The following is a 144,179-nucleotide window of genomic DNA, read 5'->3' on the forward strand; positions in this document are numbered from 1 at the left end:
CTCCGTCAGGAAAAGGAAATGTGGACATGAGTTACATAGCTATGGGGAATCTGTGCCCACACAGTATTCATTCTGTCTAGGTGTCCGATAGCTCAATCAACACCGCAAGGGGAAAGCCATCTGCACTCTGTCCCCTACCCAAGTGAGTCAGACAGGTCAAACACCGCGATGGGAAGTCTGTGTGCACTCACAGCATAGGTGGGTCCTAGGCAACCCAAGACATGAACAATAAAGAAATCAGAGTGGCCAAACATGGCAGACTTACACTGCGCCGAGGACATAGGCCTCGGCCAACAGCTTCAGCAATCGTAGGCATGAAGCGGACTTCGATGCTAGTACACCTGTGAAGGTCTCATTAAATCAGTTACGTTTTCTTTCACCGATACAAAGACTGGATTAGCCTGGAAAAAGTTCCACAGACCCAACCTGGCGCAGTTGCAGTTCCCCCGGGACATAGGCCTCGGCCAACAGCTTCAGCAATCGTAGGCAAGAAGCGGACTTCGATGCTAGTACACCTGTGAAGGTCTCATTAAATCAGTTACATTTTCTTTCACCGATACAAAGAATGGATTAGCCTGGAAAAAGTTCCACAGGCCCAACCTGGCGCAGTTGCAGTTCCCCCGGGACATAGGCCTCAGCCCACACCCTCAGCAATCGTGGGCATGAAGCGGACTTCGATGCTAGCACAGCATTGAACGTCTCATTAATGCAGTAATGCTCCTCTTCTTTGGCCCAAACCAGTGTATCAGATAACTGTGGTAACACGAGAGCAAATACATGATGCCCAGTGCTGATCCCCTGACCCCAAGCAGGAGGAGGAGGTGGCCTTACAAGGCCAAAAAACCATGACCAGGACCCGCTGTAGCCTGTGGGGGAAGAATGTGAGCAGGCCCTTGGTACGGCTTGGTTCCAGCAAACACACTGTGGTACCCAAGGTGCCGCGAGTTACATAGCAATGGGCAATCTGGGTCCCCTCACACTATTCATTCTGTGTTGGTGTCAGATAGCTCAATCGACACCGCAAGGGGAAAGCCATGTGCACTCTGCACCCTACCCAAGTCAGTCAGTGACTTTGTGCCAGACAGGTAAAACACCGCAATGGGGAGTCTTTACGCACTCACAGCATAGGCGAGCAGAAGGAACCAAAAGAAAGTAATAAACATGAAGAAATTACAGTGCCCAAACATGGCAGACTTTCACTGTGCTGAGGACATAGCCCACTGCATAAACCCTCAGCAAAAGCAGGCATAGAGCAGACTCCGATCCTAGTACAGCTGTGAACGTCTCATTAAGGCAGTAACGCTCCTCTTCAGTGGCCCAAACGAGTTTCACAGATAACTGTGGTAACACGAGAAAAAATACATATTGGCCTCGGTCCACAATTCATGCCCTAGTCAGTGAGTGTTTTTGGGCCAGATAGGTAAAACACCGCGATGGGAAGTCTGTGTGCACCCATAGTATAAACAGACCCCTGTAACATTCCAGTAGAAAAGGTATAAGCAGACACCAGTAACATTTCAGTTGCAGTAGTATAGGCAGACCCCAGTACCATTTCTTTAGTAGAAGTATAGGCAGACTCCTGTAACATTTTGGTAGCAGGAGTATAGGCAGACCCCTGTAACATTTCGGTAGCAGGAGTAAAGGCAGACCCCAGTAGTACCATTTCTGTACCAGTATAGGCAAACCACTGTAACATTTATGGAGCAGCAGTATAGGCAGACCCCTGTAACATTTACGTGGCAGAAGTATAGGCAGACCCATGTAACATTTACGTGGCAGCAGTATAGGCAGACCCCTGTAACATTTATGTAGCAGCAGTATAGGCAGACCCCTGTAACATTTATGTAGCAGCAGTATAGGCAGACCCCTGTAACATTTACGTGGCAGAAGTATAGGCAGACCCCTGTAACATTTACGTGGCAGAAGTATAGGCAGACCCCAGTAACATTCTTGTGGCAGCAGTATAGGCAGACCATTGTAACATTTAAGTGGCAGCAGTATAAGCAGACCCTTGTAACATTTATGTAGCAGCAGTATAGGCAGATCGCAGTATCAGTTCTGTAGCAGCAGTATAGGCAGACCCCTGTAACATTTATGTAGCAGCAGTATAGGCAGACCCCTGTAACATTTACGTGGCAGAAGTATAGGCAGACCCCTGTAACATTTACGTGGCAGAAGTATAGGCAGACCCCTGTAACATTTACGTGGCAGCAGTATAGGCAGACCCCAGTAACATTCTTGTAGCAGAAGTATAGGCAGACCATTGTAACATTTAAGTGGCAGCAGTATAAGCAGACCCTTGTAACATTTATGTAGCAGCAGTATAGGCAGATCGCAGTATCAGTTCTGTAGCAGCAGTATAGGCAGACCCCAGCACCATTTCTGTAGTAGAAGTGTAGGCAGACCCCTGTAACATTTACGTGGCAGAAGTATAGGCAGATTCCTGTAACATTTAAGTGGCAGCAGTATAGGCAGACCCCAGTAACATTCTTGTAGCAGAAGTATAGGCAAACCCCTGTAACATTTAAGTGGCAGCAGTATAGGCAGACCCCTGTAACATTTATGGAGCAGCAGTATAGGCAGACCCCTGTAACATTTACGTGCAGAACTATAGACAGACCCCTGTAACATTTACGTGGCAGCAGTATAGGCAGACCCCAGTAACATTCTTGTAGCAGAAGTGTAGGCAGACCCCTGTAACATTTACGTGGCAGGAGTATAGGCAGACCCCTGTAACATTTATGTGGCAGAAGTATAGGCAGACCCCTGTGCAATTTTTGTAGCAGCAGTATAGGCAGACCCCTGTAACATTTACGTGGCAGAAATATGGGCAGACCCCCGTAACAATCTTGTAGCAGAAGTATAGGCAGGCAGACCGCAGTAAAATTTTTGTAGCAATAGTATAGGCCAACCTCTGAAACATTGGGGTACCATGAGTGTAGGCGAAGGCCGTAAAAATTAGTTGGATATGAGTGTAGGCGTGGGCCTAAAAAAAATTTTTTCCCAAAGTACAAGTGTACCTCTGAAAAATTTATCAACCGAGAGGGCAGGTGAAACCCATAAATATTTTTTGAAAGATACAACTCGCTGTTGCTTAATTTGTAACAAAGCTTGAAGGCAGCCCTGTTGAAAAAATTGGTTCATGTTAAAGTATCAATACTTTTGAAACTTTGAAAAATTGTAAAAACATTGCTAGATGAGCCTTTTGGGCCGCAGAAAAATTGGCAGTTCAGCTTGTCCGTGATGATTCCCCCAGCAGCACTAAACACCCTCTCTGACAAGACGCTAGCGGCAGGGCAAGCCAACATACAGGGCATACAGCGCAAGCTCGTGCCACGTGTCCAGCTGTGACACCCAATAGTTGTATGGAGAAGAGGCATCACGGAGGATGGTGGTACGATTGGCTACTTACTCCCTCACCATCTTTTTACAGTGCTCCCTCCGACTCAGCCTTGACTGGGGAGTGGTGACACAGTCTTGCTGGGGAGCCATAAAGCTGGTAAAGGCCTTGGAGGGTGTTCCCCTGCCTGCGCTGAACATGCTGCCTAATCTCCGCGCCTCCCCTGTTACTTGGTCCTCAGAACTGCGCCTTCTGCCGCTAGCGCTGTCAGATGGGAAGTTTAGCATCTCTTTGTCCACCAGGGCCCTGTGGTATTGCATCACTCTCGTACCCCTTTCCTCTTCTGCAATGAAAGTGGAAAGGTTCTCCTTGTAATGTGGGTCGAGAAGGGTGTACACCCAGTAATCCGTGTTGGCCAGAATGCATCTAATGCGAGGGTCACGAGAAAGGCAGCCTAACATGATGTCAGCCATGTGTGCCAGGGTGCCAGTTCGCAAGACATGGCTGTCCTCGCTAGCAAGTTGACTTTCAGGATCCTTCTCCTCCTCCTCCTCCACAGCCGATACACGCTGAACAGATGAGAAGCAAGCAGCATGGGTACCCTCTGCAGTGTGCGCAGCTGTCTCTTCCCCCTCCTCTTGCTCCTCCCCCTCCTCCTCCTCCTCGAAAACGTGCTGAGATATAGACATGAGGGTGGTCTGGCTATCAAGCGACATACTTTCACATCCCCCATCTCCTGTTCCAACTGCAAAGCGTCGGCCTTTATGCCTTGCAGCGAACTTCTCAGCAGGCATAGCAGCGGGATGGTAACGCTAATGATTGCAGCCTCGACGCTCACCATCTGGGTAGACTCCTCAAAGTTTCTGAGGACCTGGCAGATGTCTGCCATCCAGGCCCACTCCTCGGTAAAGAATTGGGGAGACTGACTACCACTTTGCCGCCCATGTTGGAGTTGGTATTCCACTATTGCTCTACGCTGCTCATAGAGCCTGGCCAACATGTGCAGCGTAGATCTCCACCGTGTGGGCATGTTGCACAGCAGTTGGTGCTCTGGCAGATTAAACCGATGTTGCAGGGTCCTCAGGGTGGCAGCGTCCGTGGTAGACTTGCGGAAATGTGCGCAGACACGGCGCACCTTGCCGAGCAGGTCAGATAAGTGCGGGTAGTTTTTCAGAAACCACTGAACCACCAGATTGAAGACATGGGCCAGGCATGGCACGTGTGTTAGGCTTCCGAGGTACAGAGCTGCCACCAGGTTACGGCCGTTGTCACACACGACCATGCCCGGTTGGAGGTTTAGCGGCGAAAGCCACAGGTTGCTCTGCTCTGTCAGACCCTGCAACAGTTCGGGGGCCTTGTGCTTCATCACCAAGGCTGAGCAGTTTCAGCACTGCCTGCTGGCGCTTGCACACCGCTATGCTGCCGCGCCATACCGACTGCTGGCGACCTGCTGCTCACATTTCTTAATTGAGATGTAGAGGTTGCATAGGAGGAGGAGGAGGAGGGGGAGGGTTTAGAGGAGGTGGCATAGACCGCCGCAGTTACCAGAACCGAGGAAGGACCCTCAATTCTGGGTGTGAGTAGGACGTGTGCAGTCCCAGGCTCTGCCTCGGTCCCAGCCTCCACCAAATTCACCTGTCAGGGATATATAGTGGCCCTGCCCGCCAGTACTTGTCCACGTGTCCGTGGCTAAATGGACCTCCCAGTAACTGCGTTGGTGAGGGCACGATTGATGTTGCGGGAGACGTGCTGGTGTAGGGCTGGGATGGCACACCAAGAAAAATAGTGGCGACTGGGGACCGAGTAGCGTGGGACCGCCGCCGCCGCCATCATGTTTTTGAAAGCCTCCATCTCCACAAGCCTGTATGGCAGCATGTCCAGGCTGATCAATTTGGCAATGTGCACATTTAAAGCTTGAGCGTGCGGGTGCGTGGCGGCGTATTTGCGCTTGCGGTCCAACTCTTGCGCTAGCGACAGCTGGACGCTGCGCTGAGAGACATTGCTGGATGGGGTCGAGGACAGCGGAGGTGAGGGTGTGGGTGCAGGCCGGGAGGCGCTCGTGCCTGTGTCCTGAGAGGGGGGTTGGATCTGAGTGGCAGGTTGGGGCACAGGGGAAGAGGCAGTGGTGCGATCCGGAGGCGGTGAACAGCCTTCGTCCCACCTTGTGGGGTGCTTGGCCATCATATGCCTGCGCATGCTGGTGGTGGTGAGGCTGGTAGCGGTGGCTCCCCGGCTGATCTTGGCGCGACACAGGTTGTACACCACTGTTCGTCGATCGTCCGCGCTCTCACTGAAAAACATCCACACCTTTGAACACCTTGGCCTCTGCATGGTGGCTTGGCGTGAGGGAGTGCTTTGGGAAACAGTTGGGGGATTCTTTGCTCTGGCCCTGCCTCTACCCCTGGCCACCCCACTGCGTCTTCCAACCTGTCCTGCTGCTGCACTTGCCTCCCCCTCTGAAGACCTGTCCTCAGTTGGCTTAGCAAACCAGGTTGGTCAGTCACCTCATCGTCCAGCTGCTCTACCTTTTGAATCCTTTGTGCGCTCCTCCCTCGGACTTACTGCCCTTACTACTACCACCTCACTGTTAGACAACTGCGTCTCATCATCATCATCCTCCTCACCCACTGAAAGCTCTTGAGACAGTTGCCGGAAGTCCCCAGCCTCATCATCCGGACCCCGGGAACTTTCCAAAGGTTGGGCATCAGTCACGACAAACTCCTCAGGTGAGAGAGGAACCATTTTTTCCCAATCAAGGCAGGGGCCCGAGAACAGTTCCTGGGAGTCTGTCTGCTCATCAGAATGTGTCATTTTCATGGAGTGAGGAGGCTGGGAGGAAGGAGGAGCAGCAGCGAGAGGATTCAGAGTTGCAGCAGTGGACGGCGTAGAAGACTGGGTGGTCGATACATTGCTGGATGCATTTTCTGCCATCCACGACAAGACCTGCTCACACTGCTCTGTTTGTAATAAAGGTCTACTACGTGGACCCATAAATTGTGATATGAAGCTGGGGACCCCAGAACCTTGCCTCTCTCCTAATCCCGCAGCAGCCGGCTGCGATTCACCTGGAGCAAGAACTCGGCCTGTGTCCACACCCTCACTTGGAACTCTGCATCCTCGCCCACATCCACGTCCACGTCCTAGAGCAGACACAGAATGGTGTAAATAATTATGGAATTATTTGCGTACAGTTGGAGGCTGACAGCGGTATTGTAACGCGAACTCCAGGCAGAAAAAAAAGAATACAGAAGGCTGCAAACAGGCCCAGCGGCGCAATAGTGATTCACTACAACTCCCACCAGACACACAGTACATTTCAGACGGTCAGGGGTAGCCCAACAAAGGAGCTTTTATTGTAATTTTTTTTTTGAAAAAGAATACAGGCTATATAGCGTGTAAATGACTTTCCCTCTATCAGTGGCTGTCGCTGCACGCTGTGCGTTAAGTTGACGGCAGACACAGAGTGGTGTAAATAATTATGAAATTATTTGCGTACAGTTGAAGGCTGACAGCAGTATTCTAACGCTAACTCCAGGCAGAAAAAAAGAATACAGAAGGCTGCAAACAGGCCTAGCCATGCAATAGTGATTCACTACAACTCCCACCAGACACACAGTAAATTTCAGAGGGTCAGGGGTAGCCCAACCAAGGAGCCTTTATTTAAATTTTTTTGAAAAAGAATACAGGCTATATAGCATGTATATGACTTTCCCTCTATCAGTGGCTGTCGCCGCACGCTGGGTGTTAAGTTGACGGCAGACACAGAGCGGTGTAAATAATTTTGAAATTATTTGCGTACAGTTAGAGGCTGACAGCGGTTTTGTAACGCGAACTCCAGGCAGAAACAAAGAATACAAAAGGCTGCAAACAGGCCTAGCGGCCCAGTAGTGATTCACTACAACTCCCACCAGACACACAGTAAATTTCAGACGGTCAGGGGTAGCCTAAGAAAGAATTAGGTAGGAGAAGCAGCACTACCAATTGATTTAAATCAAGGCATATAGCAGCCAATGGTGCACGATCCCAGTTGGTGATCCAGACCCTAGGATCAGAAAAGCAGTAATCCGTATAGATGTAGCCAGGCCAGCACTCAGGAGTTGTTTCTTTTAAATAAGATTCATCTTTATTCCTCAATACAATGAAAGCGCCGTTTCGATCCTCAGATCTTTGTCAAGCATAACATGGACACAGACAGAGACAGAATATATAGCCACAGATAGAAAAAACACATCCAATCATGCACTGGGTCAGACACAATGTCCAACCCACAAGTGGTGACAGCAAATCCAAAGCAGGGCAGCACAGCTGATCTCCGTTCATTATAAATTAAATGTGCATAGAAAAAAGTATACTGCACCTGTCTGAGATCCTCAGGTTGAGCACATGGAGCTGCTGCCTGGCGTCTCTCACTCATCAGAGCACAGGCTCCACCTCTATCTCACTCCCAGGAGTGCCCTTACCCAGACTAGACCTGTAGGGGCAACTGCACATGTGTGGTGACATCATCAGCTTATGTCAGCCTAGGGGAGGTGTCTCACCTCTCCCAGTTGCCAGGCAATGCACAAACAGATTACCCAGCCCTGTGTAGTGTAAACAGTGCTTCCACGGGGCTGGAGGTTGCACATACTGCAAAGCTCAGTGAAGGACAGCAGCATGACAGTGTAACGTGCTAAAATGTCAGGTATCCGTCTATCAGGGTTTAGATGTATCATCATAGCAGGGAGATTATGCATAAGAAGACTTATATACCCATAAGTGGCAAGATAGCTTAAAGGGGTTGTCCCGCGCCGAAACAGGTTTTTTTTTAATTCAATTCAATAGGCCCCCCGTTCGGCGCGAGACAAACCCGATGCATGTGTTAAAAAAAAAAAACGGATAGTACTTACCCGAATCCCCGCGCTGCGGCGACTTCTTACTTACCTTAGTAAGATGGCCGCTGGGATCTTCACCCACGATGCACCGCGGGTCTTCTCCCATGGTGCACCGTGGGCTCTGTGCGTTCCATTGCCGATTCCAGCCTCCTGATTGGCTGGAATCGGCACACGTGACGGGGCAGAGCTACGAGGAGCAGCTCTCCGGCACGAGCGGCCCCATTCAACACGGAGAAGACCGGACTGCGCAAGCGCGTCTAATCGGGCGATTAGATGCTGAAATTAGACGGCTCCATGGAGACGAGGACGCTAGCAATGGAACAGGTAAGTGAATAACTTCTGTATGGTTCATAATTAATGCACGATGTATATTACAAAGTGCATTAATATGGCCATACAGAAGTGTATACCCCCACTTGCTTTCGCGGGACAATCCCTTTAACTAAGACGTAATTAACATGGCAATCTTCATAACAGGGAAATTATGCATAAGGAAAATTATACATAAGGAAAATTATATACCCACAAGCGGCAAGGTAGCGTGATTTGAAGCAAAATTGACATAGCAATAAATGTATAGAACATGCAATCTCAAAACCCAGATGAAGACCAACCACATTAATACTATTGTTAAGGGAAAAGATCTGAAAACAATTTTTCCCTATGCTATCTTTACACTAGGGTCATAATTCACCCAAACCAGATTTCATAGGAATGTGAGAATGTCAGACTCCATTGATGCGCAAAAAAATCTTTATTAAATAAATTTAAAAAAAATCAAAAGCCATTTTTAGAAAAAAACATCTTTAGAAAAAACATTTATTTGAAAAAACATCCGTTAGAGAAAACAATTTATATAGTACCACGCATAATTTTACGCATAATTTTGAAAGATGCAACAATGCTTGATAAAGAAGGCTGCCCCACTGTGGTATCGCTGTCCCACCTGTAACATAAAAACACAGACATTATTAGACAAGGTACAGAAATTTTTTATTTTTTTTTAATTATTAAAACAGTATCAGTCCCCATTACCTGCAACACAAACCGCAATCCCACTTCTGGTCATATCTAACAGCGATTCATCTTGTTTGCTCAGTAGTTTATAGAACCAATAATAGCACATGCAATCAGGTATACGTGAATCAACTCAGTAACATGCACAAGTTCAAATGTAAGGTGTAACATTAAATTGCAGATTCAAACCCTCTGGGGCAAGTGTACTGAGTTCATTTATCCATTTTAATTCCAAGAACTTTAATTTGCCTTCACGGTCCCCTCCTCTCGGGGATTCCCTCACTTCATCTATAATGCGAAACCGAAGTTGGCTCACCGTGTGGCCCGCCTCATAGAAATGCTTCGCTACTGGAACATCTTTATTTTCTGTTCGCACCGTGCTCTTATGTTTGGAAATACGATGACGTATTTCCGTTGTTGTTTCAGGGGTCAGGGGTCAGGGATAGCCCAACCAAGGAGCTTTTATTGTAATTTTTTTTAAAAAGAATACAGACTATGTAGCGTGTATATGACTTTCCCTCTATCAGTGGCTGTCTCCGCACGCTGTGCGTTAAGTTGACGGCAGACACAGAGAGGTGTAAAAAATTAGGGAATTGTTGGCGTACAGTTGGAGGCTGACAGCGGTTATGTAACGCAAACTGCAGCCAGAAAAATATTATACGGAAGGCTGCAAACAGGCCTAGCTGCGTAATAGTGAAGCACTACAACTCCCAGCAGCCACGCAGTAAAATGCAGACGGTCACAGGTAGCCTTAAGAAGAAGCTTTTTTAAAACATTTTTTGAAAAGGAATACAGGCTATATAGCGTGTATATGACTTTCCCTCTATCAGGGGCTGTGGCCGTACGCTGTGCGTGAAGCTGACAGCAGACACAGAGCGGTGTAAAAAATTAGGGAATTATTTGCGTACAGATGGAGGCTGACAGCGGTTATGTAACGCAAACTGCAGCCAGAAAAAAAATTATACGCAAGGCTGCAAAAAGGCCTAGCTGCGTAATAGTGAAGCAGTATAACTCCCAGCAGCCATGCAGTAAAATGCAGACTGTCACAGGTAGCCCTAAGAAGGATTTTTAAAAAAAACTTTTTGGAAAAAGAATACAGGCTATATAGCGTGTATATGACTTTCCCTCTATCAGAGGCTGTCGCCATATGCTGTGCCTGAAGCTGACGGCAGACACAGAGCGGTCACAGGTAGCCCTAAGGAGTACCGTTGGGGTTCTTGTAGACAGGATTCTACACTACTACTGTCCCTGCCTCACCAGTACTGCCCCTATAGTCTGTATAATTGACTGCAGACTGAGAATGTTATAGCTGTAATAGCCTGCACAGCCGAAGATGAAAAAAAAGTGTTTTGGTGCAAAACTGCTCCCAGCAGCCACAACAGTAATGCACATAGTCAGATGTGGCCCTAAGAGGGACTGTTGGGGTTTTTGAAGACGCTAACACTATCCCTGAATGAGCAACAGCATCTTCCCTAATCTCTGCCAGCGTGTGTCTGAGGCGAGCCGCGGGTGGGACCGCTTTAAGTACTAGGCGGTCACTTGATCTCACCAGCCACTCACTGCAGGGGGGTGGGATAGGGCTGGAACGTCACAGGAGGAAGTTGTAATGCCTTCCCTGCATGTCTATTGGCCAGAAAATGGCGCAAAACATGCAGGGAAGGAAATGGAATTGACTCGAGTACCGCGTGGTGCTCGTCTCGAGTAACGAGCATTTCGAACACCCTAATACTCGAACGAGCATCAAGCTCGGACGAGTATGCTCGCTTATCTCTACTGGAAAGTCCTTATCAGTTTAAATGTACATATTTCTCTGTCATTTTCTAAAAGTCCTTTGAGACTGGCACTTTCCTTAGTAATAACAGAAAATGCAAGACCTATACCCACATCCTACCAACAGACACTGTCCACATACCCAACACACAACAGGACTATAAAATCATTGATGCTTTCTCCAGTAAATCCTCCAACTAGAGATGTACATGATACGATGTATAAGGTAACCTGGTGGAATTTGTATTGGAGAAACAAAACAAACTACAGTCCAAAATGAATTTGTACATTCACACAATAACAGATAAGCTGGATAAACTCATTCACAACCATTTCTCGGGACAGGATCACAGTTTAATTGATCTAGATGTTTTGGTGTTCAAAAAACATTTTAAAAAGGACAAAGACGAAAAAATATGTGACTTTAAGCTGATGAAAACTTTTCACACGTTAACACATGGTTTTAAAATTGCCTCAGGCTATGTCTCATTAGATGGGTGTTTCACGCCAATTAGCCTATTTACTGATGTCCTAAATCATCACCTCTTCCCCTATTCATCTTATACACAAACCATAGGCCGGATTCACACTTCTTGAGGATTGAAATCACAATCCTCAAGGTTGGATTTCAGAAAGGCAGATTTTAATGAACTCAGAAAGAAGATAGGAAGAATCTAATGGCTGAATGTTCTTAAGGACAAAAATGTCCAAGAAGATTAGGAAATATTGCAAAATTAGATTCTCAAAGCACAATTATAACAATTCCTGAATTAAGGAAGAATGGGAAGCAATTAAATAAACCAGGATGCATGAACACAGAACTTGCACACATGTTAAAAACAAAGATAAATATGTTTATTAAATGGAAAGAGGCGGAATATCTAAAGAAGAATATAATGGTGTCTGCAGAAACTGTAGGCAAGTGTCAGAAAAGCTAAAGCTAATAATAAATGGAGGCTTGCAACAAAGGCCAAAAGCAATAAGAAAGGATTTGGGGGGGATGTCAAAAGCAAAAGAAAAGTCAAAGATGCTATTGTCTGCTTACAAGATGAAAATGGTGAATGGTTAAGAATGATGTTGAGAAGGCCAAACTTTTAAATTCCTATTTCGTATGTCTTTTCTCAGAAAGTAGATGGAACACGAACTGATCTTCCCTGTGCTAGTGGGGGAATAAAAGAATGCAGACTATTATTTAAGTAGAGAGATGGTGAGGGAACACATAGCTAACATAAATTAATTCAAGACTCAAGGTCCATATGAATTACATAGGAGGATACTAAAGGAAGCAACGGAGGTAACTGTTGAACCACTCGCCATAATCTTTGAAATTTCGTGGAGAACAGAAGAAGTCCCAGTAGCTTGGAAAAGGTAAAATTGTTGTCCTTATTTTCAAAAAAGAGAAAAACGTGGATCAAGGAAGCTACAGGCCTGAAAGCCTGACTTTTATACTGGGAAAGATCTTTGAACAAATTATTAACCCGTTTAGGACTAGGCACAGTAAATATATGGCACCTGGTCCTGGGCTTAAAGCCTAGCCGTATGCAAAATTACGACAGGGATTTAAGCCTCCTGCTCTGCAATCAATCAGGGGCAGGACGGGTTGTCAGCTGTTAGTAACAGCTGATAACCCGGAGGAGAAGGCAGGAGGGGTTTTTAATCCTTTCTGTCTTTTTCTTCACCAAGTACACAGTGCTGAATGAGCACTGTGTACTGAAAAGTGGAAGTTTAATTTTTACTACGGGAGCCGGGAGGTCACGTGACCACAGGGATTCCCTTCTAAAGCAGAGCTGCAGGGTCATTGTAGACCCTAACCAGCTCTGCCAGTGACTAATGTCACTACAGGGGTTGTTTTTCCCTGTAACTGGGGCTCCTATGGATGCTCCAACTACAGTGGGAAAGCGTCAAATAAAAAAAACATGTGAATGTCCCACAGAGGTCTTATATGACATCATGTAGGTTACAGACTGTAAAAAAACATAATTACATACATAAGTAATTCTGAATAAAACAACTATATATATATAAGACAGAAAATAACTAGAGATGAGTGAGCACACTCGTCCGAGCTTGATGCTTGTTCCAGCATTAGGGTACTCGAGATGCTCTTTTCTCAAGTCGAGCACCACGTGGTACTCGAGTCAATTCCATTTCCTTCCCCGCATGTTTAGCGCCATTTTCTAGTCAATAGACATGCAGGAAAGGCATTACCACTTCCTCCTGTGACGTGCCAGCCCTATCCCACCCTCCTGCAGTGAGTGGCTGGTGAGATCAAGTGACCGCCTAGTACTTAAAGCGGTCCCGCCCGCGGCTCGCCTCAGACACACGCTGGCAGAGTTTAGGGAAAGTGCTGCTGCTGATATAGGGAAAGTGTTAGTGTAGGATCCTGTCTTTAAGAACTCCAACGGTCCTTCTTAGGGCTACATCTGACCGTGTGCATTACTGTTGTGGCTGGCTGGGAGCAGTAGTGCACAATTTATTTATTTTTTCATCTCGGGCTGTGCCGGCCATTACAGCTATAGCGTTCTCAGTCTGCAGTCTATTATACAGAGTATGGGGAAAGTGCTGCTGAGATAGGGAAAGTGTTAGTGTAGGATCCTGTCTTCAAGAACCCCAACAGTCCTTCTTAGGGCTACATCTCACCGTGTGCATTACGCAGCTAGGCCTGTTTGCAGCCTTTTGTAATATTTTTTTCTGGCTGAAGTGCAGTACAAAACCGCTCTCACCGTGAAAGTGCACGCAAATAATCCCTAGCCTGCTGCAAACAAACTTATTTATACCGTTCTGTGACTGCAGTGAATTAGACGCAGAGTGTTGGGCCACAGCCACTTCTAGAGGGAAAGTTATATGCACTATACAGTCCGTATCCTCTGTGCAAAAAACTAAAAGCTCCTTTGTTGGGCTACATCTCACCGTGTGCATTTTACTTGGGGCCTGCTGGGAGTAGTACTGCTTCCATTTTTATATTACGCAGCTAGGCCTGTTTGCAGCAGCCTTTCGTAATATTTTTTACTGGCTGTAGTGCAGTATAATACCGCTCTTACCATGAAAGTGCACGCAAATAATTCCTAGTCTGCTGCGAACAAACTTATTTATACCGTTCTCTGTCTGCAGTGAATTAGACGCAAAGTGTTGGGGCCACAGCCACTTCTGGAGGGAAAGTTATATACACTATACAGTCCATATCCTCCGTGCAAAAACTGCAAAGCTCCTTCGTTGGGCGATATCTGACCGTGTGCATTTTACTTGGGGCCTGCTGGGAGTAGTAGTGCTTCCATTTTTGTATTATGCAGCTAGGCCTTTTTGCAGCCTTTCAGTAAAATTTGTATTCAGTCTGCAGTGCCATACAATAACACGCTCATCGTGAAAGTGCACGCAAATAATTCCTAGCCTACTGCAAACTACTCCATTTATACCGTTCTCTGTCTGCAGTGAATTAGACGCAGAGTGTTGGGGCCACAGCCACTTCTAGAGAGAAAGTTATATACACTATACAGTCCGTCTCCTCCGTGCAAAACCCGCTAAGTCCCTTGTTGGGCGACATCTGACCGCGTGCATTTTACTTGGGGCCTGCTGGGAGTAGTACTGCTTCCATTTTTGTATTATGCAGCTAGGCCTTTTTGCAGCCTTTCAGTAAAATTTGTATTCAGTCTGCAGTGCCATACAATAACACGCTCATCGTGAAAGTGCACGCAAATAATTCCTAGCCTACTGCAAACTACTCCGTTTATACCGTTCTCTGTCTGCAGTGAATTAGACGCAGAGTGTCGGGGCCACAGCCACTTCTAGAGGGAAAGTTATATACACTATACAGTCCGTCTCCTCCGTGCAAAAACCGCAAAGTCCCTTGTTGGGCGACATCTGACCGCGTGCATTTTACTTGGGGCCTGCTGGGAGTAGTACTGCTTCCATTTTTGTATTATGCAGCTAGGCCTTTTTGCAGCCTTTCAGTAAAATTTGTATTCAGTCTGCAGTGCCATACAATAACACGCTCATCGTGAAAGTGCACGCAAATAATTCCTAGCCTACTGCAAACTACTCCGTTTATACCGTTCACTGTCTGCAGTGAATTAGACGCAGAGTGTCGGGGCCACAGCCACTTCTAGAGGGAAAGTTATATACACTATACAGTCCGTATCCTCCGTGCAAAAACCGCAAAGCTCCTTCGTTGGGTGACATCTGACCGTGTCCATTTTACTTGGGGCCTGCTGGGAGTAGTAGTGCTTCCATTTTTGTATTATGCAGCTAGGCCTTTTTGCAGCCTTTCAGTAAAATTTGTATTCAGTCTGCAGTGCCATACAATAACACGCTCATCGTGAAAGTTTGAAAGTGCACGCAAATAATTCCTAGCCTACTGCAAACTACTCCGTTTATACTGTTCTCTGTCTGCAGTGAATTAGACGCAGAGTGTTGGGGCCACAGCCACTTCTAGAGAGAAAGTTATATACACTATACAGTCCGTCTCCTCCGTGCAAAAACCGCAAAGTCCCTTGTTGGGCGACATCTGACCGCGTGCATTTTACTTGGGGCCTGCTGGGAGTAGTACTGCTTCCATTTTTGTATTATGCAGCTAGGCCTTTTTGCAGTCTTTCAGTAAAATTTGTATTCAGTCTGCAGTGCCATACAATAACACGCTCATCGTGAAAGTGCACGCAAATAATTCCTAGCCTACTGCAAACTACTCCGTTTATACCGTTCTCTGTCTGCAGTGAATTAGACGCAGAGTGTCGGGGCCACAGCCACTTCTAGAGGGAAAGTTATATACACTATACAGTCCGTATCCTCCGTGCAAAAACCGCAAAGCTCCTTCGTTGGGTGACATCTGACCATGTGCATTTTACTTGGGGCCTGCTAGGAGTAGTAGTGCTTCCATTTTTGTATTACGCAGTTAGGCCTGTTTGTAGCCTTTCAGTAAAATTTGTATTCAGGCTGCAGTGCCAAACGATAACACGCTCATCATGAAAGTGCACGCAAATAATTCCTAGCCTGCTGCGAACTACCTCATTTATACCGTTCTCTGTCTGCAGTGAATTAGACGCAGAGTGTTGGGGCCACAGCCACTTCTAGAGGGAAAGTTATATACACTATACAGTCCGTCTCCTCCGTGCAAAAACCGCAAAGCTCCTTCGTTGGGCTAAATCTTACTATGTGCATTTTACTTAGGGCCTTCTGGGAGTAGTACTGCTTCCATTTTTGTATTAGACAGCTAGGCCTGTTTGCAGCCTTTCAGTTTTTTCTGGCTGCATGGCGTACAATAACGCTCTCATCGTGAAAGTGCACTCAAATTATTCCTAGCCTGCTGCGAACTACCTCATTTATACCGTTCTCTGTCTGCAGTGTATTAGACAGCGGTCTCACCGCTAAACAGTACTGTAATATTACCGGGGCCACTGCAAAGTATTTCAGCTCTGCCGCTGTGCAGAGCGTCTCACAATACCATTTCTGTTGGTAGGGTTGAGATAGCCGCAAGTACCAGCACTATCCACTGGCTTTAGACTCTTCTCCCACTCCACACAGCCTCTATTATCTACAAGTCTCTGCGAGCAGTAAATTACCCCTAGGTATCAGCGCAAGACAGCGGGTTCCTTTTTTCAAGCCACAGCATAGAGCCTCTGACAATCTACAAGTCTCTGTGTGTGGTGAATTAAGGCCAGTTGTCAGTGCTGTACAGTGGGGTAATTTATTAGGGCCCTGCTCTATTCTTAATCCGCCATGATGAGGAGTAGGGGTAAGGGTCGAGGACGCGGACGTCCAAGCGAGGGTGTGGGTACAGGCCGAGTTCCTGGTCCAGGTGAAACACGGCCGGCTGCTGGGGGATTAGGAGAGAGGCAAGTTTCTGGGGTCCCCAGCTTCATATCACAATTTATTACAAACAAAGCAGTGTGAGCAGGTCCTGTCTTGGATGGCAGTAAATGCATCCAGCAATGTATCGACCACCCAGTCTTCAACGCAGTCCACTACTCCCGGCTTAGGGACTGCAACTCTGAATCCTCTAGCTGCTGCTCCTCCTTCCGCCCAGCCTCCTCACTCCATGAAAATGACATATTCTGATGAGCAGGCAGACTCCCAGGAACTGTTCTCAGGTCCCTGCCATGTGTGGGAAATACTGGTTCCTCTTTCACTTGAGGAGTTTGTCGTGACCGATGCCCAACCTTTGGAAAGTTCCCGGGGTCTAGGTGATGAGGCTGGGGACTTCCGGCAACTTTTTCAAGAGCTTTCAGTGGGTGAGGAGGATGATGATGATGAGACACAGTTGTCTGTCAGTGAGGTAGTATTAAGGGCAGTAAGTCTGAGGGAGGAGCGCACAGAGGATTCGGAGGAAGAGCAGCTGGACAATGAGGTGACTGACCCCACCTGGTTTGCTAAGCCTACTGAGGACAGGGCTTCAGAGGGGCAGGCAAGTGCAGCAGCTGGATAGGTTGGAAGAGGCAGTGGAGTGGCCAGGGGTAGAGGCAGGGCCAGAGTGAAGAATCCCCCAACTGTTTACCAAAGCAGCCCCTCGCGCCAAGCCTTCGTGCAGAGGGCTAGGTGTTCAAAGGTGTGGATGTTTTTCATTGAGAGCGAGGGCGATCGACGAACAGTGGTGTGCAACCTGTGTCGCACCAAGATCAGCCGAGGAGCCACCACTACCAGCCTCACCACCACCACGCCGCTGGGCCTGTTTGCAGCCTTCTGTATTCTTTTTTTTCTGCCTGGAGTTCGCGTTACAATACCGCTGTCAGCCTCCAACTGTACGCAAATAATTCCATAATTATTTACACCATTCTGTGTCTGCTCTAGGACGTGGACGTGGATGTGGGCGAGGATGCAGAGTTCCAAGTGAGGGTGTGGACACAGGCCGAGTTCTTGCTCCAGGTGAATCGCAGCCGGCTGCTGCGGGATTAGGAGAGAGGCAAGGTTCTGGGGTCCCCAGCTTCATATCACAATTTATGGGTCCACGTAGTAGACCTTTATTACAAACAGAGCAGTGTGAGCAGGTCCTGTCGTGGATGGCAGAAAATGCATCCAGCAATGTATCGACCACCCAGTCTTCTACGCCGTCCACTGCTGCAACTCTGAATCCTCTCGCTGCTGCTCCTCCTTCCTCCCAGCCTCCTCACTCCATGAAAATGACACATTCTGATGAGCAGACAGACTCCCAGGAACTGTTCTCGGGCCCCTGCCTTGATTGGGAAAAAATGGTTCCTCTCTCACCTGAGGAGTTTGTCGTGACTGATGCCCAACCTTTGGAAAGTTCCCGGGGTCCGGATGATGAGGCTGGGGACTTCCGGCAACTGTCTCAAGAGCTTTCAGTGGGTGAGGAGGATGATGATGATGAGACGCAGTTGTCTAACAGTGAGGTGGTAGTAGTAAGGGCAGTAAGTCCGAGGGAGGAGCGCACAAAGGATTCAAAAGGTAGAGCAGCTGGACGATGAGGTGACTGACCCAACCTGGTTTGCTAAGCCAACTGAGGACAGGTCTTCAGAGGGGGAGGCAAGTGCAGCAGCAGGACAGGTGGGAAGACGCAGTGGGGTGGCCAGGGGTAGAGGCAGGGCCAGAGCAAAGAATCCCCCAACTGTTTCCCAAAGCACTCCCTCACGCCAAGCCACCATGCAGAGGCCAAGGTGTTCAAAGGTGTGGATGTTTTTCAGTGAGAGCGCGGACGATCGACGAACAGTGGTGTACAACCTGTGTCGCGCCAAGATCAGCCGGGGAGCCACCGCTACCAGCCTCACCACCACCAGCATGCGCAGGCATATGATGGCCAAGCACCCCACAAGGTGGGACGAAGGCCGTTCACCGCCTCCGGATCGCACCACTGCCTCTTCCCCTGTGCCCCAACCTGCCACTCAGATCCAACCCCCCTCTCAGGACATAGGCACGAGCGCCTCCCTCACCTCCACTGTCCTCCACCCCATCCAGCAATGTCTCTCATCGCAGCGTTCAGCTGTCGCTAACACAAGCGTTGGAGCGAAAGCGTAAATACGCCGACACACACCCACACGCACCCGCTTTAAACGTGCACATTGCCAAATTAATCAGCCTGGAGATGCTGCCGTACAGGCTTGTGGAAATGGAGGCCTTCAAAAACATGATTGTCGCAGCGGTCCCGCGCTACTCGGTCCCTAGTCGCCACTATTTTTCCCGGTGTGTCGTCCCAGCCCTACACCAGCACGTCTCCCGCAACATAAATCATGCTCTCACCAACACAGTTACTGGGAAGGTCTACTTAACCACGGACACGTGGACAAGTACTGGCGGGCAGGGCCACTATATCTCCCGGACGGCACATTGGGTGAATTTGGTGGAGGTTGGGACCGAGTCAGGGCCTGGGACTGCTCATGTCCTACCCACACCCAGAATAGCAGGTCCTACCTCGGTGCTGGTATCTGCGGCGTTTTATGCCACCTCCTCTAAACCCTCCCCCTCCTCCTCCTACGCAACCTCTACCTCTCAATTAAGAAGTGTGAGCAGCACGTCGCCAGCAGTCAGTATGGCGTGGCGCGGCAGCACAGCGGTGGGCAAGCGTCAGCAGGCCGTGCTGAAACTAATCAGCTTAGGTGACAAGAGGCACACGGCCCCCGGACTGTTGCAGGGTCTGACAGAGCAGACCAACCTCTGGCTTTCGCTGCTGAGCCTCCAACCGGGCATGTTTGTGTGTGACAACAGCCGTAACCTGGTGGCGGCTCTGCAGCTCGACAGCCTCACACACGTGCCATGCCTGGCCCACGTCTTCAATCTGGTGGTTCAGCGGTTTCTGAAAAACTACCCTCCCTTGTCTGACCTGCTCGTCAAGGTGCGCCGGGTCTGCGCACATTTCCGCAAGTCCAACACGGACGCTGCCACCCTGAGGACCCTGCAACATCGGTTTAATCTGCCAGAGCAACGACTGCTGTGCGACATGCCCACACGGTGGAATTCTACGCTGCAAATGTTGGCCAGGCTCTATGGGCAGCATAGAGCAATAGTGGAATACCAACTCCAACATGGGCGGCGTAGTGGTAGTCAGCCTCCCCAATTCTTTACCGAGGAGTGGCCTGGATGGCAGATATCTGCTAGGCCCTCGGAAACTTTGAGGAGTCTACCCAGATGGTAAGCATCGATGCTGCAATCATTAGCGTTACCATCCCGCTGCTATACCTGCTGAGAAGTTCGCTGCAAAGCATAAAGGCCGACGCTTTGTGGTTGGAACAGGATACGCCATCTTTCTTGGGCACTAGAAAGAGGTTTGAATAAAAACCTAGTTTCTCTTGCGCAGCCGTCTCTGGTTTCACTACCCCTTGTGTTAACAGGTCTTTCACTGGCAATTGCAGTTTGGCTGCTCCTTCAGGAGTGGCCGGCACCCTGGATCTGCAAAAGTAATCTTGCAGTAGAGTCGCGAACTCGATGAAGTACCCGACGGCCACGATCTCCCGCACCCAGGCATCAGTCACGCGGCTCCACCATATCTCCCGGAATAGGGAGAGCCTGCACCCCACCCTGATGACACTGGGTGGGGGCGGGAACTCATGCCGTGTTTTTTGACCCTGAGCCCCTAGTTGTTCCTGGTCTGGACCGCCATGCCGGTCTTGACTTAAAGGCAGGACCCTTCCCTTGATCAGTTGGGGCCCTTCTCGATTGGGACGACTGCCCTGTGGCAGGCCGGGCCGTGAACTGGCGAAAGGACCAAAAAAACAGCTTTTTCTTTGCTGGGGCTTTTTCCTTCCACGTAGGTATTTGTGGAAGGGATGTACTCTTGCCACCTGTGGCGTCCTTGATTAAATCATCCAGCCCCGAACAGCCTATTACCCTCGAAGGGTAATCTTGTGAGGACCATCTTAGATGCCGCGTCCACCGACCACCCCTTCAACCAGAGGGTTCGTCGTGCTGTGACTGATGCGGCGGATGCCCGGGCCACGAATTTTGCTGCGTCTAATTCTGCCGCGCACACAAATTTGCCTGCCTGTATAATGTTATCCGTGGCCTCTAGTAGCTCACTGGGTGGGGTGCCTTCCAGGATGTCATTCCGCAGTTGCTTCGCGCAGGCCACGGAGGCTTTGCTCACCCGTGTGGCCACAAAAATGGTTTGCAGCGCAGTGCCTGCGGACTGGAAGGCCGACTTTGCCAGTTTTCTTTCCTGCGGATTCGTTAGCGTCGCTACCTCGGCTGCCGGTAGCACAGTGCCCTTAGACAGGCGTGACACCGGTGGGTCCACTACTGGGGGTGCAGACCATTTTTTTACCAGATTACCTGGGAAGGGGTAAGTAACCTCCCAGGTTTTTCCCGGTTGTCTAAACCTCTTATCTGGGTTTTGCCACTCCTTCTCGATAACAGCGAAATCTTGGTGGTCCGGGAACACCTGACGTGGCCTTTTTTGACGTTTGAAGGACACCGTGGCCGGGGTTGTTTCCACCGGCTCTTCCGACACCTGTAGCGTCTCTTTCACTGCTAACACCAGGCTGTCCATCAGGGTCGTCAACCATGACACCTGTTCATTACCCAGGTCGGACAGTGACGAGACCCCTGATCGCTCGTCCTCCTCTGAACCACTACTTTCCCCTACTGTTTACGCCGTGCCCTGAGAGGCCCAGGAGCATGATGCCTGGGGGGAGTCTGGGTGGGCTCGTGCCGGTCTTGCCGAGTACCGGGATCGTGATGAGTGCCTGGATCTATGGTATGTCCGAATGGACTCCCTGGAGCCCCGAGAGCCACGCGAGTCTCTGGACCGACGGGACCTGGAGGGCCTGGGAGACTTCCTGGCATGGTGGGACCCACGGGAGGTGTCCTCGCTACTGCGGGATCTCCGCCTCTTGCGTGATCTCACACGCACGTATTTCGGAGAGGATACCTCAGACCCAGATTCTAGACGACGTAGTATCATTGCCGACGAAGTGGCCTGGCCAGAGACTGCCACGGCTAACGACCTCGCCCATTCTGGTTCGGCCCCTTGCTCCACAGGGGTGGCGGGGGGCACCGGTATTCCTGGAGCTGGGCGTGCCAGAGTACATTTTGCGCAGCGGGGGTCCCCCTGACCGTAGGCAAACTTAGTATTGCATACAGTGCATGCGTAGTATTTTTCCCTCCCCTTATCCGGGCTGGAACCCTCAGATCTGGGGTCAGACATGGTGTGCTAAAAAATGGAGACCTCAACCCAAGAGAGGGGGGTTACTCGTATTGCCGCAGGCGAGTACCTGCAGGGGGGGGGGGGAAACCACAGAGTGCTGCCTTGGCAGGGCTTACCTGGTCTTGCAGCTGTTATACGGTTCCCCTTGTCCAGCTGGAGCCTCTGAGTCCTGAAGCACGGTGGTCCTCAGGCACTGACGTGGATACCAGCAGTGGCAAACGAGGTGTTGGTGTTCTTTTTTGGGGAGGCTGTTGTACCGAAATTGCATCCTGGCGTCAAGCCGGCGCCTGGTCGTACACTGGTGCTGTGTTTGGTGCAGGTGCTGCGGCCGGTGCTGGTGCTGATACTGGCGCTGCGGCCGGGCAGATGCTGCGGCTGATATCGGTGCTCCGGCCAACTGGTGTTGCGGCTAATGCTGGGGCCATGGCCTGGCGCTGCTGCCGATGCTGCTGCGGGCGCTGCTGCAGGTGCTGAGCTGCGGTAGGTGCTGTGGTCTGTGGTAGGTGCTGCAGTAGTAACTGGAGCTGCGGCTGGTAGCAGAATAAGCGACTGCTGCGGCCAAAACGACGTCTGTGCTACCCACAAATGGTGCTAGCACAGGGCTGGCTTCTGCCTAAAGATCTGAGCCTCTCTCTTGACAGGAGCGGCCATACTGTTGTCCGGCCGCTCCTTTTGAGTTTCCCGTGGTCGGAGGCGGCGTGGCCTGCCCGGGGACTCCAGCCGTCACCCGGAAGTGCTCAGCTTTCTCTTCCATCCTCCCCCGGGGCGCCTCGCTGGCTCACTGCTACTGTGGGGTACATGCCCCGAGGTCTGCGTTCTCTGCCGCCGTGCGGCTTAGGTGCCTGACCGCCGCGCTGCCCTGCTATTGTCCCGCACACCTGCTGCTACTGAAGAGGTCGGCTGTCCTTAGGTGAGAGTTTGCGAGGTGCTGCTGCTGTTGGCTTCTGCTCCTCTGTCCATGGCTGGGGAAGGGACGGGGGAGCAATGTCCCTGTAGCTCTGCCCGTCACGTCATTGCTTCTAGCAGGGTTTCCCCCTTGGCGTCAGCCATAAAAGGCGTGCCACTCCAGCGAGGGGGAACACTATAGCTGGCGGGCTTCCGACTCCAATGCTCAAGGCAGAGTCGGGCCACTTTTCTTCTATGGGTAAGATGCCGCAGAGTGGTGGAGACACCCTCTGCTTGCGTCTCCCCCGGGAGGACGGGAAAGCCAGGGAAAAGCCCCGACTTCCCAGATTCCCGCACGTAGTAACGTCTGCCTCCTGCAGACACTAAGCTAAAGACTGATTAGCTGAGTGCCTGCGGGGGGGATATAGCCGGTGGGAGGAGCTAAAACTTTGTGATTAGTGTCGCCTCCTAGTGGCAGTGACTATATCCCATGGTCTAGGCTGTGGCCCCCAATGATATGGACGAGAAATTTAAAAAACTGTGTATACTGTTGTTCGATAGCACAGATTCACAGCCCCCAGACTGGTATATAGAATATGCTCTGACCAAGCCCAGAAAAATTAAAAATTGTGTATATTGTTGTAAGATAGCACAGATTCACAGCCCCCAGAAACTGGTATATAGAATACGCTCTCAGCAGGCCCAGAAAAATTTTAAAAACTGTGCATACTGTTGTTCGATAACGCAGATTCACAGCCCCCAGACACTGGCATGTAGAGTACGCTCTCAGCAGGCCCAGAAAAATCAAAAAACTGTGTATCCTGTTGTTCGATAGCGCAGATTCACAGCCCCCAGACACAGGTATATAGAGGTCGTGTCACCAGGCCCAGAAAAATTAAAAACTGTGTATACTGTTGGATTGCGCAGATTCACAGCCCCCAAGACACTGGTATATAGAGTACGCTCTCCCCAGGCCCGAAAAAAATTTAAAACTGTGTATACTGTTGTTCGATAGCGCAAATTCACAGCCCCCAGGCACAGGTATGTAGAGTACGCTCTCACCAGGCCCGGAAAAATTAAAAACGGTGTATGCTGTTGTAAGATAGCACAGATTCACAGCCCCCAAACACTGGTAGATAGAGTTTGCTCTCAGCAGGCCTAGAAAAATTTAAAACAGTGTATACTCTTGTTCGATAGCGGAGATTCACAGCCCCCAGACACAGGAATATAGAGGTCGCTCTCACCAGGCCCAGAAAACTTAAAAACTGTGTATACTGTTGTTCAATAGCGCAGATTCACAGTCTCCAGACACAGGTATATAGAGTCGCTCTCAGCAGGCCCAGAAAAATTAAAAACTGTGTATACTGTTGTTCGATAGCTCAGATTCACAGCCCCTAGACACTGGTATATAGAGTGCGCTCCCAGCAGGCCCATAAAAATGTAAAACAGTGTATACTGTTGTTTGATAGCGCAGATTCACAGCCCCCAGAAACTGGTATATAGAGGTCGCTCTCACCAGGCCCAGAAAAATTAAAAACTGTGTATACTGTTGGATAGCGCAGATCCAAAGCCCACAGACACTGGTATATAGAGTACGCTCCAAGCAGGCCCACAAAAATTTAAAACTATGTATACTGTTGTGAGATAGCACAGATTCACAGCCCCCAAGCCCCCTGCATGTTTATTGGCTAAAACATGGCGCTAAACATGCGGGGAAGGGAAATGACATTTTCTCGAGCACCACGTGGTGCTCGGCTTGAGTACCGAGTACATCAAGTAGGCATCAAGCTCGGATGACTGTGCCCGCTGATCTCTAGTGCCTTTTTTGATAAGAGTTTATTTTTACTCTGGCTTTGGATAAATATTTGTACTTTGTCATTATGGTCTAAGGTACTGTATGAAAGAGTTTCTTTACAAGTAGAACAGGTGAACTGGTGTGTCTGTTGAAGCAGCAGATCATGGGATCCTGGCTTTGGAATTCTGGTAGATTTTAATGGCCTGAATGCTGTCACTCACTGAGGAGAGTATTGTAGGTGTTTAAGCAAGGGTATAACTAAAGGCTCAGGGACCCGGGTGCAAAAAGTTCAGCTGGGGCACCCCTCCCTCCATCTGTACCCATACCTAAACCGTGCTAATTTACATTCATGCTCTAGCTCCCTGGCATAAGATTTCTAAACATGACTTATTTCCCGGACTACATGAAAAACCTACGTGTAGCCCCTTAAGCTGCTTTCACACAGTCGCAAAAATCGCGCAAATGCGAAATTATGAACCCCATGAGCTTTTTTCCCCGCATCGCACAAAAATATTGCGGCATGTCCTATCTTTGGGTGTTCTCCTGGAATGCCTCACATTGCCCATTGTTTTAATAAGGCCGGCACAGCATTGCACAGCGTACAAGGTGTACACAAGTGTGATGCGATGCAAGGTTCCTCCCCTGCGGCTAAAAGCATAGCTACTTTCCTGATGTTATGCAAACTAGTTTTAACACAAAAACCCCTTGCGTCCACGAGGATATTACACATTGGTGAGTGTGATATTGGGCTGAGTTTCACGGCCCAATTTCAGACTCACCTGTGTGAAATTAGCCTAAGGCCAGCTGCTCGCGGCCAGATGTGCATTGCATCTGCCTCCGAATTCCGCAGCAAATACCGCCCATAGCATACTATGGAAAAGGTTTTTTTCCTGCACACGAGTGAAAATCAATTGCGATTTTCTGCTTGCGGAGGAAAAATCGGAGCATATTTTAGTGCGGATTCCGCACAGACAGCCTCAATTGAATTTAAATGGAAGCTGCCTGACCTGCGACATTGAAGAAAGGTCGCTGGCACCTGCGTCATCACCTAGCGACGGTGCGGGAAAACCAGTGATTTAAAAAAACCACAAAAAACTGTACTATGCATGTCCGACGGCTCGCCGTGCTGACCATTCGCTGTAGAGAAGAGAAGAAGAAATGACGCACGCACAGGGTCGGATTCTGCTGCTGGGCTCCCACATGCGCAATCTGACAAGGTTATGTGCAGCCGGCCTAAGGCTGCGCTAATGTTTTCTGTTGCACTTTTGAACCACAATTAAAATCACATTAAAAAACTGCATGTAAAAACCCGTGTGGATTCAAATACATGCGTTTTGTGTGCTTTTTTTAAATTGCATGCAGGTTTCTGATGCGTTTTTTAGTTGTGTGTAAATCATACAGTATATACCCAGGTTATACCAGCTGTACATATATAATTATATTCAGGAGATCTCCAGGTTACAGCAGCATGCTCCATATTACAATATATAGAGAGAAGTATATACATCTCCTGTATACAGTGATATCGGCTATGCTGGTGTAAGGACGGTTTCACATCTGCGTCTGAAGCTATGGCCGGAGATTCCGTCACAGATCTGGCACCAAATACCGGAAAAAAAGCGCTGCATACAGCACTTTTTTTACCGTCTAAAAGCCGGGCAGCTGAGTAGAAAGCGGACAGACCCCATTATAGTCAATGGAGTCGGTCCAGCTCTGTTCGGTTTAGTCCAGAGATGGATCTATTTGGCCAAATGGAACAGAAAGGCGGAATCCACCAGTGCAGATGTGTAACCATCCAAAACTGGGTATCTTCTGTATAAAATGATGTATGTCATTGGCAAATGTGATGAGTTTCCCCTCAATTCCCTCATCTAGATTATTTATAAAATTGTTGATCCTTGTGGTGCCCCAATAACTACCAAATTTCCCTGATCAACCAAGTCAGTGATATTATCATACTACTAATTTTTAGGAAATTATAGAACCAGTGTTTGTGCTGATGCAATGTGCTATACAGCTCTGCTACATGCATGTCACACACACACAGCTCTGCTACACTCACATCACCCACACACAGCTCTCCTACATTCACTGCACACACACAGCTCTGTTACATTCATGTCACCCACACACATCTGTGGTACATTCACGTCACCCACACACAACTGTGTTACATTCACATCACCCACACACAGCTCTTCTACATGCATGTCACACACACACAGCTCTTCTACATGCTCTTGTCACAAACACACATCTGTTACATGTGCTTTTCACACACAATGCTCTGCTACATGCATGTCACACACACAGCTCTACTACATGTGCATCACACACCACACACAGCACTACTACATGCGTGTATCACACACACACCACATACTGCTCTGCTACATGTGCATGTCATACACACAGCTCTGTTACATACATTTATTGTCAGCCTCAGCTGGTTTAGTGATGATGTCACCAGTTTAGTGATGACGTCACGCTCAGTGATTACATCCCTGTCATGTGATCAGGGCAGAGGTAAGAACTGGTGACAGATCACATGATGGTGATATCATCAAAGGTTCTGACAGCACACGGCTGCTGTCTGGCTCTGCAGGTTTTGAATACAGTGAAGCACCTGTAATGAGCAGGGGGTTGGACCAGATGACCCTGGAGGTCCCTTTCAACTCTACCATTCTAGGATTCTATGACATTCCCATTATGTGATATAGGGCAGAGGTCAGAAGCCAGGTTACTGATCACATGATGGTGACATCTTCACAGGTCCTGTCATTACTTGTTTGTCATAAACCCATGCTGGCTCTGTTTAAGTACTCTATTTTCATCCAAGTACTTGCATGCATGCTGTTTAATAATTTGTTTGAAGAACTTTTCCAGTATAGAAGTCAGGCTCACACCTTTTTAACTTTTTTGAAGGTAGGGACAATATTTTTCCTTCACCAATCTACTGGGACTAGTCCTGATCGCCAGGAATTTTCAAAGATTACGGCGAGAAGTTCAGCAATTTTATGTGGCCCTGCAAACTTGAATTCATTTAAGTTAGCTAAGTGTTCCCTCGCCATCTCTCTGTTTATTCTTTCAATAGCATAGGGAGGATCAGTTGATATTACATATACTTTCTGAGAAAAAACAGATACAAAATAGGAATTTAAAGGTTTGGGCTTCTCAACATCATTTTTGACCAATTCACCATTTTTCATCCTATAAAAAACCTATAGCATCTTTAACATTGCCCTTGCTTTCAATTTACCCCCCAAAAATCTTTTTTATTGCTTTTGGCCTCTCTTGCAATCCACAATTCATTATTAGCTTTAGCAATTCTGACACTTGCCTTGCAGTTTCTGCAGACCGCATTATATTCTTTTTCCCTTTTTAGTATGTGTGTAAGTTCTTTGTTCATCCATCCTGATCTCTTTAAATGCTTCCAATTGAGCGTTCTTTTAGGGCTTGTTAATAATTGAGCTTTGATAATCTTTTTGCTAAATTTCCCAACCTTCTTGGACATTTCTGTCATTAAAGGGGTTGTCCCGCGGCAGCAAGTGGGTCTATACACTTCTGTATGGCCATATTAATGCACTTTGTAATGTACATTGTGCATTAATTATGAGCCATACAGAAGTTATAAAAAGTTTTTTACTTACCTGCTCCGTTGCTGGCGTCCTCGTCTCCATGGTGCCGACTAATTTTCGCCCTCCGATGGCCAAATTAGCCGCGCTTGCGCAGTCCGGGTCTTCTGCTTTCTTCTATGGAGCCTTTCGTGCAGGATGCCGGCTCCGTGTAGCTCCGCCCCGTCACGTGCCGATTCCAGCCAATCAGGAGGCTGGAATCGGCAATGGACCGCACAGAAGAGCTGCGGTCCACGGAGGAAGAAGATCCCGGCGGCCATCTTCAGCGGTAAGTATTGAAGTCACCGGAGCGCGGGGATTAAGGTAAGCGCTCCGGTAAGCTTTCTTTACCTCCCTGCATCGGGGTTGTCTCGCGCCGACCGGGGGGGGGGTTGAAAAAAAAAAAACCAGTTTCGGCGCGGGACAACCCCTTTAAGAACATGCATTCATTGGATCCTTCCTAACCTCTTTATAAATCTATTAGCATCTGCCTTTCTGAAATCCAACTTTGAAGTCTGAGTCTCCACAAGACCTCTTTCCCTTGCTATTCAAAATTCAAGGATAGCGTGATCACTGCCCCCTAGGGTTCCATCCCTCAACCACTTCCAACCTGTTAGTAAGAATTAGGTCCAAGATAGAAAATCAACTTGTTTTATCATGTACCCTTTAAAAGATTAGGTTGTCAGCGAGGATAAAAATTTGTGTGAACCATTACTTTTGTCTAAAAGAGATTTCCAACAAATGTCTGGATAGTTAAATCTCCCATGAGTACTATGTCCTACTCCTTTGAGAACTTAGCTATCTGATGTAGAAAGGGTTCATCCATATCTTCTGTTTTTCCAGGCAGTCTATGGTAAACGCCTACAATGGTCTCCTTTCTATTGTTCTCTGTTCTCTCCTTGTATTCTTACTCAAACATTTTCTACAGAACAACCATTCTCAGAAACTTGAATCTGTGGTGATATATGCTTTCCTAACATACAATGCAACACCTCCTCTCCTTTTATTAAGTTTGTTTCTCATAAATAAGTTGTAGCCTTCAAGACTGGTATTCTAACCATGTGTATCATCCTACCAAGTTTCAGTGATACTTATGACATCATATTTCTCTTCCTGTGTTAGAAACTCCAATCCTCCTTGTTTGTTTCCCGTACTCTGTGCATTTGTGTAGAAACATTTTAGTTTGTATAGATTTATCTTGCTTTTCTACTTTCCTTGTGAATTTTTTGTCTTTATTATTCCTTTCCACTTTTAATAGCAAGGTTACCAATTGTATCCAACAGCTGTATATTTTTGCCCAGCCTTTTACTCCCCTTCACATATTGTTCTAGTTTAAAGCTCTTCTGATGAGTGCAGCAAGGCTCCTGACAAATTTATGCTTTCCTTTCTTTCTAAGGTGCAACTTATCTCTAGCAAGGAGTCCATCATTTGGGAATTCATTAAACGGGCTAGAAATCTAAATCTTTGCTGATGGCACCATGAACATAGCCAGTTGTTCACCTCTAGAATCCTGTTCCATCTTCTTATTCCATGACCATACACTAGGAGGATGGATGAGGCTACCTGCATTCCCAATTCTATCACTTTCCTGCCAAGGTCTTCAAATTCTCTGCAGATAGTTGCAGGGTATTTTTTGCGGTGTCAATTATCCCAATATGTAGTAATCCGTAGAACTGAAGAGTCTTGATAGTCTATCAGACACATTTTTGATTTGTGCACCTGGAAGGCAGCGCACCTCTCGTGAGGTGTCAGGTCCGCAGACAGCTGCCTCTGTTCCTGTCAATAGGAAATCCCCCACAACTAGCACTCTCCTTTTCTTCTTCACAACACTTCTTTTTCACCATCCAAGAGTTTTTTGAGTGCTTACTAAACTGTGCTTTGCGGGAAAAGTCATTTCTTGATGTAAATCTTTTTTATTCTCCTGCATGAGAGCCTGTTACCAGTTCCTGAGCAGTATGGGTGCTGACTGGCTCTTGATTCTTCCACTTCTTTGGGTCACATGCTTCTATTCATCCGCTTCTACAGTTAACACTGAAATTTTATTTTCTTTTAACATTCTGAAGAGTTACTTATGCTCCGTCAAGAAAATCATCATCTTTCTCAATGTGATTGTCTGAGTTCTAGGTGTTGTATAACATCCCACCCCCAAGAAGATACATTAAAATAGGCTTATACTCACCTTTACCTGCTCCTGCTGTGTCCCGCGCCGCTGCTGGGTCCTCCGTTCCTTGTTTGTTTACAGCCTGTAGTCCTTCCCGGTTTACCGGACATCACAGGCGCTGCAGCCAAAACCTGAGCTCTGTTATTGCCTGCAGTGCCTGTGATGTTCCATAAACAAGCTGGGTAGCCTGTAAAGGCTCATGCCCACGGCTATGATATGCTCCGCAAGCGGAATATCGCAGCAGAGTCCATCACGGCGCCCCCCCCAAAGACCCCATACTCGCCTCCGAATCCGCTGCGTAGCTTCCGCATAACGCGCCAAACGCACTTGCGCAGTACAGCGCATGATGCGCCAGCGGTGTCATACGACACACTGGTAGCGTCATATGACACGGCCGTGGTGGGCGGGGCGCGTATTCACGCTATACTTCCGCTGTGCTACAGTGGAATTATAGCATGATGGTGGCTTTCAATGACTACAATAGAAGCCGCCCGCGCGTATTCCCCTGGCAAATAGGACATGCCGCGGGAAATTTCACGCTGCGGAATTTCACGGTGGAATTCCGTAGCGTGTACATTGAGCTATTAGGTTCAATAGAACCTAATAGCTGCGGTGAAACGCTGCGGATTTCTGCCACGTTTCACGCAGTGGAAATAACATCCGTGGTCATTAGCCCTAAATGTGACATCAAAGGGAAAATTTGCATTGGCTGTGTGGGACACAGCAGGAGTGGGAAAAGGTAAGTATAAACCTATAATCCTACTCACAACTACTCTTCACTCTTCCTAGAATGCAGCCAGAATATGCAAATTACCTCCTCGAGCTTCAATCCCTGATCCTCTTCCTGCCCTGTAGAGACTGCATCTCCTCATTGAGATACCAGATGTTGTAAATGTTAAAAGTTTCACAATTCACCTGAGTGTCTTGTGCTGTTGTGTTTTCTTGAACTCTTTATCTAGCGCCATGTGGCCTGCTGCACTATATTACACAAATCTTTGCATATTAGGTATAACTGAACGTAATAAATGCCATCTCAACAATGTAGTCCTTGAGACATCCTTGAGACATTCATTTGTATGTTACAAAAATTTTTTGTTCCTGCAGGCTTGCATGGGCCTTCACACTATTGCATCTTAATCAGAACTAATAACACAGTCCCAGCTGTTAACTCAATTCCAGTCTCTATGCCTAACTGAAAGCACAGTCCCAGCTCTTTGCTTATACCCGAGCCCAAAGTCCCAAATATGCATAAATGCATGCTGGTATTTTCCTAGGTTGGCCTCTCTTATATGCATTGATGGGAGGCATACCTTTGACCCTGTGTTATACCAGTCCATCCTCTAATCCGGTTGGCTCTGTAACTTCGTCTCTCAGGGCATTCTCCTGCACTGCTCCCCAGCTTGGTGACAGTGCTGCTTGCAATGTCATGTGGTATTAGTGGCTATCACCATGTACTATGCAGGCCTCTGTGCAATAAAGGGAAGGACAGAAGCACTACCACTTACAGAGGGATAAACAAGGATGTCGTCATCACACAACATCAAAATTGCAGTATTTTACAATTGGAAAAAAGGGCTGTGATTAGAGATAAGCGAGCACGCTCGGATACGGCAGTTACTCGAGCGAGCATCGCTCTTCTCGAGTAACTGCTTACCGGTCTGACCATGCTCGGGGGGGGTCACAATAGATATTATACCTCCACAGTGTGGGATCCCATATAGTGCATAGCCTTTATGACACAAACAGCGGAAGCTGCCAGGGAGTTAGCACATATATGATCACATGTTCGATCAAAGGAGCACTCAATGTTTGTGAGAAGTAAAAGAAGTAAATATTATAACATATTTAGGCCTACTAAAACAGAAAAAACGTAAAGAAGTTATTCAAACTTCTAAAATTCAGTATCGGATTGGTGGGTGTCCGCCGCATGGGATCCCCGTTTATCAGTCAAGTACTAGTGTGAGCGCCACAGCCTCTTCAATGCTTGCATATGAGAACTAACCTGTTTGCTCTCAGAACACCATATTATACATATCAGCCATTCTGAGAACTACAGGCTTGTCCAATTGAAGTGCATGGGACAAGTCTATAGTACTCAGAACAGACACTACAAATAATAATAAGCAGTGAAAACCCTAAAGATTATAGTATAGAACAACTTACCTTGACAGCCTCTCTCATTAACGAGCAATTTATAACCCTTTTTACAACCACATTCAAAGCTGCCTACTGAGTTACGACAGTTGTGATCGCAACCTCCATTGTTTACACGGCACTCATCAATATCTGCAAATAAAAATAAAATCTATCATTCTTCAACAATAAAATATTATCAAGAGCATGATATTTGCATTTTTTCCACTATGATTACTATTATTTATTTTTTTTAAACAGCAGACAGATGTGGATCTACCTTGCCACACTCTGGTTTGGCTTTGGGCTATATAAGCTGGCAGCACTTTGGGAACCCTATTTTCACCTATTTTTGTATTTTTATGATCTTAGCTGCAGGGTTCCGAATCCATTACATGCACAGATAATCCTAGTTCTGTGGCTGATGACACTGCATACGGCTGAGGGCAGTAAAAGATGGGGTAAACAGGTGTTTATCCAGAAACTTAGCAAAGGTCAGGGCAGGCAGCACAGTAGAAATAATAAGGCCCAGTGCCAGTATACACAACTAAGAGATTTTGTCACAATGGCTAATGAAACCAATCGCTTAGGCATTCACCCTAGGGTGTGGAAGCTTAATATAGCAGGTGCAGGGACAAGATTGCAATAGGTCAGCTTTACGGAGTGCCCACACACGAAGAGAAGGGGCAGGAGAGCGCACAAGCTGTATGGACAGAAATCTGGGAGTGAGCAGAAGAGTGAGAGTGGCGTGCAGAGAGTGGATGGCAGCAGCAACCGACCGTAGGCCCAGCAGCAGGTGATTGGGGTGCGCAGAGGTGGCGTGCTATGACAGTACCCCTCCCCAAGCTCTCTTATTTCTGCAGAATAACATTTTTTAATTAACTCTGGAGTGTTGATGGTCCCTTGAGGTTCCCATGATCTCTCCTCAGAAGCATAGCCTTTTTTTACATCAGGAAGTGTTTGGAGCTCATATTCATAAATTTTCTGCCCCTGTACCTCCTTATCACTCCCCTGTTTTGTTTCCTAATAACTAAATACCACACGTAATCTTTGTACTGTTTGTATTCCCCTGTGCCTCATCTCCTGCCCCTCTACCTCCTGTATTACCCCCACCCTGTCTGTCTCCCAATACTTGTACACAACATGTAACTGTCATACTGTTTGTGTTTCCCTCATGCTTTGAAAGCGTTGCAGTATAGGTTGACACTATAAATAATAAAGATTATTACAGTAGAACCTCAACTAACGTCATTAATCCGTCCAGAAGCAATGGACTTTAGTAGAAATCAATGTTAGTTGAGGACATTACTTCTATGGGAATTAATGTAAATCCAATTAACCCCTTGAGCAGCGGGTTTCTTACCACCCTGTTGGACCCATCAGGGGAGGTTTTTAAATGGTCTAATCATTTAATTTCAACTAATTTTACAGTCGCGTTCCAAGAGCCATAACTTTTTCATTTTCCCATTGACACGGCCATATGAGGGCTTGTTTTTTGTGAGACAGGTTGTACTTTTTGATTGCATCATTTTTGGGTATATATAATGTATTGCATAACTTTTGTAAAAAAATTTGTAGGGAGATTGGGGGAAAAAAATCTTTTCTGGGGGAAACTGGGCTTATCTTTTCAAACCTAGTGATAGTATCGTCTATCTCCTCTGAATGAATGCAGGGTATCTCCCCACCTTGGGACTTACCTTTCAACCTTTATTCCTGCAGTTTTATTTACTGTCAGGAAGTGGACTTATTTGTTCTCGTTAATTGGTTGAACAGTCCACTTTCCTTCTATTTAAAGAGGGGTGAGCCTCGTTTTTCGGGACTTACCACTCTCTTTATAGCTGACTAACTGATTCATAATTTTGATGGTTCCTGAGGAGGCTACGTTTATCATAGCGGAAATGCGTCGAACCCAGTTAAGCATTTTTTCAGCAGTTGATGCACTGCACTTCTTTGGCTAAACATTGGCTTATGAGAACGCCATGTTGAGCCATAATGATTGACGATTGTCAGCTCAACAAGAATTTTTTCTCTTCAACTAGCCGTAAAAGGTGTATCTCATCTTAGTCAAGAGACACAACCACGGCCTGTTGATGAAATCGACAGCATTCATTTTCATTGAATAGCTGTATTATCTGTTCACCATGGTGGGAACAATTTAGTTAATCCCATTGAGTCAAACCTGAATTTTCTGTCTCAAGTTGTATGCGACAAAAAAAACTTGAGAAGTATTGGGAATTCCTGATCCCCCGATACTGTGTAACTATACACTTTTTTCAAGGGTGGCTCATTGGCTGTTCTTTCCCCAGAAGATGCTAGGGGTTAGACTTTTTAATATTTATTTTTTGTCTGTGTGTCTGTAAGCTAGGACTTTGAATAAACAAATCCTTTTTATGTAAGACTGTAATTAAAAGTTACGTTTTAGAGATTACTTGAGAACCCTCACTGTGACCTAGTAATATGGGTTCAGTGCAAAGGAAGGGGGAGAGTGCTAGGCATCCTGATCCAAACACCTGAGCTGGCTCAGATGAAGCCCGAGTGGCGGGATTTTGTGGTTCAAGCAATTTCCCGCCACAATGACACTGAGAGAGTGACCATTCTGACTAGTAACGAGTCTCTCTGTTATGTTGACATCATGACCTGGATGGGCAGATATGGGGAGATTCTCCATCCTCCCCAGAAAAACAGGGATGCACACTGTATCAGGTCAGGGGCCTGGACTTTCATGGTAAAGTTGAAATGTGCAGGTAATTCCGTTACCCACATTGCTTCTTCTGCGTTCCTGGGAAGGGACAGGATTCTGGTTTTCTACCAGGGGCAGCTGAAGGTCTGCCACAGGTGCGGGGACCCCATACATTTCAGGGTCTCGGCGGGGTGCCTGGCCAGCCAGAGCAGGAGGGGAGTCGAGCTGCTGAGGCCCCAAGGGATAGTGATGTGGATGAGGAAACCAGAAGGATGGAGAGAGAGGAGGTGGCTGCCAGTTCTGCCGGATCCTCCTGTAAAGAAAGTGCGGACAAGGAAAACGAGAAATGGCAAAAGCATTAAAAAAAAGGGTAAGGGGAGAACAAGAAAGAAAAATAGGGGTTCTTCCTCTCTAGAGTGGGATGACTCAGTCCAATCACTCTGGTGCAGATACCACAGGAATGCCCCATCGGTTCCCTTACGGTCGACCTCTCTAACCGGCACCAAGCCCTCAATAACACCTCCTCTTCCCTGCCAGGGGGAGAGGCTGGGGGTGAGGTGCCGGAGGTGGTGGCAGAGATAATTGAGGACAGAACCCCGGGGGACACTGGGTCTCTTTCTGTGGGTGACCTGGTTTCCTCCGGGAAGGGGGCTATCCTGAAGCCGGAAGGTGAAGGTTATGATGAGAGCGGTGATATGGATATCTCAATTTAACTAAAAAGAAACAAAGGAGAGACCTCTTCTTCCGACAGGGAGGAGTGGGAGAGTAAGAGGAAAGCCATCCAGCTTGATCACCATTGATGGCGGCACTCATCCTGTTGATGCTGGCATCCATTAATGTTGCCAGCATTAAGTCAGATGCGGCTAGGTTTGCGACCTTTATTTTCTCAGCCGAGTTGAAGCTGACATTTTATTTTTGCAAGAGACCAGGCTGACAGATTTGTCAGTCATGTACAAAGCCAAGCATGAATGGAAGTGCGGAGCCTCCTATTGGTCTCTTGCGGCCGAGCCGTATAGCAGGGTGGCGGTCCTTTTTAAGACCACACAGGTAGAATGCAGACGGGCTATCGAGCTGGAAATGGGGAGATGCCTGATCTTGGATATTCTCATGGGAGGTCAAGAGTTGCGTCTTATTAACATCTATGGACCCCAGTCAAAGGGGGGGGGGCACAAAGACCTCTTTATGAGAATTAAGCCTTACCTTTTTACAAGCCGGCAAGTGGTCTTTGGAGGAGACTTTAATAATGTCACGAGGCTCTGTGATAGAGGTGGTTCCAATGACCAGCTAGGCTATGTTAGCAACACGTTAAATAGCGTAGTTAGTGAGGCACGCCTTGTGAATGTCCACGTTCGGCACGTCACAGGGCGCACGGGATTCCCTTGGTTTAGAGGTAGTTATTGCAGGTCTAGGATAGATAGGTTTATTTAAAGGAGGAAGCCGTCTCCTCACAGTTATCGGTGGTGGAGGTGGAGTTCTCCGACCACTGTATGATTCTTTTTCCTCTGAATGTCACAGAGACCCCTTGGATGGGCAAAGGTTTATGGAAGTTGAATTTGTCACTCCTGGAAGAAGCAAAAATAAGGCGGTCCTTTGAGGATTTTCTTAAGAGCCTGGAACCGCTACTGGGCTTATGCAGCAGTAAGTCAGAGTGGTGGGAGATGTTCAAACATCGGGTAAGAAGGTTCTTCCGACAGATCTCCAACCTCAGAAGCCTGAACAGAAAGTGCATGTATCAGAGCCAGAGGAGGAAACTCGAGTGTTTGGTCTTGACTGGAGGTAGCCGTGAGGAGATCTCCAGAGGGAAATCCTTGCTTGAGAGATGTCAGTATGATAGACACGCATCTTTGGTTCTTGAGAGGGACTTTGGGAAGTACCGCTCACCTGACTCCTACAAGAACTGTAAGATGTCAGTGAGTTGTAAATTGGTCACGGGTCTACTAGACAGTACCGGCTCCCTGAAAAGGTCCAGATCAGGGATCCTGGAGGTCGTCAGATCCTTCTACTTGCATCTCTTGGGTGGGAAAGAACTTAATTGGGATGGAATCTGGACTTTCCTGGCAGAAACCTTCCCAAACCAGGAGTACATCCCTCTCTTGGCGTTTTGACAGAAGCAATTACGGAAGAGGAAGTCGGACTGGTGATTGATGGGCTTCGGTCCAAAAAGTCACCAGGCCCAGACGGCTTAACATCTGAGTTTTATAAAGCCTTTAAGGAAATTTTGGTTCCCCTCTTGACCGAGGTTTTTAATGAATGTCTATCCTCGGGCGCTCTGTCAGAGACTGGGACTGCTCACGTGCTACCCACACTGAGGATAGCAGGCCCTACCTTGGTCCTCCTCCAAACCCCCCCCCTCCTCCGCCACCTCTCAATTAAGAAGTCTGAGCACGTTGCCCGCAGTCGGTAGCACTGCACGGCAGCACAGCGGTGGTGAAGAGTCAGCAAGCCATGCTGAAACTAATCAGCTTAGGTGACAAGAGGCACATGGCCCTCGAGCTGTTAAAGGGTCTGACGGAGCAGACCGATCTCTGGCTTTCGCCACTGAGCCTCCAACCGGGCATGGTCGTGTGTGACAACGGCCGTATCCTGGTGGTGGCTCTGCAGCCTCACACACATGCCATGCCTGGCCCACATTTTCAATCTGGTGGTTCAGCGGTTTCTGAAAAACTACCCCCACTTGTCTGACCTGCTCGGAAAGGTATGCCACGTGTGCGCACATTTCCGCAAGTCCACCACGGATGCTGCCACCCTCAGGATACTGTGCAACGTGCCCACGCGCTAAGAAGTTCGCAGCTAAGCATAAAGGCCGCCGCAGTGCGGTTAAAACAGGAGATGAGGGATGACAGTATGTCACTTGATAGCTAGACCACCCTCACACCTGTTTCTCAATGCGTATTGGAGGGGGAGGAGGAGGGAGAAGAGACTGCTGTCCACACTGCAGAGGGTACCCATGCTACTTCCCTCACATCTGTTCAGCATGTATGGGCTGAAGAGGAGGAGGATCATGAAAGTCATCCTCCTAGTGAGGAACACAAGGCTGACTTCATTTTAAGCATGTCTGTATCTCCGCGCATTTTGGAGGAGGAGGAGGAGGGGAAGAGACTGCTGCCCACACTGCAGAGGGTACCCATGCTGCTTCTTTCTCATCTGTTCAGCGTGTATGGGCTGAAGAGGAGGAGGAGCATCCTCCTAGTGAGGATAGTGATGTGTTGCGTACTGGGACTCTGGCACACATGGCTGACTTCATGTCAGGCTGGCTTTCTCGTGACCCTCGTGTTAGACGCATTCTGGCCAACATGGATTACTGGGTGTACACCCTTCTTGAACCACAGTATAAGGAGAAACTTTCCACTCTCAATCCCGAAGAGGAAAGGGGTACGAGAGTGATGCAATACCACAGGGCCCTGGTAGAAAAACTGATGCTAAAGTTCCCATCTGACAGTGCTAGCGGTAGAAGATGCAGTTCAGAGGGCCAACAAGCAGGGGAGGCGCGGGGATCAAGCATGTCCAGCGCAGGCAGGGGAACACTCTCCAAGGCCTTTGCCAGTATAATGGCTCCCCAGCAAGACTGTGTCACCACTCCCCAGTCAAGACTGAGTCGGAGGGAGCACTGTAAAAAGATAGTGAGGGAGTACATAGCCGACCGTACCACCGTCCTCCTTGATCCCTCTGCTCCATACAACAATTGAGTGTCAAAGCTGGACACGTAACATAGTATGTAAGACTGATTGAAGACAATGTCCATCTAGTCCAGCCTGTTTATCCTTTTATGTCATTGATCCATGAAGAAGGCAAAAAACCCCAGCAGCCAATTAGCCCTTTTGGGGGAAATTCCTTCCAGACTCCCTAATGGCAATCAGACTAACCCCTGGATCAACCCCTAATAGTTCGTACCTGCCTGTATACCCGGATTAACAATTAACCTAAGCTTTGTATGCTATAATATCCTTCCCCTCCAGAAAGACAACAAGTCTCTTTTTAAAATTCTCTATGGATTTTGCCATCACCACATCCTCAGGCAGAGAGTTCCACAGTCTCACTGCTCTTACAGTAAAGAACCCTTTCCTGTGTTGGCGATGAAACCTGCTTTCTTCTAGACGTAGCGGATGCCCTCTCGTTACCGTAGCAGTCCTGGGTATAAACAGATCATGGGAGTGATCCCTGTATTGTCCCCTCATGTATTTATACATAGTTATTTGATCACCCCTTAGCCGTCTTTTTTCCAGGGTAAATAAACCCAATTTGGATTATTTACCATGTATTAGTTTAGTTGCCCTTCTTTGAACTACCTCAAGCACTGTAACATCTTTCCTGAACACCGGTGACCAGAACTGTGCACAGTATTCCATGTGAGGCCTGACAAGTGCCTTATATAGTGGAAGGATAATATTCTCGCCCCTCGCCCCTATACTTCTTTTAAAGCACCCTAAGACTCTGTTAGCTTTTGCAGCAGCTGGCTGGCATTGGTTACTCCAGTTCAATTTACAATCCACTAGTACCCCCAGGTCTTTTTCCATATCCCTTTTCCCTAGCAGTACCCCATTTGGTGTATATTGGTGACATCCATTTCTCCTGCCCATGTGCATAACCTTACATTTATCAAAATTGAACTTCATTTGCCATTTTTCTGCCCAAGCCCCTAGCCGTACCTTTTCCTCTGTTGCATTGATTATATTGTATAATTTTGTGTCATCTGCAAATATTGATATTTTACTGTGCAGCCCTTCTATCAGGTCATTGATAAATATATTGAACAGAATGAGGCCAAATACTGAACCCTGTGGCACCCCACTAGCAACGGTGGCCCAATCAGAGTATGGACCATTTATTACCACCCTCTGCTTTCTTTCTCTGAGCCAATTCTTTATTCATATACACACGTGTTCACCCAATCCGAGCGGTCTTATTTTATATATCAGCCTATTATGCGGCACGGTGTCAAATGCTTTAGAGAAGTACAGATATACGAGATCAATAGACTCTCCTAGGTCCAGCCTAGAGCTTACTTCATCGTAGAAGCTGATCAGATTGGTCTGACATGATTGACCCTTCATGAACCCATGTTGGTGAATAGTTATTCCGTTGTTCTCCTTGAGGTATTCTTCGATGGCGTCTCTCAGAAACTCCTCAAATATTTTTCCCGTTACTGAAGTGACACTTACCGGCCTGTAGTTACCAGGCTTACTTTTGGACCCCTTTTTGTAAACTGGAACCACGTTGGCAATGTGCCAATCCAATGGTACAATCCTGGTCTTGATAGTATCCACAAATATTAGATATAGCGGCCTAGCTATCACATCACTTAGTTCCCTTGGGTGTATACCATCTGGACCTGGCGATTTATCGATTTTAATCTTCTTTAACTGGTTCCGCACCTCCTCCTGCGTTAGGTATGAGGTATTTTGTGAGGGGTTCATTTTATTCCCCTGCATCATATGTGGCATTTCCTTTTCGTTTGTGAATACGCTTGAAAAGAAACTATTTAATAGGTTTGCCTTCCCGCCATCATCTTCAATGATTTCTCCTGCATTATTTGTTAAAGGGCCAGTGCAAATCCTTTTGCTGTTAATATAGTTGAAAAATTGTTTCAGGCTGTTTTTGCTCACTTTGGTGATCAGTCTTTCTGCCTCCTCCTTAGCAATTTTGATCTTATCTTTGCAAATTTAGTATTTTCCCTGTACGATTTTAGTGCTTCTTCGTTGCCTTCTTGCTTTAGTAGTTTGAACGCTTTCTTTTTTTCATTTATTGCCTCTCTTACCGTCTGGCACGAACTTGCGCTGTATGACCTGGAGGTGCTGGCCTGCCCTGCCGCTAGCGTCTTGTCAGAGAGGGTGTTTAGTGCAGCTGGGGGGATCATCACAGATAAGCGTACCCGCCTGTCAACTGACAGCGCCGACATGCTTACACTCATTAAGATGAACAAATGCTGGATTTCCCAAATTTTCTCTTCTCCACCGGTGGAAAGCAGCGGATCATAAAGATTTTTTTCGCTGCAGCAGGAGAAAAATGCATCTTCTATCACCCCAAAAAAGGGGAGAAGTAGCTTGGTCTATCCCGCTCGGATATTACTCCTCCTCAAACAGCATGTCATCACGCTGAACTGCCAATTTTTCTGCAGGCCAAAAGGCTCTGTTAAAACCAATTTTTTCAGAGGGCTGTCTCCAGGCTCTGTTACAAATGAAGCAACAACGAGCTGTATCTTTGCAAAATGTTTATGGGTTTCAACTGCCCTCGGGGTAAAGCAATTTTTCTGAGGTATACTTGTACTCTTGGTACACCAATTTTTTAGGCCCTCGCCTATACTGTTAGCAAACTAATTTTTCTAGGCTTCGTCTATACTGTTAGTGAACAATTTTTTTCAGGTGTTCGCCTATACTCTTGGTACTCTTGCTACAGAAATGTTTCAGGGGTTCGCCTATACTCTTGCTACAGAAATGTTTGAGGGGTCCGCCTATACACTTGCTACTGAAAGGTTTGAGTGGTATATTCCGGACAGGGGGTTAATTTGGCCTATTACTCTGGTACAGAAGTCAGGCTCACTGAAGGGGGTTCTTTACTGTAAGAGCATTGAGATTGTAGAACTTTCTGCCTGACGATGTGGTGATGGCAAAATCCATACAGGAGTTTAAGAGGGGATTAGACGTCTTTCTAGAGCGGAAGGATATCACAGGATATAAACATTAGGTTACCAGTGGGGTTGTAGATCAGGGGCTTATATTCAGGTAGAAACTATCAGAGGTTCATCCAGGGATTATTCTGACTGCTATTATGGAGTCGGGAAATAATTTTTTCCCCGAAAGAGCTCATTCGCTTCTGCCTCTTGGGGTTTTTGCCTTCCTCTGGATCAACAAGGAGATTGAAACAGGATGAACTAGATGGATATTGTCTTCATTCAGCCTAACGTACTATGTTACTATTTTATTCCCCTGCATCTCATGTGACATTTTCTTTTCGTTCGTGAATACACTTGAAAAGAAACTACTTAGTAGGTTTGCCTTTCTCCCATTCTATGATTTCTCCTGCTAGAATTTCCTTAAAGGGGAAATCCTTTTACTGTTAATATAATTGAAGAATAGTTTAGGGTTGTTTTTGCTCTCTTTCGCGATCAGTCTTTCTGTCTTCTCCTTAGCAATTTTGATCTTTTCTTTACATATTTAGTTTTTTTCCCTCTAAGATTTTAGCGCTTCTTCGCTGCCTTCTTGTTTTAGTAGTTTAAATGCTTTTTTTTTTTTCGTTTATTGCCCCCCCTTACAGTCTTATTGAGCCACAATGGTTTCTTTTTATTTTAGTTCTTTTTTTTAAAGGTACGAACTGCTCACATGAGGTGATTAGGATGTTTTTAAACTTCTCCCATTTGTCATCTGTATTGTTATTTTTGAGGATGCTGTCCCTATAAATGTTACCAATAGTAGTTCTGAGCTGATCAAATTTAGCTTTACTAAAGTTTAGTTTATTTGTCACTCCCTGATGAGGCTTCTTATTGAATGACAGCTGGAAGCTAATTATATTGGGGTCACTGTTCCCCAAGTGCCCCTCAACCTGTACCCCCATTATTCGGTCCGGTTTGTTAGTTAATACTAAGTCCAGAGTAGCCCTTCCTCTAGTTGGCTCCCACACAAGTTGGGTAAGGTCTTTAATTCTTCTCAAGAATTTATCACCCCTATGAGATTTGCAGGTCTCGTTTTCCCAAATTATATCCGGATAAAGTCCCCCATAATAATTACTTTGTTGCAGATTGACACCTCTTCTATCTGCCTTAATAGTAAGATTTCAGTTTCTTCTGTTGCTTTTGGTGGCCTATAGAAAACCCCTATCATTATTTTGTTATTTTTTTTCTCCCTGTATTTCTACCCACAGGGATTCGACGTGTTCATCTCCTGCATATCCTTCTGTAGCCTCGGAATTAAGTAGGATTTAACATAAAGACATACCCGTCCCTCTTTCTGGTTTCCACGGTCTCTTCTGAAGAAATTGTAACCTTGTAAATACACCACCCAATCGCACTGATCATCAAGCCATGCTTCCGTTATTCCAACTATATCATAGTTTTCATCAGTCATTCTTGCTTCATGCTCATCCACTTTACCGATCAGACTCCTTGCATTCATTGCCATACAATTCATACAGGTATTTTTGTTCTTTAAATTCATTTTGCTACTAATGGTACTATTGGCTGTTCTGTCAGTTCTAACTCTACTTCCTGCTCGACCCCTCATTCCCATTACTTGAACCCAGGTCGCTACCTACACTGACCACTCCCTTGTTTCTCTTTTTGCCCTCCCCCCAGTCCCTAGTTTAAACACTCCTCCAGCCTTTTAACCATTCTCTCCCCCAACAAAGCTGCACGCTCCCCATTAAGATGCAGCCCGTCCCTAGGAAAGAGCCTGTAGCCGACAGCAAAGTCAGCCCAGTTCTCCAGGAACCCCTCCTTCATACACCAACTCCGGAGCCACTTGTTTACCTCCCTGAGATCGTGCTGCTTTTCTAGTGTGGCTTTAGGTGCAGGTAGTATTTCCAAGAAAACTACCTTGGAAGTCCTCGCCCTAAGCTTGGACTTAAGTTCCTAAAATCATTTTTGATGGCTCTCCATTAACCTCTAATTTGTTCATTGGTGCCAATGTGCACTATGACTACTGGATCCTCACCAGCCCCTCCCAGCAATTTGTCAATCCATTCCGCTCCGAACTCGAGCGTCAGGAAGACAACACACCATTTGACGATCCCGGTCTTTATGGCAGATTACCCTGTCTGTCCCCCTAATAATTGAGTCCCCCACTACTAGGACCTGTCTAGCCTGCCCTTTGCTCACTGGACAGTCATCCCCCTGGCATTCAGAGGGCATGTTGTGCTGCAGCGGTGCTGGCTCTGTAATGGCATTCCCCTCATCTGCGAATGTTGCAAACTTGTTATGTTGTGCCAGTTCAGGACTAGCCTTCCTGCTTCTCTTCCCTCTATCCCTCCTTGTATCTATCACCCAGCTGACTGCCTACTCCCCCTGCTCTTCCGTACTACCATCTGCCCCCGCCTCTACCCCAGCGAGCGTCTGCTCAGTGAGCAGCAAATTCCTTTCCATTTTGTCAATGGATCTCAGTGTTGTCACTCGCTCATTTGGATCCAGGATTTGGGCTTCTAAATGTGCAATGAGCACGCATCTTGCGCAACAGTATCCACCCTCGATCGGCTGATCAAGGACCGCATACATTGCACAAGTAGCACTCTGGATGACACTGCCAGGTATGGAGCTCATCCTAATGGGGATCTACAATTTACTTGTGGAAGTAGTGAAGATTAGCTAGATCACACTGCAAGCATGCCTCCGTCCATGCGCAACTGTTCACACGCCTCTGCCCGTGCGCAACCACTCACACTTCGCCGCCCGTGCGCAACCGCTCACACTTCGCTGCCCGTCCGCAACTGCTCACACTTCGCCGCCCGTCCGCAACCGCTCACACTTGTGACGTCACTTCTGCTTCCTGACACGCTCCTGATGCACACGCTCCTTACCGAGCACAGAGCCAGTTAAAGAGGATTAAAATGTATAAAATCGCCAGGCCCAGACGGAATACAGCCAAGTGTTCTAAGGGAACTAAGTGATGTGATAGCTAGGCCGCTATTTCTAATATTTATGGATACTATCAAGACCGGGGACGTACCACTGGATTGGTGCATTGCCAATGTGGTTCCAATATACAAAAAAGGGTCCAAAAGAGAGCCTGGTAACTACAGGCCGGTAAGTCTCACTTCAATAACGGGAAAAATATTCAAGGAGTTTCTGAGAGACACCATCCTAGAATACCTCAAGGAGAACAACGAAACAACTCCTCACCAGCATGGGTTCATGAGGGGTCGATCATGTCAGTCCAATCTGATCAGCTTCTAAGATGAATCAAGTTTTAGGCTGGACCTGGGAGAGTCTATTGATCTCGTATATCTGGACTTCTCTAAAGCATTTGACAAAGTGCCACATAATAGGTTGATATATAAAATGAGACATCTTGGTCTGGGTGAAAATGTGTGTATTTGGGTAAAGAACTGGCTCAGAGATAGAAAGCAGAGGGTGGTAATAAATGGATCATACTCGGATTGGGCCACCGTGGCTAGAGGGATGCCACAGGGCTCAGTACTAGGCCTCATTCTGTTCAATATATTTATCAACGACCTGATAGAGGGACTGCACAGTAAAATAACATTTGCAGATGACAAGATAATTAATGCGACGGAGGACAACGTACGGCTACAAATGGACCTAGATAAGCTGGGGGCTTGGACAGAAAAATGGCAAATGAAGTTCAATGTTAATAACAAATAATTGTGAATCGGAACAGCCGATTCTGACACCCATTGATTTCAATGGGAATAAAAATCAGCTTGGCTAATCAGTGCATGTGCATGTTTTTTTTTACTAATATGGCTTGTTGGCACGGTTTCCCTTCAGTGCTGGGGACCCAGGTTCAAATTCCAACAATCATTGAATCATAAAATGGTAGAGTTAGAAGGGACCTACAGGGTCATCTGCTTAGTGCAGGATTCACCAAATCATCCCAGACATATTTGTCCAGCCTTTGTTGGAACACTTCCATTGAAGGAGAACTCACAACCTGTTCCACTCATTGATCACCCTCACTGTCAGAAAGTTTTTTTCTAATATCTAATTTGTATCTCCTCCCTTTCAGTTTCATCCCACTGCTTCTAGTCTTTCCTTGTGCAAATGAGAATAGGGCTGATCCCCCTGCATTGTGACAACCCTTCAGATATTTTTTGCAAGCTAAACCTTCCAAGATCCTTTAACTGTTCCTCATAGGACATAATTTGCAGATCACTCACTATCTTGGTAACTCTTCTCTGAACTTACTCCAGTTTGTCTATTGTATTTTTTTTAAGTGGGGTGCCCAGAACTGGACACAGTATTCCCGATGAGGTCTGACTAAGGAAGAGTAGAGGGGATAATTACATTGCAGAATTGTGTTTGCCTTTTTGGCTGCTGCATCACACTGTTGAATCATGTTCAGTATATGATCCATTAGTATACCCAAGTCTTTTTCACATGTGCTGCTGCTTAGCCCAATGCCTTCCATTTTGTATGTGCTTTTTTTCTTGCCCAGATGTAGGACTTTGCATTTCTCCTTGTTAAATACCATTCTGTTAGTCGCCACCCTCTGTTCAAGCTTTTCTAGATAATAATAATCTTTATTTGTATAGCACCAACTTATTCTGCAGCGCTATAGATATTTTTGAATACTCTTCCCTAGTGTTAGCTATCCTTCCTGGCTTTGTGTGGTTGGCAAATTTGATCAGTTTCCTGTTAATTCTGTTCTCCAGATTATTTATAAAAACAACACTGGGCCTAGGACAGAGCCTTGTGGTACCCCACTTGATACATTCTTCCACTTGTATGTGCAGCCATTTATGACCACTCTTTAAGTATGATCACTCAGTCAGTTTTGAATCCACCTAAGAGTTGCCTTGTCAATCCCATATTTGGTAATTTTTTCAATAAGCATGGTATGAGATACTTTGTCAAATGCTTTACTAAAGTTAAAACATACTATATCCACCGCATTTGCCTGATTAACCCAGTCAGTGATTTTGTCATAGAAGGAAATTCTATTAGTCTGGCATGACTTGTTTGTTACAAACCTATGCTGGCTCTGGTTAATTACTCCATTTTTATCCAAGTACTTGCATACATGCTGTTTAATAATTTGTTTTTTCCCGGTATAGAAATCAGGCTCACAGGCCTGTAGTTTGCTGGATCCACCTTCTTCCCTTCTTTCAAGATAGGGACAACATTTGCCCTTTTCCAATCTTCTGGAACTTCTGTTCTCCATGAATTTTCAAAGCTTATGGCGAGTGGTTCAGCAATTACCTCCGCTGCTTCCTTAAGTATCCTAGGTTGTAATTCATCCGGATCTTGAGACTTGAATTCATTTAAGTTAACTATGTTACCCATCTCTCTGCTTATAGATAGCCTGCATTCTTTTATTCCCCAATAGTACGGGGAAGATCAGTTGATGTTTACTTCTACTTTCTGTAGTTTACTTTCTAAGAGAAAACAGATTCTTAACATCATTCTTAACCAATTCAGAATTTTCATCCTGTAAGCTTCCAATAGCATATTTGACTTTTCTTTTGCCTTTGACATACCCCCAAAATCCTTTTTTTTATTACTTTTGGTCTCTGTTGCAAGCCTGAATTCATCATTAGCTTTTCTGACACTTGCCATACAGTTTGCCGTACAAACTGCATTATATTCTTCTTTAGATATTCCCCACTCTTTTCATTTGATAAACATATTTTTTTCCCTTTTTATCATGTGTGCAAGTTCTATGTTCATGCATCCTGATTACTTTAAACGCTTCCCATTCTTCCTTCTTTTAGGGATTGTTAATGATAGTGCTTTGAGAATCTCATTTCACAATATTTGCCAATCTTCTTGGACATTTCTGTCCTTAAGAACATGCAGCAATTTGATTCTTTCTCTCCATTTTATGAATTCATTAAAATCTGCCTTTCTGAAATCCAACCTTGAGATCTGAGTCTTCTCAGGTCTTTTTCCTCTTTTTATCCAAAATTTAAGGTTAGCATGATCACTGCCTACTAAGGTCCCAGTCACTCTTACTTCCTCAATCATTACCCCCCTGTTGGTAAGAATTAGGTCCAAGATAGCACTCCCTTTGTTTTCTCCTCTTCTCTTTCTACTTCTATCCAGATGTTGCTCTTGGTCAGATTTGAATTTAAATTTCCAGCAGTGTAAGACAGCAGCACTAACAACTGAGCCACCACACTTCTCTGCTCAGGAGGAGAAGAATAACAGCAAGTATAAACACAAACCGAACAGAAAAATACCATTCAGATGTTGCCCTTGGCCAGATTTGAACCTCCATTTGCAGCACTGCAAAGTAGCAGTGCTAAACAAATAAGCCACCACACTTGTCTGTTCTGCTGCAGAGGAGAAGCATAACAACAGAAATAATAGATATATAGCAAGCAGAAAAATCCCATCCAGATGTTGCCTTTGGTTAGTTTTGAACATAGACTTCCAGTGCTGCAAGGTAGCAGCGCTAACAACTGAGTCACCATGCTTGGATGAGGAGATGGAGAAGCACAAATAGAGTCCATACAGATGTTGCTCTTGGAAAGATGTCAACCTAGGACCCCAGCACTGCACTGCAACACTGCTAATGACTGAGCCATCATGCTTGTTCTTCCATTTTCTTCTTAATTCTTCCTCCTCCTCCTTCTAAGGACAGGGAGAAGGAGAAAGTGAAGGTGAAAGAGAATAAGGAGAATGAGAAAAGGAAGAAGAAAGAGGAAAAGGGAAGAAGGCGCTGAAGATATTTTTTTCTCCTTCCCCTCCTCCAGAGCTTATGAAGCAAGAGGACGAAGAAAAAAGACGCTTGTGGCTTATGGCTCTGAAATTCTACGTTCACAGCTGATTATAGTCAACACCTGTATGGAGTTTGTATGTTCTCCTTGTGTTTATTATTCTTGTTTTTTCTCCTTTTCTGGAGAAGGGAGAAGCAAGAAATAAGAAGTGTGGTAGCTCAGTTGTTAGCACCCCTGCCTTGTGGCACTGGAGTTCTAGGTTCACATCAACATAGGGATGAACTTTTTCAAAGTCCAAGTCATGATACCCATGATGGGATTTGAACCTAAGAAATGAAAGGCAACCGTATTAACAACTGAGCCACATTAACCCCTTAGTGATCACCCCATAGACTTTTTACATCCTGCTTTAGTTTGCTTTAATCCCCAGGACTGTAAAAACACTCTCGCTCTGGGGATTAAAGCCGCATGGGCTGTGGATGTGAAAGCTCCATGCTGTCGGTTACCAGAAGTAGCTGACAACCTGGAGCTGTCACGTGGGGCTGCGGGAAGCCTCCCCCACCCGGTCAAGTGACCGCCGGTGTCCCCTGCATACCGAGGATCGCATAAAAGTAAATAAAAGTTAAAGATTCAGCTCCCCACATGGTTCGGATCCATGAGGGCAGCTGAAAGTACTCATCCCCATCATCCACGATGTCCCACGACGTTCTGGTCCTTCCCTGTCCGGACATCAACTTCTTCACATGCAAAAAGGTTCACGCCTCGGGAAATGTAAAATCCCTCTACTCCCAGCTACCATGTGCAGCCGAGAGCAGAGAGATATTACCGGAGACCGCTGTATGCGGTTCTCGGTCACATGATCGCTGTTATCCAAAGGACAATTTTTTCAAAATGAAAGCATGAAAGTAGACCAGGCAGGATCAGATGTCTTCAAAATATTTTTCTTTTATTCCTCCATAAAACACTGGCGACGTTTCGACCCCTCTTGGGGTCTTTATCCTTTTTTCAAAATGTTCCCAATTTAGGCACTTTTAATAAATATATACAAATTCTATCTGTCTATTTTTACCATCTAAATGTAGTACAATATGTGGCAAAAAAAACAAAACAAATCAAGGTTGTAAAGATAACCATTCCCTAAACCACGGGTGTAACAGTTAAGCCTGGTTTAGACACAATGATTATCGCTCAAAAGATCTCTTTCGAGTGACTTTTGAGCGATAATCGTTGTGTGCCTTTACAACGCAAGGTGATCGCTCAAACGTTAAGCGATCACTTTGCGCTCCAAGCGGGGTATACAGAAGACATCCATTGAAAATTAATATGGTCTATAAATCAATAGCATAACTGAATAAAAGGGACATTTTGGGCTAATGCCCACAAATGTTATTCTGCAGCTATTAGGTTCTGTTGCACTGTTAAGACACAATCTTCTGTGTCTGGCAAATATGGGCGAGGTCCCATTATCTTTGTTCCCTGAGCTTATATTCACTTTCAGCACTCCTAGGGTTAATAGCTTCTGGTCTCCTGTTCAGCTAATGCTCCTTTTCTTATCACTGTCCTATATAGCTGCCCTGGGCCTTTAAGACCTTGCTGCAGTGTTGTTGAGAGTTTTGTTCCCATCACGTCCTGTCCAGCCGCTACTTCGTCAGTTAACTTGCTACCTTGCGTTGTGCTTGTGTTCTTTGTTCGTGTACTCTGTGGTCTGTTATTCCTGTGGTCTACTTCTCTGTTTATCCTTGTCCGCTTCTCTGTTTATCCTGGTCCTCTTGTTCCTCCTTTGTTTCTGTACTCCAGGGTGTTATTCTATCTTTGTCCTATAGGTGTTCTGGCCCTAGAGAAAGACAGTGGGGTCATCCCTATCAGGACAAGTGTTCTGCTTGTAGGCAGGGGTCTCTCCCTCCTGGTTATCAGTTCAGGGAAAGATACCTTCCTTGGTTTCCATCCATATACAGGGCTGTTCATCTGGTATTTTTCCTCCCACACTGGGGTTGGCTGTCAGCCGTGCTGGATCAGATCTTCACCTCCGCGATAGGTTGACACACTGGTTCCACATCCACAGTCCTTACAGCCCAGAGCATGGGAAACAAGCAAGGAGAATCTGTTGTACATGAATTTACAAAGATTATGGCGAGTGGATCAGCAATTACCTCTGCTGCTTCCTTTAGGATGTAATTCATCTGGACCTTTAGATTTGAATTCATTAAGTTAGCTATGTGTTCTCGCAACATCTCTCTGCTTATCGATAGCCTGCACAGGGAAGATAAGTTACATGTACTTTCTGGGAGAAAACAGATACAAAGTAGGAATTTTAAAGTTCGGCCTTCTCAACACCATTCGTAACCAATTCACCATTTTCATCTTGTAAGCATCCAATAGCATTTTTGACTTTTCTTTTGCTTTTGACATATCCCAAAATCCTTTTTTATTGCTTTTGGTCTCTGTTGCAAGCCTCAATTCATTATTAGCTTTAGCTTTACTGACACTTGCCCTACAGTTTCTGCAGACCACATTATATTCTTCTTTGGATATTACCCCTCTTTCCATTTGATAAACATATTTTTCTTCCTTTTTAACATGTGTACAAGTTCTGTGTTCATCCATCTGATTTCTTTAAATGCTTCCCATTCTTCCTTCTTTTAGGGATTGTTAACAATTGTGCGTTGCAAATCTCATTCCACAATATTTCCTAACCTTCTTGGACATTTCTGTCTTTAAGAATATCAAGCCATTGGATTCTTCCTACCCTCTTTCTGAGTTCATTAAAATCTGTCTTTCTGAAATCCAACCATGAGGTCTGAGTTTTCACAGGTCTTCCTCCCCTTTTTCTCCAAAATTTAAGGATAGCATGATCACTCCCTCCTAAGGTCCCAGCCATGCTTACTTCCTCAACCATTCCCTCCCTGTTGGTAAGAAATAGGTCCAAGATAGCAGATCCCCTTGTTTTATCTTTTACCTTTTGGAAGATAAAGTGGATAAGAATTTGTTGAATCTATTACTTTTACCTGAGAGATATTCCCAACAAATGTCTTGATAGATAAAATCTCCCATAATCACTATGTCATGCTTTTTTGAGAGCTTGGTCATTTGATGTAGAAAGAGTTCATCAACATCCTCTGCTTGTCCAGGTGGCCTATGGTAAATGCATACAATAGTGTCCTTTCTGTTGTTCTCTCCTTATATTATTACCCAAACAGTTTCTACAGAACTACCATGCTCTGCAACTTGAATCTCTTACGTACAACGCAACCTGTTTTAGGTCAGTTTCTTATATAAGTTGTATACTTCAAGCCTTGTATTGCAATCAAGCGTATCACTCCACCAAGTTTCTGCAATCAGGACAAAGAGAAAAAACACTTCAGCGCCCCGTTAAGCTGTATCAATATATGTCAGCATCTTACTTGTTTGGGGGTGCCCAGTAGAGAGAAGCGTATTCTTGTAGGTCAAATTTAATATGTTTAAAACAAATTTACAATGCTACGACGCGTTTCGGCTTATACCAAGCCTTTCTCAAGCATATAGAACAGGTTACAAGCTGCCTCTATTTATAGCAAGCATACAAATGAAAAAAGAAGGGGGCGGTCTGCTCTGTCACTCCCCTTTAGCTTCCAATTGTTAATATAATATAATACATGTATAAACTCTCAAAATATCTTACCCCTGGGGTGTTGACATCCTCTCACTGATGTTTATCACTCATCGTGTAGTGCTATACAGGCATGTAATGGTGGATGGAATCACTCAGGATGGCGTCCGCGTGGTAACGCGGCGCCATTGATGACGTCCATATAATCATATGGTAGCCCAGGTTTCCAAGGTGGGGGCGGGATGGCACAACGTTATGAGGGGAGGATGTTCCTAGTGACGTGGATGTAGACACTTGGTATCCCTGGTTTCAGGGGGGTTTTTTTCCCTTTTCCCTCTTTCATGTGATCCTGACCGCGCGGTCACGTGATGCCATGCCCCTAACCTGGACGTGATTATATGTCTATTATATGCCATATTGTTCTAGCTTAAAGCTCTCTAAATGCGTAAAGCAAGGCGCCCATCAAATATATGCTTACCTGTTTGTGTAAGGTGCAACCCATCTCTAGCAAGCAGTCCATCATATAGGTAATTCACTCTATGGTCTAGAACTCCAAACCTTTGCTGATGGCACCATCGAAATAGCCAGTTGTTCTCCTCTTGAATCCTGTTCCATCTTCTTATTCCATGGCCATCTACTGGGAGGATAGATGAGAAGACGACCTATGCTCCTAGTTCCTTCACCTTCTTTCCGAGTCTTCAAAGTCTCTGCAGATAGTTGCAAGGTCCTTTTTTGCAGTGTCATTTGTCCCTACATGTATAAGTAGGAATGGGTGGTGATCTGTAGGAATGAAGAGTCCTGACAGCCTATAAGACACATCTTTGATTTGTGCACCTGCAAGACAGCAGACTTCTCGTGAGGTGTCAGGTCTGCAGACAGCGGCCTCTGTTCCTCTCAGTAGGAAATCCCCCACAACCACCACTCACCTTTTTCTTTTTCACAACAGCACTTCTTTTTCTCCATTCAAGAGGACTCTGTGTGCTTACTACCTAGTTCCTTGTGGGTAAAGTCATTTCTTGCTGTACCTCTTTCTCCTTCTGGTCAGGAACCAGTACCAGGCCCCCCTGCATGAGAACCTTGTACTGGTTCCTGAGCAGTATGGGTGCTGGCTGACTCTTGATTCTCCTGCTTCTTTGGGTCACATGCTTCCATTCCTCTGCTTCTGTAGGTACACTGGAGATTTCTTTTCCTTCAACATTTTGAAGACTTTCTTTTACTCTGTCAAGGAAATACTCACCTTCCTTAATATATTTCAATGTAGCTATTCTCTCCTGAAGACTATGCACCTTTTCCTCAGGAGAGACACAAGCTTGCATTTCTGGCAAGTGAAGTTTGGCTTTTCCTCTGGTAGCTCTGTAAACATATTGCATTTGTTGCAGCTTACCATGTGGCTCCTCTCCTTTTCCATGTTGTAAGTTGATGTCCACTTCCAAACTTCTAAAAGTCAAGAATAGAGATGAGCGAGCACCAAAATGCTCGGGTGCTCGTTACTCGGGACGAAATTATCGCGATGCTCGAGGGTTCGTTTCGAGTAACGAACCCCATTGAAGTCAATGGGCGACCAGAGCATTTTTGTATTTCGCCGATGCTCGCTAAGGTTTTCATGTGTGAAAATCTGGGCAATTCAAGAAAGTGATGGGAATGACACAGCAACGGATAGGGCAGGCGAGGGGCTACATGTTGGGCTGCATCTCAAGTTCACAGGTCCCACTATTAAGCCACAATACCAGCAAGAGTGGGCCCCCCCCCCTCCCAACAACTTTTACTTCTGAAAAGCCCTCATTAGCATGGCATACCTTAGCTAAGCACCACACTACCTCCAACAAAGCACAATCACTGCCTGCATGACACTTGGCTGCCACTTCTCCTGGGTTACATGCTGCCCAACCCCCCCCCCCGCACGACAGTGTCCACAGCGTACACCAAATTGTCCCTGCCCAGCCTTCAGCTGCCCTCATGCCACGCCACCCTCATGTCTATTTATAAGTGCGTCTGCCAGAGGAAAAGCAGGCACACACTGCAGAGGGTTGGCATGACTAGGCAGTGACCCCCCCATAAAAGGGGCGGGCCGATAGTCCACAATGCTGTACAGAAGCCATGAGAAATCCAATCCTGTGCCACCTCCATCTGGAGCTGCACACGTGGGCATAGCAATGGGGAACCTATGTGCCACACACTATTCATTCTGTCAAGGAGTCTGCATGCCCCAGTCAGACCGCGGTTTTTTATAAATAGTCACAGCCAGGTCCAACTCCGCAATGGGAATTACGTGTGCACCCACAGCATGGGTGGCTCCCTGGAACCCACCGGCGGTACATAAATATATCCCATTGCAGTGCCCTACTCAGCAGAGCTAACGTCAGATACAATACAGGTGGGCTTCGGCCCACACTGCATGCCCCAGTCAGACTGGTAATATGTACCTTAACAGTAACCTCGTTGGTGGTAATGTGGTGGTGACTGCGGACCTGGTAGCGCGGTTTTATTTTGTTGGTTTTCAGAATGTGGCCAGGATTAAGTGGGCCGTGGCGGGGGGATGGTGGGGGGGCTCTCTTGTGTCGTTAAAGGTGAAATTCTTGGACTGCCACCAGACGGACCAATGCAAAGGTATTTGCCAAGAATGTTTTCATTGTTGGAGGAGGAGGGGGATGTTTTGGAGGCACTATGTGTCCTCTACACGTGTCCGTGGTTATATGCACCTTAACAGTAACAGCGTTGGTGGGAAATGGCCTCGCCACCATCATGTCTTTGTGAAGCCTCTGTTTCCACACCCCAGTGACATACCATTAGCAGCGGTATAGGCAGAGCCCAGAATTATTAACATTTCAGCGGTAGCATTACGGACAGGCCCCACTAACATATCACTAGCAGCAGTATAGGGGGAGCGCAGTCTTAGTTCCATTTCAGTAATAGTAGCAGCCTACACAGGCCCCAGTAACATTCCCATTGCAGCAGTTTAGGGAGATAACAGTCTCTTTCACATTTCAGTAGCTGCAGTATAGACAAGGCCCCAGTTACATTTATGTAGCTAAAGTGTAGGCCAACCCCCCACACCTTTCTGTACCATGAGTGCAGGCGAAGAACATAGAAATTACTATGATTACACTGTAGGTGAGGGCCCCAAAAAATTGGTGTACCAACAGTAGTAATGTACCTCAGAAAAAATTGGCCATGCCCAACCAAGATGGCAGGTGAAACCCATTAATCGCTTTGGTTAATGTGGCTTAAGTGGTAACTAAGCCTGGAGGCAGCCCAGTTTAACGAAAAATTGGTTCAAGTTAAAGTTTCAACGCTTTTAAGAGCATTGAAACGTATAAAAATTGTTTAGAAAAATTATATGAGTGAGCCTTGTGGCCCTAAGAAAAATTGCCCGTTCGGCGTGATTACGTGAGGTTTCAGGAGGAGGAGCAGGAGGAGGAGGAGGAATATTATACACAGATTGATGAAGCAGAAATGTCCCCGTTTTGGATGGTGAGAGAGAACGATGCTTCCATCCGCGGGTGCAGCCTACGTATTGCTTAGGTATCGCTGCTGTCCGCTGGTGGAGAAGAGAAGTCTGGGGAAATCCAGGCTTTGTTCATCTTGATGAGTGTAAGCCTGTCGGCACTGTCGGTTGACAGGCGGGTACGCTTATCTGTGATGATTCCCCCAGCCGCACTAAACACCCTCTCTGACAAGACGCTAGCCGCAGGACAAGCAAGCACCTCCAGGGCATACAGCGCGAGTTCAGGCCACGTGTCCAGCTTCGACACCCAGTAGTTGTAGGTGGCAGAGGCGTCACGGAGGACGGTCGTGCGATCGGCTACGTACTCCCTCACCATCCTTTTACAGTGCTCCCGCCGACTCAGCCTTGACTGGGGAACGGTGACACAGTCTTGCTGGGGAGCCATAAAGCTGTCCAGGGCCTTAAGGAGTGTTGCACTGCCTGTGCTGTACATGCTGCTCGATCTCTGCACCTCCCCTGCTACCTGGCCCTCGGAACTGCACCTTCTGCCACTAGCGCTGTCGGATGGGAATTTTACCATCAGCTTGTCCGCCAGGGTCCTGTGGTATAGCAACACTCTCGAACCCCTTTCCTCTTCGGGAATGAGAGTGGAAAGGTTCTCCTTATACCGTGGGTCGAGCAGTGTGTACACCCAGTAATCCGTAGTGGCCAGAATGCGTGCAACGTGAGGGTCACGAGAAAGGCATCCTAACATGGTCAGCCATGTGTGCCAGGGTACCTGTACGCAACACATGGCTGTCTTCACTAGGAAGATCACTTTCAGGATCCTCCTCCTCCTCCTCAGGCCATACACTCTGAAAGGATGACAGGCAAGCAGCATGGGTACCGTCAGCAGTGGGCCAAGCTGTCTCTTCCCCCTCCTCCTCATGCTCCTCCCCCTCCTCCTCATCCTCCTCATGCTCCTCCTCCTCCTCCTCAACGCGCTGAGATATAGACAGGAGGGTGCTCTGACTATCCAGCGACATACTGTCTTCCCCCGCCTCCGTTTCCGAGCGCAAAGCATCTGCCTTTATGCTTTGCAGGGAACTTCTCAAGAGGCATAGCAGAGGAATGGTGACGCTAATGATTGCAGCATCGCCGCTCACCACCTGGGTAGACTCCTCAAACTTTCCAAGGACCTGGCAGATGTCTGCCAACCAGGCCCACTCTTCTGAAAAGAATTGAGGAGGCTGACTCCCTCTGCGCTGCCCATGTTGGAGTTGGTATTCCACTATAGCTCTACGCTGCTCATAGAGCCTGGCCAACATGTGGAGCGTAGAGTTCCACCGTGTGGGCACATCGCACAGCAGTCGGTGCACTGGCAGATTAAACCGATGTTGCAGGGTGCGCAGGGTGGCAGCGTCCGTGTGGGACTTGCGGAAATGTGCGCAGAGCCGGCGCACCTTTACGAGCAGGTCTGACAAGCATGGGTAGCTTTTCAGAAAGCGCTGAACCACCAAATTAAAGACGTGGGCCAGGCATGGCACGTGCGTGAGGCTGCCGAGCTGCAGAGCCGCCACCAGGTTACGCCCATTGTCACACACGACCATGCCCGGTTGGAGGCTCAGCGGCGCAAGCCAATGGTCGGTCTGCTCTGTTAGACCCCGCAGCAGTTCGTGGGCCGTGTGCCTCTTATCTCCTAAGCTGAGTAGTTTCAGCACGGCCTGCTAACGCTTGCCCACCGCTGTGCTGCCACGCCGCGCGACACCAACTGCTGGCGACGTCCTGCTGCTGCTGACACATCTAGATTGCGAGACAGAGGTTGCGGAGGAGGAGGAGGAGGGGGGTGCTTTAGTGGAGGAAGCATACACCGCCGCAGATACCACCACTGAGCTGGGGCCCGCAATTCTGGGGGTGGGTAGGACGTGAGCGGTCCCAGGCTCTGACTCTGTCCCAGCCTCCACTAAATTCATCCAATGTGCCGTCAGGGAGATGTAGTGGCCCTGCCCGCCTGTGCTTGTCCACGTGTCTGCTGTTAAGTGGACCTTGGCAGTAACCGCGTTCGTGAGGGCGCGTACAATGTTGCGGGAGACGTGGTCGTGCAGGGCTGGGACGGCACATCGGGAAAAGTAGTGGCGACTGGGAACTGAGTAGCGCGGGGCCGCCGCCGCCATCATACTTTTGAAGGACTCCGTTTCCACAACCCTATACGGCAGCATCTCAAGGCTGATAAATTTGGCTATGTGGACGGTTAACGCTTGAGCGTGCGGGTGCGTGGCGGCGTACTTGCGCTTGCGCTCAAACACTTGCGCTAGCGACGGCTGGACGGTGCGGTGCGAGACATTGGTGGATTGGGCCAAGGACAGCGGAGGTGAGGGTGTGGGTGCAGGCCAGGAGACGGTAGTGCCTGTGTCCTCAGAGCGGGGTTGGATCTCAGTGGCAGGTTGGGGCACAGGGGGAGAGGCAGCGGTGCAAACCGGAGGCGGTGAACGGCCTTTGTCCCACCTTGTGGGGTGCTTGGCCATCATATGTCTGCGCATGCTGGTGGTGGCGAGGCTGTTGGTGGTGGCTCCCCGGCTGATCTTGGCGCGACAAAGGTTGCACACCACTGTTTGTCGGTCGTCAGGCGTCTCTGTGAAAAACTGCCAGACCTTAGAGCACCTTGGCGCGAGGGTGCGCTTTGGGAAACAGTTGGTGGATTATTCGGTCTGGCCCTGCCTCTACCCCTGGCCACCGCACTGCCTCTTGCAACCTGCCCTGCTGCTGCCCTTGCCTCCCCCTCTGAAGACCTGTCCTGAGTAGGCGTTGCAAACAAGTGGGGTCAGTCACCTCATCGTCCTGCTGCTCTTCCTCAGAATCCTCTGTGCGCTCCTCCCTCGGACTTACTGCCCTTACTACTACCTCACCGATAGACAACTGTGTCTCATCGTCATCGTCCTCCTCACCCACTGAAAGGTCTTGAGACAGTTGCCGGAAGTCCCCAGCCTCATTCCCCGGACCCCGGGAACTTTTCAATGGTTGGGCATCAGTGACGATAAACTCCTCTGGTGGGAGAGGAACCACTGCTGCCCAATCTGAGCAGGGGCCCGAGAACAGTTCCTGGGAGTCTTCCCGCTCCTGAGCATTTGTCATTGTAGTGGAGTGAGGAGGCTGGGAGGAAGGAGGAGCAGCAGACAGAGGATTCGGATTTGCAGCAGTGGACGGCGCAGAACTGTGGGTGGACGATAGGTTGCTCGAAGCACTTTCTGCCATCCACGACAGGACCTGCTCACACTGCTCATTTTCTAATAAAGGTCTCCCGCGTGGACCCATTAATTGTGCGATGAATGTGGGGACGCCAGAAACGTGCCTCTCTCCGAATCGCGCAGCAGTCGGCTGCGATACACCTGGATCAGGAGTTCGGCCTGTGCCCACACCCTCACTTGGGCCTCCGCGTCCTCGGCCACGTCCACGTCCTCTAGGCCTACCCCTACCCCTCAGCATGCTGTATTACCAGTGATTTGATTTCCCAGCCAGGAAATAAATTGGTGCAAGCCTGCTGTTAAACTTAGCTGGCTGCGTATGATTTTTTTTACGTTCTCCACCCAGCACACACGTACCCAGAACGCTGAGGACTGTCAGAGGCAGGCCAAATAGAATTTTTGCCTTTTTTTTTTTTAAAGGAAAGGCCCACTGACTATATTCAATCAATAATAAATGTGTTGTGGCCCTGCAGTGTGTCACAGAACTGCAGTCTTGCACTGTTATTAACTGCAGCAGAGCGGTGATTTCCCAGCCAGGAAATAAATTGGCGCAAGACTGCTGTTAAACTTAGCTGGCTGCGTATGATTTTTGTTTACGTTCTCCACCCAGCACACACGTACCCAGAACGCTAAGGACTGTCAGAGGCAGGCCAAATAGAACTTTTTGCCCTTTTTTTTAAAGGAAAGGCCCACTGACTATATTCAATCAATAATAAATGTGTTGTGGCCCTGCAGTGTGTCACAGAACTGCAGTCTTGCACTGTTATTAACTGCAGCAGAGCGGTGATTTCCCAGCCAGGAAATAAATTGGCGCAAGCCTGCTGTTAAACTTAGCTGGCTGCGTATGATTTTTGTTTAAGTTCTCCACCCAGCACACACGTACCCAGAACGCTGAGGACTGTCAGAGGCAGGCCAAATAGAACTTTTTGCCCTTTTTTTTTAAGGAAAGGCCCACTGACTATATTCAATCAATAAAATATGTCTTCTGGCCCTGCCTACACAATTCTGTCCCTGTAGTATTACTGCAGGGCGCAATGCTCTGCACGGCCGATTTTGAAAAAAAAAAAAAGTGCAACACTGCTAACAGCAGCCTCCACACTACTGCACACTGTTAGATGTGGCCCTAAGAAGGACCGTTGGGGTTCTTGAAGCCTACACTAACTCCTAACACTCTCCCTGCCTAACCACCACTTCTGTCCCTGTAGTATTACTGCAGGGCGCAATGCTCTGCACGGCCGATATAGCAAAAAAAAAAAAATGTGCACCACTGCAAAAGGCAGCCTCCACAGTACTGCACACGCTTAGATGTGGCAGTAAGAAGGACCGTTGGGGTTCTTGAAGCCTACACTAACTCCTAACACTCTCCCTACAGCAGCTCCAACACGATACCACTGTCCCTGATCTCTGTCACAACGCATCTGAGGCGAGCCGCGGGAGGGGCCGATTTTTATACTCGGGTGACATCAGATCTCCCCAGCCACTCACAGCAGGGGGGTGGTATAGGGCTTGAACGTCACAGGGGGAAGTTGTAATGCCTTCCCTGTCTTTCAATTGGCCAGAAAAGTGCGCTAACGTCTCAGAGAGGAAAGTGAAAGTAACCCGAACATCGCGTGGTACTCGTTACGAGTAACGAGCATCCAGAACACCCTAATATTCGTCCGAGCATCAAGCTCGGACGAGTACGTTTGCTCATCTCTAGTCAAGAATTATAGTGAAGATATTTAACCCTATAAGATACTACAAAGTGTACAACCTAACGGTGCAATGTCTGTCAATGTCCTCCGAGCAGCTAGACCCAGCTAATCCCAGCAATCTTTCCAATTATAGTGATTCTTTGCTTTTCCCAGAATGCAAAGGGGTTATGCAAATTATCTTCCTGCAGCTGCAATCTCTGATCTAAATACTAATAAATCATAGACTGAACATGAGTCAACAATGTGATGCAGCAGCCAAAAAGGCAAACACAATTCTGGGATGTATTAAGAGAAGCAGAGAGTCTAGATTACGTGAGGTAATTATCCCCCTCTACTCTTCCTTAGTCAGACCCATCTAGAATACTGTGTCCAGTTCTGGGCAACCCACTTTAAAAAAGACATAGGCAAACTGGAGTAAGTTCACAGAAGAGTTACCAAGATAGTGAAGCGTCTGTAAATCATGTCCTATGAGGAATGATCAAAGGATATAAGAATGTTCAGCTTGCAAAAAAGATGGCTGAGAGCATACTTAATAGCTGTCAACAAATATCTAAAGGACTGTCACAGTGCAGAAGGATCACCCCTATTCTTATTTGCACAAGGAAAGGCTAGAAGCAATGGGATGAAACTGAAAGGGAGAAGAAACAAATGAGATATTAGAAAAAAACTTTCTGACAGTGAGGGTGATCAATGAGTGGAACAGGTTACCACAGGAGGTGGTGAGTTCTCCTTCAATGGAAATGTTCAAACAAAGGGTGAACAAATGTTTGCCTGGGATGATTTAGTTATTTCTGTACTGAGCAGTGGGTTGGATCAGATGGCCCTGGAGGTCCCTTCCAACTCTACCATTCTTTAATTCTATGATTTTTTTGAAAGACTTTGCTTTAAAATGATATATTTGCAAAATATAAAATTTTATTTTTTCTCCTCTAAATTGCTTTACCTCCTCAAAAAAAAACACTGAGGTCAAAATACTGTATTACAATATATTAATGGGTGTATCTTTTAAAGTGGGGTTATTTGTGGTGGTATGTATCATTTTGATACCTATGAAACTTTGCAATCTTGGCTTGGTGTAGAAAAAAACAAAATGTTCCACAAAATGTTAACAATTAATGTTAAATTTGCACATCTCCTAAATGGTTTTTAAAAAAAAATTTCCACTGTGCTTCCCGAATAAATTAAAGAGATAAACATATACATCTTATATGCTTGCGCATATTTAAGATATTGCAGTTGAAAAGATTACAATTTTTTCAAAATGTTCCCAATTTTGGCACTTTTAATAAATATACACAATTTCTATCGTTCTGTTTTTACCACCTAAATGAAGACCAATATGTGGTGAAAAAACTGTGACAAAATTACTTTGATATGCAAAACCTTTATGTAGTTATTCTGTGTTAAAGTGACACGTGTTAGATTTCCAAAATTTGACCTTGTCATTACGGTGCAAACAGGCTTGGTCACTAAGCGGTTAATGAGCATTTTGGTGCAAATCCACTGCAGACTTCACCTCTTCTATTGAATGGGTGAAATCTAGAGATGAGCGAGCACCAAAATGCTCAGGTGCTTGTTTCTCGAGTCAAACTTTTCATAATGCTCGAGAGCTCATTTCGAGTAACGAACCCCATTAAAGTCAATGGGGGACTCGAGCATTTTTCAAGCTGACCGATGCTCCGCATGGGGGAGGTTGTGTGAAACACCTGAAAACATCAGAAAGTCATGGAAACACCACAGAAATGGATAGGGAACTGCAGGGGCAGCATGCATGGGTGCATCTAAGGCTCTCAGGTCCGGCTATTAAGCCAAATTGGGGGCAAGAGCCTGGCGGTCACCCCCCTAACAATTTACTTGGGACAGACAATAAGCAGCACGGCACACGCACTGCCATATCTTAGCTAAGCATCACACTAGCTGCAACCAAGGACAATCACTGCCTGCAGTGACACCACTGCCTCGTCTCTTGGGTTACATGCTGGCATTGCTGTCCACAGCGCGCACACAATTTTCCCTGCGCAGCGGTCAGCTGCCCTCATGCCACACCATCCTCATGTCTGTTTATAAGTGTATCTGCGATGAGGAGGAAGCGGAAACACACACTGCAGAGTGTTGGCAGGGCCAGGCAGCGACCCTCTTTGAAAGTGTGGGCGATAGCCCAGAATGCTGATGAGAATTGATGATAAATTTACGTCTGATCATAATTCCAATCTTGTGCCACCTCCGTCACAAAATTGTCAGGAGCCGCAAACGTGGGCATAAAGGGGATTCGGGTGCCAGCACTTCAACACATCTCCACAATGCAGCAGCGCATACTAACACCAAAGATTGGTTTGAAGCAGGAGGTGCCGCAAAAGAGCCACCACAGGTATACAGTGACCCTGTGAAAGTCTCATGAAAACCGCTTTGCTTCCTGTGAACGCTCCAATCCAGTATCTCGCATAACTGTGGTAATTTGCAGCATGAGACATAATACATGCCGACCAACGCTGATCCCCAGACCTCAAGGAGGAGGTCGCATAATAAGCCTGAGAAACCGTGACCGAGGTAGGACCCGCAATACTCTGTGTGGGAACCTCACAGAGTATGAATGTGCCGTGAGTTACATAGCTATGGAAAATCCATGTGTCCCCACAGAATTCATTCTGTGTATGTGTCAGATAGCTGAACAGCGCAATTGGAAAGTCGTCTGCATTCTGCGCCCTACCCAAGTCATTCAGTGTATTTGTGCCTGATAGCTAAAACACCGCAATGGGAAATCTTTGTGCACGAACAGCATAAGCGAGCCACTGCAACTCAGGGACAGTAGGAAATATGAAGAAATCTGAGTGCCCACACATGGCAGAGTTTCACCACACCAAGGACCTCGGCCTCTGCCCACACACTCAGCAATCATGGGCCTAAAGCAAACTCTTATGCTAGTACAGCTGTGAACGTCTTATTAAATCAATTGTGGTTGCTCTCATCGCTCCAAAGACTGAATGAACCACCAAGAAGTTCCACAGGCCAAACCTGGTGCAGTTGCCCCCATCAGGACCTCGGCCTCCGCCCACACCCTCAGCAATCGTGGGCATAAAACGGACTCGGATGCTAGTACAGCTGTGAACATCTCATTAAATTAGTTATGATTGCTCTCATTGCTTCAAAGACTAGATGAACCACCACGAAGTTCCACAGGCCAAACCTAAACCATTTCTGTAGCAAGAGTAAAGGCGAACCCCTCAAACCATCCTGTAGTAAGTGTATAGGCGAACCCCTGAAACATTTCTGTAGCAAGAGTATAGGCAAACCCCTCAAACCTTCTTGTAGCAAGAGTGTAGGCGGACCCCTGAAACATTTTTGTAGCAAGAGTATAGGTGAACCTGTCAAACCTTTCAGTAGCAAGAGTATAGGCAGACCCCTGAAACATTTTTGTAGCAAAAGTGTAGACGAACCCCTCAAACCTTCCTGTAGCAAGACTGTATGCGGACCCCTGAAACATTTCTGTAGCAAGAGTATAGGCGGACTCCTGAAACATTTCTGTAGCAAGAGTATAGGTGAACCCCTCAAACCTTCCTGTAGTAAGTGTATAGGCAGACCCCTGAAACATTTCTGTAGTAACAGTATAGGTGAACCCCTCAAAACTTCTTGTAGCAAGACTGTAGGAGGACCCCTGAAACATTTCTAAAGTAAGAGTGTAGGCGAACCCTTTAAACCTTTCAGTAGCAAGTGTATTGACGGACCTCTGAAACATTTGTGTAGCAAGATCGTAGGCAAACCCCTCAGAAGACACAACTCAGCAGTCCTGACAGAAGACAACTACCTACCTCCACCACAGAGATCCGGTGGGCTAAAGGACCTGTGGTGATGTCACAGCTGTTGGAGGAACCAAGCTGTGTGTGTGATGTGTGGAGTGTAGTAGAGCCGTGTGTGATGTGTGGAAATCATAATGCATGTACTATGTAACAAAGCTTCTATCTACTATATCTATCTATCTCATATATCTATCTATCCCCCATCTATCTCCTATCTATCTTATCTATCTCTTTATCTATATGTCTCATATATTTATCTATCATCTATCTAATCTATCTCATCTATCTATCTCATCTATCTATCTACCCATCTCATCTATCTACCCATCTCATCTATCTCCTATCTATCTCATCTATCTCCTATCTAATCTGTTTATCTCTCATATATCCATCCATCTCCTCATCTATCTCCTCATCTATTTATCCATCAATCAATCTATCTATTTATTTATCTCATCTATTTATCTATGTATCTATCATATCTATCTAATCTATCTATCTAATCTATCTATCTAATCTATCTATCTAATCTATCTATCTAATCTATCTATCTAATCTATCTATCTAATCTCTATCTATCTATCTATCTAATCTATCTATCTATCTAATCTATCTATCTCCTATCTATCTCCTATCTATCTCCTATTTAATCTATCCATCTGTTTATCTCTCATATATCCATCTATCTCCGCCTCGATCTCCGCCTCGATCTCCGCCTCGATCTCCGCCTCGATCTCCGCCTCGATCTCCGCCTCGATCTCCGCCTCGATCTCCGCCTCGATCTCCACCTCGATCTCCACCTCGATCTCCTCCTCGATCTCCTCCTCGATCTCCTCCTCGATCTCCTCCTCGATCTCCTCCTCGATCTCCTCCTCGATCTCCTCCTCGATCTCCTCCTCGATCTCACCATCAATCAATCTATCTATCTATCTCATCTATTTATCTATGCATCTATCTTATATATCTATCTCATATCTAATTATCTATCTTATCTATCTCATATCTATCTCATATATCTATCTATCCTCTCTCATATGTATATCATAACTATCTATCTATGAATCTCATATGAATTAGATAGAATAGGTTTAAAAATAAAAAGTGCTCCTGCGCTGCCTCGAACAAACGACCGGTTTGGACAATAATAATATTGTCTAAAAAGATTTATTCAGGTATAGGTACAACACGTTTCGTCGTTAAACACGACTTTATCAAGTACATAATGCAGTTACATGAAAAACATCTTTATATAGCTACTTACAAGTGCAGTGTGGTGGTGATCTCATTGTGGTTCAGTTGATGGCCGCTCACATGACCTCCACGTCATCTGTGCGGTGTTGGAATGCAGGAGAGGTGAAAATGAAACTACTTCCGGGATTCCGGGAGATCATGTGGCCCGGAGGTCACATGATCAGTGATGCAAGTGTGCCTACACGCCCACTCCATGGGATTAGCGGTGTACGGCATATTGCAGGGAGAGGAGGGGACTGTATTCCCTCTCTATGGTGTTGGAGGACCACGTTGGTAAGCGTGGTGACGTCGGCTGACGTGATGACGTCACCGGCGTGTTGCCGATGCGATGGGGAATTGGGGTCTCTAACTGCTGCATAAGACAGCAGCGTTAGAGGATGTGGTAACGCCAGGTAGCAAGCATAAGCCACCGGTGTATATAATTTATTGAAAAAATGACAGTGTCACTTTGTGAAGATGCGTAATGACGCTGATTGACGTGATGACGTCATCAGTAGTTACGCTGGGTACAGAAGCTCCATGTTGCCTTGGAAACCTTCCTAATTGTAGGAGTTCACTATGTGTACGCATGTGAGCCGAAGGGCTTGTCCCTGTTGCTTGTCACTTAGAAATAAATTTATTCCTGAGTTCAATAAACCATGACTTTGAATCGGATGGCTAGTGTGTATTAATATAGTAGTAAGTGGATATATAAACATAAAAAATACATGGATTAATCAATAAATACATGTCCTCATCGCTGCATTTTGACAGTACATGTATAAAAAGGTATGATCAGAGGAATATTCATTTAGTTGTTACAGAAATAATAATAATAATGAATAAAATTAGATTTTTCTGTACATTATCTAAAATCAATATAAATGAGATACTAACTAGAGATGAGCGAACACGTTCGGCTCCGCCCCTTTTTCGCCCGAACACCGAACTTTGCGAACACTTCAGTGTTCGGGCGAAAAAGTTCGGGGGCCGCCGTGGCAGCGCGGGGGGGTGCGGCGGGGAGTGGGGGGGAGAGGGAGAGAGAGAGGGCTCCCCCCTGTTCCCCGCTACTGCCGCCCGCGCCGCCGCGCATCTCCCCGCCCCCCGGCGGCACCCGGGCACTTACGCGAGAACACTGCAGTGTTCGGCAAAGCCGGTGTCCGGGTGCGGATGTGTCCGTAACGGACACGTTCGCTCATCCCTAATACTAACGGATGATATATATACATACATGTCAGATGAGGTTTTTTGTGTGATTCAAATCTGAAAACAAATTTTTGTTATTATTATGATCATGGTGTAATTTTGTACTATGTATATAAAAATACAATAAAAAAGCTCAGTAAAAAACAAATAAAAAGCCATATAGTCAAAAGAGGAAGTTATGCATACTTATAGTTATAATAAAATACATAAAGTCGCATGCATAATAAAACCTCATTTATAATACAGTAAATTATCACATGGTTAGATTTTTTTCTAATACTTCATTTAGTCCATTGGGTACTAGTGTGTCTAAACGAAAAATCCAAAACATCTCCTTCTCGTGTAAATTTTGAATGGACTTAGTGTATATATGTTCTAGGGGTGTGACCTTCAGAAGTTTAAAATCCTTGTTGTGAAACTGTAAAAAATGGCGCGACACACTGTGTTTTATGAACCCATTTTTTATATTATTACGATGGTTGTTTATCCTCTCTCTTACGGAATTGATAGTTCGACCCACATACCTGTGCCCACATGGGCACTCTAGTAGATAAATAACTGATCTTGTTTTGCATGTGAGGTATTGTTTGATTTCCAGGGGTACTCCTTCTTTTGTTTCTATTTCTTTTCGTTTGTGTGTGATATTCCAGCAGCATTTACATTTCTTCTCTCCACATTTGTAAACACCCGTTGTATTGTATGATTTTGTGTTTATTAAGTTTTTTTCTCTGTTTAAGTTTTTTCCTTCTTAGGGCAGGATGGTGCGAGGAGGTTTTTGAGGGTCTTGTTTTTTCTGAACACACATATGGGATGGTCCGGGATTTTGCCTTTCAGGAGTGGGTCTTCCTTTAGTATTGACCAGTTATTGTTTAAATTTTTCTTAATTGTACTGTATTCTCTGCTGTATTTAGTGGTGAATGCCAGTCTGAATTGGTTCGCCCCTACTTCCTTGTTGGTCTTCTCTTCCTTCTTGTTGTGTTCTTCTTTTTCATTCTTCTTTTTCCTTTTTATTCTTTGGAATTGCCCATACGGTATGTTTAGTTTCCACTTCTTGTAGTGGCAGCTTCGAAAATCCAGATAACTATTTGTGAAACATACCGTATGGGCAATTCCAAAGAATAAAAAGGAACTGCAGTGACAGAAGAATTCAAAAGACAAGCAAAAATCCTAAAAAGAAAGGTTCAAAAATAAGGGATATCCAAATAGCCTAGTGGATTCAGCATATCATAAAGTCCTGAAAAAGAAGAATGAAAAAGAAGAACAACACAACAAGAAGGAAGAGAAGACCAACAAGGAAGTAGGGGTGAACCAATTCAGACTGGCATTCACCACTAAATACAGCAGAGAATACAGTACAATTAAGAAAATTTTAAACAATAACTGGTCAATACTAAAGGAAGACCCACTCCTGAAAGGCAAAATCCCGGACCATCCCATATGTGTGTTCAGAAAAAACAAGACCCTCAAAAACCTCCTCGCACCATCCTGCCCTAAGAAGGAAAAAACTTAAGCAGGGAAAAAAACTTAATAAACACAAAATCATACAATACAACGGGTGTTTACAAATGTGGAGAGAAGAAATGTAAATGCTGCTGGAATATCACACACAAACGAAAAGAAATAGAAACAAAAGAAGGAGTACCCCTGGAAATCAAACAATACCTCACATGCAAAACAAGATCAGTTATTTATCTACTAGAGTGCCCATGTGGGCACAGGTATGTGGGTCGAACTATCAATTCCGTAAGAGAGAGGATAAACAACCATCGTAATAATATAAAAAATGGGTTCATAAAACACAGTGTGTCGCGCCATTTTTTACAGTTTCACAACAAGGATTTTAAACTTCTGAAGGTCACACCCCTAGAACATATATACACTAAGTCCATTCAAAATTTACGCGAGAAGGAGATGTTTTGGATTTTTCGTTTAGACACACTAGTACCCAATGGACTAAATGAAGTATTAGAAAAAATCTAACCATGTGATAATTTACTGTATTATAAATGAGGTTTTATTATGCATGCGACTTTATGTATTTTATTATAACTATAAGTATGCATAACTTCCTCTTTTGACTATATGGCTTTTTATTTGTTTTTTACTGAGCTTTTTTATTGTATTTTTATATACATAGTACAAAATTACACCATGATCATAATAATAACAAAAATTTTTTTTCAGATTTGAATCACACAAAAAACCTCATCTGACATGTATGTATATATATCATCCGTTAGTATCTCATTTATATTGATTTTAGATAATGTACAGAAAAATCTAATTTTATTCATTATTATTATTATTTCTGTAACAACTAAATGAATATTCCTCTGATCATACCTTTTTATACATGTACTGTCAAAATGCAGCTATGAGGACATGTATTTATTGATTAATCCATGTATTTTTTATGTTTATATATCCACTTACTACTATATTAATACACACTAGCCATCCGATTCAAAGTCATGGTTTATTGAACTCAGGAATAAATTTATTTCTAAGTGACAAGCAACAGGGACAAGCCCTTCGGCTCACATGCGTACACATAGTGAACTCCTACAATTAGCAAGGTTTCCAAGGCAACATGGAGCCTCCGTACCCAGCGTAACTACTGATGACGTCATCACGTCAATCAGCGTCATTACGCATCTTCACAAAGTGACACTGTCATTTTTTCAATAAATTATATACACCGGTGGCTTATGCTTGCTACCTGGCGTTACCACATCCTCTAACGCTGCTGTCTTATGCAGCAGTTAGAGACCCCAATTCCCCATCGCATCGGCAACACGCCGGTGACGTCATCACGTCAGCCGACGTCACCACGCTTACCAACGTGGTCCTCCAACACCATAGAGAGGGAATACAGTCCCCTCCTCTCCCTGCAATATGCCGAACACCGCTAATCCCATGGAGTGGGCGTGTAGGCACACTTGCATCACTGATCATGTGACCTCCGGGCCACATGATCTCCCGGAATCCCGGAAGTAGTTTCATTTTCACCTCTCCTGCATTCCAACACCGCACAGATGACGGGGAGGTCATGTGAGCGGCCATCAACTGAACCACAATGAGATCACCACCACACTGCACTTGTAAGTAGCTATATAAAGATGTTTTTCATGTAACTGCATTATGTACTTGATAAAGTCGTGTTTAACGACGAAACGCGTTGTACCTATACCTGAATAAATCTTTTTAGACAATATTATTATTGTCCAAACCGGTCGTTTGTTCGAGGCAGCGCAGGAGCACTTTTTATTTTTAAACCTATTCTCACACCGTGGGCCCAATTTTACATTGGACACAGCAGCTCTGCAGCAGCACTCCAGCGACCAGGGAACCTGGCGGACGACATAGGAAAGATCCCACAAGAGATCTGATAAGCCAACTCGGACTTTGGAGGCGTTGGTGGGACTCCTCTGCACAGGAGTTTCCACCACACGCCGGGTGAGTCATTTTAATTTTATTTCATTTATTTTAATTTTATCCACACTCTCTTACGTGTCACGATCATCTAGTGATCACACTAACTTACCGCACTAATTAGCCACCTGAAGCGCCTCCCTGACCATTTCTTTATATGAATTAGATAGATTCATATATCTATCTTTCATATTAATCTGTCTCTCTCCTCTATCTCTCTCCTCTATCTCTCTCCTCTATCTCTATCTCACCTGTGGCTGGTATAAGTTATACATCTCCCTGTATTTACTGTATATAATTTTAGACTTTACACACAATTAACCCCTTAGTGACCAAGCGTGTTTGCGCCTTAATGACCAGGCCAAATTTTGTAAATCTGACACGTGTCACTTTAGCATGGAAAAACACCAGAAAGGTTTTGCATATCCAAGCGATTCTGACATTTTTTTTCGCCACATGTTGTACTTCATCTAGGCAGAAAAAAAAGACCGATAGAATTTGTGTTTATTTATTAAAAGCGCCAAACTTGGGAAAATTTTAAAAATATCGTCATTTTTTCACATTTCCAACTGCAATATCTCAAATATATGCAAACATAATATAGAAATTTTTGCTAAGATATATATTTCCATCCGTTCATTGGAAAAACTTTCGTTTTTTTTTAACCATTTAGGAGACGTACAAATTTAACATTACTTTTCAGCATTTTGAGGAACACTTTGTTTTCCTACACCAAACCAAGATTGGAAAGGCTCATAGGGGTCAAAATGATAGATACCCCCACAAGTGACCCCATTTTAAAAACTATACCCTTTATGGTATTCACTGAGGGGTGTCATGAGTATTTTAACCCCACAGTTGTTTTTAGGAGTCAATGCAATTTAGAAGAGAAAAACTATGTCATTTTAAAGACAGGACTTTTTTCTATAGTACACATGAAAATTAGGATTTGCACCCCAGAATGGATACCCCTGTTTGTCCCGTGCTCAGAAACATACCCATTGTGGCCCTAATCTTACGTCTGGATGCACAATGGGGTCCAAAATGAAAGGAGCAACCGGTGGCTTTCGGAACAGAAATTTTGCTTGAAGGAGATTCAGGCCCTATTGCACACTTGTAGAGCTATTGAGTGACCAAAACGATGGAGAACGCCCACAAGTGACCCCATTTTGAAAAGTAGACCCCTTAACGAATTTATCTAGGGGTACCATGACTTTTTTGACTTCACAGTTTTTGAATGAATCTAAGCCAAGCAGAAGGAAAAAATTATGATTTTCATTTTTTTTGGCAATTGTGTCAATTTAAAAACAGGTTTCTTTTGTACAGTGTACATAGGAATGAAGACATTCACCCCAAAATGGATACCCCCGTTTGTCCCGTGTTCAGAAACATACCCATTGTGGCCCTAATCTACTTAAAGGAAACATAGCTAGGCCTATAATGGAAGGAGCAACCGTTGGATTTCAGGGTACAACGGAATAAATTCCAGTCCCCATTGCCCACTTGTAGAGCCATTGAGCGGCCAAAACAATAGAGAACCCCCACAAATGACCCCATTTTGAAAACTACACCCCTTAACAAATTCATCTAGGGGTGTACTGCGTATTTTGACCCCACAGTATTTGAATGAATATAAGCAAAGCAAAAGGAAAAAATTACGATTTTCATTTTTTGGCAATTTTGTCAATTTAAAAACTGTTTTTTTTGTACAGCCTACATAGAAATGAAGACGTTCACCCCAAAATGGATACCCCTGTTTGTCCCATGTTCAGAAACATACCCCTTGTGGCCCTAATCTACTTACAGGACACATGGCTAGGCCCATAATGGAGGGAATGCCCGCTTGGTTTCAGGGCAGAACTGAATAAATTCCAGGCCCCATTGCCCACTTATACGGAAAAAAAATTTACTTCCTAAAAATAATCCCCCCCCAACCCCCCGCCATCCCCATTTTTTGGCATTCCCTAAATATTAGATAAAGGTAATAATATAAACTGCGTTTTATGTCCGAAGACAGGGGTAATTACAGAGGCTGCTTGGGATGGGCACATGGCGCAAGAAAACCAGGTATCCCCCCTCTTCTCATGTATTTTGGGGGGTATTTTGTGACCTCAGCGGCGGGGATGGGGTGTAAAAAGTGGCGCTCTGTGAGGCTTTTTAATTTTGCTGCAGTGCAGCAGTCTCACACAGAAGGCGCTCAACAAGGTGCTCCTGGAACTGCATGAAGGCAAGCGTTCCGGGGGCTTCTTGTAAATTACGTATTACAGGTAGCGGTCTAAATAACGCCGGGCTCACATGGCTGTATGCAGAATCCGCTTGCATAGGCCCGCAGCAGATCCCAGCTGTGAGCCCGGCTGTGACCCTGCGTACGGCCGCGTAATGTACTGCGCATAACAGCCTACTCATACAGGCGGTCATGCGCAGTACTTTTTTTTTTGTTTGCATTTCCCGCGCCGTCGCTTAGAGATGACCTGGGTACCCGGCAGCCCGTACACAATGTATTTGCATATGGGCTGCGAGTATATCCGCGGTCATAGAGCACAATGGGCTCTAGGTCGCAGATATTCACTGTAAAATATAGCATGCTATAGCATCCCCCCCACCCCGGGCCTCCACCCCACACGCCCCCGTACCCATACCTAGATCGTGCTGCATACATGATCTGTCCCTGGCGTAATCTTTCCGAACATGATGCATTTCCTGCACTACATGAAGATTTGTTTGTAGCCCCGCAGGCCACTCTCACACACACCGCTTTTTACCGCTATTAGCACAGCGCCCCGAGTGCCGTACTAACCGTGGTACAACACTCCCAGAGATTTTAATGAAGTTACTCAAATTTGTGCTGGAACATGGTGTTTCTAACACTGTGATTTTCGAGAGCTGTCTGTTCTGTTCCTGCATTTTTGTGGCTTTATAACACACCTCCTCACCCATCACAATGATGGGGTGCATTGAAGAGTGCTGTCAAACGCTGTAACCTGTGTTCAAAAACGCTGCTCGAAATTACAGTAAAAATGCCACGATTTTGAGCTGCGTTTTCTGAACACGTGTGTGAGAGCGGCCTCAGTGGGGTCATGTTTATGTTGTACTTTACAAAGAAAAACACATAAAAAACCTGCATGCAGTATTTGAAGACCGCGTACGGTATTAGGGTGACTGCCCGCTAGAGTTTTTTTTCACAGCGAAATTCGCAGAGGTTTTTTTTTCTGTAGGGGTCTATGGGACTTGTAATGTTAAAGTCACGATCGCGCAAAACCGCGATTTTGCGGTAAATTGCGATTTTGCGCGATCGCTATTTTAGCATTACAAGTCCCATAGACCCCTGCAGAAAAAAAAACCGCTGCGAATTTCGCCGTGAAAAAAAATGTAGTGGGTAGTCACCCTAAAGGAGCTGCAGACACTATTAATAACAGCATGTGGTTTTGATGCAGTTTTTAATTGCGTGTAAAGGGTGCAAATAAATACAGTAAATCCAGGGAGATGTATAACTTATACCAGAGAGAGAGAGAGAGAGAGAGAGAGAGAGAGAGAGATAGGAGATAGATAGATGATAGATAGATAGATAGATAGATAGATAGATAGATAGATAGATAGATAGATAGATAGATAGATAGATAGATAGATAGATAGATAGATAGATATGAGATAGATAGATAGATAGATACATTGATAGATGATAGATAGATAGATAGATAGATAGATAGATAGATAGATAGATAGATATGAGATAGATAGATATATAGATACATTGATAGATATGAGATAGATAGATAGATACATTGATAGATATGAGATAGATAGATAGATAGATACATTGATAGATATGAGATAGATAGATAGATACATTGATAGATATGAGATAGATAGATACATTGATAGATATGAGATAGATACATTGATAGATATGAGATAGATACATTGATAGATATGAGATAGATAGATAGATACATTGATAGATATGAGATAGATAGATACATTGATAGATATGAGATAGATAGATACATTGATAGATATGAGATAGATAGATACATTGATAGATATGAGATAGATAGATAGATACATTGATAGATATGAGATAGATAGATAGATACATTGATAGATATGAGATAGATAGATAGATAAATAGATATAGATAGATAGATAGGTAGGTAGATAAATAGGAGATAGATAGATAGATAGATATGAGATAAATAGATATGAGATAGATAGATAGATAGATATGAGATAAATAGATAGATAGATAGATAGATATGAGATAAATAGATATGAGATAGATAGATAGATAGATATAGATATGAGATAAATAGATATGAGATAGATAGATAGATATGAGATAGATAGATAGATATGAGATAGATAGATAGATAGATTGATAGATACATTGATAGATATGAGATAGATAGATACATAGGAGATAGATAGATAGATAGATAGATAGATAGATAGATAGATAGTTAGATAGATAGATAAGGGAGACAGACAGATACACACACATATATACACTTACCCCAGGGCTCGGTCCACTTCTCCTCCATGTGACAGCAGCAGCAGGAGAGGTAAACTCAGAAGCTTCCCAGTTCAGTAGGAAGCAGGGGGGGCAGCACATGATCCCTGTGCCCTGCTGTCTCATGTGACCTCCTCCCCTGCCTCCCATGTGACCTCCTCCCTCCTCCCCTGCCGGCCCATGTAAGTACCTCCCTGCTTTTCCTCTCAGGCTGGCTGTTCTGACTGCCGCATCATGCGGGGGAAAGAACGGTCAGCCATTAATGCACTGAATGTGCATGGGGGTATGGGGAGGGCAGCCCCGGGGCCCCCTGAGCTCACGGGCCAGGTCGCCATGGCGACCCCAGCACCCCCTGACGCTATGCCTATGCCTCATGGATCCGATCCATGAGGGGAGGTGAAACTTTTCTTTTTTTACACTTTTTTTCAGCGGTCCCCGCTGACATCTCCTGCCTCCCGGCTACCTACAGGAGTCGGGAGCCAGGAGATTTTAAGTCTCCCGTGCCGCCGGGTCTTCTGCACATGCGGCTGACGTAATGCCGCCTGGCGCGCATGCGCAGAAGGACGGCTACGGCGCCCGGAGCATCGGGACAGCGGGGAGTCGTGTGGCGGACCTCGGTGAGTAATTTCAGCTGCTCCAATGGATCCGATCCATCAGGGCAGCTAAATCTTTAACTTTTTTTGCTGTTTTATTTACTTTTTTGCGACCGGCGCTATCCATTGGATAGCGCCGATCGCAATGCCGGGGGGGGGGGTCCGAACAGCCCGGGATGACAGCTCCATGCTGTCAGCTACCTGCGGACACCGACAGCATGGAGCTGTCACGTCTACAGCCCGAGGGGCTTTATTGTCTGCAGGACACATGTTTTTACGTCCTCAGAGAATAAAGCCCACCTCGGGAGGACGTAAAAACACTATGGGCTGGTCGTTAAGGGGTTAAAAAAGCATCAAAACCATATGCGGTTTTTAATAGTGTATATAGTTTTTAATAGTGTATACAGCTTTTAATGTACATGGTCTTTAAATACCACGCAGCTTGAAATCCTGGCATTTTTACTGGAATTTCGAGCAGCATTTTTGAACGCATAGTACAGTGTTTTTTAATGCACCCTATCATTGTGGTGGGTGAGAAGGTGCGTTAAAAAACATGAAAACGCAAAAATAGAAAATCGCAGTGTTAGGAGCACCGCATTTGAGTAACCCTATTAAAATTAATTACAGTGTTATGCTACGGCGCTCGGGACACCACGCTAATAGGGGTAAAAAGCGGTGTGTATGAGAGAATGGCCTGCAGGCTATAAACAAATTTTCATGTACTGCAGGCAATGCATCATGTTTGGAAAGATTACACCAAGTGCCTAGATCAGACCTGGGCAAAGCACGGCCCGCGGGCCACATCCGGCCCGCTGAATAGCTCGGACCGGCTAGCAAAGAGTGTCCTGGTGACTCACCAATGAGTCCGGTGTCAGCAACGGGAAGCAGCGAAACTATGCACTCCGAAGCCTTGTCCATTTTGTTCACTTCTGTGCTGTGCTAATAGTTATTCAGGCCTTACTTATTCAAGCACCTCTACCAATGACGTAGGCTTGAATAACTTTATTAAACAGCACATAAGTTAACAAAATGGACAAGGCTTCGGAGTTTGTAGTTTCACTGCTTCCCGATGCTGAGTAAGTGATGCCACTGTAACTTCTGAGTGCCAGGATGCTCGTTGCGGACCTTGGGGAGTGCCAGGACAATCGTTCCACGCTCGTCATTGGTAAGTGTCAGGACTTTTCCCTTTGCATTGTAATTAGAATAATAATACTAATAATATTCACTTTTTAATCTCTCTTCTTGGGGCAGCTCTCTGTGCCCTCTCCTAGGAGCATACTACTGTGTATTAAAAAAATCTATTTTCCGAGGTTAGCTGTTAACCCTTAAATATGGCGGCTAACATTAAAAAAAGAAAAATTGATGCAGAATGCCGAGTTTTTAACAAAGAATGGACTTCTAAATATCTATTTACTGAAACCAAAGGTAAAGCTGTGTGTTTAGTTTGTGGAGAGCAGATAGCTGTATTTAAAGATTACAATTTGCATCGCCATTATGAGACTAAACACGGAGAGAAATACAAGAACTTGACGGAGGCAGAGCGGGCACGGGTATCTGAAGATTTGCTAGCAAAACTGCAAAGTCAGCAAGGATTTTTTAAAAAGCTTCACTCATCCAGGGATGCAGCCGTAAAGACCTGCTTTGTAGTATCCTACAAAATTGCAAGAAACAGTAAGCCATTCTCTGATGGGGAGTTTGTCAAAGAATGTTTGGTGGACTCTGCAGCGCTAATTTGTCCTGAGAAAAAAGAAGCATTCGCAAATGTGCCCCTCTCCAGGCGAACTATAACGAGACGGGTCGAAGACATAGCGGGGAATTTGTTGGTCTGGCCCTCTAAAACCATTCCAATTTCTCATGTGGCCCCAAGGGAAAATTAATTGCCCACCCCTGGCCTAGATCATGTATGCAGTGCAATCTAGGTATAGGTATGGGTACGGGGGTGGGGGGGAAGGGCCCCCCAGCTGAACTTTTGCACTCGGGCCCCTGAGCCTTTAGGTACGCCTCTGCCTATACCAGAAACCGATTGATCGATCCACATACCTCAGATGGGACAGCTACCACCTTAAACACATCAAAAAGTCTATCGTTTACAGCCAGGCCATCCAATACAACCGGATCTGCTCCAACTCACAGAGAGGAACATTTTTGAATCAGGGCTACCATCCCACTTCAATTGATGAACAAATCACCAGAGCCACCAGGATACCTAGAAATCAATTACTTCAATACACAGAGAAGGAAAGAAAAAATCATGTACCTCGAGTAGTGACCTACAAACCACAGCTGGAGGTACGAAGGAAAACTGCTAAGAAAATCCATCATACTCTACACAAGGATGAGAGTCTGAAATTCATATTTCGGGAACCTCTGCTTCAGTGTTACAGGCAACCTCCAAACTTGAGAAACTTTATAGTCAGGAGGGGGAGTTGAAATTACTTACCTAATGCTTCTGGCGATGTCCCATGACGGGATCCTTATCTATGGACCTTTCCCCATGCACTTATCTGCAAAATAGAGGACGCAAGCACAGAAGCTGGGAAATTTAAAATCTCCTTGCTCCTTGTTACTAAAGGTAGCCAAGAGCCTGGAGCAGAGACTGAGGGCCATGGTGAGTGGTCCCTGGTCACATTATCACTGTTATCCAAAGGATAATTTCAATCACATAAAAGTTTAAAAAAAAGTTGAAGTTTAATGCTCCTTTCGGTTTGAGCCCCCTTGTGCATACGGACATCAGATTAGTGCCACAATGGGTATGTTTCTAAACACAGAACAAACAGGGGTATCCAATTTGGGGTAGAAGTCTTGATTCATATAGAATCATAGAATGGTAGGGTTGGAAGGGACCTCCTGCTTTGTCCAGCCTTTGTTTTAACACTTCCATTGAAGGAGAACTCACCACCTCCCTTGGTAACCTGTTCCACTCATTAATCACCCTCACTGTGAGAAAGCTTTTTTCTAATATCTAATTTGTGTCTCCTCCCTTTCAGTTTCATCCCATTGCTTTTAGCCTTTCCTTGTGCAAATGAGAATAGGGCTGATCCCTTTGCACTGTGACAACCCTTAAGATATTTGTAAACAGCTATTCAGTCTCCTCTCAGCCTTCTTTTTTGCAAGTGAAACATTCCCAGATCCTTTAACCGTTCCTCATAGGATATGATTTGCAGACCGCTCACCGTCTTGGTAACTCTTCTCTGAACATGCTCCAGTTTGTCTTTTTTAAAGTGGAGTGCCCAGAACTGGAAACAGTATTCCAGATGAGGTCTGATTAAGGAAGAGTAGAGGGGGATAATTAACTCACGTGATCTAGACTGTATGCTTCTCTTAATAAATCCCAGAATTGTTTGCCTTTTTGGCTGCTGCATCACATTGTTGACGCATGTTCAGTCTATGATCTATTAGTATACCCAAGTATTTTTCACGTGTGCTGCTGATTAGCTCAATTCCTCCCATTCTGTATATGCTTTCTTCATTTTTCTTACCCAGATGTAGGACTTTTCATTTATCCTTATTAAACACTATTCTGTTAGTCGCTGCCCACTGTGCAAGCTTTTCTAGATCTTTTGGAATACTCTCTTTCTCTTCCATAGGCATCTTTTCCACGAGCATATATCAGGCGCAGTTTTCATGGCCAGCCAATATACACTATGTTGGGAGAGATAAAACTGGTGAACAGGTGCACAAATCAAACGTGCCCCCATTCTGATGGCATGGGTCCCGCTGCATATACGCCGAAACTACCATGCCGTTGCCCCTTCCAATCACAGGCTCACCTCTCCTCCCCACTCATTTTTTGCAATGGGAGGGGGCAGAATGGGGCGAAGCTAAGTGCCATCTAGTCCCTCCTCCTCCCATTGATGGCTATAGACAATGGTCGAGAAGAGGGTGGGAGCTTAGCTCTGCCCACATCCCGCCCTTTGTCCACAGCCAGCAATGGGAGGAGGCGGAACGACGCTTAGCTCTGGAGGAGAGTAGAGGGAAGTCTGCACGTGGGAGGATAGCAGAGGGAGGGAGTTTAGCAACCACACGGCTAAACTCACTCCCACCTGTGGCCGCTGCCATGGGCTCCCATAGGATCCCATACAGTGGCCGAAGTATTCTGGCCAAAAAGATCTTTTGGGCCCGATGTAAAAATGCCTGGTGCTATATTGGTCGTCCGGGTGCTTTTACATTTCAGGAATATGGCCATTTTATCTGATGCATTCATATCCAATGCATCAAATCACAGTGTATATCAGCCGGCCGTGAAAACAGATAGCTAATATACGTTCGTGGGAAAGTGCCCTTAGTGTAAGCTATCCCTCCTAGCTTTGTGTCATCGGCAAATTTGACTGGTTTCCCATCAATTGCCCCCTCCAGATCATTTATAAAAATGTTGAACACCACTGGGCACAGGACAGAACCTTCTGTTACCCAACTTGATACATTCTTCCACTTGGATGTGCAGCCATTTATGACCACTCACTCAGCCAGTTGTCACCTAACAGTTGCCTTGTCAATCCCATATTTGGCAATTTTTTCAATAAGTATAGTATGAGATACTTTTGTCAAATGCTTTACTAAGGGCAAGATGAACTATATCCACCCCATTTCCCTCATCAATCCAGTCAGTGATACTGTTATAAAAGAAAATTCGATTAGTCTGGCATGACTTGTTTGTTACAAACCTATGCTGGCTCTGGTTAATTACTCCATTTTCATCCAAGTACTTGCATACATGCTGTTTAATACTTTGTTCTAAGATCTTTCCCGGTATAGAAGTCAGGTGTTAGTGGGGTTACTACTGGGGGCGCCAGTGTCCAATTGGTGCGGGCTGCTCGTCTGGCGCTGCGGGAGCCCAGACTGGTGGCTCTGTCTGGGGTTCTCCCACTCTGGTGGTTAGTCGCCGCGCCTGGCGTCATGCATGGGCGCGCCCGTCCGCTGGTCTGCCGCGCAGTGCTCGGGTCGGTGTTCGCCGGCAGGGGGAGGCGGCTTTATGATTCCCCCGGTCGTCATGTGACTTCTCCCCGCCCCTCTGGGCGGGGAGTTCTGTATATATACCTAGCTGGCCCAGACTCTGATTGTCAGTGTTTGGTTTAAGACTTGTCTGCCTACACCCGCAATGTTTGACCTGACTGCCTTGTGTTTGACCTCAGCCTTTAGTTTGACTCTGTCTCTGGTTTGCGCTCCTGTACTCGGCACGTGACTTTCGGTTTGACTCTGCTTGTTTACGACTATTCTCTTGTCTTCTGCCTTTTGGCTTCCTGTCAGTTAGACAGTGGTCACCTGCTGGTCTCCCTGTCCTTCCTTGGGGTCCCTTTCACTAGTGCAGCGCAGGGACCGTTGCCCAGTTGTCGCCCTGGGGCCTAGCCCAGGGGGGCAAGTAGGTAGAGGCACAGGAGAGGGATGGCGTAGGGATCCCCTTCCAGCCTTAACATTAGGCTTCTATGTATGCTGTACAAAAAAAAAACTTTTTAAAATGACACAGTTGCCAAAAAAATGAAAATTGTAATTTTTTTCCTTCTGATTTGCTTAGATGCATTCAAAAATGGTGGCATCAAAATACACATTGCACCCCTAGATGAATTTGTTAAATGGTATAGTTTTCAAAATGGGGTCATTTGTGGGGGATCTCCATCGTTTTGGCCTCTCAAGGGGTCTGCAAGTGTGCAATGGGTCCTAAATAGAGATGAGCGAGTGTACTCGTCCGAGCTTGATACTTGTTCAAGTATTAGGGTGTTCGAGATGCTCGTTACTCGAGACGAGCACCACGTGGTGCTCGGCTCCATTACATTTCGTTCACTGAGAAATGTGCACGCTTTTCTGGCCAATAGAAACACAGGGAAGGCATTACAACTTCCTCCTGTGACATTCCAGCCCTATCCCACCCCCCTGCAGTGAGTGGCTGTGGAGATCAGATGACACCGGAGTATTTAAATCTGCCCCGCCCGCGGCTCACCACAGATGCATGCTGTGAGAGATCAGGGAAAGTGCTATCTTGCTGTAGCTGCTATAGGGAGAGTGTTAGGTGTTATATTCATCTTCAAGAACCCCAACGGTCCTTCTTAGGGCCACATCTGACCGTGTGCAGTACTGTTAAGGCTGCTTTTAGCAGTGTTGCACAATTTTTATTTTTTTTTGTATATCGGACCATAGCGTCCTCAGTCTGCAGTCATTTTACAGAGTATAGGGGCAGTACTGGTGAGGCAGGGAAAGAGGTATACTGGCTATATAGGCAGTGGGCTTTTTCCCAAAAAGTGTAAAAATATACTATATTTGGCCCGCCTGTGACTGTCTTCAGTTTACTGCGTGTCTGCTGGGGGTAGTAGTCGGTGATTAATACCCAGCCTTGCGCATAATTGTTTCCTGGCTCTGTTGTGCGTTCCAAACGCGAAGTCACCCTCCAACAGGGAAATCGAAATACTGTGTATATCAGAGGCAGTGGGCTTTTTCACAAAAAGTTTAAAAATATACTATATTTGGCCTGCCTGTGACTGTCTTCAGTTTACTGCATGTCTGCTGGGGGGAGTAGTCGGTGATTAATACCCAGCCTTGCGCATAATTGTTTCCTGGCTCTGCTGTGCGTTCCGTAAGCGAAGTCAGCCTCCAACCACAGGCCAATAAGCGGCACATTTAATTACAGCGTTCTGTTTCTGCTCTACTCGTAATACACCATGCTGAGGGGTAGGCCTAGAGGATGTGGACGCGGGCGAGGACGCGGAGGCCCAAGTCAGGGTGTGGGCACAGGCCGAGTTCCTGATCCAGGTGTATCGCAGCCGACTGCTGCGGGATTAGGAGAGAGGCAAGTTTCTGGGGTCCCCAGATTCATCTCACAATTAATTGGTCCACGCGGTAGACCTTTATTAGAAACTGAGCAGTGTGAGCAGGTCCTGTCGTGGATGGCAGAAAGTGCATCCAGCAATGTATCGACCACCCAGTCTTCTACGCCGTCCACAGCTGCAACTCTAAATCCTCTGGCTGCTGCTCCTCCTTCCTCCCAGCCTCCTCACTCCATGAAAATGACACATTCTGAGGAGCAGGCAGACTCCCAGGAACTGTTCTCGGGCCCCTGCCCACATTGGGCAGCAATGGTTCCTCTCCCACCGGAAGAGTTTGTCGTGACCGATGCCCAACCTTTGGAAAGTTCCCGGGGTCCAGGGGATGAGGCTGGGGACTTCCGGCAACTGTCACAAGAACTTTGTGTGTGAGGGTATATGTATATATTGCCATATGTTTTTTATGCTTTTATACCTGTATGCAAGTTCTATTCAAAGTTAAAATGAGAAAAACTTATATGACGCCTTACATCAGATATTCCAAAAGTTTGCAAGGCTGAGAGAGATGTTTCCAGAAATTCAGAGATGATACAGAACCGGACACGAAGGCCGCGTAGTTGGCTGTTTTCCCAGAAGCGCCATATCTAGATAACGACTGTTCAACTACGTATATAACTTTCAGTGCCTCAGCCGGAAATCTGGACTTCCCATATATAGTTATGCGGTGAATTTGAGTCAATGAGCCCATCACCCATTCCTAGTGATGAGACCAAAGGGTATAAGATCCCATGTATTCTGTAATAAAGAGCGCAGTCATGTCCCCGTGTGAGGAACTATGCCAGACCTCCGTGTGTGGTGTCTCTTCTTTACTGCCGGCAGCGCAGCATTGGGGTGGGCCTGATTGGTGCTGTACGCAGAATTTTACCCTGACAAGTGGGTGAGGAGGACGATGACGATGAGACACAGTTGTCTATCAGTCAGGTAGTAGTAATTTCAGTAAGTCCGAGGGAGGAGCGCACAGAGGATTCGGAGGAAGAGCAGCTGGACGATGAGGTGACTGACCCCACCTGGTTTGCTAAGCCTACTGAGGACAGGTCTTCAGAGGGGGAGGCAAGTGCAGCAGCAGGGCAGGTTGGAAGAGGCAGTGCGGTGGCCAGGGGTAGTGGCAGGGCCAGACCGAATAATGCACCAACTGTTTCCCAAAGCGCCCCCTCGCGCCATGCCACCCTGCAGAGGCCGAGGTGCTCAAAGGTGTGGCAGTTTTTCACTGACAGTGCAGACGACCGACGAACTGTGGTGTGCAAGGTTTGTCGCGCCAAGATCAGCTGGGGAGCCGCCACCACCACCAGCCTAACCACCACCAGCATGCGCAGGCATATGATGGCCAAGCACCCCACAAGGTGGGACGAAGGCCGTTCACCGCCTCCAGTTTGCACCACTGCCTCTCCCCCTGTGCCCCAACCTGCCACTGAGATCCAACCCCCCTCTCAGGACACAGGCACAACCGTCTCCCGGGTTGCACCCACACGCTCACCTCCGCTGTCCTCGGCCCCATCCAGCAATGTCTCTCAGTGCAGCGTCCAGCTGTCGCTAGCGCAACTGTTTGAGCGCAAGCGCAAGTACGCTGCCATGCACCCGCACGCTCAAGCGTTAAACGTGCACATAGCCAAATTCATCAGCCTGGAGATGCTGCCGTATAGGCTTATGGAAACGGAGGCTTTCAAAAACATGATGGCGGCCCCGTGCTACTCGGTTCCCAGTCGCCACTACTTTTCCCGATGTGCCGTCCCAGCCCTGCACGACCACGTCTCCCGCAACATTGTACGCGCCCTCACCAACGCGGTTACTGGCAAGGTCCACTTAACAACGGACACGTGGACAAGCACAGGCGGGCAGGGCCACTATATCTCCCTGACGACACATTGGGTGAACTTAGTGGAGGCTGGGACCTAATCAGAGCCTGGGACCGCTCACGTCCTACCCACCCCCAGAATTGCGGGCCCCAGCTCGGTGCTGGTATCTGCGGCGGTGTATGCTTCCTCCACTAAACCACCCTCCTCCTCCTCCTACGCAACCTCTGTCTCGCAATCAAGATATGTCAGCAGCAGCACGTCGCCAGCAGTCGGAGTCGCGCGGCGTGGCAGCACAGCGGTGGCCAAGCGTCAGCAGGCCGTGCTGAAACTACTCAGCTTAGGAGAGAAGAGGCACGCGGCCCACGAACTGCTGCAGGGTCTGACAGAGCAGACCGACCGCTGGCTTTCGCCGCTGAGCCTCCAACCGGGCATGGTCGTGTGTGACAACGGCCGTAACCTGGTGGCGGCTCTGCAGCTCGGCAGCCTCACGCACGTGCCATGCCTGGCCCACGTCTTTAATTTGGTGGTTCAGCGGTTTCTGAAAAGCTACCCACGCTTGTCAGACCTGCTCAGAAAGGTGCGCCGGCTCTGCGCACATTTCCGCAAGTCCAACACGGACGCTGCCACCCTGCAACATCGGTTTAATCTGCCAGTGCACCGACTGCTATGCGACGAGCCCACACGGTGGAACTCTACGCTCCACATGTTGGCCAGCCTCTATGAGCAGCGTAGAGCTATAGTGGAATACCAACTCCAACATGGGCGGCGTAGTGGGAGTCAGCCTTCTCAATTCTTTACAGAAGAGTGAGCCTGGTTGGCAGATATCTGCCAGGTCCTTGGAAACTTTGAGGAGTCTACCCAGATGGTGAGCGGCGATGCTGCAATCATTAGCGTCACCATTCCTCTGCTATGCCTCTTGAGAAGTTCCCTGCAAAGCATAAAGGCAGACGCTTTGCGCTCGGAAACGGAGGCGGGGGAAGACAGTATGTCGCTGGATAGTCAGAGCACCCTCATGTCTATATCTCAGTGCGTTGAGGAGGAGGGGGAGGGGGAGGAGCATGAGGAGGAGGGGGAAGAGACAGCTTGGCCTACTGCTGAGGGTAACCATGCTGCTTGCCTGTCATGCTTTCAGCGTGTATGGCCTGAGGAGGAGGATCCTGAAAGTGATCTTCCTAGTGAGGACAGCCATGTGTTGCGTACAGGTACCCTGGCACACATGGCTGACTTCATGTTAGGATGCCTTTCTCGTGACCCTCGCGTTACACGCATTCTGGCCACTACGGTGTACTGGGTGTACACATTGCTCGACCCACGGTATAAGGAGAACCTTTCCACTCTCATACCCGAAGAGGAAAGGGGTTCGAGAGTGATGCTATACCACAGGACCCTGGCGGACAAACTGATGGTAAAATTCCCATCCGACAGCGCTAGTGGCAGAAGGCGCAATTCCGAGGGCCAGGTAGCAGGGGAGGCGCGGAGATCAGGCAGCATGTACAGCGCAGGCAGGGGAACACTCTCCAAGGCCTTTGCCAGCTTTATGGCTCCCCAGAAAGACTGTGTCACCGCTCCCCAGTCAAGGCTGAGTCGGCGGGAGCACTGTAAAAGGATAGTGAGGGAGTACGTAGCCGATCGCACGACTGTCCTCCGTGACACCTCTGCTCCCTACAACTACTGGGTGTCGAAGCTGGACACGTGGCCTGAACTCGCGCTGTATGCCCTGGAGGTGCTTGCTTGCGGCTAGCGTCTTGTCAGAGAGGGTGTTTAGTGCGACTGGGGGAATCATCACGGATAAGCGTACCCGCCTGTCAACTGACAGTGCCGACAGGCTTACACTCACAAAGATGGACAAAGCCTGGATTTCCCCAGACTTCTCTTCTCCACCAGCGGACAGCAGCAGTTCCTAAACAATACGTAGGCTGCACACGTGGATGGAAGCATCGTTTTCTATCACCATAAAAAACGGGGACCTTTTAGCTTCATCAATCTGCGTATTATATTCATCCTCCTCCTGCTGCTCCTCCTCCTGAAACCTCACGTAATCACACCGAACGGGCAATTTTTCTTAGGCCCACAAGGCTCAGTCATATTACTTTTGTAAACAATTTTTATACGTTTCAATTCTCATTAAAGCATTGAAACTTGCACCTGAACCAATTTTTATTTTAACTGGGCTGCCTCCAGGCCTAGTTACAAATTAAGCCACAGTAACCAAAGCGATTAATGGGTTTCACCTGCCCTCTTGGTAGGCCATGGGCAATTTTTCTGAGGTACATTTGTACTGTTGGTACACCAATTTTTTTGGGCCCTCGCCTACAGTGTAATCCTAGTAATTATTAGGGGCTTCGCCTGCACTCATGGTACAGCAAGGTGTGTGGGGTTGGCCTACACTTTTGCTACATAAATGTAACTGGGGCCTTGTCTATACTGCAACTACTGAAATGTGAAAGAGACTGTTATCTCCCTAAACTGCTGCAACAGGAATGTTAGTGTGGCCTGTCTTGACTGCTACTACTACTGAAATGGAACTAATACTGTGCTCCCCCTATACTGCTGCTTCGGAATTGTTATTGGGGCCTTTCTAGACTACTACTATTACGGAAATGGAACTAAGACTGTGCTCCCCCTATACTGCTGCTTCGGAATTGTTACTTGGGCCTGTCTTGAGTGCTACTATTACTGAAATGGAACTAAGACTGTGCTCCCCCTATACTGCTGCTAGTAATATGTTACTGGGGCCTATCCCTAATGCTACCGCTGAAATGTTACTAATTCTGGGCTCTGCCTATACCTCTGCTAATCCTATGTCACTGGGGTGTGGAAACGGAGGCTCCCCAAAGACATGATGGCGGCGAGGCCATTTCCCACCAACGCGGTTACTGTTAAGGTGCATATAACCACGGACACGTGGAGAGGACACGTAATGCCTCAAAAACATCCCCCTCCTCGTCAAACAATGAAAACATTCTTGGCAAATACGTTGGCATTGGTCCGTCTGGTGGCAGTCCAAGAATTACACCTTTAACGACACAACAAGAGAGCCCCCCCACCATCCCCCCGCCACAGCCCACTTAATCCTGGCCACATTCCGAAAACCAACTAAATAAAACCGCACTACTAGGTCCGCAGTCGCCACCACAATCCCACCAACGCGGTTACTGTTAAGGTACATTTTACCAGTCTGACTGGGGCATGCACTGTGGGCCGAAGCCCACCTGTATTGTATCTGACGTTAGCTCTGCTGTCCAGGGCACTGCAATGGGATTTGTTTATGTACCACCGGTGGGTTCCAGGGAGCCACTCATGCTTTGGGTCCACACGGACTTCACATTAGGGATTTGTACCTGCCTGTGTCTATGTATTAAAAACCCCGGTCAGACTGGGGCATGCAGTGTGGGCCGAAGCCCACCTGCATTTAATCTGACGTTACCTCAGCTGTGCTGGGCAATGCAATGGGATTTATTTATGTAACGCCAGTGGCTTCCTGGGACCCACCCATGCTGTCGGTCCACACGGAGTTGTACCTGCCTGTGTCTACTTATAAAGAACCCCGGTCTGACTGGGGCATGCAGTGTGGACCAAAGCCCAGCTGTATTTAATCTGACATTAGCTCTACTATCCGGGGCACTGCATTGGGACAAACTACAGGATCAATACAGCGCTAATGAGACGTGCACAGCTACGCTAGCATTGGAGTCTGCTGTAGGCACGCGATTGCTGAGGGTTTGTGCAGAGGCCTATGTCCTGGGTGCAGTGAAAGTCCGCTTCCAGCCTAGGATTGCTGAATCAGTGGGCCGAGGCCTATGCCGTGGGCGCGGTGCAAATCTGCCATGTTTGGCTGCTCAGATCAATTTTTTGTTCATGTCTTGGGTTTCCTAGGACCCACCTATGCTGTTGGTGCAAACTTAGTACCCATTGCGGTGTTTGACCTGTCTGGCACAAAGGCACTGACTGACTTGGGTAGGGGGTAGAGCGCTGACGGCTTTCCCCTTGCAGTGTGGATTGAGCTATGCGACACCTTGACAGAATGAATACTGTGTGGCACATGGATTCCCCATTGCTATGCCCACGTTTGCAGCTCCTGACGGAGGTGGCACAGGATTGGAGTTCTCATTGCTTCTGTACAGCATTGTGGGCTATCGCCCCGCCCCTTTTAAAGAGGGTCGCTGCCTGGCCCTGCCAACCCTCTGCAGTGTGTGCCTCCGGTTCCTCCTCATGGCAGACACACTTATAAATAGATATGAGGGTGGTGAGGCTATGAGGCCAGCGTGTGGCATGAGGGCAGCTAAAGGTTGCGCAGGGACACTTTGGTGTGCGCTGTGGACACTGGGTCGTGCGGGGGGGGGGGGGGGGTTGGGCAGCATGTAACCCAGGAGAAGTGGCAGCGGAGTGTCATGCAGGCAGTGATTGTGCTTTGTTGGAGGTAGTGTGGTGCCTAGCTAAGGTATGCCTTGCTAATGAGGGTTTTTCAGAAGTAAAAATTGTTGGGGGGGGCACTCTTGCCGCTATTGTGGCTTAATAGTGGGACCTGGGAACTTGAGATGCAGCCCAACATGTAGCCCCTCGCCTGCCCTATCCGTTTCTGTGACGTTCCCATCACTTTCTTGAATTTCCCAGATTTTCACAAATGAAAACCTTAGCGAGCATAGGTCCCATACAAAAATGCTCGGGTCGCCCATTGACTTCAATGGGGTTCGTTACTCGAAACGAACCCTCGAGCATCGCGGAAAGTTCGACTCGAGTAACGAGCACCCGAGCATTTTGGTGCTCGCTCATCTCTAGTCCTAAATCATCTTCAAGCAAAATGTCTGTTCTGAAAGCCACCGGCTGCTTCTTTCATTTTGGGCTCCGTTGTACATACAATATAAGATATGGGCCACAATGGGTATGTTTCTGAACACAGGACAAACAGGGGTATCCATTTTGGGGTGCAAATGCTCATTTTTATGTGCACTATAGAAAAACAACATGTCTTTAAAAGGACATATTTGCAAAAATATGAAATTTTTTTTCTTCTCTAAATTGCATTTGCTCCTGAAAAGAAACTGTGGGGTCAAAATACTCATCACACCCCTCAGTAAATACATGTAGATGTGCATTTTTTTTAAATGGGGTCATTTCTGGGGGTATGTATCATTCTGATACCTATGAGCATTTTCAAACTTGGTTTGGTGTAGAAAAACAAAATGTTCCTCAAAATGTTAATAACATTGGCCAACACGTATTTTGGCGCAGAGTGTTTGATAGCTCATATAAGGTATATTTTGTGTGCTGATTTCAAATATACCATCCATTTTCCCCTATCAGCTCTAGTTTCTGTGATATAGGCACCGACTGAATTTTATTACCCTATTCCATATTACACATATGATCGATATAATTAAACAAATACCGTACGAATTTGTGTTATTTTCTAGAATATCGTGATGCAAGGAACAAAACAAGGCAACAATTTATTATTCCAAATAATAAAAATTAAACCATAAATGAATCAAACTTTAGTTTAGGAATGAACTTTGGTAGGAGTCTCTCTTTGCAAATTCCAGCAGTAATCAGCCATCATATGTTTATCCCATCATCCCTGATACTGATCTTCCATGGTCCTAATGTCTTGGTGAAATCTTTTACCTTGTTCTTCGCTGAAGTCACCCAAATTATCTGGAAAACAGACCAAGTGGCTGTGAAGGTAGTGAACCTTAATGCTCATATTACATCCTAGATCGCTGTATTAAGCATATTGCTTACTAGCTCAACATAATTTGGTGCTTTGTGGTTGCCCAAAAAGTTTTGAACAACTTGAACAAATGAAATCTATGCACTGCGCTCAACATTACTCAGGGTGTCGACAAAGCCACTATCATTTATAAATTGTCTGATTTGTGGACCATCGAAAATGCCAGCTTTTAATTTTTCTGCACTTAGGCCAGGCATTTTCCTACATATATATTGACAGCATCGTCCATCATAATCAAGAGCCTTCACAAAGTGCTTCATCAGGCCTAGTTTTATGTGAAGTGGGGGCAGGATTATTTTGTCTCTTCCAACCAATGGTTCTCAAATCAAATTCTTTTCACAGACAACCATGTTCTCCCTCACAGGCCACTGTCTTTTCACCCAGTGGTCTTGTTTGGCCCTAGAGTCCCGGAGGCACATAAAACAGGGATATTGTGTGTACTCACTTTGCTGGCCTAATAGGAAATTGACCATTTTTATATCAGCACATATATCCCATTGATGTTCATGATAGTGTATCTTCACCAAGACCGAAGCTATGGTTTTGTATTCTTCTTTCATTTTGGTGGTGTGGGCAATTGGTATTGACCCATATATATTTCTATTGCTCAAAAGAATACATTTCAAACTGCACTTTGAACTGTCAATAAATAGACGCCAATCGTCAGGAACATATTGAGGATGTCTCATGTTTATCCTCTGAAAGATCTGGTAACTCATGAGAAGTGGGAATTGGTACATCTTCTGAGTGTGGGAGAGGGCGTCTTGCAGAGGGATTTCTTCGATTCAGTCCAGTAATACTCACTTTACAAAAATAACAGTTATCAATGTGGTTTGCTTATTCCCTCTACACCATCAGCACACCGAATTTTAAGCTTCTTCTTTTCCCAATACTCCACTGTCTTAAGTGTTCAACACACAGTTTGCATACAACATGTAGAGATCAACTTTTGTCTTGATCACCAAGCTTTGTGTCAAAGTATGCATGGTAGATCTGTTTCACGAAGTCTGAAATAGGTTTTCTATTTTCTTGTAGGGTATATACTCCACAGATGTAGTAAAATATATTTGGGTGATTTAAATAACTTCTCCGACTAGATGAGGCCATCCGGTGTATAAAAGTTCAAACAACACAACCATAGGCGTACCACTAAGGGAAGCAGGGGTTGCAATTCCTACCCGGCCCTTGCGGTCAGGGGGCCCCCGCGATAGAGACTGCATGTTGAGTGCTTGGCTGGCTGGTCACCAGCAGTGTGTAGCTGTTACGGGAGAGGAGGAAGGGGTGCTGGCAGATCACCCTAGTCGTCCTGGAGAGGAGAGGACAGCTGCTGCTATCACTCACCTCACAGCCTTCTCACACAGACCCCCACTGGCAGAGCCAACAGCAGCTTTCAGGACCTGTGATGATGTGACCAGTCTAGGAGAAGTCAGCGATCACAAAGTATCCTGATGTGTGTGTACTCTAGTGTGTGTGTGAGAGTGGCCTAAGGGGCTACAAACAAATTTTCATGTAGCGCAGGAATTGCGTCATATTTGGAAAGATTACACCAAGGGGCTAGATCATGTATGGAAATTTGTTTTGCAGCTGTATGCAGCATGATTTAGGAAGGGGGGGGGGCAAGCCAAGCTTTTGCACCTGGATCCCTGAGCCTTTAGGTATGCCCATTAACACAACAATTGTATAGCTACAACACCACACAGCACCTCAGGCGACAAATGTACACAACTGTTCCTCACTACCAGTCGGGGCAAACTAAATGTACTAAGATTGGTGATGTGACGTGGCATGGCTGGCCATGCACATGCGCCGAAACTATAGTTGATGGAGAGAAACTGTTTGCATATTCGTAAATAATAGGCCAAATATACACTTAATCAGTTGTAACATTCCTGGCCCCAAAAATTATTTTCAATTTAGTTGGCCAGTGTAATCAATGTTAACCGTTTCCAATCCACTGTCTGACGTCTAAAGACATTCTGATTGAAGTTGTACAGCTTCCGATGTCAGAAGACATCCGGCAGGGTATTCTTACTGTATATTACTAGCCGCTCTGTTGCTGGGTGCCTCTCCAGCATGTCCAATATGCAGTACTGGCTCTAGCCAGCAGGTGGCGCCATTGTGTAATGGCAGAAAGAGAAAACCCCATAGGAAACCCTGAATCCAAAATTGGATTTCAAAGGGTTAAATATATACATCTCCTAAGTGGTTAAAAAAAGCTGAAGTTTTTCCAATGTGCTTCCAGAATAAAGTTAACAGATGGAAATATATATCTTACCAAAATTTTGTACAGTATGTTTGCACAGATTTGAGATATTGCAGTTGAAATTGTGAAAAAATATATAATTTTTTCAAAATTTTCCCAATTTTGGCACTTTCTATCAGTCTATTTTTACTAAATGAAGTACAATGTATGGCAAAAAAACAATGTCAGAATTATATTCTATGTTAAAGTGACACATGTTTGATTCCCAAAATTTGTTCTGGTCATTAACACGCAAACAGGTTTAGTGACTAAGGGGTTAGGTCAATATAATTAGATTTGTGGGCTTCTCAGAAGGAAAGTAATTTTAAGACTTAGATAACACAACACAAAGCAAATTGAACCTTAGGATTCTAATGTGGAAAAGTAAAATGAAGCCCCATTTATATGGGACAAACCATTGGGCAAATGATGCTCGACAACTGGTCCCAGTGAAGATCACTTCTGTACTGTTACACAGGAGTGAGTATTGCTGGATCGCTCATAGCATGGCCAGCATGTATTATGAGCAGGCTAGGGAGCGCCCTCCCCCCATCTCTATCTGCCTCTATTCACTATAAGCAGACAGTCATTCAGAACTGAATAACTACTGTTTGCACTGAACGGCTAGTTGTTCAGGTTTCTGCATATAGAAATTGAACTAAGCAACTCTCACACAGTTGTTCAGTCCCTGCATACATTTAAACGGGGCGACTATCGTTCAAACGTCCGCATGAGCACTGGGTTTTGAACAACTCTGACAATAATCATCTGGTGTAAATGAGCCTTAGCAACTCAGAAACAATCAGACAATAAAAAGGTTAATAGGATCTACATTATTATAAAATATTCTAGCCAATCTGGCAGTATTTTCACAGAAATTATCCCATGTATTTTTAGTTGAAAAAAATATGAGCAGAATTAATGATTGTAAGTATCGAAATACAAGGAAAATTATCACATACTTTAATGGCAGAACTGAGGCTGATTTGAACAGTAACAACCTCACAGAGCAAAGCCACGGTCATATAAGTACAAAGAGATATGGATATGATGATTTGACAGTAAACATCAATCCTTATGGCCACCTGCAGACGGACGGGTCGGATCCGGCTGCGAGAATTCTCGCAGTGGGACCCGACCCGGCGGTTTGCAGAGAGCAGCGCGGGCACTCACCTCTCCCGTGGCCCCGGCTATTTCATGTGCTGGCTGCCGGGCAGCCGGCGCATGCGCAGAGCCGAGCCAGCGGCCGGTGAGTGACGTTTCTGTGCGGGGCTCAAATAGAGCATGCCGCGATTTGTTTGCCGTGCAAGATTTCGCGGGGCCAAATCGCGGCCGTCTGCATAGGATTGCGTTCGTTAACGCAATCCTATGGCAGCTTCCAGGGGCGGAAATTCCGCAGGAAATCCCACCGCGGAATTTCCGCCCGTCTGCAGGCGGCCTATCTTAATTGCCAATTTTGCGTAATTTTTATCTGATGCCCAACATGTGGGCACCCTCAGTTACCAAAGCTGTAGATTATTCAAGTATCATTTAGGTGATAGGTTAAAGATTGACTACAATATGACTACTGGTTTTAATGAATAGTAAATACATTTTTCATATATTATATTTTACTTAGATTTATCATGTTACCTAGACAGTTGTGTCCATCATGTGCCAGTCGAAATCCATCATAGCATGTACACCGGTAGTTGCCGGGGATATTAACACACTCGTGGTGCACGCATCCTGCATTATCATCTCGCTCACATTCATCTACATCTAGATTAAAAAAAGAGCAAATATGTAACAAAGAACAAAGATTATTATTAACGGGGATGTTAATTCATTGTAATTCTGGTTTACCTTTGCAGTGCTTTCCATCTCCTGTGTATCCCGACTTGCATATACACTTGTATGAACGAAGGGTATTCTGACAGATTGCATCTATGTGGCAATTGTCTGTTCCTTGCATGCATTCATCAACATCTAAAGCAGATTTAAAAGGAAGTTATCAGAATGCTATTAAAAGCATACAGCCAAATGCCACATTCTAATTAAACTGTTTGGTCCTATGTGTCTAATCATCCTATTTTCTTTATGTAATCACAGACTTTTAAAATAACTTATGCTTATATGATAGCCATTGTGCTAATTAGTAAAAGTGCAAATAAAATATAGGTAAAACCAGTTCTCAAGACATTTTATGCAAATGTGAAATTCTATTTATTGTAGGGGCCACAAACAAAATATATTAAAACAACAAAAAAAACTTTCACAAATTCTAAAAAAAAAAAAAAGATTCCACAAAATGTACTACACCTAGGTCACAGCACCCTCACAGCAGTTCAGCATTTCAAAATGTACATATATTTATTAGAAACATATACATGTGTTGCAAATTACTTTAAAATGCTTATTACAAATGCAGGGCATAGCTTCTGTAAATGCACACACCTGATGAGACATCACTAATGCTATTGTTGGTAAATAACCACTTATGCTGAAGGAAATGAACAGCAAGTGAAGTTGTTTTAGAAAACCATTAATTAGGTGTGGTGGAGACGATAATTTCTCTCATATTTAAAATAAGAGAATATTAATGCTCACTGACCACATAATGCTTAGTAATAGTGCTTCCTCCCCAGCCCGGCTCAGACTCCTTTCCGTCACAACTCAGGCTCCTCCTCTCTGATAGGGAGGAAGCGCAATGTTATGAGGCAGGAGATGCTGCCGCGTGGCACAGGGGAGCAGATAATTGCATGAACTATGCAGTCAGTAAAATATAATTGTTTCTATTGTGCCCAGCAGTCACCCTCATTTGCCTTGTGAGTGCTGCACACTCCCATCACTCAGCTGTAGAGACCTCTGCTTCCCCGCTGCCGGACACTATAATATAACAGACAGTGTGGTATGAGAGGGGGCCAGGAGAACCAAAAAGGGAAAACCTGTGTAATAGAGAGGACCAAGTACTGAGAGGGGAGAACTGTAAGGGGCATCAACTGACAACATGAAAAAGGAGAGAAGCCATATGGTCAGCTGCAACATATGCTAAATGTACATAGACCTACCAGATGAACAGCCAAGCTTCACCTGCCGGAAATGCAAGCTTGTGTCTCTACTGGAGGAAAAGGTGCAGAGTCTTCAGGAGAGAATAGATACAATGAAGCTCATTAAAGGGGTGGTCTAGCGAAACAAAGTGGGGTTCAGCACTTCCGTATGGCCATATTAATGCACTTTGTAATGTACATCGTGCATTAAATATGAGCCATACAGAAGTTATTCACTTACCTGCTCCGTTGCTAGCGTCCTCGTCTCCATGGTTCCGTCTAAATTCGCCGGCAGCTTGCTTTTTTAGACGCGCTTGCGCAGTCCGGTCTTCTGCATTCAGCACGAGCCGCTTCAGTGTGCTCCCCGCTACAGCTCTTCTGCGCATGCGCAGACGAGCTGTCACTGCTCGGGAGCGCGCTAGAGCGGCCATTCTGTACCTTCCTCTGTTAGAGGAAGGTGCAGAGCTGCCGAGCTGTCCGGAGAAGCCGCCCAGCTGTCCCGCCGTCCAGCTGTCCTGGTAAGTGATGGGCCGGGGGGGCTGCCGCTGCGCCGGGCTGCGCCGGGGGGGGGGCTGCCGCTGCGATGGGGGGGCTGTCGCTGCGCCGGGGGAACTAGCGCTGGGCCGGGGGGGGCTGTCGCTGGGCCGGGGGGGCTGCCGCTGTGATGGGGGAACTAGCGCTGGGCCGGGGGGGGGGGGCTGTCGCTAGGCCGGGGGGGCTGCCGCTGTGATGGGGGGGCTGTCGCTGCGCCGGGGGAACTAGCGCTGGGCCGGGGGGGGGCTGTCGCTGGGCCGGGGGCCTGCCGCTGTGATGGGGGAACTAGCGCTGGGCCGGGGGGGGGCTGTCGCTGGGCTGGGGGGGCTGCCGCTGTGATGGGGGGGGGGCTGCGCCGGTTACCTTCTGCCTGGCGGTGGGTGACAGGTCGGCCGTGTTCACTCCAGGGGTCCGGTCGGCGGCTGCGGGGCGTCTGGTTGCCATGGAGACACAGCTGGTAGCGTCTCGGGAGCACGCACGTCGGGCTACAGCAAGCGATGCGAAAAGAGCTGGCGGCCATCTTGGGAAAAAGTTTTATAAGTTGCTGAAACGCTGGAACGGTAAGTAGAAACCAGCTAGGAAAGTAATTTACAGGGGTAATTAGTAATGTATGTTTAATTAGGGGGACTGGGCAAAAAAAAAAATTCACTGTTTCCTCGAGACATCTCCTTTAAGTAGAGTGAGGATTTCCTTGACAGAGCAGAAAAAAAAGTCTTCAAAATGTTTAGGGAAAAGAAATGTCCAGTGTACCTACAGAAGCAGAGGAATGGAAGCATGTGACCCAAAGAAGCAGGAGGATCAACAGTCAGCCAGCACCCATACTGCTCGGGAACCAGTACCAGGTTCTTGAGCAGAAGGAGAAAGAAGTACAGCAAGAAATAACTCTACCAACAAAAAATCGTGTAGTAAGCACACAGAGTTCTCTTGAATGGAGAAAAAGAAGTGCTGCTGTGAAGAAGAAAAGGAGTTAGTGGTTGTGGGGGATTCCCTATTGAGAGGAACAGAGGCCACTGTCTGCAGACCTGACACCTCATGAGCACAAATCAACAATGTGTCTGATAGGCTGTCAAGACTCTTCAGTCCTACAGAACACCACCCATTCCTACTTATACATGTAGGGACAAATGACACTGCAAAAAAGGACCTTGCAACTATCTAAAGAGACTTTGAAGATCTCGGAAAGAAGGTGAAGGAACTAGGAGCACAGGTGGTCTTCTCATCCATCCTCCCAGTGGATGGCCATGGAATAAGAAGGTGGAACAGGATTCTAGAGGTGAACAACTGGCACCGTTGATGGTGCAGTCAGCAAAGATTTGGATTTCTAGAGACGGGTTGCAACTTACAAAAACAGGTAAGCACATATTTGGTGGGTGCCTTGCTTCACTCATTGGGAGAGCTTTAAACTAGAACAATATGGGTAGGAAAGTGAAAGGCCAGGTAAAAATATACAGCTAATTAATACATTTGAGAACCTTGCTATTAGAAGTGGAGAGAAACACCACAGACAAAAAATTCAGAAGGAAAGTAGAGGAGCAAGAGACACCGATCACTAAAATGTTTCTACACAAATGCCCAGAGCATGAGAAACAAACAAGTAGAATTGGAGCTCCTAACACAAAAAAGAGAAATATGATGTCATAGGCATCACGGAAACTTGGTGGAATGATACACATGATTAGAATACAAAGCTTGAAGAATACAACTTATTTATAAGAAACAGACCTAAAAAAGGGGAGGAGGTGTTGCGTTGTATGTTAGGAAAACATTCATCTCCACCGAGATTCAAGCTTCAGAGCATGGTAGTTCTGTAGAAACGGTTTGGGTAAGAATAGAAGGAGAGAACAGAAAAGACACTACTGTAGGCATTTACTATAGGCCGCCTGGACAAGCAGAAGATATTGATGAACTCTTTCTACATCAGATGGCCAAGTTCTCAAAAAAGCATGACATGGTGATCATGGGAGATTTTAACTATCCGGACATTTTTTTGGAATCTCTCTCAGGTAAACGTAATGGTTCCAACAAATTCTTATCCAATTTTGCTGACAACCTTATCTTCCAAAAGGTAGAAGAGAAAACAAGGGTTCTGCTATCTTGGACCTAATTCTTACCAACAGGGAGTAAGAGGAAGTAAGAGTGGCTGGGACCTTAAGAGATAGTGATCATGCTATCCTTGATTTTTGGATAAAAACAGGAGGAAGACCTGAGAAGTCTCAGACCTCAAGGTTGGATTTCAGAAAGGCAGATTTTAATGAACTCAGAAAGAGGATATGAAGAAGCCAAAGGCTGGATGTTCTTAAGGACAGAAATGTCCAAGGAGGTTTGGAAATATTGTGAAATTATATTCTCAAAGCACAATTGTTAACAATCCCTAAAAGAAGGAAGAATGGGAAGCATTAAAAGAGACCAGGATGGATGAATGCAGAACTTGCACACATGTTAAAATGAAGAAAAATATGTTTATCAAATGGAAAAAGAGGGGGAAATCTAAAGAAGAATATAATGTAGTCTGCAGAAACTGTACGGCAAGTGTCAGAAAAGCTAAAGCTAATTATGAATTGAGGCTTGCAACAGAGGCCAAAAGCAATAAAAAAGGATTTTGGGGGTATGTCAAAAGCAAAAGAAAAGTCAAAGATGCTACTGGATGCTTACAGGATGAAAATGATGAATTGGTTAAGAATGATGTTGAGAAAGCTGAACTTTTAAATTCGTATTTTGTATCTGTTTTCTCTCAGAAAGTAGATAGAACATCAACTGATCTTCCTCATGCTATTGGGAGAATAAAATAATGCAGTCTATCTATAAGCAGAGAGAGATGGTGAGAAAACACATGAGGGTGGTGTGGCTATCAAGCGAGCGTGTGGCATGAGTATGCTGTGGACGGACGCTGGCTCATGTGGATGATTGAACAGCAATGCCAGCATGTAACCCAGGAGAAGAGGCAGCAGTGTCACCCACAGGTGGCGATTGTCTTTGGTTGTAGCTAGTGTGGTGCTTAGCTAAAATGTGCCTGGCTAATGATGGTCTATCCCAAGTAAATTGTTGGGGGGATGACCGCCAGGCTCTTGCCCCCAATTTGGCTTAATAGTGTGACCTGGGAGCCTCAGATACAGCCATGCATGCTGCCTCTGCCGTTCCTTATCCGTTTCTGTGGTTTTTCCATGACTTTCTGATGTTTTCAGGTGTTTCACACAACCTCCCCCATGCGGAGCATCGGTCAGCTTGAAAAATGCTCGAGTCCCCCACTGACTTCAAACAAGCTCTCGAGCATTAAGAAAAGTTCAACTCGAGCAATGAGCACCTGAGCATTTTGGTGCTCACTCATCTCTAGAGGAGACATAAATTAGATATTAGAAAAAACTTTCTGATAGTGAGGGTAATCAATGAGTGGAACAGGTTACCATGGGAGGTGGCGAGTTCTCCTTCAATGGAAGAGTTCAATGGGGAGAGCTACTAGCTGGACTACAGGAGTTTGTGGGTTTGAGCCCTGACAGTAGCCACCACTTTCAAGGATGGCCTTCAAACATTCCAAGTGCTGGTTTCCCTGGATAACTTGTGGAACTCTCTTGTGAGTTTCACTATGTGCACATTTTGTTCTGGTTCCCACGAGTTTTCCTCTGGCCCATATCCCTGCCACTGTAAGAGGTATTGTAATCTTTCTCAATGTCGTCTGGAGTCAAGGACCTTCTCTACCATAAATTCATCTTGACCTTGAACACTTACAGGAAGGAGAGGAAGTTGATGTTTTCCGATGAAGGTGGTTTCCTGAAATTGTTTTAATAGCACATGTGGTAGATGGGGTGAATACCTAAGCTGCCTGGGAGCTTTAACCAGAATGCCACCTGGTTGACCCTCACTGAGATTAGGAAAGCCCTGATAAACTTTTGTCCAAGTTTGGAAGAGGGTACATGGGCCTTCAGATTTTTGGTGGATAACCACACCTTATTTCCAAATCAGAAGGTAGTAGCTGCTTGGCAGTGTTGGTTTGCCGCTTTCTTATAGGCAACCTGGGCTGCTTGCAAGGTCTCTTAATTCCTTTTGAATATTTGCAAATGCTGCCAGTCTGTGGATGATCGTCAGGGCAGGAGTATTAGCAGTAGGGCCAGGAATGAAAACAGGGTGCAACCTGTAGTTGGGATAGAACGAGCTCTTGGCTGTAGAACTATGTTTGGCATTGTTATACATGAAATCCGCTGTTGATAGATAGTCCACCCAGTCATCCTGAAGATGGGAGATGAAGCAGTAGATACTACTCCAGAGTCTGGTTAATTCTCTCAGTCTGGCTGTTAGACTGAGGATAAAAGGCACAAGAGAGACTCATGGTAGTTCCAGGGGCTGTGCAGAAGTGTCTCCAGAACTTGGAGGTGAACTGAAGCCTCTGAGACAATATCATCTGGAATTCCATGTAGTCGTAAAACCTCCCAGGTCATCAACTCTGCGGTGTACTTGGCAGTGAGAATCTTTTTTTATGGGGATAAAGTGAAACATCTTTGTGAGTGGGTCCATGATGTTAATGATGGTAGTCATTCCTTTTAAGTGGGGCAGGTCCACTATAAAGTCCATTAACATAGATCCCCATGGCCTGGAACAGACCGGAATAGGTTGTAGGAAACCTAGAGGGCAAGCTTGTGGCATCTTGTTCCGAGCACATACTTCACAAGAGGTGACATAATTCTTCACATCCCTCCTGCAGTCGGGCCAACAGAAGGAATAAAGCAGGAGTTCCAGAGTGACCGGCCAGCTTGGAATCATTGAGCAGTTTGAGGACTTAGAGTCAACCAGCCTTGGGAACATATAGTTGGTGTTCTCGCCTTCAAAGTTCATTCTTGAAATGAAGCTTTACATTCTTAGAAGGGCAACTCAGGAAAGAGTCACTTTTGTAGCCTCTCTTAAGCTTTGTTAAGAGGTCTTGAGTCAGAATGCAGGATACCCGAAAAGATTTTTTTTTTTGGGGGGGGGGGGGGGGCAAAATTGTGCAGTTTATATTTGACCTCCACAGGCTCCGAAAATATCCTGGACAATGCATCTCCCTTGCCATTTCAGGGTGGTAGGACGCAACAAAATTAAACCTGGAGAAGAACAGGACCCATCGTGCTTGGCAGTATGGAGAAATTCTGAATTTGTATGGTCAGTAGGAACTATTACTGGATGATGGACTTCTTCCAAGAGGTGAAAGCCACCTTGATGGCTGGAAGTTCCTTTTTCCCAACATCATAGGACAGAAATGCACAAGGCTGTAGTTGCATCTTATCTCCGACTCATTGTGACAGGATAGCTCTCACAGCAGAGTTGAAGGTGTCTACCTCCACAACAATAGGAAACTTTGGTCTTGCATAGATCAGTACTGGTGTTGAAGTAAAAAGAGTCTTTCATTACTCCTAAGCAGCTTTTGTGCTTTCTTTGTGAGGAATGTAATGAGAGAGATGACCTTTGAGAAGTCCTTAATTAATCTTCTATAGAAGTTTGCAAAACCGATCCGGCGCTGTACCTCCTTCAAATGTCTTGGAATGGGCCAATCTAGGATGGCTTTAATCTTGCTGGGGTCCATACTTAGGTCATCTGGGGGGATAATGTATCCCAGGAATTGTATTTGGGTCTGTTCAAGCTCACACTTGTTTGATGTAGAGATTATTCTTCTGAAGTCAATCCAAGACCACACAATCATTCCTGTGTTGTTCCTCCAAGTTATCAGAGAAGATGAGGATGTCACTATGAATTGTTCCAATAGGTCTCGAAATACATCATTGATAAAGTGTTGGAAGGTGGTAGAAGCATTGCAAAGGCCGAATAGCATTACTAGAGATTTAAAGTATCCATATCTTGTTCTAAAAGCTATTTTCCATTCATCTCTGGGGCGGATCCGTACCAGATTATAGGCTCCTCTGAGGTCCAGTTTAGTAAAATCTTTGGCTGCCCAAAGCCTCTCCAGCAGTTCTGGGATTAATAGGAGAGTATAGCAATTCTTAATTGTGATTTTGTTTGATTCCCGGTATTCTATGCATGGTTGAAGAGTAGAATCTTTCTTTTCAACGAAGAATATGGGTGTTCCCGCTGGAGAGGAAGAGAGCTAGATGAAGCCCTTCTTTAGATTTTCATCCAAATGTTCCCAAAGGGTTTTTAACTCTGGTTCTGAGAGGTTGTACATATGGCCAAATAGAACAGAAGATACAGGAAGCAGCTCAATAGGACAGTCATACGGCCAATGAGGTGACAGCTGGTCAACTTTCTTCTTGATGCAGACATCCCTGAACATCTGGTATTAAACCTGTAACTTCTCAAAGTCCGGTTGACCATCTTCGGGTTCTCTCATTGCTTTAAGGGTAGATGGTGCTATCTGGCAGTTCTCTTTACAGTATTCTGAAGGGAAGGCAATGGTCCTTGCTTCCCAGCTGAAAGAGGGAATAAGGGTAGAGAACTAGGGGATCCTGAGAATCACTGAAAATTTGGGGGATGAGATGAGCTGGAAGCTGATCGTTTCTTGATGGTCAGGTTTCATGCAGAGCTCCAGTTCGATTGTCTCCCGTTTGACAGGTCCCGAGAACAAAGGTGACTCATCCACGGTTTCTATATCAAATCGGTATGGGCTTAAGTCTGGTGACAATGTTTTTTTTTTTGTCAAGAGCGAATTTTAATTCCATAAAAGTTCCCTCCTGCTCCTGAATCCAGCATCGTTGAGCACTGCATCCTCTGATTGCTCGCTAAGAACTCTATTGGGAGGACAAATTGGAGAGTGGGGGAAGGGTTTTCACACTGTCTTGAACTACCAATGAAAAGGTGTGTTTGGTGGTTGGGTTGGTGACTGTGGCCTTGTGAGTTTGTGAACCCTAAAACTATGGACTGTGTATGTTGTTCAAGTTTTGAACTATGCTGTGCAGTGGAATAAATTCTGGCAGGCACCAGAAATCCCTGCTTTTGGAGTCTATCTACATGTGTGGTGTGCCATTTCCCTGGAGTTGTGGTCGGCGATCCGTAGGCCTCCTTGCCACAATTAACATATAATTGTTCCCAGTGCTGGTATTTAAGAGATGTATATAATTATATAATTTTACTAGTATATAAATAAATATGACCAAGCTGTAGCCAACATAAGTTGAACATTATTTATACATGACAGCACTAAGATCCTCAGTTGGAAGCAGGCAGCCTCCCTATGAAACTATGGAGTTCCCTCAATCATCTGTAATGTCCTGGAGGACCTAAAATCGTGCGAGATTTGTGCGTTACGAGACGCACAAATCTCAAACCAAAATAAACCACATTTTGAATAGGGTCATATACATGTACGATTCTCTTCCTGCATCGCAGAGCTGGAAAAATTGTGGCATGTCCTATCTATGGGTGTTCCCTCAGAACGCCTCGCATTGCCCATTGTTTTCAATGGGGCTGGCAAAGCACCACACGGCGTGCGAAATGCACGTGAGTGCAATGAACACACTAAAAACAATGGGAAACAGTCAGTGATCCTCTGCCGCGGCTTTTAGCTACTTCCCCAAAGTGATGCAAGGTGGTCTTAATGCAAAATCACATTGCATCCGTAAGGACATCACATGTTGGCAAGTGCAATCTCAAGACGAGTTTCACTCCCCGATATTGCATTCACTCCTGTGAAATTAGCCTAACAGTGAGACTATATTTACACGTCCAAATGCAATAGTGGTCTGACAAACTCAGACCAATATTGTACACCTGTTCCGTTGTCCAAAATCCAGACACAGTGGCACCTTCATTTCAGACCCGTCTCTACCTGAACCATTTTCAAGTGCTTGGTGGAAGGAAATTTGGAGTCACAGCACCCAAAAGGAGTCCTGCCATTAACTCAGAAACACCATTGGCTTCATTTGCAGTGGTGTTACAAATTACAAACTTGACTTCTACAGACTGGAATTGTATTGTTTTCAGTGACAAATCAAGGTTCCATTAAGGAGCAAAAAGACAGTTGTGTTTAAGTATGGTGACCTGGTGGTGAACGCTTCTCTCCTGCCTTTGCTGTGGAGTGATACGCTGCCCCAACTGCTGGTGTGATGATCTAGGGAGCCATCATATCAGAAAGTTAGTCATCCATAGTAGTGATCAAGGGTCAGTAACAGCTCAGCGATATGTGCTGGAAATCCTGCGGCCACGTGTTGCCTTTCATGGCAGGGCTCCCAACAGGCATTTTTCAGCAGGATAATGTTTGTCCACACACACAGCAAGGGTTTCCCAGCGATGTCTTCACAACGTTGCAACACTTCCTTGGCTTACCCAGTCGGTAGATGTATTTTCGATCTAGCATTTATGGGACCTGCTGGGATACCAGCTTTGGCAGGCTACAAGCGTCCAATATCTGTAGGCCCAGTTGCAACATAAGTGTGCAAATGTGCTGCAGGATGACATATGGAGTCTGTATGCCTCCATTCCCTACCATATTTTATCATGTATCCAAGCTAGAGGCAGCTCAAGAGGATATTACAGTCTCCTTTGAATTGTACAGTTTTGTCGCAAAAGCTTTTCCCTTCACTGTGATATTGTAATGACTTACATATAGCATCATTACATTCATATACAAAGTTTAATTCAAATCTAACAAATCCTTCTTGATGCATTATTTTTGTCAGTGAGTTTATAAATAATGGAGTTAAACTTGGCAACATTATACATTTCACCATATAATATCATGACTTGTTTGTATGCATTATATGGACACGTATATGGTTCTCCGCATGGTAATGTATAATGGGCTTATTCTCCCTTAGCAGCAATGCAGCAATGCGGTTAATAGAGAATAGCTCCGTTATACAGCATTTGATGGAACATGTGCAGACAACAAAAAAACCTCTGTATGCCTTCAAATAAAACTGGAGGTACATGGAGGTTCAGTAGAGCCCCAAAGAACTCTATAGTTGCTGTATTATAGCTCCATTCAACTCAATAGTTGCACAGAGCTATCAGGCATGTGCATGATGTCTTAAAACTCTACGGTTAGCACTGTTGACTTGCAGCAATGAGGTTCTGGACCATTCTGGACAGATGTTGCTGAGCAAGGGCAACATCTGCATAAAGTTAACTTTCCAATAGGTTAATTGACTTGTCTCTACAGTGGTGTAGAATACATTGGCATTATATAAATAACAGGAAATATATGCCTGTAATATGTTTATGAATAAAGTATTCTAGATAGATGTGATAAAGACAAACAGACAATCATACTACCATACCATAATACCACGCTGTCCTTTGTGAAATAATAACAGATATATATTGGTAATAACCATGTGTTGCAAGTATATTTTAACTTTGTATCTTATGGTCATTTTCTCAGTGGCTGTTTTTAATTATTTTATGCAAGACGAGATCTTGTTCCTTAGCTCTAGTCACCCTAGACTGCCAGCCTCTGGCCCTGAAAACTTGCGCTGAGATTTCCTCCACCCCACCAAACATCCACAGTCATAGCTAAAAAATTTCAAAAAATAACAAAAGGCCTCATAACAGCAGCAAGAAAAAACATCATAGGCTAGCTCAGCTCTCATAAGCAACTAATTCAAAGGTCAGAACAAAGATGGAACAGAAAGTCTGTGCACAAACAAAATAATGAATAGGATAAACTGGGTGCTTATGTTACTTTGCTTTGTATTTTAACAGAGATTAGTGTCAAATTACCCTAAATGCATGGTTATAATGATACTAGGTATGTGTGTGAAAATAATGAGCTTGTATGATATTCTATTGCCAAGGACTTTATTAATTAAAACAGAGAATTTTTTAGTTTGGAGTTTAGTTTCTATTATTAGTGGCAAGATTGCACTGCATGATGAGATACCCACAGGATACTTAAACAAATGTAAATGTCATTATTTTATTTAAAATTCATCAAGTCTCATGAACTATTTGGTAACAGAAATTAAATAGGCAAATGGCGAATACTCCTTGGATAATGTCAAATGCTGTAGTATATGTTAAGTATTATGAAATAAACACACTTATTTGACATTTTGTATGGAACATTGTTACTAGAGATGAGCGAGCACCAAAATGCTCGGGTGCTCGTTATTTGAGTCGAACTTCCCGCGATGCTCGAGGGTTCGTTTCGAGTAACGAACCCCATTGAAGTCAATGGGCGACCCGAGCATTTTTGTATGGGACCTATGCTCCGCTAAGGTTTTCATTTGTGAAAATCTGGGAAATTCAAGAAAGTGATGGGAACGACACAGAAACGGATAGGGCAGGCGAGGGGCTACATGTTGGGCTGCATCTCAAGTTCCCAGGTCCCACTATTAAGCCACAATAGCGGCAAGAGTGCCCCCCCCAACAATTTTTACTTCTGAAAAACCCTCATTAGCAAGGCATACCTTAGCTAGGCACCACACTACCTCCAACAAAGCACAATCACTGCCTGCATGACACTCCGCTGCCACTTCTCCTGGGTTACATGCTGCCCAACCCCCCCCCCCCCCCCGCACGACCCAGTGTCCACAGCGCACACCAAAGTGTCCCTGCGCAGCCTTTAGCTGCCCTCATGCCACACGCTGGCCTCATAGCCTCACCACCCTCATATCTATTTATAAGTGCATCTGCCATGAGGAGGAACCGGAGGCACACACTGCAGAGGGTTGGCAGGGCCAGGCAGCGACCCTCTTTAAAAGGGGCGGGGCGATAGCCCACAATGCTGTACAGAAGCAATGAGAACTCCAATCCTGTGCCACCTCCGTCAGGAGCTGCAAACGTGGGCATAGCAATGGGGAATCCATGTGCCACACAGTATTCATTTTGTCAAGGTGTCGCATAGCTCAATCCACACTGCAAGGGGAAAGCCGTCAGCGCTCTACCCCCTACCCAAGTCAGTCAGTGCCTTTGTGCCAGACAGGTCAAACACCGCAATGGGTACTAAGTTTGCACCAACAGCATAGGTGGGTCCTAGGAAACCCAAGACATGAACAAAAAATTGATCTGAGCGGCCAAACATGGCAGACTTGCACCGCGCCCACGGCATAGACCTCGGCCCACTGATTCAGCAATCCTAGGCTGGGGCTACATGTTGGCCTGCATCTCAAGTTCCCAGGTCCCACTATTAAGAAACAATAGCGGCAAGAGTGGCCCCCCCCCCCCAACAATTTTTACTTCTGAAAAACCCTCATTAGCAAGGCATACCTTAGCTAAGCACCACACTATCTCCAACAAAGCACAATCACTGCCTGCATGACACTCCGCTGACACTTCTCCTGGGTAACATGCTGCCCAACCGACCATTTCAGTAATAGTAGCAGTCAAGACAGGCCCCAGTAACAATTCCAAAGCAGCAGTATAGGGGGAGCACAGTATTAGGTCCATTTCAGTAGTAGTTGCAGTCTAGACAGGCCCCAGTAACATATCACTAGCAGCAGTATAGGGGGAGCACAGTATTAGTTCCATTTCAGTAGTAGTAGCAGTCTAGACAGGCCTCAGTAACATATCACTAGCAGCAGTATTGGATGGAGCACAGTCTTAGTTCCATTTCAGTAGTAGTAGCAGTCAAGACAGGCCCCAGTAACAATTCCGAAGCAGCAGTATAGGGGGAGCAAAGTATTAGTTCCATTTCAGTAGTAGTAGCAGTCAAGACAGGCCACAGTAACATTCCCGTTGCAGCAGTTTAGGGAGATAACAGTCTCTTTCACATTTCAGTAGCTGCAGTATAGATAAGGCCCCAGTTACATTTATGTAGCAAAAGTGTAGGCCAACCCCACACACCTTGCTGTACCATGAGTGCAGGCGAAGCCCCAAAAAATTACTAGGATTACACTGTAGGCGAGGGCCCAAAAAAATTGGTGTACCAACAGTACAAATGTACCTCAGAAAAACTGCCCATGCCCAACCAAGAGGGCAGGTGAAACCCATTAATCGCTTTGGTTACTGTGGCTTAATTTGTAACTAGGCCTGGAGGCAGCCCAGTTAAAATAAAAATTGGTTCAGGTGCAAGTTTCAACGCTTTAATGAGAATTGAAACGTATAAACATTGTTTACAAAAGTAATATGACTGAGCCTTGTGGGCCTAAGAAAAATTGCCCGTTCGGTGTGATTACGTGAGGTTTCAGGAGGAGGAGCAGGAGGAGGAGGATGAATATAATACGCAGATTGATGAAGCTAAAAGGTCCCCGTTTTTTATGGTGATAGAGAATGATGCTTCCATCCGCGGGTGCAGCCTACGTATTGTTTAGGTACCGCTGCTGTCCGCTGGTGGAGAAGAGAAGTCTGGGGAAATCCAGGCTTTGTTCATCTTTATGAGTGTAAGCCTGTCGGCACTGTCGGTTGACAGGTGGGTACGCTTATCCGTGATGATTCCCCCAGCCGCACTAAACACCCTCTCTGACAAGACGCTAGCTGCAGGGCAAGCAAGCACCTCCAGGGCATACAGCGCGAGTTCAAGCCACGTGTCCAGCTTCGACACCCAGTAGTTATACGGAGCAGAGGCGTCACGGAGGACGGTCGTGCGATTGGCTACGTACTCCCTCACCATCCTTTTACAGTGCTCCCGCCAACTCAGCCTTGACTGCGGAGTGGTGACACAGTCTTGCTGGGGAGCCATAAAGCTGGCAAAGGCCTTGGAGAGTGTTCCCCTGCCTGCGCTGTACATGCTGCCTGATCTCCGCGCCTCCCCTGCTACCTGGCCCTCGGAACTGCACCTTCTGCCACTAGCGCTGTCGGATGGGAATTTTACCATCAGTTTCTCCGCCAGGATCCTGTGGTATAGCATCACTCTTGAACCCCTTTCCTCTTCGGGTATGAGAGTGGAAAGGTTCTCCTTATACCGTGGGTCGAGCAGTGTGTACACCCAGTAGTCCGTAGTGGCCAGAATGCGTGTAACGCGAGGGTCACGAGAAAGGCATCCTAATATGAAGTCAGCCATGTGTGCCAGGGTACCTGTACGCAACACATGGCTGTCCTCACTAGGAAGATCACTTTCAGGATCCTCCTCCTCCTCAGGCCATACACGCTGAAAGGATGACAGGCAAGCAGAATGGGTACCCTCAGCAGTGGGCCAAGCTGTCTCTTCCCCCTCCTCCTCATGCTCCTCCCCCTCCTCCAAAACGCGCTGAGATATAGACATGAGGGTGCTCTGACTATCCAGTGACATACTGTCTATCCCCCCCCCCCCCCCCCCCCGGTTCGGAGCGCAAAGCGTCTGCCTTTATGCTTTACAGGGAACTTCTCAAGAGGCATAGCAGAGGAATGGTGACGCTAATGATTGCAGCATCACCGCTCACCATCTGGGTAGACTCCTCAAAGTTTCCAAGGACCTGGCAGATGTCTGCCAACCAGGCGCACTCTTCTGTAAAGAATTGAGAAGGCTGACTCCCACTACGCCGCCCATGTTGGAGTTGGTATTCCACTATAGCTCTACGCTGCTCATAGAGCCTGGCCAACATGTGGAGCGTAGAGTTCCACCGTGTGGGCACGTCGCACAGCAGTTGGTGCACTGGCAGATTAAACCGATGTTGCAGGGTCTGCAGGGTGGCAGCGTCCGTGTTGGACTTGCGGAAATGTGCGCTGAGCCGGCGCACCTTTCCGAGCAGGTCTGACAAGCGTGGGTAGCTTTTCAGAAACCGCTGAACCACCAAATTAAAGACGTGGGCCAGGCATGGCATGTGCGTGAGGCTTCCGAGCTGCAGAGCCGCCACCAGGTTACGTCACACACGACCATGCCCGGTTGGAGGCTCAGCGGCGAAAGCCAGCAGTCAGTCTGCTCTGTCAGACCCTGCAGCAGTTCGTGGGCTGTGTGCCTATTCTCTCCTAAGCTGAGTAGTTTCAGCACGGCCTGCTGACGCTTGCCCACCGCTGTGCTGCTACGCTGCGCGACACCGACTGCTGGCGACGTGCTGCTGCAGACACATCTTGATTGTGGGGAGAGGTTGCGTAGGAGGAGGGGGGTGGTTTAGTGGAGGAAGCATACACCGCCGCAGATACCAGCACCGAGCTGGGGCCCGCAATTCTGGGGGTGGGTAGGACGTGAGCGGTCCCAGGCTCTGACTCGGTCCCAGCCTCCACTAAATTCACCCAATGTGCCGTCAGGGAGATATAGTGGCCCTGCCCGCCTGTGCTTGTCCACGTGTCCGTTGTTGAGTGGACCTTGCCAGTAACCGCGTTGGAGAGGGCGCGTACAATGTTGCGGGAGACGTGGTCATGCAGGGTCTGGGACGGCACATCAGGAAAAGTAGTGGCGACTGGGAACCGAGTAGCGCGGGGCCGCCACCGCCATCATGTTTTTGAAAGCCTCCGTTTCTACAAGCCTATACGGCAGCATCTCTAGGCTGATCAATTTGGCTATGTGCACGTTTAACGCTTGAGCGTGCGGGTGCGTGGCGGCGTACTTGCGCTTGCGCTAAAACAGTTGCGCTATTGACGGCTGGACGCTGCGCTGAGAGACATTGCTGGATGGGGCCGAGGACAGCGGAGGTGAGCGTGTGGGTGCAGGCCGGGAGACTGTCGTGCCTGTGTCCTGAGAGGAGGGTTGGATCTCAGTGGCAGGTTGGGGCACAGGGGGAGAGGCAGTGGTGCAAACCGGAGGCGGTGAACGGCCTTCGTCCCACCTTGTGGGGTGCTTAGCCATCATATGCCTGCGCATGCTCTCATTTTCATGGAGTGAGGAGGCTGGGAGGAAGGAGGAGCAGCAGCCAGAGGATTCAGAGTTGCAGCTGTGGACGGCGTAGAAGACTGGGTGGTCGATAGATTGCTGGATGCACTTTCTGCCATCCACGACAGGACCTGCTCACACTGCTCAGTTTCTAATAATGGTCTACCGCGTGGACCCATTAATTGTGAGATGAATCTGGGGACCCCAGAACCTTGCCTCTCTCCTAATCCTGCAGCAGTCGGCTGCAATACACCAGGAGCTCGGCCTGTGCCCACAGCCTGACTTGGGCCTCCGCGTCCTCGCCCGCGTCCACGACCTCTAGGCCTACCCCTACCCCTCAGCATGGTGTATTATGAGTAGAGCAGAAACAGAACGCTGTAATTAATTGTGCCGCTTATTGGCCTGTGGTTGGAGGCTGACTTCGCTTACGGAACGCACAGCAGACCAGGAAACAATTATGCGCAAGCCTGTAGTGAGACCTAGGTGCGTATGACTGAGCTACTGGAATTCACAGGGCAGAACCAGTCAAGTGGCCAAAGGCCAGTGGTAGGCCTTAAGTATTTTGCTTCAATTTTTTAAAATGGTGAGGTGAAAAACCAGACAGACACCGTATGCAGCGTATATATGTATAACTCTTTCCCTCTGGCGGGATGATGGCGATCATGTAACGGACACAGCAGAGCCAGGAAACAATTATGCGCAAGCCTGCTGTAACGCTTAGCTGGGTAATAAGGAGCAACTACTACCCCCAGCAGACACGCAGTAAACTGAAGATAGTCACAGGCAGCCCAAATATAGTATTTTTTCCCAATTTTTGGGTAAAAGCCCACTGCCTATATAGCCTGTATATGGATTTCCCTGTTGGAGGATGACTGTGGTTATTGAAAGCACAGGGCAGCCAGAAAAAAATATGCGCAAGGCTGGGTATTAATTAGCGACTACTAGCACCCCCAGCAGACACGCAGTAAACTGAAGACGGTCACAGGCAGCCCAAATATAGTATTTTTTTCCAATTTTTGGGAAAAAGCCCACTGCCTATATAGCCTGTATATGGATTTCCCTGTTGGAGGATGACTGTGGTTATTGAAAGCACAGTGCAGCCAGAAAAAATTATGCACAAGGCTGCAGTAACACCTAGCTGGGTAATAAGTGAGCGACTACTACCCCCAGCAGACACGCAGTAAACTGAACACGGTCAGAGGCAGCCAAAGATTTTTTTTTCCAATTTTTTTGAAAAAGCCCACTGCCTATATAGCCAGTATACCTCTTTCCCTGTACCACTGTCCCTGCCTCACCAGTACTGCCCCTATACTCAGTAAAATGACTGCAGACTGAGGACGTTATGGTCTGCACGCCCGATATACAAAAAAAAAAAATTTTGCAAAACTGCTAAAAGCAGCCTCAACAGTACTGCACACAGTCAGATGTGGCCCTAAGAAGGACCGTTGGGGTTCTTGAAGATGAAGATAACAGCCTAACACTCTTCCTATAGCAGCTACAGCAAGACGGCACTTTCCCTAATGTCTCTCAGCGTGCATCTGTGGCGAGCCGCGGGCGGCCCCAGTTTATATACTCGGGTGGCACCTGATCTCCCCAGCCACTCACTGCAGGGGGGTGGGATAGGGCTGGAACTTCACAGGAGGAAGTTGTAATGCCTTCCCTGTGTTACTATTGGCCAGAAAACGGCGCAAAATTTTCTGGGAAGAAAATGAAAGTGACTCGAACACTGCGTGGTGCTCGTCTCGAGTAACGAGCATCTCGAGTACCCTAATACTTGAACGAGTATCAAGCTCGGACGAGTACGCTCGGTCATCTCTAATTGTTACCAATCTTTAAATTTTAGCTATTAAAATTTTGCAGCATTTTACATAATTGTAATCCAAGAAAGTATTGCACTTTGGGCTTTCACTTTATATCCCAAATGGAAATAGAGCTGGCAACATTAACTAAAAGGTTAAGATACTCTAGATTTTAATATGATGTTATCATAGAGGATTTCTAAAATTATATGTGTAATATATGCCCTCATAACTATTTTTATAGTTGCATATCAAGAAACATTAGGTTTGCTACAATACAATAATAAGCTTGCTTTAAGCGAGTTTATTGTCATACTATTAAATGGATCTGTAATACGGGTGTGTTACAGATTATACCATATGTTATCAGTATTTCAGCAGTATTTTATCTGTATGTGCTTCAGTTGGTTTTATTTTTCTGCAAGACAAATACAGATCTGTATTTGCCCAATAGAAAATAATACCAATGAATGCAAAAACAGAGGCAGAAACCAACAAAAATAGGGCATACTGCGTACTTTAAACACATCTGAGGAAGAAAATTCCCATGTGAATAGCTCTATAGATTTACATTAGCTCAATATTATGATACACAAAACACGTACCGAATAGGAAGATAAAATATGCGGTCTGAAAGTGGCTAAAGGGATAGCTCTACCAACTGATTAAAAAAAATTAAGTGAAATCAGACCAAACCATACTAAAATAGCCTTAATGCCTACATAGATAATGTATTCGATTCACACTACTCAAACATTTCATGCTTTCGCAAAGAATTGACAAGATTACAAACGTTATTCTGAATCTGCTAAATTACATTCAACAACGTGCAGTGACATCAAGTACAGCAGGAAGAGCTCATCTTACCTTGGCTCCCTGTGGAGAAACATATGTGGCCAGCGTAAGACAGGAGCAAAAATAAAAAGTATACCATACCCCAAGGTATACCCAAGACAAATGGTGTGCATTTGCTGTGCATATTTGTCTAACTTACAACATAAAAAGGTCAAATCTGAGTGCTCAGTAGTGTATAACTTTCTTCCTCTTAGCTGTCAAGCATATTCTTTCAGAGGAGCTATTAATTTCTCATGCAATGTTTAGCAAACATTTATTTGAGAAAATAAACTATGCTATGTGAAGAAAAGTGTCTGCTCAATGGTGGCAACCTAGGTATTAATTTGCTATAGGTGACCTGTAATGAATCTTAATTGCACTGACTAGAGATGCAGTTTTCTAGGCATTGTAGCTTTACAAAAATCAACTAATAAAACATTACATATTATTTTGATGCTAATAAATGTACAAAGATAATTAAAATGAAGGTGCTGTAGGTTTCTACCTCCTCTTTCTACTCACAAAAAAGAAGATAAAAATAGATCTGTAGGGTGATGAGGACAGAAGTGTTACTTCTAAAGAGGAGTTCTGTATACTGAAAAGATAGAGTGAAACCTTCCCCCTCACCAGCTGCAACACACAAAGGTTCCTGCTGGAGAGAAGGAAGCAGAGTGGAGAAGGAGGGAGGTAAAAAAGGAGGGGGAAGAGGGCGCAAGAGATGATGGGGGAGGGAGGCATGTTCCTCTTATACACTTTTCCTTTTCATAGATGTCCTGTCTCCGATGATATTTGGAAACTGTATAAAGAACTTATTGATCATAATATATGAATTCTGGCACCAGTATTGATCTTTTATATTATGGATTGTCAATATTTTGTAAACTCAAACTTTGCTAAATTGACAAATATATTCCCTGTCTTCACAGTGGAAACGAGCTTGTAATTTTTGTGCTCTTTGTTAGATACTGTGAATTAAGCCTATTTTTACTGTCACTGATCCTCCTTATTAGATTTTCAACTGTGACTTTTACTCTCAACTACTAAGTTCTTCTTACTGTGTGGTAAAGAAGCAGGTTGCATTTACCATTCAATAATTCAATATTTGCCAAGATTTACCCGACATGTCACAACTGGTTCTGCCTTCGGATTACTTTAAAAGAAGGTGATGGAAATAAGAAGGAGATCTTTATATGAACTTGAGCTGAAAAGTGAAAACTTCTCTTTTACATGCAATACTTGATTTGCATATTTCTATTGCTAACAAATAGCCTTTTATTCTGATGTTCCGAGATATTTATTTTATTTAGGAATAGAACAATAGTTCAAGATCAGTAGTATAATGGTAAATTAGGTAAAAAGCCTTTGTGCTGATTAGAATAGTACAAATGTCTTTTGGAGAAATAGGGAAGAGGTTAAAAAGGTTTACACTAGCAGTTCATATAGTACAGTGCAACCACATGTTGAGGGGAGCTCTGCTTGGATAGAGGTCAAAGGTCATGAGAGGAAGGCGAGACTGATTCTGCAGCTGATTCCAATTACACATTTCCTTTGCTTGGTTAAATATGAGTAAAACCCGACTACTTAGGGCACTTAAAGAGTAGTTAGAACAAGTCCTAAGGGCAAAAGGATGATATTCCATGATATTACTGTGAACCCATCAGCAATCCCCTTTCCATGGTATATCTGGGAAGGATGATAGGCTCAGCAGCGTACTATTTTCTGCTTCATACAACTTCTTCCTATTAATAGATATTCTGCAGCGTTCATCTATGACACTTAGAGATAGGACAGAGCCACAGTAACCAGACAAAACATTAAACATTTACAACCAACAGTCCCCCCACAACAACACTTTTCTCTGAACCTGTGTTAACTAGAGATGAGCGAACGTACTCGTTTAGGCCTATTTCGCAATCGAGCATCGCGTTTTTCGAGTAACTGCCTACTCGGGCGAAAAGATTCGGGGGCGCCGGGGGTGGTTGAGCGGGGGGTTGCAGAGTGGAGTGGCGGGGAGAGCTCCCCCCTGTTCCCCACTACTACCACCTGCTCCACCACGCTACCCCCCGAATCTTTTCACCCGAGTAGGCAGTTTCTCGAAAAAAGCGATGCTCGATTGCGAAATAGCCCTAAACGAGTACGTTCGCTCATCACTCGTGTTAACCCTTCACAGGCCAGAGCACCAGTTCTTTTGCTGAGAAGTGTCTGTGTGATAGCCAGTATAGTAAAGATAAATGGATAAAGAGGCACAGTACAGCTGAAAAGCTGATAAAATCTTAAGGGAAAACGGTAACGTTTTCAAACTGCCTCTTCTGCTCCTTAAGATCATTTTGGGGGCCAGGATTCAGGCTTTAAACATCTCCTTCTCTGACGTTGTCTGCGCGCTGCATACGGCCAGGTGAATTTCTCCAATTTTGGATGTCAGCTTCATTTCGCTCAACCCAGGCTGCTGCATCTTTTCAGTGCTCGAAGAAGTGCGTGGATCCAAGGGCAACCACTCGCAGTCTGGCGGGGTACATCATGGAGTAAAGCACTTGTAAATTGCTTAGGCATCTTTTTATGTCCAGGAATGTGCTGTGTTGTTTCTGTATTTCCATGGAAAAATCGGGTAAGAATGACACACTGTCACCATGTAGTTATGTTACGTTGCTCGCGGGCTTTGCAAAGTACAGTGCCTCTATCCCGGAAATGAAGCAGCTTCATCAGCATGGGTCTGGGAGGAGTGCCTGGTAAGGGTGGCCTAGACGGCACTCGATGTGCACGTTCCAGTACGAACATGGGGGTCAGCGAGTCACAGCCACATATTTCTTGTAGCCAGGCCTCCAGATAGGTTACTGCGTTATCTTCTGCCTTTTCTGGTAGTCCTACTATGCGGACATTGTTATGTCTTGATCTGTTTTCAAGATTGTCCACTTTATTCAGTAGTGCTGTGATATTTTGTGAGTTTCTGCGCACATCCTGTTTCAGAAGTTTTAGTCTTTCACCTCACTGACTCTCTCCTCCACTGCTGTCATACGCTCAGTAACTTTTTGCATGTCTTGTCTTATGATTCCCACGTTCTCTTGCAGGGATCCTATTTGCTGCTGCATTGTGTTCAGAGAGCAGTTGCATTTATTAATTGCTCCCAGTATGTCCTTCAGTGAGGGCTCACTGGCTATGTCAGCTCTGCTAGCTGCACTTTAATGTTGTGACCCACTGTCCTCTGTTATGTGCAGGTTTCTGCTTCCCCCCCTCTCCCTCCTCCTCCTGCTGATGCTGGAGATGACTATCTGCTTTGCTCTTTGTCCGGTTGTGTCCTCTATCAGGGTTTTTTTTGTCGTTGTTCCTGCGCTTCAGCTCTTGCAAATTTTGCCAACCTGTCTGCTGTGGGCATCGGCACCATCTTGAGCCTCCCGGCCAACAGCTTCACATGTTCTCCCCTGCTGTTTAAGATGTGCCATGTCACTCTTCAGCCCTCCAGGTCTGTACTGCTTTACTACCAGACACCTCAGGAGCTGTTATAGCACTTGTAGGGTTTTTTATCCCACTGTCAGGATGTTAAAAGCAGGATAGTTGATCAGAGCTCTGGCCACACACAACCAGCTACATACTCTGCTAGGCTCCGCCTCACCATCTATCACATTACTTAATTCCCTTACAACACAGAGATGTTTGGTATCAGTACCTGGTCATTTGTCTATTTTAACCTTTTAAGACATCTCTGCACTTCTTCCTGGGTTAGACAAGTGACATTTAGTGGAGAGTTTACATTATCATTCTGCATCTCACCTGACATTTAATTTTCCTCTCTTAATACACCGGAGAAAAAAAAACATACATTTGCTTTCCCTTCATAACCCTCTACAAATTTCTCCTACATTATTTATTTAAGGGCCAATACTTTCAGTATTATTCTTTTTACTATTTAGATAGTTGAAGAATAATATAGGGTTAGCTTTATTCTCTTTGGCAATAAGTCTCTCTGTTTCCATCTTTGCTGCTTTTATCTGATTTTTACATAATTTATTTTTTCCACTAAAAGCTTTTAGTGCTTAACTGCCTTCTTGTTCTAGTAGTTTAATCTTTTTGCTGTTTAATGCGCCCTTTACATCTTCATTGAGCCATAGAGTTTTTTTCCTATTTATAATCCTTTTATCCCTGTAAGGAATGAACATCTCACAGTAAATAATTGGGATGTTTTCCCATTTATTGTTTGTACTCTTATTTTTGAGGACGCTGCGCCAATCAATTAGGTTAAGGGCATATGTGAGCTAATCGAACTTTGCCATCCTAAAGTCTAGTATTTTTGTAGCCCCTCTATAAAACTCTTGAAAAACAAGTTGAAATTTATTATACTATGATCACTATTTCCCAGGTGCCCCTGAACCTGCTCCCGTGTTATTCTGTCAGGTTTGTTGGTTAATATTAAGACTAAAATGGCCATCCTTCTAGTTGGCCTACAAGTTGAGAAAGATAATTATCTTTAGTTTTTTACAGAAAGATGTTACCTTTAGGTTAGTTTAACACCGAGTTAGTTTTGCCGAGCGAAAATCACATCTTTGTTCCTGTAATTTTTTGGCACCAGCAAGGTTTTTGTTTTAGAATAATCTGCATTGCTGCAGTCCATGCAGATTTTATCAACTGTGTGATAAAAAGGCGCAATTTTTAAATCGCATTGAAAATCATTGGTTTCGCAATCTGCTTTTTTTTCATCTTTTTACTAACTCTCACATCAGGCAAAAATCGCATGAAAATTGCACCATTTTCTCGTCCGTGTGAAACCACCCTTATGAGGTCCACAGGTTTCGTCTTCCTAGTTTATATCTAGATAGTTAAAATCCCCCATAATTACCTCATTGTTAGTAACCGCTTCATCTATTTGCTTCAATAGTAGATTTGCAGTAACTTCTGTTATATTTCGTGGTCTATAGAAAACCCCTATGAGTATTTTATTGTTGTTTTTCTATTTATTTCCACCCCTAGAGACTCCATGTTCATCTCCCTCACATATATCTTCCTGTAGTGTGGGATTTAAACAGGATTTTACATAAAAACAACCCCCTCCCCCTTTCTGTTTTTTATGATCCCCTCTGAACAGACTAACATTGTAAATTTCACCGCCAAGTCACAACTTTCCTCCAACCAGATCTCAGTTATTTCCACTATGTTGTACGTTTTCTCTGACATTATTAGTTCTAGTTCCTCTACTTTAGTGGTCAGACTTCTAGCAGTCACCATACAGTTTAGGGCTTTTTTTTTTAATATATTACATGTAGCAATACTATTTTGCCAATTCTAACCCCCCCCCCCACCACTCCAGGTCATTGTCTACACTGCCCCCCTCTATTGCTCTCATCTCTGTAATTCTATTATGGCACTCCCCACATTGCTTTCTATCCACCCCAAACCACCCTACATTGTATGTGGTACGATTCTCTATATGTCTGGGGCTGTTATTTGAAATACATTGTGCTGTCTGAAATTACTTAGTATTGTAGTCATGCAGGCAGTGAGGCCATGAATACATGATACTTTGTGGTTGGAAAAACAGTGATGCAAGCAATGGTTACATTGCTTTGTATCCACACTAAAGAACCACGTTTTGCATGTTGTATGCTGTTCTATATATGTACAGGGGTTGTTATGTGATATAATTTGTGCTGTTAGAAGCTACTTAGTGCTGTGTTGTGATACAGGCAGAAATGCCATGATAATATGTGGTTACATTGGGCTTGGTTATAGGCAACTTTCACTCTCAAGACTAGCAATCTCGGAAGTCATTGAAGAAAACAGACAGGGAGACTGTCGTCTTAAAAAAAGACATCTTCCACTCATTCAAGGCAATAAAAAACATTATGGAATTTGCTTCTGGAACAAAAGTTTTAAGTACACGTTTGTTGTGGATATAAAAGCATTGTGACCAAAATAATTGTTGGCATTATTAGATTTTGAAGGAAAGGTGCAGAGATGTCACGGGAAGAGGTGTATAGCTGGGTGTCGTCGGCGTAGAGGTGGTATTGGAGGCCAAATCTCCTGATGGTTTGTCCAATGGGAAGAGGAGGGGAGGTAGAGCCATTAAAGGAAACGCTGAAGGAGTGGTCAGATAGGTAGGAGTAGAACCAGGAGAGAGCAGTGTCCTTTAGGCCGATGGAGCGAAGCATACTGAGGAGTTTGTGGTCAACAGTGTTGAATGCTGCGGAGAGGTCGAGGAGGATTAATAGGAAGTAATCGGCCCTCGATTTGGCTGTCAGGAGGTAGTTTGACACCATTCTAAGGGCAGTTTCTGTTGAGTGTAGGGGTCAAAAGCCAGACTGTAGGGGGTTGAGAAGAGAGTTTTCTGATAGTTTACAAGGCGGAAGTAAAACAGGCATTCTAGTTGTTTGGAGATATAGGGGAGATTTAAGATGCGTCAGTAGTTAGCAGCATCAGTCACATAAAGAGTCGGTTTCCTTGGCAGTGGGGATATGATATCGTGTTTGAAAGAAGAGGGAAAGATGCCAGAGGTCAGAGAGAGGTTGAATATAGTGGTGAGAACCAATGGGGACAGAGACAGTAGGAGGTGTGAGGGGAGAGGATCGCTAGCGCAGCTGGTGGGGCGAGCAGAGGAAAGCCATTTTGACATTTCTTTCTCTGCCGTTGGTCTGAGTACAGGCAGTGTGCAGGAGCTAGATGCAATATTGATGAGACTAGGTTCAGGGCTAGTCTGAGATTGGGAAGTTATTTCCTGACGGATGTCATCAATTTTCTTTTTGAAGTAGGCAGCCAGCTCTACAGCACTGAGATCTGTCACCGGGGGCTGCAGTTTAGAGCTGGGAAGGGAGTGAAAAGTATCAAAAAGCCGTTTGCGATAGTGAGGAGACAAGTGAGGTGAAGTAGACTTGTTTGGCATGGTGGAGGGAGAGGTTGTAGGTTCTGAGCATAAATTTGTAGTGGAGAAAGTCCGTGGATGTTTGCGACTTTCTCCACAGCCGTTCAGCACTTCTCAAGCACCGTCGTATGAAATGCATTTGAGACATGAGCGAGGGTTGTCGCGGTGTGCGTCGGATGGCTTGAGTCACGGGGGGGAGGGTGCACCTTCATCCAGGGCATGTTTGAGAGCAGTGTTGTAGTGTACGGCAGCCAGATCGGGACAGGAGAGGAGCGAGATAAGGGACAGAGAGGACTGTAGGGACTCAGCAAAGTCCTGTGTGTGAATGGCCTGAAGATTTCTGTAAGTATAGTAGATAGGAGGGTATGGTGAGATGTTAGGGAGCTTGAAGAGAAAAAGGAGGTTATGGTCTGAGAGCAGAAGAGAGGAATTAGTGAAGTGGGAAGCAGAGCAGAGATGGAGGAAGACCAGATCAAGAGTATTCCCATCCTTGTGAGTGGGAGAGGCTGTGAGTTGCAAGAGACCAAGGGAGGAGGTGAGTGATAGAAGCCGAGCAGCAGATGGGTAGATGGGATCATTAGTGGGGATGTTAAAATCACCTAAGATGGGGGTTGGAATTTTGCAGGATAGGAAGTGGGTGAGCCAGGCAGCAAAGTGGTCCAGAAACAGGCGAGGAGCACCTGGGTAGCAGAATATAACTGCTACTCACATGGACAGTGGGTGGAAAAGCCATAGCATATGTACCTCAAATGATTTGTAGTCTATGGGACTTGTAATGTTAAAATCGCGATTGCGCAAAATCACAATTTCGCAGTAAATTGCGATTTTGCGCGAACGCGATTTTAACATTACAAGTCCCATAGACCCCTGCAGAAAAAAGAAACGCTGCGAATTTCGCAGTGAAAAAAGACTGTAGTGGGTAGTCACCCTTAGTGGGCGAATGTGTAAGTTTGTGATTAGGAGCAGCAACCTGTGACATTCGATCAACAATCTTACTACAAGACTGTAAAATACAGCGCTTGAAATGGGAACACCAGTGTGAAGCTGAAGCTGTGGACAGCCAGGACAGATAATTATAAGTTGTTTTATTATTTTTAGCTATGGGCAGCTGTATAAATATAATTTGGAAAACCCCTTAAAAGTATTACTAAGTAGTCCTTTTCCAGCAACAGAAAGAAGGGAAACTGTTTCAGACAAATTTTCAAATTCAGTCTGAATTTTGAATTCTCTGCATTCCCTTCACTTCGATCTTTTAAAATTTAGATTCAATAATTCAGATTCTAGCGAAACAGCTCTTAGTTTCTAATACTTTGGACTGCTGAGGCTAATGAGCAATTTGAGTGAAAAAAGCAAATTGTATAACTTCTACATTTGGATTTACATGTTTTCATTAGAAGCCATGAGTAGGTAGTACTGTACTTTGCATTTCTGATGCACACAAGCAGCCATAGTAAGTACACAAAAACAATCATTGAAGCATCCAGATGTTAAAACTCCTGAAGAATATCACATTCTTGTTAATCTATTGCTTCACGTTATGTGGGTTATGTTATACAATATTAATGGGCAGGCCTGGGACTCATAATACATTTAGTTTTATTTAAATTAACAGAATATACCTAGTGTTAATATTTTTTTCTGCTAATGATTCAACTTATTGTTGTGATAACTTCAGAGGGGGGAAAAAAATGCAAAATTTTACACTTCACTGACCCGAATGGAGAGGAACACACAATTATGGAGATTTAGCTAAAAATATTGTAAAGGAAAAGTAAAAGGTACTGGCAAAAAAACTAGGTCATTAAAAAAAACCTGTAGAAACAAATTTTTGGTTTTTGGCAACTGCCCTCCATGTAACTCTACAAAAGTTCTACAAAAAGAACATCAATTATAGCCAGAGCTATTTAGGATGTAGTAACAGTTCTGCAGTTAATTTTGCTTTGACTATGTCAAACTGCATCAGCGGGGTGCCTGCTGCAACAGTTACCTGCTCTAACTACTGGGAAAGTAGGTTAAAGAGCACCTGCTATGCCTACTGAAGTGGTGGGGCCCTGCTGTGTCTACTCGGGAAGCAGGTAAATCACCCAATGTCTACTTGAAGAATGAGTGGGTGGGACTCTATGTACCTTAGGCCTCATGTCCACTGGACAAACATAATTACCAAATCCGTGCAGGTTTCCCGCACGAGTTTTCCGTGGCCATAGGGATGCATTGGACACCTGCAGGTAAGTAAATACCTGCGGATGTCCTTTTTCCCTGCCGTGCGGATTGCACGTGCGGGAAATCACCCGCAGCATGCTCCACGGCACACCAGCAGCTGAATTTCTGCTCTCTGGCGTGGGAGCACGGGAGAGCAGGAGTTAAAAGAAAAAAAAAAAGTGCACACTTCTGGGTGTGCCGAGCACATCCGCCGGGCTGAAGAAAGAAGATCCGGGCACGATAGAGGGAAGATTCGCAACGTCCGGACATGAGGCCTCAGTGAGGAGAACAAGGCTAGCACTGCCCAGATAGCAGTGCATGTGCTGTACTTTTGTTTTTGTTTACATGTCCATCAATTATTCAGGATGTGTAGACCTCGCCCTGCAACATGACAAATCACTGATAAATCTTGAAGCCAGAATGACAAGACCTACCTTAATACAGAAAAGCAGAATCTTCTATGTTCTTATACATCATTTCATTAAACCACATTAATACTTTTGAAAAAAAAAAGTTCACTGCATTCTGGTCCTAAAACATTTTTCGTTTATTAATTGTTCTAAGGTTGTACACATAAGAAAATACCAAAATGCCTTCTGAGAAAGGCTGGCATTATGTACAGTGGCTTCTCCAACAGCAAGATTTAGTAATGCTCATGCTGGAGGCTGCTTGAGGCCACTCGTATTTTGTTCATTTCAAAGACAAAGAAGAAAACTGATTAGCCTTCATCACATTAACCATTCAAGTATCTTAGTACAAAGGATAAACATGGAGATCATTCCAGATGAGATGTCACTCTAGTATAATCAGACGTGCAAGCTGTGGAACAATTCAGTCCCTTTGGGGGAGGGAGGGACGTCCCCTTACAATAACAGTCATACAAGAGAAATATACCCTTTATAAAACACAAACAGTGGAAGCTTTTTACTTAGATAAATATTGGCAATATGAGAGAACTTAAGGGTCTGCAAAAAGGACCTTTCACCAAATCTGTTTTAGATACTGCATCTGTCAGATTTCAGATGCTTTTTTTATTTCATATTCCTTAAGAACATTAGCTTTCAGTAGATGCAGGATTGGAAGATCTGCTTTATACACACAAAACATGTAGTATTCAACAAGCCAAACATTTTATAGTGTATATATAAGACTCTCAGGGGTTTAGAAATCCAACATCTCAGGTCTGATACTTGTATTGATATAATCGTATATCAAAAATATAATTACGCTACACAGTCTTTATTCAAGAATAGAGCATTTCTACCTTGTTTTCTTCTAGTTCTTTTACTTGGATATTAAACTATTACTAAAGACATGTTCAGACAAATAACTTTTTCAAATTGAAATATTTCCCACTAAAATTGCAGCAGAAACCTTTGTATTTTTAACATATTTGCAGTTTGACATGCTGTGGATTTAGGGTCCTTTTACATTATCATTATTGTATTCAGTTACCGCCCGCATTTACACTGAATGATCATCATTCAGATTCCCGCAAATTATTGTTCAGTGTAAAAGGGTCCTTAGCAGATTTCACTTGGATTTCAGCACATATTCCACGTCAAAATGCAAGTGAAAATTTGGCCACGAGAACAGGTCTTAAGGTTGGTTTCACATGGGCGAAATTCTCACGAGATTTATGCGTTGCGAGACACACGAATCTCATTTGAATATAAAACTTAACTCTTTTGAATGGGGTCAGACACATGCACAAGCTTTTTTCGCATCGCATCACGGCATGCCCCCGCATCGCCCATTGTCTGCAATGGGGCCGGCGGCAGCATCGCGTGCTAGGTCTCCCCACAGAAAACAATGGCAGACACCCCGCGATCCCCGAAGTGATGTGAGGCGGTTATGATATAGAAACACCTTGCATCTATGCGGAAACCTCATGTTGGAGAGCACAATATTGGGCCGTGATTCACTGTTCAATATCGCACTCGCCTGTGTGAAGTTAGCCTAACGGTGTTGATCAGTTGTATCACCTTGCCTCTAAGTACATTAAAGTGTATGTAAACATTTATGCAGTTTTCAACATTTACTTATTGATAGAGGAATATGAAAGGTGAAAAAAGTAAATCTATAGAAAGGTTGGTCAGCCAGGTGTAAATATAGAAGACCACCAGGTAAAACCAGAAGAAAATGTTTAACCGTATTTACTTGTAGTAGTTGGTTAAAACAATGAATATTTTTCTGTTTATCGGTTGACATCTTTGTAAGCGTGAGGCCAGTTTCACATCTGTATCCGAACCTTTTGGCCACAGGTTGCGTTGCAGATCCGTCTGCAACTACCGGAAGAAAAAGAGCTGCATGCAGCGTTTTCTCTTTGGCCCCAAAACCGGAAACCTGGGCAGACCCCATTATAGCCAATGGAGTCCGTCTGGCACTGTTAGTTTCTGTCCAGAGACAAAACTGTTCAGCTGCGGGGATTCCCTTTTGCTGTTCCTTGAATAGAGCAGGATAGCAGAATCCCGAGCACAGGTGTGAAAGCACCCATACCGTGTAACATTGGTACATTTGCAATCAGTTAAAACAAATTCATAAATTAGAATTAATATGCACTATGAGAAAACTGAACAGGACTAGGAAACTAATTTGATGTTTAACTTCTTTTGTACTCAATAGGTAAATATATTTTTATGTGACCATATCAATGATTTCTTAGTATACACAGACAATATTAGGTGACCCTACACAAATTCCCAGTGGCAAGCTCCTTAAAAATGTTGTCTCGTGATATTAATTTATCACCTATACACAGAATAGGTGATAAACAGCTGATATACGGGGGTCCCCTCTTTGGAATTCTCACTGATCACGCACTACAGCTCTATTCATTTCTATGGGTCAGCTGGAAATGGCCAACTACTTATACCTTTGTTAGGAGCTATTTTGTGGATAGGTGATAGAGTCTGTCATACGAAACTAACTTAAATCTGCTATGGAAGATATTACTTCTGCCTCAAAACCAAAGTATAACATGAAGCTCTAACATGTAGCTTGATGTAGCTTAAATTAGGTCATGAATCATTTAATAACAGGGTAGTATGTACAAACTTCTAAATATGGTAGTGAAATAAACCTGTAATGGTAGGGTTAGAACAAAATACTGTACTTATCTACATAGAGTAAAACTTTAATCCAGCATTGAAGTGTCCCTTCATTTTGAACATTAGTGTCTTGAATTTAGAACATGAGCATCTGCTGCCCAGAAGCAGAATTACATTTTATACTGCATGCAGGAGTCTCTTCAGTGCATGGCAGCCTGTGCTACAATTTTACAAGGAAGTTAGAAAAATAAAAAGCCTGTAAGTTTCTGAGGATACTTGAATGCTACATGTTGCTATAATGGAGAAGAAAGACATTACTAAACTCTTACTTAGCCACAGATTTCCTTATTTGTTCTAGAATTCAATTCCACTTTTGGTAAGTGGAGGAAAAAATGTCCAAGAGACAAGTGCCCTAAAACACAGTGTGAATGGCTTAAAGCGATAAAATTTATCCTGGCAATGCAAAGTAGAGGGGGTATATTACCCAGCAATTTATTTCCCTGCCCCATTCCTCCTTTCTGCAGGTTCCAGTTTTTGTTTTCGGACAGCAAAGATAGCCGTTGCCATCTTTAGCCTACCTAATCATCTATAGTGCAATGGTAGAGTTAGAGAACTACCAATACACTCTACCTGCTCTGTGATTGGCCAGTGTTGCTCACGTGATCAGCGCTGGTCAATCACAAAGCAGTAATCTTAGGCCTCATGTCCACGGGGAAAATCAGGCCCGCTCCGGATTCTCCATGAAGAATCCGTAGCGGGTCCCTCCTGCCCCGCGGACATGAGGGCTGAAAATAAGAATAAACTTACCTCCCGCCAGCTCCGGATCCTTCCTTCGCTGCGGCGTCATATTCTCTGCGTCGCTGTCGGATCTTCTTTCTTCGGCCCGGCGGATGTGCAGAATGACGTCGGTGACGTGCCCCGCGCATGCGCCGGCCCGACGAAAAAAGATCCGGCCGCGACGGAGAGAAGATGGCGCCGCGGCGAAGAGAAGAACCGGAGCGGGTGAGTAAATTCCGATTTTTGTCTCCCGCGGATCCAGACGGCTTCCATAGGCTTCAATAGAAGCCCGCGGGAGCCGTCCCCGCGGGAGACCCGCACGTAAATGGAGCATGGTCCAGATTTTTTCATGCTCCATTTTTTTAAAAATCACTTTTATTGACCATCCGCGGGTATTTATCTACCCGCGGGTGGTCAATGCATCCCTATGGGATGCGGATCCGCGGGCAGGAGAAGAGTTAAAATCCGCTGCCGATTTTAATTCTTCTTTTGCCCGTGGACATGAGGCCTTATAGTCGAAAAAAATACAGTATTAACCTCTCTGTGCGTATTTATACACAAACATATAATAAATAGGACCCTTTAGCCCTTCTTCGAAGCCCCTCAAGCACTGCAAAAATGTTGTAATGCTTGAGGTGGTTCAAAGAAGGGCAACTAAACTAATGAATGGAATGAGAGGACTGGAATACCCAGAGAGGCTATTAAAATTAGGATTATTCACCCAGGAAAAAAGATGGTTAAAGGGCGATCAAATAACTATGTATAAATACCGTATATTCCGGTGTATAAAGCGACTGGGAGTATAAGATGACCCCCAATTGTCACCTTATACACCGGGAATACGGTGTAAAACAAAAGCAGTAGTCACCTCCCCCGGCGTTCTGCGGCGCTGCTGCAGGCTGTTGCTTCCTCCTCCTCCCCGACAGATGTCATTGAATGGCTGTGATTGGCTGACACCGCGTGAGTTAGCTAATCACAGCTTTAGCTTTCTGGAGGCGGGGATTTCAAGCCCCGCATCCATAAAGCAATGCTCTGCTGGGGACGAGGAGGAAGCGACAGCCTGCAGCAGTGCCGCAGAACGCTGAGGGAGGCGAGTACTGCTTTTTTTTTAAAACTTTTTTTTGTATACCCGGCGTATAAGACGACCCCCGACTGCAGAGCAGATTTTTCGGGGTTAAAAGGTCGTCTTATACGCTGGAATATATGGTACATTACGGGACAATATGAGGATCTCTTCCATGATCTGTTTATACCCAGGACTGCGACAGTAACAATAGGGCGTCCTCTATGTCGAGAAAAAAGCAGGTTTCATCACCAACACAGAAGGGGGTTCTTTACTCTAAGAGCAGTGAGACTGTGGAACTCTCTGCCCGAGGATGTGGTGATAGCAAAATCGATAGAAGAGTTTAAGAGGGGACTAGATGTCTTCTTAGAGGGAAAGGATATTACAGGACATAGACATTAGGTGACCAGCAGGGTTGTTAATCCGGGTCTCGGAGTAAGGTAGGAACTCAAGCGTTGATCCAGGAGTATTCTGACTGCCATATGGAGTCGAGAAGGAATTTCCCCCGCCGACCCAAATTAGCTGAATTGATGTTTTGGTTTTTTTTGCCTTCCTTTAACCCCTTCAGTGGCACGCCGGTAAATTTTCCGGGACAAGCTCCACTGCTCATAGCGATATAGCCTGGAAGATTTCCGGGCTATGCTTCACTATGGGAGCTGCAGAGCACAATGCCACAAGCTATGGCATTGTGCTCTGCCTGCACAATCCCACAGAGAACAAACCAGGACATTGAAAAACAGAAGCTGGGAGATATTGCCAATATGCCGGCAATCTCCTGCTTCTAAAGTCCTGCTTTATGTACAGGTTGCCATAGAGACCATCGGCTTGTCAGAAGCAAGTGGATGGTCTCTGTGGCAGGGAGAGCTGGTGCTTGGCTGTCAGAGGACAGCCAGGCACCAGCTCTTACAGCAAAGATCAGAGAAAACCTCTGATCTCTGCTGTGTTAACCCTTTACATGCTGCAGTCTATGTGACTGTAGCATGTAAAGGGCTGTCACCATCTGACCCCCTCAGAATGTGATCAGGGGGTTCTGACGGGTCTCTGTGGAAGTCCCCTAAAGGGACAAAAAAAAAGTTAAAATAAAAAAAGGAAAAAAAAAGGAAAACATTATTAAAAAAATTAAATTAATAAAAACAAAAACACTTTTCTCTTTTCACTTTGTAAAAAAATAAAAATAAAATTACAATTACATGTGGTATCCCTGCGTCATAATGACCCAGAGAAGGAAATTGGTACATTATTTAACCCCTTAATGACACGGTCCCTTTTTTTCTTCCCCCCCCCCCCACCCATTTAAAAAATCATAACTCTTTTATTTATTCATCAACATCGCTGTATGAGGGCTTGTTTTTTGCGGAACGAGTTGTATTTTTCAATGGTGCTATTTAAAGCACCACATAATGTACTGAAAAACTTTTACAAAATTCTAAGGAGTAAAATGAAAGAAAAATAACATTGCACCATCATTCAGTGCGTTTTGTTTCTATGGCACACAAACTGCAACAAAAATGACATGATAGCTTTATTCTACAGGTCAGTATGATGGCTACGATACTAAACTTGTATAGTTTTTTTTGCTTTAGCATTTTTTTCAAAGGCATTTAATTTTTTAAAATTATTTTCTACTGCATCTTCTGCGCTCAATAACTTTTTTATTTTTCCATCGACATACTTGAGCAAGGGCTCATTTTTTGCGGGACGTCCTGTAGTTAACGTTGGTACTATTTTGGAATACATACAACTTTTTGTTCGCTTTTTATTGCATTTTTTCTGGGATACAGGGTGACTGAAAAAGTGCATTTGTGGCGTTATTTTTTTTTCCGGACTACGTTCACCGTGCAGGGTAAATAATGCACTACTTTGATAGATCGGATATTTACGGACGCAGCGATACCAAATATGTATTTTTCTTTTATGATTTAGATTTTATTATAGATATGGCAAAAGGAGGGTGATTTAAACTTGTATTACTTTTTTTTTTAAGTGTGAAAAAGTCATGAAAAATAAAAAAACTACCACAATTTGGTATTGGCATAATCGTACTGGCCTGTAGAATTACTTTAATACATTATTTATACTGCTCAGAGAATGCAGTGAAAAATAAAAAAAAAACATGCCAGAATTATGTTAAGATTTTGTTAATATTGCCACTAGAAAAAATGGAAAAAAAAGCGATCAAAATTTTACATGTTCCAAAAAATTAGATAAATGAAGACAGGAGTTCATCCAGCAAAAAACAAGGCCTTCTAGAGCTCTGGCAATGGACAAATAAAATGAACACGGCTCTTGGAATGTGGCGACACAAAAGCAAACCTTTAAGAAAAAAAATGTTTTAAATGTACAAAAACAGCAAAACGTTAAAAAAAAACTGTATAAACTTGGTATCGCCGGAATCGTGTTGACTCAGAGAATAACGTTATCCTACTATTTATTCTGCACACTGAACGCCGTAAAAATGAAATCGAAAAAACAAAATGGCATGATTTCTTCCTTTTCCCCAAATCTCCCTACAAATTTTTTTTACAAAAAGTTATGCAATACATTATATATACACACAAAAATGCCATCAAAAAGTACAACTTGTCCTGCAAAAAACAAGCCCTCATATGGCTGTGTCAATGGAAAAATGAAAAAGTTATGGCTCTTGGAACGCGACTGGAAAATTAGTTGAAATTAAATGGTTGGCCCATTTAAAAAACCTGCCCTGGTGGGTATGGCAGGGTGGTAAGAAACCCACCACTCAAGGGGCTAGACCAACCAGGGGGGGAAGTTGAAACAGGCTGAACTAGATGGACATGGTTTTTATTCAGTTTAACACTATGTTAGAACAAACCAGTTTCAGAGCCCATAAAACAAAATTTACTTTGTTTTAAAGTACACTAAAAGATTAAGACAACATGGCATTTTTCATACTTCTCTCAGATTTTTTTTAAATTTAATACATTAGGGTTTTTAAAACCCATGTAACCTTTTTTGGACTAAAAGACTTTCACCATCTTTTTGCCTCCCCTCCCCCATCTGAGGGCAGTGACCGATACGCTGATTATAGTGATGTGTCTGTTCTGTGGTAGTTTTGTGGTAACTTGCATTTTATTAGTTGAGGCACATACATAAAAGACTACTTAAAGTAGTCTTGGATATTAAGGAGTTGCAGGCTAGCTATACCCACCCTGCCCTTCAACCATTGATTAACTGCTGTCTGCCTATTACTGTGCATTAGTGAGACAGAGCTGTCAATCAAAGGGTGGGGTAGGTATGGCTACCCTGCAGCTCATAAATATGCAGGACTAGTTCTGTGGCTGCTACTAATACACTGCATGTTTCCCCTAAAGTACTGCACAGCAGACATATCAATGCAAACAGTGTAAAAGGCGCTACTTTCTGGTGTTCCCATTGAGGATTGCAAAAAGATTGTGGCAGATTTTCTTTACGTTACTTGCACTTATTATGGGCTTGAATTTGTATTGCTTAAAATTTCCTTTATTTGACACCATTCCTTAATCAGGGTCATCTGCTTAACAAATTTAGCAGTTTAGATGTGGAAATAAAAAAAAGCTGTCTGTTGTGTTCTTAAAAGATGTAATAGTGAAAGGTGGTTAGTGCTCAGTATTTAACCCCATAATATAGTTTTCTAAACAGCATGAAGTCTATGTACACACAATTTTAGAATGCATAGATATACAACATAAAGCCATCCTCTCAAACAAACAGAATTTTTTTTCAATAAAAAATACAGAAAATGATTTTAAACAAATACAATTTTGAATTTATAACAAATTAGGTGATGTTCTAAAATCACAATTAACATTTTTATCTACAGTTTATACATACTGTGTTGCTAGTGAAAATTTTACAGTTTAACAATTTAAAGCAACACATCCATTTTGTAAAAAATTAGAGCTCAAATGAAGATAAAAAGGCAAATTAGAAACATTTAAATGTTATCTCTGCACATATTCCATCTCTGTGGTACAATAAAATGTAAACATTTTATATTGCCTCTTCATGCTAAGTAAACATTTGTCAGCACATGCTAGAAACTGTACCTTTTGAACCAGAGAAAAGCCTACAATATTCTAAAATTTTGGACTCAGAATTGTGGTGTATCTGGATGTTTTTGTCAACTCAGTCTGGGGATGAGAATGATCTATGACAAAAATTTGATGCAAGTTTCCAATTTTCTTCCTTTGCTAAGTAAAGAGAAAACCATCCTTTGACAATGAAACTTTATCAAGACAAAACAGACCAATTCATCATTATGCTGGGTGACATGTTCTATGTAGAAGCACTTTCCTGCATCTTACTTTAGAATTGTGTACAATTCATTATTAGTGTAGATTTTATACAACGCAGCATATAATTAATTTAAGAAACTCAGCCTCATTATACACAGCAGAGCTTGCCTACCTTGTACAGTAAAGTGATATTTAGCATGATTAAACAGTTCAACATGCAGAAACATTCTGCATCATTAGACATTGCCCAACTTGCTTGAAAGACAACAGAGCGTCCTCTTAAGTAAAACCACCACCTATTTTTTCAGGAGAAAATCTCATTAATCTAATAACTAGAAGGCTAGAATCGACATCATTAGGGAATAGGGTCGATTGTACAGCTCATAAAATGCATATCAATATATAAGTTTCAACTCAAAAATAACAAACATACACTACAAGAGAAATACAGGAGTATATATAGCAGCTTTAAACTAGTACTGACTAAAAATGTTAGTGTGGTGGTATAGGTAGCACAAAAGTAGTGCCAGATACACTTCAGTTCCTTAAAGTGGGCAAAACCACAATACTCTTCCAAAGTTAAACTCTGTGTGGAACGAATCAAGTCAACAGAAGAAGTGCTGAGATTTTGGAAGAGCTAAGATTATTGTTATGTGTGTTAAACATGGCTGAAAATTAAAACAATATCCTACTTCAAAGATAAATGCTCACATACAAAAGAATAATAATGACAGATGATCGTACCATCTTTGATGCTCCCCATAGCACCTCCCATAAAAAAATATGGAAAGGAAAAAGCTCATTTGAAAAGTAACACAAAATGATGAAAACAAACATACGCAAAACGATACTTAATGCTGTAGTATACAAAACTCATTACATTTAACAGAGTTGTTAACAAGTACCATGCACATGTTTAAAGGACTTAAGGCAATGAGCAATTCTTTATGGTATCAACCTTCGAGATCATCCTCTCTGTTCTCCTATAATTAGCCCACTTGGTGATTATTAAAATATTTGCTTAAGAACCTATTTCAAACACTACCAAATGCCTGACACTAGAATACTGCATTAACATATAATGCAAACTGTGGATGGTTTTACATTTCCTTTATGAAAATGTATCGATTAAATAGTTAAAAGGTAGGGGATAGTTTATAAGGTTTATCAGACTATCTTACTTAAAGAAGAGACAAACATACAACATATACACCTCACAATGCCTTCAATAATCACAACCAGAACTCTTACCCTAAAAAAAACAAAAACAAGAAAAAGGGCTACATTGTGATCAAGAGTTGTTGTACAGATACCACCTGATAAAAATAAAATGGGTATGGGAGCTGTAGGGATTTGAACGCTACATGTTAGATTTGTATTGGAGAAATAATACATTTCCTTCTAACCCCATTTTTTATACAAGAAATGAGATATGATTCAGAACTCTTTTAAAACCATTTGTTAGTTCTGAATAATAATGATGGTAGAGGATAATTCATTTTCCTTGATCAGTAGGGCTCCACATTTTTATGCTCATTCCAGAAGTGAAAAACTGAAGAACTGCAGACGTCCTTCACTGCAATATGCTGACAAGATCTGTAAGAAACGATGACATGAAAAATGTGAAGTTTGCACTTATCATAAGACTGCTATATACCGTATATTATTTTTACATAACAAAAAGCCTACATGAACAAAGAAATCATCTCAACAAATCTGTTATACACTATTCGATTTGTCCCACAATCCCTTACATAATGGTCTCATTAACTCCATAATGACACAGCCCCTTTTTCTTTTTCCATTTTCGTTTTTCCTCCCCCCCTTCAAAATAATCGTAACTCCTTTATTTATCCATCGACATCGCTGTATGAGGGTTTGTTTTTTGCGGGACAACTTGAATTTTCAAATTGTGCCATTTAATTTACCATATAATGTACTGAAAAACTTCTAAGTGGAATAAAAAAATTAAAAAAAAGACATTCTGTCATCTTTCAGTGCGTCTTGTTTCTACGGCGCACAAACTGCAACAAAAGTGACATGATAACTTTATTCTATGGGTTGGCACGATTACTACGATACCAAACTTGTATATTTTTTTTCTTTTACTGTACTACTTTTTTTTTTCAAAGACATTTAATTTTTTTCAATTATTTTCTGCCGTCATTTTGTGCGCGCAATAACTATTTTTCCGTTGACGTAGTTGAGCAAGGATGTCCTGTAGTTTCCGATAGTACCAATTCGGAATATATACGACTTTTTGATCGCTTTTTATTGCGTTTTTTTATGGCAGACAGGGTAACTAAAAAAGTGCATTTCTGGCTTTTTTTTCCAGATGACGATCACCGTGCGGGAAAAATAATGCGCTACTTTGATAGATTGGACTTTTACAGACGCGGTGATACCAAATACAAATTTTTATTTTACGATTTAGATTTTCTAATAATAGATATGGCAAAAGGGGGGTGATTAAAACTTTTTTTTTCTTTTTTTACAATTAATAAAACTTTATTGATTTTTTTTTTTTTTTAACTACAATATGCGATGCTTTAGCATTACGTCATACTGCCATTTGACAGGCAGTCTATCAAGCCACCCTACGGCTCTCTCAATCTCACCGCGGGGGGGCCGTACGGGACCCCCTAACATAGTTCGGGGGATTTAAATGCTGCTGTCAGAATTGACAGCGGCATCTAAAGGGTTAATCAGCCATCAGCAAATCGCGGCTGTTGCCCGCGGGTATCAGCTGTAATAAACAGCTGACGCCTGCGCTATATGAAGCGAGATTCCCCAACGTATCCTCACGTCCTGGAGCGGGAACAGCAGTGTTCAACAAAATAGCAGTGAGTTTGGAAAAGTAAAAAGCGCAAAATCCTTATAACTTATTTCCATACATGCAAATGCACTGGAAATATTACACATTCAATTCCAAATCAAAATAAGACCATTTATTCAGTTTCTGTTAATCATTTACACAAAGTAAAAACAAAAATAACTTTTGGGTGTTCCAAAAAATAATAGTGCAAGTATTTTTCTATAACAACTGAAAAATGTTTAAGATTTCACTTTACTTTCAATTACTGAATATTAAGTGCCATAACCATTGTTTCTGAAAACTGCTTGACATCTGTGCTGAATGAAGTCTAACAACTTCTGAACAGGTATTCCAGTCCAGGAAGACAGTACTATATTCCACAGTTCTTCATTTTTTGTTTTTGCCTCATAAACCACATTTTTATGTCACCCCACAAGTTCTCTAAAGGATTAAAGTCAGAGAATAGGGCTGGACACTATATTACCTCAATCCTGTTGGTCTGTAACCAAGATGTTGTTCGCTTAATGGGTGTCTGGGGTCATTGTCATGTTGAAACACTCATTTCAAGGCATTTCTTTGGCATAGGGCAACATAATCTCCTAAAGCATTTTGATATATTCAAACTGATCCATGATCCCTTCCATGGGATAAATATGAAAAACATCCTTATGCTTTACGGTCTTCACAGTGTACTGTCTCTTCAATTAAAAATCAATGCTCAGACGTCTGTCTACGGCCGGTAAAGCAAAAAAAAAAAAAGAAAAAACTATTTTGCTTTTATCAGAACACAAAATGTTGAGGCGTTTGTCTTTGACCCAGTATGTTCCTTTCGCAGATTTTAACCTATTCAGGAAATTTGTTATTTTTTTTATCAACAAAGGGACTTTGCGGGCAGTTCTTACAAGTAACTTAATCTTCTTCTGATTGTAGCAGTACTCACTATGAGGCCTGTTTCACATGAGCTACAAAATGATGATCTCATTTATGTTCTGCATTTCCATTGGGTTCTTTCAGGCTACAAAACATTGCTGATGTGAAAGAAATCATGAGCTTCACATTGATGCATTTTGTAGCGATGATTTTTTAGCAGGATTTTGTAGCCCATGTCAAAGAGGCCTTAAGTTGAGATCATCTTTGATCTTTTTAGAGGTGATCATTGGCTGAGTCTTTGCCACTTTGCATATTCTTCGACCCATTTGAACAGTAGTTTCCTGGCTTCCTTTCACATCTTTCAAGTTCGGGTTGCCACTTCAAGGCATTTGCGATCATTTTAGCAAAGCAGTCTATAATTTAAAGCATTTAATCGTAGAGTTGGGAGAAACTCCAGGGTCATCAGGTCTAACCTCCTACTCAATGTAGGATTCACTAAATAATTCCAGACAGATGTCTGTCTAGCCTCAGTTTGAAAACTTGCATTGAAGGAGAACTCACCATCTAACTTCCTTCCATGACAGAATCATTGACTGGGTTGATCAGGGAAATGCGGAGGATATAGTATATCTTGAGTGGAGCAAAGCACCTGACAAAGTATCTCATATGATAATTATTGAAAAAAATGACCAAATATGGGATTGACAAGGCAACTGTTAGGTGGATTCACAACTGGCTGAGTGATCGTACACATCCAAGTGAAAGAATGTATCAAGTAGGGTACCACAAGGCTCTGTCCTAGGCCTAGTGTTGTCCAACATTTTTATAAGTGATCTGGAGGAGGACATTGTTGGGAAACTGATCAAAGTTGCCCACGACACAAAGTTAGGAGGAATAGCTAACACTAGGCAAGAAAACGAGAGAGAGTATTCAAAAAAATCTAGAAAAGCTTGAACAGGGGTTGGCGACTAACAGAATGGTATTTAACAAGTTCTACATCTGGGCAAGAAAAATGAAAAAAGCACATACAGAATGGGAGCAATTGGTCTAAGCAGCAGCACATGTGAAAAAGACTTGGGTATACTAATAGATCATAGACTGAACATGAGTCAACAATTTGATGCAGCAGCCAAAAAGACAAACAGAAGTCTGGGATGTATTAAGTGAAGCATAGAGTCTATATCACGTGAGGTAAATATCCTCCTCTACTCTTCCTTAGTAAGACCTCATCTAGAAAACAGTCTCCAGTTCTGGGCACCCGACTTTATAAAAGACAGACAAACTGGAGCAAGTTCCGAGAAAAGTTACCAAGATGGTGAGCGGTCTGCAAATCATGTCCTATGAGGAACGGTTAAAGGATCTGGGAATGTTTACCTTGCAAAAAAGAAGGCTGAGAGGAGACTTAATATCTGAAGGGCTGTCTACAAAAATCTGAAGGGCTGTCACAGTGCAGAGGTTTCAGCCCTATTCTCACAAGGAAAGACCAAAAGCAATGGGATGAAAATAAAATTAGATATTAGAAAAAACAATTTCTGACAGTAAGGGTGATCAATGAATGGAACAGGTTACCACGGGAGGTGGTGAGTTCTTCATCAATGGAAGTGTTCAAACAAAGGCTGGACAAAAATCTCTCTGGGATTATTTAGTGAAGCCTGCACTGAGCGGGAAGTGGGGGAGGGGGGTGGGGGGTTGGACCAGCTGACCCTGGAGGTCCCTTACAACTCTACCATTCTATGACCTCCCGTGGCAACTTATTTCACTCATTGATCACCGCTGTCAGTGTTTTTTAATATCTAATTTAATATTTAATCTCCTCCCTTTCACTTTCCTGCCATTGCTTCTAGTCATAGGACATGATTTGCAGACCACTCACCATCCTGGTAGCTCTTCTCTGAACATGCTGCAGTTTGTTTATACAAAGCACTGGTAATAAAAAATTCCCCTGCACTTCAAGGATATGTGGCAAGAGCTGAATACACAGAAAGAAGCAGCTTGTAAACAAGAATGGCACTTACTCGGAAGGAGGGGGGTATGACTAGCAAAAGCCCTCTCCTAGAAGTGTTGACTCCTGTGCAGTAAAGTGGTCTCTGAGTCCAGCATGGGTAAGAGTGTAATCCTTTATTCCAATGACAAGGATAGCAAGCAACATGTTGGCTTGATGAAGGGAACCCTCTTTGAGCACCGAAACACGTTGTCTGCTGTCCTTGTCATTGGAATACAGGATTACACTTTTACCCATGCTGAACCCGAGGGCCCCCTTTACTGCACAGGAGTCGACACTTCTAGGAGGGGGCTTTTTGCTAGTCATACCCCCCTCCTTCCGAGTAAGTGCCATTCTTGTTTACAAGCTGCTTCTTTCTGTGTATTCGGCTCTTGCCACATATCCTTGAAGTGCAGGGGAATTTTTTATTAACAGTCCTTTTTTTTTTCTCTCTTATAGGGGAGACTCGATTTTTAGAGAATCCCCTTAGTTGGCCCTGGTTCCAGAGGATTCGATATGTGTTGCATATGACAAGCTGCAGAACCCCTTTTGCGCTCCCAAAACCTGTTTTATACCAGTTGTTTATGTCTTTTTTAAATCGGGGTGTCTAGAATTGACACAGTATTTCAGATGAGGTCTGACCAAGGAAGAGTAGATGGGGATAATTACCTCATGTAATCTAAACTCTATGCTTCTCTTAATCCCTTAACGACCAGCCCATAGTCTTTTTACGTCCTCCTGAAGTGGGCTTTATTCTCTGAGGACGTAAAAACATGTGTCCTGCAGAGAATAAAGCCCCTCGGGCTGTGGACGTGACAGCTCCATGCTGTCGGTGCCCGCAGGTAGCCGACAGCATGGAGCGGTCATCCTGGGCTGTACGGACCCCCCCCCCCCCGGCATTGCGATCGGCGCTATCCATTGATCGGCGCTATCCGATAGCGCCGATCGCAAAAAAGTAAATAAAAAGTACAAAAAAAAACAGGAATTTTTCTTACCGATAATTCCCTTTCTTGAAGGCATCATGACAGCATACACCTGGAGGTTGCTCACCTGCTGACCTGATGGGACAGGAAGAGGCAGAACATAAAAGGCACCTCCCCTCCACCAAACACCAGTGCGTTCCAAATAACCACAGTGACAGTATACTTAACCAGAAGGTGTGTTTTATTGGCACTACACACCTTAGACAAAGAAATCATAAGCATACACATTACCTCATGTGTTAAACAAACAAGGGTAACCGTGTCGGTAGGGGGGGGGAAAGCCCGTATGCTGTCATGATGCCTTCAAGAAAGGGAATTATCGGTAAGAAAAATTCCCGTTTTCCCTCCAACATCATGACAGCATACACCTGGAGGAATACCAAATAACTGGCATGGGCTTTTTCAGGGAGGGATTACTGCTTGAAGCACCTTCCTCCCGAAGGTTGCATCCTCACTAGATTTTAATGTCCAGTCTATAAGGTTTAATAAACGTATGACTAGAAGTCCACGTGGCTGCGTTACAAATCTGTTCGATTGAGGCGTGCGCTCTTTCTGCCCAGGAAAATGCCACCGCCCGAGTGAAGTGGGCTTTCAAACCTTATGGGGGAGGAATGCCCTTGGCCTTGTAAGCCTCCTGGACGGCTCTTCTGAGCCACCTGGCTATTGAATCTCTAGAAGTGGCCTTCCCTTTGGACTGCCCCTGAAACTGAACGAAAGTTTGTCAGTCTTTCTGCAACTTTCCGTTGCCTCAAGGTACGCTAATGCAGCTCTTTTAACGTCAAGATTATGGAGCCTCTGCTCCTTTTCGTTTTTAAAATTTAGACAAAGGCTGGAATGACTATTGGCTGGCCTCCGTGGAATTCTGACAAGACTTTGGGTTGGAGGGAAGGGTCTAAGGAAAATACGATCTCATCAGGGTGCATAGTCATATATGGGGCCCTTTGCGAAAAGGCCTGAATTTCACCCACGCACATAGCCGACCTAACTGCCACAAGGTGGGCTACCTTGTACATCAGCAAGGCGATGGATAGGTTTCTAATAGGTGCAAACGGGGGAAAATCGCAGAAGGCCTGAAGGACTATAGTCAGATCCCAGGGGGGGGCATCAGCCTTATGAATGGATGCAGTCTACTCGCCCTTCTATGAAATTTCCTGATCCCCTTGTGCTCAGCAAGCATGAGATCAAAGAATGCCCTCAAAGCCACTACTTGGGCTTTGAGGGAATTTGGACTCAACCCTTATCCGGGCCTGCCTGGACGAAATTTAAAATTTTTACAAATGTCTGATTGGATGTCCTGACCCATCCATTCTGAGAATTATTTCCCGACTTTGGAATAAATCTTTTCCGTCGAGGGCATAAGGCTCTCGCACATAGTGGAAACCCCATTAGATGATAGACCCTTTTCTAAGAATTTTACCCGTTCAAGATCCAGACTGTAAGCATGAACTTGTGACCCACCGGGTAGAGCGGAGGACCCTGCAGCAATAGGTCCAGTCTTGACAGAAGATGGAGAGGCTCTCCCACTGACAGATCTCAGGAGAGGAAACCAAGGTCTTTTGGGCCAATAAGGCGCTACTAACGTTACTGACAGACTTGGCCGCAGTAATTTTCTTAGGAGTAGCAGAATCAGGGGTAAAGGGGAAAAAGCGTAAGCTAAGTCCCAAACCCAGGGGTGAGAGGGGGCGCCCGTGCCTAAGGCTTGTTTCTCCGAGTCTCGGGAAAAGAGAAGACGGCAATTGGTATTTGCGCTTCACGCAAACAAAACTATTTCGGGTACCCCCTATTTGTCCCGAGTAGGCTAAACACTTCGGGATGGAGTCCCCACTCTCCTGTGTCCACTTTCTTCCTGCTTAGAAAGCCCGCGACTGAATTCTCGGCTCCTTTTATACGGAAGGCCGACAGTTACTTAGTTGTGAGTTCCGCCCATTGAAGGAACCTTCCCGCCAAATGCTGAAGTAGAGGATTCCTGGTGGTACCCTGGTGGCGAATGAGTGGCACTGCCATCATGTTATCGGAAAAAATCCTCACATGCTTCATCCCTAAACGGTTTGCAGGCTACGTCGGGTTTCCCAAACCTCATTACGTTCTCTAACGTTAGATAACCTGGATCTCTCATGAGGGTCCTATGTACCCTGTATATGGCCACCTTCAAAGGTGACCCCTCACCCTTTTGCGCTGGCATCAGTTATCGCGGGGGTCCCCATTAAAAGGTTTCTGAGGACAACCGCCAGCGGAGTGAGGATCTAGCCCTAGTGGAAATAGGGATTGTCCTGTCGAGTGAGGACTGACTTGTCCCCATTCTGGAGGATAAGTGTCTGGAGATCACAGCTGTGGAACTGGGCCCAGGGAACCACTCCAATGCATGAAGTCATTAGCCCCAGGATCCTCATCGCCTCTTATTGAAACTGTAGATTTTTTATATAGAGCAGAACATTCTCTAGAATGAGCCGTTTCCTTTTTTTTTTTAAAGGAATTTTATTTAGCCAGAATTAACAAGCATGTAAACACGGATAACTGTCACCGCAGGTGTCAGATTCAGCAGATAGTACATTGCATGAAAAACAGGGTAGAGATAACCTTTGCCTGCTTACATATACATATTTCTTCTTGGCATGCTATACCTGGCTAGTACTTTTATTTCTTTCGCCCCCCCCCCCCCTTTAAACTCTTAACTTTATCAGTTATTGCTAAACAGTAGTTTAACATTGAATAGATCAGCTGTGATCAATCAGGAAAAAAAAAAACCAAAAAACTTAAACTTAGCCCCCCCCCCCCCAACCCCTTGGCGCGACTCTCTTAAGAACAACTGTGGGAATAGAGGAGAAAAAATTAGTTTTCTGAGCATAGGGTTTTATTGTAGAAAGCAGATTTAGCAGGTGTCTCTCTTTTTTTTATCCTTCTCTCACCCTCACTCCCCCCCTACCGCCTGGCTTGGCTCTCCCGACGCGGTCGCGGGGCAACTCACCCAGCTATCCCAAATCTTGTCGAATTTTTCAGGGCACCCCCTGGCCATGTATGTCAATTTGTACATTGGGATTTCAGCATTAACGACCCGGATCCATGCGCTCCTAGTCGGCCTCCCAGGGTGTTTCCAATTAAGTAGGATCACTTTTTTTGCATAGAAGAGTAGCAACTTGTATAATGTACGTGTTGCTGCCGCCACCGGCAGGTCTCCCACTAGCCCAAAGAGGCATGTTCCAGGATGCATGATCCTCGGTGCCCCTAGATGTGTTTCCATGAAGACAAGCACGTCTCTCCAGTATTCCTGTAGGACCACGCACTCCCAGAACACATGCATGACCGTCCCATCCGCCACCAAACATCGTGGGCACGTTGCAGTAGGGAGCAAGCCCATGGTGCACAACCCGGAGGGGGTATAATATATGCGGTGCAGAAATTTAACTTGGATGAGCTTGTCTCTAGCGCTAACCAGGGGGGGACCAGAGCCACCCAGTATATCCTCATCCTCCCCTGAGGTCAGGTCAGGGATATCTCCCTCCCATCTCTGTACGGCCCTTTCGCCTAGCGGGGCCAAGCACCGCACCGTAAGGGCATAAAAACTCGACAGCGGTTTGACAAGATTGCACATCTGCGCCAGGCTCTCCAGCCGTGTCATGGATAGTGGGATAGACAGACCTCCAAACTGAGCCCTGGCTGCATCTCGCAATTGATAGTACCTAAAGTAGGAGTTTTCGGGCAGGCCGTGGGCAACCCGTAGCTGCATAAAGGTGCAAAACTTGCCCCCGCTGACTATGTCAGAGAGGACATTAACGCCCCGGCGTCTCCAGAAGGCAGACTCCGGGAAGCGCTGGAAGTGTGGCAGTTTGGGGTTATTCCAGAGGGGAGTGTGTGGGGATCGCGCAGTCTCCTCTGTAGTGGACAGTCTCGTGACCCGTTGCCAGGTCTCCAGTGTCACCAGCATGGGAGTAGGCAGAGGGGCGACCGAGGATGAGGGGCCGCTCAGTAGCAGTCCCCGTAGGTTCTGAGCAGGGTCCACCATTCTACGTTCCAGGCCCACCGCCGGGTTGTAATTCGACGAGCATATCCACCATCCCGCGTATACCAGTTGGCTGGCCAGGTAGTAGTAATAGAAGTGCGGTAGGGCCAGTCCCCCTCCGTTCAATGGGAGGCACAGAGTCTCCAATTTAATCCTGGGTGTAGTGCCCCTCCACAGTATGCGCAGTACGATCCCACGGAGCTTAGTGAAGAATTTTTTAGGGACTAACATAGGAGAATTATGCAGTATATACAGGAATTTTGGTAGCAATTTCATTTTTAGCAGGTTTATTCTGCCCACCAGCGTGAGTGGGAGAGAGGCCCAGCGTGTCGCCGCCTCCCCGGCCCATGCCAGGAGGGGGACTAGGTTGGAGTTGTAAAAGGCGGATAGTTCCGCTGAGACCTTTACTCCCAGGTAGGTGGTCTGGGTTGTCCAGCTCAGCGGGGCGGGCAGAGGGAGCTCGGCGGCCGCAGGGTCCACCGCCAGTAAGTGAGTCTTGTCCCAGTTGACCTTAACGCCAGAGTGTGCGCCGAATGCGCCGAATATAATCAGGGCTGCGTCTAGAGACGCCTCTGGGTCTTGGAGGAAGAGTAGGGTGTCATCTGCATAGAGCGCTATGCGCTCTTCGTAGTTGTTCAGTTTAAATCCCTTCACTGTTGGTGACGTTCGGATTTGGATCGCAAGAGGCTCTATGGCGAGGGCAAACAAGGCAGGGGACAGAGGGCAACCCTGCCTTGTGCCTCTGCTCAGGGAGAATTGGGCAGAGACATGTGCATTAGTTTTAATGTTGGCCACCGGGGAGTCGTACAAGATCTCGGTCCATTTAATAAAAGTTGGCCCGAATCCGAACCGCCGCATCACCGCCCATAGGTACTTCCACTCTACTGAGTCGAAGGCCTTTGCCTGATCTATAAATACCAGGGTGCGCCTCCCGCAGTTAGTGTGCTTGTACGACAAGTGGTTGAAGAGCCTCCTCAGGTTCATGTCCGTGCTTTTGCCAGGCATGAAGCCGGACTGGTCCGCGTGTATGATCTCTTTTAGTACCGAGTTTATACGCGTCGCCAGTATTTTTGCGAGTATTTTTACGTCGTTGTTGAGAAGGGAAATGGGACGGTAAGAGCCGCAGTCCGTGGGATCTTTTCCGGTTTTAGGGATCATTATTATGAGAGCTTTACGCATTGTGTCCGGTAGCGCTCCTTCCCGCAGAATAGAATTATATAGTGTGAGGAGTCGCGGGGCCAGGATTTCCACATTTTTTTTATACCACTCCCCGGGGAGCCCATCCACGCCCGGTGATTTCCTATTGGGGAGTGCCCTAATAGCCTCCGTTATTTCTTCTATACTTAGATCCCCATCCAGGTGGGCCGCGCTGTCTCCACTCAGTGTGGGGAAGGGAATGCCATCCAGGTACGCCAGGAGCTGCGCTTCAGTATAGCTCAGTCTGGAGGTGTACAAATCTCCATAGAATTGGGCAAACGTTTGATTAATTAGTTTGGGATCATTTAATAGAGTACCCGTGCCGTCCCGCACCGCCGTAATTGGTGGCAGTGTCTGATCCTCCCTAGCCAAGTAGGCCAGTAAGTGGCCGTTCTTGTCTCCCTGATCAAAAATCCGGTGGCGGGAATACAGGAGTTTCTTCTTGGTGTATTCGATAAGCAGTAGTTTGTATTCCCGTCGCAGGGCACCCAGAATTGTAATAGTTTCCGGGGAGGGGTCTGCTATGTGCCCTGCCTCTGCTAAATCAAGGCGCCTTTCCAGGTCCAAGCGGCGGGCTCCCAGGGATCTTCTATGCTCGGCAATAGCCGAGGTAAAGGATCCCCTGGTGAAGGCTTTAAATGCGTCCCATACCACCAGCTCCGAGGCCGTCCCCTCATTGACTTCCCAGTACATTTCAGCCTCTTGTTCTACATACTCATGCACTTCTCTCTGTTCCAGCCACAGCGGACTCAGTCTCCACATAGGGCGACTGCCCCCAACTCCAAGGTCAAGAACTAATTGGAGCGGGGAGTGATCTGAAATGCCTCTGGGTAGATAGGATATATCACGAACCATAGGGAGGCAGTCCGGGGAGCCAAAACAGAGATCTATGCGCGAGAAGGCATTGTAGGTCGGAGTGTGGCATGAGTAGGCTCTGTCATGTGGATGTCGCGTGCGCCATATTTCCTGCATTGAGTAGGAGTCGGCCCACCCAGGCAGCCGAGCCTGTGTGGAGGCGGCTGGGGTGAGACGGTCCCGCACCGGGTCCAAAATCAGGTTGAAGTCTCCCATAATTACTATCGGGGCCGCCTCAAGGAGGACCACTCGTGCCATCACCTCGTGAAGTATTTCAATGTTAGCAGGTGGTGGCAGGTAAAGATTTACTATCGTGAGGAGACGGCCGTGGAAGGTTGCCTGTAGGATCAGGTAGCGCCCCCCAGGATCTATGTGTATTTGGCGGAAGGCAAACTGGGCCGATTTGGCCACCAGTATACTGACTCCTCGAGCATAGTTTGAGTAAGTCGCGTGATACGCTGAGCCAATTGTTGCTCGTTTAAGCGCTAGCGTCTTTGAGCCCCTGAGGTGTGTTTCTTGAAGTAGTATCATGTGGGGGGAGTGGGTTTTAAGGAAGTCAAAAACCAATGCTCTTTTAATTT

The 144,179-nt window shown here is 45.3% G+C and overlaps 1 protein-coding gene across 3 annotated transcripts; it reads right to left on the reverse strand.

The window, feature by feature from the left end:
- Positions 1-9,000: 9,000 nt before the first annotated feature.
- On the reverse strand, positions 9,001-113,394 carry LOC136633328 (signal peptide, CUB and EGF-like domain-containing protein 3). Of its 3 annotated transcripts, none has more exons than XM_066608995.1 (5): positions 113,238-113,394; positions 93,801-93,923; positions 93,588-93,716; positions 32,697-32,819; positions 9,001-9,157 (listed from the first exon to the last, which is right to left on the reverse strand). In XM_066608995.1, exons 2-5 carry the CDS (start codon positions 93,907-93,909, stop codon positions 9,018-9,020), a joined length of 501 nt encoding a protein of 166 aa, XP_066465092.1. In that variant the 5' UTR covers positions 93,910-93,923; positions 113,238-113,394; the 3' UTR covers positions 9,001-9,017. The 3 variants fall into 3 exon arrangements, with proteins under 3 accessions (XP_066465092.1, XP_066465086.1, XP_066465099.1); XM_066608989.1 differs by having other exon boundaries at positions 112,766-113,394; XM_066609002.1 differs by lacking the exons at positions 9,001-9,157; positions 32,697-32,819 and adding an exon at positions 89,409-89,637 and having other exon boundaries at positions 112,766-113,373.
- Between the last annotated feature and the right edge of the window lie 30,785 nt (positions 113,395-144,179).

Source organism: Eleutherodactylus coqui, chromosome 1 (assembly GCF_035609145.1).
Source record: "Eleutherodactylus coqui strain aEleCoq1 chromosome 1, aEleCoq1.hap1, whole genome shotgun sequence".
NCBI classification, from domain to species: Eukaryota; Metazoa; Chordata; class Amphibia; order Anura; family Eleutherodactylidae; genus Eleutherodactylus; species Eleutherodactylus coqui.

Bases quoted from the DNA above. Each gene is read 5' to 3' on its own strand.
- LOC136633328 (XM_066608989.1), bottom strand. From the start codon at position 112,877: ATGCACAGCAAATGCACACCATTTGTCTTGGGTATACCTTGGGGTATG. The intron at 93,924-112,765 runs GTAAGATGAGCT...AATCTGCTTTAG, and splicing joins TTTCTCCACAGGGAGCCAAG to ATGTTGATGAATGCATGCAA. The intron at 93,717-93,800 runs GTAAACCAGAAT...TTTTTAATCTAG, and splicing joins AGATGGAAAGCACTGCAAAG to ATGTAGATGAATGTGAGCGA.